Genomic DNA, 113,946 nt, shown 5'->3' with positions numbered 1-113,946 from the left:
CAGAGACAGGATTGATCACATAAAATCCCAATATGAAGTTGCACATGAGGGGTGCAGATTTAAATTGAGGAAATGGTAAAAAGTTAAAGGGTGTAAATACTTTTTTAAGGAACTTTACACAAAAACGATCAAAGAAACTTACTGAGCTGAAGCAAATGCAGAAGCTCCAAGCATGCAATTCGACAACTTGAGAGAAGAGGGCGGGGGGGAAATCCATAAAATAGTTTGCTTGTAATTTGAATGGCTGGTATTACATACACTTTTATGTCGTAACAACAGAATATTTTACATTTTATATTCTTCTGTCTTGGTGTCTCAAGTAGCAGCAAATCCAAGTCAGAGGAAATGTATGGAACTTCTTCCTGCTTGGATTTTCTTGTGTGAATTGAATTACAAAACCCCATAAGTTCTTATTTGAAAAATTTTAAAGTGTTAACGTTTGAAACCAAAGACGAATATTTATGATGTTTCCTGACAATTTTTATATTTAACATAGCCAACTATACAAAATTAACAATTGTAACAATACTGCAGTTTGCATGCTACCCAATCACTCGTTTTCTCCTACATACCCAGTAAAGCCAGGATCTGCTAACTGGCCCGTTTCCCCGTTCTCACACTCCTGATTTAAATAAGTAGGTCATCAACAGGCTTCTGTGGAAATCAGTGTCAGTCTAAGGAGATAATGTATTCATTTAAATCAGTGGTATTGAACCGTGGACACATGGAAAACACATAGAACGCCTGCTGTAGACTGAAAGCTCAGGTCACTTCACATTCAGAGGTTTGCCTCAAGGCAACAAGTTTCTTAATTCAAGATATTTTATGTTTGCCGTCTCTAGAGGTCAGAACATAATTTGTTTACCGTCAGTGGTAGAACATGAACAAAGTTATTTCTGGCTTTCAGGAAGTTCCCACAAGGTCCTACCACTGTAACGTACATCAATGTAGTAACCACGCCTGCTTCAAAACTTCTAACAGTAATTATGGGACACTATATAAGAAAAATGTTCTGTCCAGATGAACAGGCTGGACAGAACTGTTCATCTGTTGCATTTGTCAAAATATCTACAGCCAAATGTTTAGTTGCTCCTCTAGGCCTGCATGTGGCGATGGAACCAAATTGCTGAAATCCACAAAAAATAAATAAACGTTGCATCTGATGAGTGTTAGCTTAGATTCGCAGTGTTTCCCAACCCTTGTCCTCAAGGCAACATTGCTCTGTATGTTTCAGAGGTTTTCTTCAAGAAAAGCCTGTTAATCAGAGAAACACCTGAAGCATGCAAGGAAGAGAGCCTTAATGACTGGGGTTGGGAAACACTGGGTTAGAGGTCAGGCTATGACATCATCATCACCAATAGTTGGTGTCAAATATCAGCCAACTGTGCAGAAATCCAAGGGATTAAAAAAAAAGCTAATTAATAGATTTTTTGGGGGGAAATGTATAAAATGCAAAACAACAGTCATTAATTATATAAATATTTTGGGGCCCAAGCACACCGCCCTGGTGAGCCTCTGCTAAAATATGGCTCTGTGTAAATCAGTAGCAATGGGATTGTTGCCCTTTATTCTCTATGATCAGGATGAAAAACTGCAGATTGGACATGTTTACTGTTTTTTTTAAGAAACTCCACAAATTTTTCCATACGAGCTCCAAATTTTTCATACCCTTGATTTAACATATTTTACTCCATTTACCTAAGTGTTTTCTCACAGTAAGTGGAAAATTTTTTATTTGGACAACACCAATCAACCCCTTCTTCTTGCTGAGCAGCTTTTTGTAGGTTTCCACTGGTATTTTGATGATTTGTCTCTGGTGATGAGTTCATAGTTTTGAAATTCAGAAATCCTCATTGCCATCATCTTAATCTTTAGCTCTTTCCACAGATTCTCTCTCAAATTGTGTCAAAACTCTGGTTAGGTTGCTCCAAAATAGACAGTGGAAACTGTCCAAATTAACAGTCTCTTCTGACTGGTAAAATAAAAAGAGAATAATAAGTAAATAAAAAGTGAATCCAGGTCCAGACCTGGTCAATACAGCGTTCAGCCTGTTCCCTTCCAGATTCTGAGAGAATCTTCTCCCTGCACTGGGCTGCTGCTGTGAATGGTTGTCATCCTCATGTGAATGCAAATAGCCCTACCTGTGGTAGCATTTATAGCATGATTATGATTTATAACATATAGAACATATTAAATATGAAAATATCTGCCATGAAAAAGCAAAGAGCTATTTTGTACTGGGAGACGCTAAATGTGAGTGTATGCGAGTGTTTATGGGGAAATACATTTTTCTGCTGATAAAAAACTGCAAGAAACAGAGCAAAGATTGAGTCTGGGCAGGTGAATGTGCCATCATTTTTGCTCAGGTCACACTGTGTATCTTTATGATGAACTGCAATCGCTGACCTGATTCTTCCCAAACTGCATCATGTCTTCCCCCCCTCAGGCAGGAGAGCTGAGCCAGCGCTGCGATCCCCCTACGAGTCAGGCTTCTCCATGACGGTAAAAAAAAAAAGAAAAGGAAAACATTCTCCACATTTCCACCCTGAGACTTTCTACCTCAGCAGCTCAGCTATGCAATAAACTTAATGAACACACCGCTTACCCAGAGCATCACCGTGTCTTTCAGGAGATCGACCCCAACAAGGATTACACCATCCCTCGCCCTCAGACCACCAACTTCAATCAACCCTATGATGAATACTATGGAGAAGAATAAAGAAACAGAAAATCCACCGCAAGACCAAAAGGTCATGGACCTCCATATGTGCAAATGTAAATATTGTTGGTGTTTTGTTTCGTAAGATGAAATGCTTCTTTAAGTGAAAAGGGAATCAGACGTCTGACACGCCGCAGTTGGGATGGAGAGCAGAGGAAGTGAGTCTCTGTCGATATATGTGGTCATGTTCTGTTGTGATCAGAGATGTATATAAAAGCCCCCCGAGGCGATAAAGGAGGCGTGAAACCATCACAGCGACGGTGCCAAATGCCGCAGAGGAGAGCGGGTTGTCAGAGAGGAGAAAGGCCAACGGATGAGATGAAAACGTTGGGTGGGATCTGAGAGACGGGATGAGACGAGACAGAAAGGACGACAGGACTGAGTTACATCCTCTCGTTGAGATTTACAGTTTTGCTGTTCTGTGGTTGTTCCTGCACAAGGTAGATTAAGTAGACGTGCACCGATTGCATTTTTAAAAAGCCTGACCTGTTGATAACGAATTTTTATTATTTTTTTTGGCTGAAAGTTGCTAAATATAGTGAAAAAGTCACTAACTTGGCAACAGTGGGGAGACTATTGTTAAATGGTGGATGAGATCGGTGTCACTTGTACCGTCCGTTTGGCAATCGCCCAAAATTAAGAAAATTGGGGCAGATTTCAGGGTGAAGCCCTGAAATTAAGATTACACAGAAAGATGTCTATCGATACGTTGCAGTTTCTATAGCATATAAAATATTTTGTCAATAAAAAGTTATTTTACAGAGGCTCAGTTTCTTGCACTATGATTATGCATACAGGCTCAGATGCGATCATTAAAAAGGTAATTCAGGTAATTCAATTCAAGAAGTGAAAGCCGTTTAATATCACTGAAATATAGGCCGATTGACATTTCAAACATTTAAGTCTTATTGGCTTATAGCTAATGAAAACAATTTAATTTCTCAGAAAATAATAACAAAGCACTTAATTAAGAGGCCCAGTGTACAGTGCAGCTGCTGTACAGCAAGACAAACCTTCCAGTAAAAACCTGATCTCATGTCATTTCAGTTTCAGAGAAACTTAATTTAGTTCTTTCATTAGCTTTACACCATAATCATAAAAATAACAGCAACTAACACTTGGAGGGGGGAAAAAAAAATCGGTGAGTAATGAAACAAGTTTTACTGGGTTTTTTTCTCCAATCACTTGCATCCTCTCACACTGCAGTGTCACAGTTTGACCACCAGATGGCGACATACAGGCATTTCGGGGTTTTGTCGCATGACTGAGAAAATGTCATCATAGCTTCCAACTACAGCAGCATACAGGGTGATTTAAATTAAATAATCGCATTTTTCCCTCCACTGAGAACCGCAGTGATTTATCCCACACGAGGGCCAGCTCCTAACCTCAATAAACCCCAATCACGCCCCACCTCTTCTTTGTCAGACGCTCTTCAATCTATTCTTCCAATTACCCCGACTTCAATTATTCAGAAAAGCACGTGCCATCAAATTGGCAATTGGCCTCTCGTGCATTAGAGCAATTAGCAAGTATATGAGGTTTCCTGCCACATCCAACCCATTTACGGCCATTGGCTCCGCATGCAATTAAAGCTCGTTCCAGATTGCTTCCCCCTTGGCAGCGATGAGGAAAAAGTTTGGAGGTGGTTGGAGCCGCTTGTCGCTCAGAGGATTTCGGTCCGGGGGAGCACAAGCGGAGGCGGGAGCGCCTCTGCAAGGCGAGCCGGCCGCTGTAATCCAGAGCAATTGCTTCTTCCATCAATCATCTTGGCTCGCGGAAGCTGCGGTTCCCCATTTTCTGACGGAGAACCCAAAGACTGTACTCAAGTAAAAGTAGCACTAATTCAACATATTGTTTCACTCAAGTAAAACTGAAATTACTGGCGTAAAAATAAAGTTTGTTAAAAAAAAAAAAAAAAAACATCAAAAAGCTGCTCAAGTTAGTGTAATATTTTTTAAATGACGTAATTGGGCAGACAAAGTGCAAAAATATTTTAAGAACTAGAATGAGAAATGTATATAAACATAAAATATAATCGCCAAATATTTCAGTTGCGATACTTCATATTGTTACTCAAGCAAAAGTAAAAAAAATGCAGTGTTGTAAAACTATTTCTAAAAAGTATTTCCGCTTCCCCCCAAAAGTCACTAAAATAATTGTAGCCAGTTGCTACTCACTGCTCACCGCAGTTAAAAGTTTTCTAATTAAGTCTGTTACTGTAACAGACTTAAACAAAACCTGCTTTTTTGTCTTTAAAGATAAATTTGCACTTCACTTTGATAGACAGAAAAGCTAGCTAGCTAGCTAGCGTTTATTAGCAGCTAGTTCTCGTTAGCCTCGAGTCACAGCATAATAAAGGTTTGACTGCAACTGCGTGCGACTCAAAATGACAAAGGTCCAGCGAGAGACAACAAAACAAAACAAAAACTAGAAATACAAAATTAAGTCAAATCATCCTTCAAAACCAAATTAAATTTTTAAAAATACATTTGACATTTTGAGGATTTTAATACGAATTTAACGACACACGAACGACCTAAATGATCTGAAACATTCCATTGCAGTCTATTATGTCCCGGTCTATCACATAAAATCTTCGGGTGCACCGATTGCTGTGTTCTGGCCGATCATGATTTTGAAAAAGTCTGACCTAGAGATAGTTTTTTCCCCCCCTCTGAAAAGTTGCTAAATATAGTAAATAAGTTGGCGACAAAGGAGTTACTATAGTTACCTGAGCATATGCAGGCATAACCTGGTGATCTGCCAGTCAAATGTCTCGAGTCTTGGCAAAGCAAAAGGGGTCAGAGGTTAATTTTCAGACCTTTCCTGAGGTAGATAAGATCGATTTCACGTGCAAGTATTGGCCGATCTACCAAAATGAAGGAAATCTGTGCCGATCAATCGGCGCACCCCTAATGAAATCACAATATAGATTGAAGTTTGCCATTGCGATGTGACGAAACGCAACAAAAACCTGGAGATGTGTGAATATTTCTGCAAGGCGATGCGAGGGACAACCAAAAACGACATGTGAGAGAAGACATGAGAGCATTCGAAGACCAGCATAAAAACCAAACAGTTTATTTATTATATACATTCAATAATAATGAAGAGAATAAACAGAAGGCAGACACAAGGCTGGCAAAAATAAAACATCATGAGAAAATACACTTATTTACTTTCACTTATTTAAAAAAAATCACTTGGATAAATGAGCTTTTAAGAGCATGTGACATAGAAAAGAAACCTTCACATGCAATTCAAACCCGTTTATTAACTGCTGTACACGGACTCCCACTGAGCTGGCTGGCTGGATAGGAGAACTTTTGCTTCCTTCGCATCAATCGGTAAAAATTTTTTTAACGCTTTCCAAATACAATTTTCCCCCATTAGCAGATATGAGAACAAGCAAAACACCTCATGCCCCCGAAACAAGCACCCGTCGGCTGGGGGGGGGATCCCTCTGTGTGCCGGAATCCGACCTCGGATGAGTTGGAGCCGAATTGAACTATTCATCCAAAACGACTGGACGTTCACCATGACGACGGAGGCACAGGCGAGAGATCCTCCCCACCAGATTAACGCGGAGCGCTCCTGTCGCCTCCCGCTGAGCCTTAAACACTTCACCCCGCACCTTCCCCAACATTCCTCGTCAGTCGCGTCGCAAAAGCTCTCCCCGCTTCCTGCGCCGTAAACACTCCCGTCCTCCTCCAGCACTAGGATTTGAATTCATGCACAAATAAAAAAAAAAAAAAAAAAAAAAAAAACAAGACTGACATCTTTCCTCTCTCGCAAGAGCATGCATAGCAACACTTCTGATAATACTTGTAAGGAACAGAAAGACAAAAAAAAAAAGAAAAAAAGAGAGGTAATGCTCGTCAAGAAATACTCGTTGGACCTACTGCACACGGTTTTCACAATCATACGAGAAAAACAGAAAACACGGCACATCACGCGTCGCGCTGGTACCAATCCTACGGAACGCCAGCAGGGTCAAATACACGTCAACATGTTGCGTTACTTTGACAAGTAAGCAACGTGGAAACAACGTGTAAAGTAAATGATGTACATGCGTCGAATACGCGTCAAAAAGTTACCACATACTTTGCGTGTGATATTTTGATTCGTACTCAACGTGGAAACATTGCGTACTTTATACGTTTAGGCGTCGAAGGAATGCGGAATGTTCAGACGTACACGACCCTCCCGAAGTTCCGTATCCCCACGCTGTAAATCTGTCAGCTGATGATTGACGGGCGCCGCTTCTCGCCTTCGCCGTCCACGTGCCGTTTCATCGTTCACGAAACGCGGACGGCGTTGGACCCATTTCTACCTGCTCCGATTTCCTTCGTCTAAACGTCCAACGCTGTGTTTGTGTCCCCCCCACCGGCCCCCCCCCCAAAAAACAAACAAACAAAAAATAAACCTCAATAAATTAAGGGTGAGAAGCAAATTCAAATCATGTTCACTGCAACCTTTTAACACTTTTGTCGTTTTTGCCTCGATGACGTTTCTCCCCTCCCGAGGTACAGCTGCGAACCGCTGGGTAAAATATTGCAAAAGCAAAATCCTTTAAAAAAACAACAACAGAAAAAACAACAGAGAAGAAATACATCAGGACCAAAAAAAAAAAAATTAAATGTGCGGTCTTTAAAAAAAAAAAAAGAAGAAAGAAATCTTTGGAACCTCAAAAAAGGAAAGGCAAATAATAGCGAGATTCATGGAGGGGGTGTGGAAGTGGTAAGTCAGTCGTTTCCATGACGCCTTCAGAGTCACCAAAAGTAAAACCACAACATGATGAATTTTAAACTAAACTAGTTGATGAAATCCTATTTTTTTTTTGTGTTGTTTTTCCTACTTCATTATATTACTGTGATCTCTACATGCTGCTGGATTGGAACTGCAGTGTAAAAAAACAGAAAGAAGGAACAGAACTGAATCGTTTCCCTCGTAGCTGCTCCCGCTTTTCCTTTGAGTCCCGTCGCATCCATGTCCGTCCGATCCGCTCGTTCGCCGCAGCTGGAATGTCTTGACGGTTTGGGACACAAAAATGTACAGAGTCCGTTTTTTGTTTTTTGTGGGGGTTTTTTTTTTTGTGACTTTTTGGAAGAAGCAAAATAAAGTATCAAGAGCGAGGCGCCAAACCTTCGTAACGAACTGGGATCATGTCCGCTGAAGAAAATAATCATCTCTGTTGGAGTTGTAAACCAAACAACTGAGGTAATGCAGAAAAACGTATCTTTCATTGTCACGTTCAAACGTATCGGAGGACTGATTATCTCGTCTTTTTGAGTTTTCTCGAGTACACTGAATTGAAATGACAAAGAAGGCAGTGGGATATAGTTCGAAGCAGTGGTTTCCATCATTGAAATGAAATGAAGAATAAAAGAAAATCCTACATCCTGAAGCCAGTACTTGGTTTCATCCATTTTTTCTCTCTCATTATTGGTTTAACTGTTAAGCCAGAAAAGATGGATGCAGGAGATCTATGCCGCGTGTCACTGTAAATGTAGTGTTTAAAAACAAAAAAAGTACCTTTGTACATTAATGCTGTGGCAGTTCAGAGTCGCAGTTCAGTCCAACACCGGGAGAGAAAACGTTACACTTGGTGCTGAATGTAGCTGTGGGTTTAAGTGGGTCGGGTCAGGTCTTACAGGGCAGCTCGTATGGGGAGGAAAATAAAGGAAAAAAAAAAAGATTTGTAGTGTTTCAGAGGTCCCTCTCCGCCTGGGTCCCATAGTTGTGTTTTGAAATAATCCCAAATGCTCTGAAGTTCAAACCAGCAGCAGGCAGCTTCGTACGCGGGAGACGCTCATCATGGCAGGTTTTTTGTTTTATTTTGTTTTTTTCCCGTCTTTGTTAACCCCCACTGGTTTCATGTCGGCGACAGAAAAAATTACAGGCAGAGTTTTGGTTTCGGTGATGTGGCAACGACCACACACACAAAAAAAAAAAAAAAGAAAAAAAGAGAGAGAGGAAAAAATAAAACAAGAAAAAAAAAAAAAAGGTAAGAAGTGAGCTGTCACTAGTATAGTCTGCCTGCAGATAAAATGGAGGGGAGGCTCCTGCCAAAAACACGGAGCTTCAGAGGGAGTTTTGGAGAGAAGTGGAATTCCTTGGATGGGTTTTTGTTTTTTGTGGCTTTAGTAAGGAGCAAACCTACTGTATCCTGCCCGGTATAAACTAGCCTGGAAGACAGAGGACAGACAAAAACAACAAAATTAGACCCTTATAGAAATGTCTACATTTATTTGAATCTTTACAAGTTGCTGAAAATGTTCTGTTTCAACATTCCAGAGTCGATTTGTTCCACTATTCTGTTAGATTCCATTGTGGTAACGGGCTATTTTAAAAAATAAAATAAACTATACCTATTTGATGTAACCTTAAGTTTTAGTTTAGTTCCAGCAGTAAAACAATATGAATGGCCAAAACTAATTTCAAAACAGTCCTTTGTTGTTTAATTTTTGAATAATATGATGTTGCTGTTAGAGGTCCTTTCCCAGTTTTGGTTGTTTCGTGCCTTAAAAGGAATCTCGTCCGCCACTCCGTTTCATCGAACTGATGAAGGAGCAGATTGAGATGAGAGTTGGTACCAGTAGGAGCCAAGTAAATTAGCGCTTTCGAACGAATCCTGAAAAATTAACTTTCGTTTTCAAAGTTAGTAAAAGCTTTAAGTGAAAATTTAGCGTCGCTATTAGCACATTAGCAGAAGTGTGCCCTCCACACCTATTATCTATTAGGTAGCGATCAACATTCTAGAGAATGTGCAACGAAACTGCTGTTTACAACACAGTCACGCTAACTATGCTAATTGCTAACCTACGAAGGTAATGGAAGAAAATCTGATGTTGTTTGTAGGACTGACGGTTCACACCGGGTGACAAAGAATCACTCACAGCAGGACGGGAAACAAGAGAAAGTTCTTAACGAGAAAATTGTATTGGCAAATCCACACTTTACAAAAACTGGGTACCAGAAAGTGGCAATAAATCTCTGATTTTCTCATCTTAGAGATGTAACCCTTACCATGGCTCCCACTCCGTAGGCAGCAGCAGCTGGAGTTAAAGCGTGGTACGGATCTGTAGTGTATACCCGCCCATAACTGAATAAAAAACAAAAACAAAACAAAGGTTAGAACGTTAATAATTTTCTATCTTCATCCGAGGATAAGCCAGTCCTGGGTCACGCAGTGCAGCCGTCAGGGCCGGCCTCACCTGTCACTGTAGGCGGCAGCTGCGGCTGTTGCTCCGGTTACGGCAGCAGGCTGGGCGTAGCGATACGCGGCGGCAGCGGCGGCCGCGGCAGCAGCAGGATAGCCTCCCTGGAGACACACACACATACACACACACCACTAACTGGCATGGCTCCGAGGAGGAAACAGCTACTGTACACAGGTGATATCATTTGGGGAAAAAAAAAAAAAACTAAAGGATTTTATCCCATAAAAGCCTCACTGTATCCTAAAAATAACTATATACATCAAAACTTAGAAAAGAAAAAAACAAAGAGCACAATGTGTCAGTGTGAGACAGAGGAAGAGACAGAGGACACTGGAGTGTCAGGATTACTGTATTACCACTAAAGGGAAGGAGGGAAAAAAGGTGGAAGACAGAATGTTCTGCTCAGGGAACAAAGCAAAACTCTGTGCGGAGGAGACAAAGGACTCAAATGATGAAGAGAAAAACAGTCTAATGGTGGCTAAACATAACGCTGATGATGATGTGGATCAGATTCATGTTTACAACAAACTGTGTTCTGTCAGAGGGATTTAGGACAAATAAAGAGATAAAAGAAAAGATGGAAAACCAAGTGAGAACACACTCACACAGGCCCAGACAGACAAAATCATCCCTCTGCACCGAGACTCCATGCATGACCCAGAATTACAATTCAGAGTTTAACAAGAAAAAAAAACAAACAGCAACAAACACCCCCACTGCATTTGAACCTGAGGTGAATGTGAGATCAGCAAAGCCGCAAAGAAACACCAGATCGTTCTCTGAGGCTCCTGTAGGACAAAAAGCAGCAGCAGCAAGAGCAGGAGGAGGAGGGTGGGGTTATTAATGGGAGGGAGTGGGGCTCTCAAGGAGGGGGGCAGCGATGTAGTAGGCCCACATGCACCAGCTGATCAGCGCATGCTTGGCTTATTATCCTGGCAGGGGGTCAATTCAGGAAGAACACATGCTCTCCGCTTCAACCTTGAGGCAGAAGGCTTAAAGAGAATCTCGCTAGCTAACATCGCTAAACCAAACCACAGATCTCTAAATGGACAGACGCCACTGGTTAAGTGGGGGGAAAAAAAGAACAAAAGATGCCTGAGCTGTGTTTGTAACACAGCTATAATTGTTTTGGGGGGAGAAAATAAAAAACAGTGAACAGTTCCTGGTCACAGTTGTTGCACAGAGGCTGCAGTTTCGGATGTGGCATGAAATGGACCGCCGATATCCACGGGCGCTAGGAAAGCCCACAAGGAGATAAATTAGGCAAATACTTGAGACTCAACTCTAAGAAATGCTTGTATTTTAATAGTTAAAACAACAAATGTGTATTATTATGCATTAATGCACACAGTGGAAGCCGTCTTAGCACCGCCACAGAAGCTAATATCTACAGTTTTCCTTATTTTCGCTCTTGGGGGTTCAGCTAATCAGTGTCCAAGAAAATAAGTGCAGCTCCTGGTTTGGCTGCTTTGCAAATCCTGTGTCGAGTAGCGTTATCGCAGATTTCAGATACAGACCAATATAGTCCGATACTCATATTTCGTCTGATATCGGACCGATTTCCGATATGAGTATCGGATCGGGACGCTCCTGGTTCAAAGGTGCTGAAAGAAGACTGAAGCGCTCTGCATGGTGGAGCCCAACTCCTGAGTTTAGTTCACATTGTCGTTGCTTCGTGACAAAAATTGCATGTCAACAGTTCAGCTTGGGTTCGACCCGTTAGCGCCAGGTCAGGCGTGTCCAAAGTGTGGCCCAGCAACCATTTGTGGCCCTTGAAATTACTTTGCTTGACCTCTTTATCACAAGTCAAGAATAGTAACAATTTGGTCAACTAAATGAAAAGGTTGAAGCAAATAAGGCAACAGTTGAAAGCCCTTTAATGCTATACTGCTTTCCTAAAAATGTTATTTATTTGTTGAGCAACTAGATCTAAAGAAACAAATAAAATAAAATAAAATAAGTTGCCAGTTTGGACACAACTGTGCTAGACGTACTCAGTAGTACAACTGATGATTTTGTCAAAATAATTTTTTGTAATATGGATTTTATTTTATTTTTTTTACTTTTATCGCTGATTAAAAAGAACTCAGATAAAAATATTTGTATTAAAATTTATTTTACAAAAACTGAGACCAGCACTGTAACTCTAATGCAGGTATAAAAAAACCTCCGACATTAAATGAAGGATAAAATCAAGTTTTTGCCAATGGGAAGATCGAATAATGAAAATTTTATTTCCTGAACAACCAACAGGTTCTCTTTTGAACAGCTTGTGACAAAGACTACAAGCGATATATAGTAGTAGTAGTAGTTTAGTGAACAAACAAAAAGTTCCCCTTTTTCCACAACTGGAAAGATTCAGTGAGTTAGTAGAAGAAAAATTTAAAAAATAAAGCAAAACTCCAAAGCATTTTTCTCAACAACTAGAAGACGACATGTTCCAGATCAGATCAGAGGATGATTCTTAAGATCAGAGGAGGTTGTAAAGTCAAACAATGCACACTGGAGGTTCGATGGTGAGGTGACCCTACCTGAGGCAATCTGGGACTAAGGACTGAGTCCTGTAACACTAGTCTATAGAGAAAACAGAAACAGCCGTTGTCAACCTGGATACACACACACTCACACACACGCCTACACATGCCCTCAAACACTGATGCACACCGCAGCATCCGCCCACAAAGCAGCCTTTGTAGTGGTGTCTCAGATCCTCCCTGCTATGATTAAGATGGTCTCTTTTTTTTTCTTAATCAGCTTGCGTTATTTTTAAACCCAGACAGATCTGTGTGTGCGTTTGTGCGTGTGTCGGTGTTTCTTACTACAGACAACAAAAACCCTCCAGCATGAAGTATCTTGCAAATTATTGATGCGTTTGAGCAGCTTCACCATCATACAGGCGGCTCTGTGCGGCGCATGACTGAATGCACATGCAGAATCACCCCAAGAGGGAAAATGAAAAAAAAAACAAAAAAAAACAACAGAGCAGAAAGAAGGCCGTGAAGGCAGGGACAGAGATGACGTGTTGTTTCGGAAGTGAGTTTACTTACATATAAGTCTGCAGCTCCGTAAAACCCATCCTGATACACCACGCTGAGAGCAGGGGGAACGAGGAGAGGGGCGGACATGGCAGATGTACAGAGAAGACGGGGGAAGCGGAGTGGGAAGGTACAGGAGGGGAGGGTGTGGTGGAGTGGAAGGAGGGGTGCAAACGGAGTGGTGCACAGTCCCCCAAAAAACCCCAAGGTGGATGAGGATCACAACACAGCATAAACAAAGAGAGGGAACAGAGAGGAGAAAAAACAGAGAACAAAAAAAGTGTTATTTCACACCCATGCAGCATGCAGAGGAAATACAACTTCCACTTAAGCTCCACGAGTGCAGCTGGAAAAATGTATACGTTTCACTCCCAGGGCAGGGCCGGCCCAAACATTTTTAGGGCCCTAAGCGGGTTTTCATTTGAGGGCCCCATCAATACCAACATGTCAACACCAAATGATTTATTATTCCTAAGCTACTCTATGTGTGTAACATACACGTTATCATTAGCATAATTTGTTATTATCTTACATAATGCCAGCGTTGTCATGGCTATTAAAGCAGGAGCATGTAACTTTTATAATAATTTTTATATTTTTACATATTTGTTAAGTTATATCTTACCGTCACGGCATAATTATAAGACAGACGATCTGAAAAAAAATAAATAAATCTAGCTCCTCTACCTTCTCCCAGTGCTCCCAGTGCTAACCGCAGAAACAACCAATCAGAGCCAGGAGGAGGGTCTTAGCACTTTCAATCATGTTTGTGCTCAAGTCAAGTCAAAGTTTATTTATAAAGCACATCTACAACTTCCTCAGATGACCAAAGAGCTTCACAACAAACAATGTCACAGGTAGATAAATGATAAAACAGAATTTTTTTTTTCACAGATTATCTTCGTCATGTGATTCTGTCACAATATGACAGTTTTAATGAATATGGAAAAAAACATGCTTGTGTAAAAGTTTCATACTGCAGCTTTAATTTTAACCACGCAAGAGTGGCAACCAAAAAAACATAAAAAATTGGCTTTTGAGATGCAGAGTAGTATTAAAGCTTTCCATACTATTTTAATTATTTTTAAAGTAACATCAGCTCATAAACACCAAATTTACAGTAAGTTAACAAGTTTGATGAATCATGTTTTCCCAACAGTAGCAGCAGCCAACAACAAAGAAGAAGAGATTAATATATATATATATTTTGTGTACCAACTATACAACAATACAGATATTTCTTCCATATAGTTTATATTGTTCAACATTATTTTAAATATATGTATTTTATGATGCTGGCTTGGTGTTATTTTGGCCCCTGTGGTAGTGTGGGGGCTTTACTTGCATCTGCCTTGGGCCGGCTCTGCTCCCGGGGTCAATATGTCAAGTTTAATGAACTAAAACGTGACCGTAAAGTGTGACTGTTCCCTCTCTGATTGGGTCGTTTTATAGAGAATTACGCCTGGAGGTGGAGCCGGTTTGGAGAGGGTATTTCCTGCATCCTCCAATTTCCAGAGCCGAGTTTAATCATATCAGAGCAAGTAACAGCTAGGCCGTAAATCATTCAAATCTGCTTTGATCGCAGTGGAAATGCAGCAGCGGACTCCGCCCCCGATTAGCCCCGTCATCACAGCACAACGACATGCACAGTACACAGAAAACAGGCCGAGGCAAAACGGGTTCGTCTGTAGCTAAACCCGTGTACAAGGTGACTGCGCTTTGCATCTCGTGTGTGTGCTTATGCAAATCTGCTGACGAGCGGCGTCTGTTTATTCAAATCAACCTGCAGTGGTGCAATCCAATCAGAGCGCAGCACCACGTTTCGACTGCTTGTGAACAGACTGAAAAGAAGCTGAGGGTGACCACTGACTGAGCGTTTGAGTCAGACAGAGACCTGGGCGAGCAGATTCGTTCAAGCACCACACAAAGCCGACCAGATTTAAAAACCGACTAAGATTTATTTCCAGATGTCCCGTGTTGCTGCACATATGAAGTCAACAGCTGCTGTTGACCAAACAGGAAGATTTTCATTACCCAGGGTATGCAGGGATGGCGGGCTGAGGCACGGCCGCCCTGACGGCGCTGTAAACGGGCCGGCCTCGGCCTCTGAGGTGGGCGCCGCGGAACGCCGCCGCCGTCGTGGCTGCCGCTGCCGCCGCTGCGGTTGGGTAGGGAAACCCAGGGACTGGAAGGATATAACATGGGTTTGTTGAGGACTCTGGGGATGAAGGTGAGAACGTCGCTGCGATCATTTGGCAGACGGCGGACGCCCTTACCTGCGTAGATCTCGGGCCCATACACCGCTCCCACCATGGGACTTAGCTTCCACCCTGCTGATTGGTAACAGAGACGGGCAAAGGCAAGCAATAAAAGAAGCACTTTAAAAAACTTTTACCTTTACGTTCAATAAATAGAAAATGTTATTCACTTTACAATTTGCCTAAGTACTCCAATGCACCACTTTCACTTTGCACTGTGTTATTTGTTTGGTGTTTATTACTGCAAACAGTGATTCACCACGGCTCTATTCCAGCTGTGGCTAGCATACTCCCACACATTAACAGAGCAGATGTTACTAGCATCGTGGCTAATGTAGCAACAAGTGGTAACTACTAAATTCCAACTCAGCAGAACCTGTTGACTGCTGTTAGCCAATAGGCAATTAGTGGCAAGTTTGCTAATGCTAGCTAGCATACTATCTACGTTCAACACAAAATACAGTGCTAGCTATTATAATAAAAATGACGTTAGTAGCATGTTAGCTAATGGCGGCATGTTACCTGATGATAGTGTGCTAAATTATAGTGCTTAGTGTTTAGCGCTAGTGATAGCGAGAAGGTCACTGTTAGCATGTTAGCTAGAAAATTATCAATTGTTGCATAATGCTAAATTCCAGCACTGTAGAGAACATTAGCTACTGTTAGCTAACATGCTATTAGAAATATGTTCTATATTGTGATTTAACCAGTTAATTCTGCTATTTTCTTCCATGCTGACTCTTCAGTTTTCAAAATACCTCTAAAAAAAATGAATAAATAATCGACTACAGTCGGTTGGTGTGCTTTGACTTCAGTTTCTTCAACACTTTTCTATACATATTTCTGCTCTTATATTTTTACAACTTTGTACTCTTTACCAAAGACTACTGCTTTCAGTTCAGCTGCTTTACCAGTTAGTTTTAGCATCATAGCATTTTCTGAAGAAATGCCTTTTATTATAGAGTTTATGATGCTGTGATAGTTTTTTTCTGAGAGCTTAAACTACTGCACAAGTTGTTTTGATGAGCTAGCATGTGTACGTGCGTAATTAAATATTTTGAAGGAAGCAGAGAGGACAAAGTGGGAATTTCAGTCCAACTGCCTCTCCCTTTGGGGTTTTTTTAGGTTCGGTGTTGGCGTGCGTCACTGCGGTTGTTACCATAGGGCAGCGTGCTGAGAGCCTCTCCATTAGGGTAAGGGCTGACGATTTTCTTGTTAGTCATCACCCTGGCAGTGGCATTATTCACCTGGTGGGGGGGGCGGAGGAGCAGACAGTCAAGCGCACAGACAACAGAGGAAGAGAAAATTAGCACACAAACTCAAAATTTAGGCCAAGGATGATGTGTAGCTTGCTTTTAACACTGTGAAGATAATTAACGTGCATATTGCTGATTATGATGCCTCCCTCTGACAATTTTATTTGGTGTGCTATTAAAAATGATTATATAGAACATTTAGAGCGCTGGTTGATTTCCTTGTGTAAACATCTACTTTTCATGTCGAGCAATTTCACTCTGAAGTTTGTTTTGAACCTTAATGATGCCATGAGGGACGTTTCTAAGGAAAACATTGCAATATTTCCTCTTAAACGGGAGGAATATCACAAATTGAGAAATATATAAACACATTTATTTGTGACTAGGCTGTTTGGAAATCTGATGGTTTTTGCCATGAAATCACCAAACCTATAATGGTTCCTGCTAACAGCAATAATTTTCTCAGTAGAAGTTTTACTGATGGAAGAAAACTCAAAGTTAGATATACGTGAAATCAGAGTAATCTGTAAAAGCATAAGGAGCTTCTAGAAAAGAAGTTGTATTCAATACAACTCTGCATTATGGCTGCTAAAAAAGAGAAAGTATGACTTTCAGCAGAAATGCTAAACATTTTATAGCTTATTTTCTCTTAATCTTTTGAGTTTTTAGCTTCCGTCTGCCATGGACAATTCTGGTTCTGCAAATGTTTATAATTTTTGGAAAACTTAGAGTTAAAAGATATGTATTCTATAAGAAATTAACAGAGGCCGAGGTATACAGATAGCGATGCTAACCATGCTACTAGTTCTATATCCTAAACAAAAAAAAAAGCTAAAGACTCTGTGGTTCATTTTTGTCTCTTCCTCTAATTTGTAATTTTTTATATATGTCATTCTAAAAATGTTGAATTTGCTAATTCATCATGACTAGAAAGGCTAGAAAGATTAGCTGCCAGTTATGGTTCTTGAATACAAGCTAGGTACAATTTGTGCAAGTAGGTCAAAATATAAAAACTATAAACTGGGAATAGATCACAAATTTTTGATTGGTACACCTTCCAAAAATAATGGCCCAAGTCATTTTGTAACCAAAAAAAAGGCAAAAAAAGACTTGGACCTTTTTTTTTTAGGAAGGTGACGATATAACACACATGTAGTTCAGAGAGCTGTAGAACGTAATAAGCCAGTAATACTCTATTCTCTAATGTTTTAGGTCCTGAACAGGACCTCATTGTTATCTAGTCTTCAGCATCCGTAATAAAAATAAATAAAATCTACTTTGTTACAGAAAGAGAGCATTAGCAGTCAGGGGTTTGGTCCATAACCAATAAAAAATCTTCAAAATTTGCCCACATAGCAACATTAAAAGGTCAAGTTAAACTCTGACGAAGGCACTAAAAGTGAAGCCCTGTGTTTAAGACAACAGAAGATTACGTCTGCCGTTTGGCTGGTTTAACATGAGATTATAAGATCGTCGTTAAATTATCAAAAGAAACTTGAAACAAGAGTAAATCTGTAGATTTCTGAGACCATGTCTGAGCAGGATTTTAGGAGTTATAATCTACCTCTGCAGACATTAAAACGTCACCGATGTGCAGTAAACCTACGCATCACCAGTGACGACTTGACTCTGTGTCTGTGTTTGAGGGTAAAAGTGGATGGAGGTCGTTAAGGTGGTTTTCAGTCATGCAATAAAAAGCAAGCTGTGCAGCGGAGTTTCTTTCGGTGGTTGGCTCTGAAGGGATGCGTGAGGGTGCGCAGCAAAGGAAACCCAGCTGTTTACTTTTCAGCATGCGCAGACGAACAAAATGGGGCTCTTATTGATGGTGTGTGCATGTTCTGTGCATGCTTCCTGCTTCTTTTTAGAAGGTTTTCTATCAAAGATGGCTGATAATCTCCTTCCTGAGCTTCAAAGGCTCACACTTTGGTCCCCTTGATGTATCCTCGTCTTCCCTTTGATGGGCTTTAAGAGAGGGAGACTGTGGCTCTCCGTAATAAGCCGTCCTGTCTGAGAGCGCGCTGCCCAAGTTGCATGTTTGACTGTTTGGGATGCCAAAGATTAACGACCTTTTGGCAGAACTCACAGAGAGGGAGTGCTAGCATGCGGCAAATGGAGGAGAGAGATGGGGTCGAGGAATGAGCGCGTTCGAGCACACACGCACACACACCCACATCACTCTCCCATTTAGAGGGGGAACCATTAAAGCCTCGGCTGTCGTTCGCATTGCCTCCTCTGGTGAGTCACGTTCTTTATCTGCAGAGCTTCATTCAAATGGAAATGAGGTTTGCCTCATTTTTCCCTCATCGCAGATGTCAAGGTCAGGGGCGAATGACTCAATTAGCCTAGCCTAGCTAGCCTGTCTCACACAGCTGTCCAGATGTTGCAGAATGGAAAGGGGAATCAAGAAATCCCTTCAAATGGAGGAGCGTTTGGTGTGTATGTGATTAGATGGGGCTACCAGTTCAGTTTAGCGGATGTAAATGGTGGGTCTGTATACGGCGCCTTGCAAAAGTATTTACACCCAATTAACTTTTTACTCATTTTGAGACATTGCGACAACTACTATTTGTAATGTATTTTATCTGGATTTTATGTGGCAGACCAACGGAACATAGTAAAACAAAAATGATGAGTAGATAGAAAAAATAATCTGGAAAGTGTTGTGTGCATTTGTATTCAGTCCATTTAAGGTGATACTCTTGAATAAAATCCACTGCAGCCAATTGTATGGAGCTAAATAGGAGCAATAAAGTTTGCAAAACATTTTTTTTTTTTTTAAAGTAAACTAAAAAAGGTCGATTTAAAACAAAAAACCCTGAAACTAAAGAAAAATAAAATCAGAAACTGAAAAGTAAACTCAAACTTTTATTTTTCAATTTACTTTTTTTTTCCCACTTTTAAATCTTTTTTTCAACTTGAACTTTGTTTTTCACTTTTTATTGTTAACAAATTTTATGGCACCAATTTAGCTCCATACAATCACTTTAAGACATCGCCTTCTTTGTACACAGAGTCCACATGTTTGTGCTTTGATTTTAGAATAAATGAAGTTGTTGTTCAGTCAAAACTGACAAGCTGGGCTTTATGCTTTATTGAAATTAATTAAATGATGCCGTAGCTCCTACTGCACACATTTCTTCAAAGAGTTGATGGCCGTGGGCGGGAAATGTCCTTTTTTTTTTTTTTTCCAGCTTGTTGAGCTTTCTTAAGTCACTGGATCTGATGCCGTTGGTCAAGGGGAGCCCAGACTGCAGTTTTCTGTCGGATCACCAATGTTTCAAAAACCTGCACAGGCTGATCAGGTGTAATCAAATCAACTAAAAACGGTAAAATATACTTTGAAAACGTATCGTTTTCGCATCATGATCTTGCACTCCTTTGAGTTGGTCCGTCACATAAAATCCCAGTGAAATGTATTGGAGTTTGAGATTGAAGCAAAATCCAGTGATGTCTGAATACTGTCCCAAGGCACTGCATATGGACACAGTGATAAGTGCATTTGGGTCATGCATAATCAATGAAAATGGACATGAACACATGCAAATCAACAGAGACCAATATGGAAGGCAAAGTGTTCATGATTTCGAAAACATTCATCCTTTCTCATCCCACTTTTGCCCTCCCAGTCCAGCCTGGCCGATAAATCCGGACAAAAAAAAAACAAAAAACAAATCACATTTCCATATGAAACCAAACTTGTGGGGTTTACGTACCTAAAAGAATAAATGCAGTTTTAAATTAAATACAAAAAGAGAGGGAGAGAAAGAGGGAGGTGCAAAAAACATTTGTTTGACAAAATTAATAATCATCTAAACAAAAAAATTACACACAGCCATATACAGGCGCATCACATGACCCAGAGTGAGTTACAAACTAAATCAACCAAAAAAAAAAAAAAAAAAGAAAAAACTTAGCCAATCAGCAAGCTTCGGATGCAGAATAGAGACCAATCAAAACAATCTAGAGCACTCCCACGTCAAACACATAAGAGACAAAGATGAGACGGGAACGTTAGGGGTGAGGGATGCAGGTGAGAAGTAAAGAGACAGAGCCAGTCCGTATTCAGAAACAGGGAAACATAAAGATGAAAAAAAAGAGGGAAAATAAGTTTACACAAGCAACACAAGGGGAAAAAAAAAATCAATAAATTACTGTTGAAAACGTATATATACCAAAGTGCATCATTCAAATAAAGCAATTACATTTGGTGACCATTCTCCTGAAAAAATCTCATCATATGTGGTGGGTTGAGAAACAGAGCACCAAAGGATGGAGGGAACAGAGAGACAGCGAGATACAGAGGGAGAGATAAAGGTAGCAAAGGTAGAAAGAGAGAAAGAGAGAGAGAGAGAGAGAGAGCAATTCTCATTCCCAAAAAAGGAGGAAAGTAAAAAAAAAAAAAAACAACAAACATGAGACACTTTGCCAGGCATTAAAATTTCGTGTCACAAACTTAGGACCAGTACACTGTAACTACTACTACGACTACTAATACACAGACAATCCACTACAAGAAAACCAAACCAAACAGAAAAGAAAATGGCAGCAGAAGAAAGGCCCAAAACAGCAAAGGTAAACCCCATATCGGTTTAGAGATGCATATGGTTAGAAAAAAACAAAAGCAAAAAACTAGCTTGATCGAGTGAGTGACCAGAAGTCAGTTGCACCAGCTCTTCGTTCTCTGAATATTTTTGATGTTTAATAATCTGAGTTCCTTTATATTAGTCTATTTTGGATCAAACCAAAGAGGAAGGTGTAACAACAAGAGGTGTGACGACATTTTGTGGCACCACATTAAAGAAAAAAACCCAAGTAAAATCTGCTTTGTGACACGCTGTAAAGTTGTTGTCAGAATGTGACTTAATCTAGCAAAGTTGTTGTAAGCTAACATAATGAGCCCTAGATATAAAGAACACCAAGCTACAAACGTGCTAAAGTAGCTTTGGCCACTTTAAATTATTTGTGTGAAAGCATTTTCAGTAGCAGGTGCAAAAAAGAAACAATGACATACAATGTGAATGACTTTTAGGCGATGCGAGAATACAGCATCTGGCTAACGCTAAAGTTGGGAAGCACCAAAACAAATGCTGTTAGCGTTAAGCTAACGGGGGCTGAGAGTCTGAACTTAAATTCAGTTTGGTCCTTGGTGTAAATTAAAAACAATGCAAAAAAACATGAATGACTGCTAAGCCCAGACAGAATAGCACATCTGGCTAACCATTAGCCGCTAATGATGCTAAAGTTAGTCTGGGTGCTTAATCAGAGTTTTTTCACAAGTCTGAACAGCTTTTGACCATATTTACTTAAAATGCTCAAATATGTAATAGACAACTTTACACTTCAAAAGCCTTCGCTATATGTAACTTTATACTTTTTGAAAGAAAAAAAAAAACACACAAAAAGCTTGTACCATTAATGCTTTTTTGCATTAGAACCAATTCAGAACAAGACAACCAAATATTTTTACATTTATGGACTAGGCAAACATGGACACAAATATCTCCTGGGATATTATTTACAGATTTTGAACACAAAACTCGATTTGTCATCTGTAAAAGTTTTTAGCTTCATACTATTTAAAGCAATAAAAGGTTATTTTGTCTGAAAGTTCTGACTAAGTTTGACAATCAATATTCAAAAATATTTGGTGTAACTAAGCCAACTGTGAAAACAACTTTGCATTTGATAAAACTGCTTTAGCTTGTTGTGTGGAACTGTCCTCTTAGTCTGCTGTCGGGCAAAGCAGTAGATGACTTAGAAATAACTGGTAGCTAAAGGAAATTAATCTTTAGTGGAGCAACCCAGCAAAACCAATAACAAAAAAATCTGGCAAATGGTATGAACAAATTTATGAAAAACTGGTGCAACTCAGCCCAGATTTGGAGCATTCTAATTTAAATGTTCATATAAAGTGAATTTAAAATGATAAAATTTTTTACAGTGCCTCGCAAAAGTAGTCAGAACACAAAAAGTTACCTTAAAAAAATTTTGCTGGCTACATTTTGCTGTCATGTCCATGCCACATATTGTTTATTTCATAATTTCACTCATTTTCCGACTACTCCACATAAAATCTAGTAAAAGCACAATAAAGTCTGCGGTTCTCATGCAAAACAAAAACAACAACAAAAAGTTCAAGCGGTTTGAATTCTTTTACCAGGCACTGTAACAAAATTTTCCTTTCCTCTCGGTGAGATCCTGTTTTACATTTATAAACTCCTAAAAAAAAAAAGAAGAAGAAAGTCAGGCAGGGGCGTCACGGCCTCGTCTGCCAACACGGTGCGCCAAGCGCCGCGTCTGGCCTCACGTTAGGACATCAATCATATGCCTGCATGAAATCCTTTCCTTTATCAGCAGTGTCTACAATCTCAAAGTCTCAATGGCTCCAATTGCTAGACATTCGAAATATCTTTGCCTAAAGCAAACAGGTCAGTTAAATATATATACATATAAAAAAAATAAAGATAAAAGGAAAGAAAAAAAGGAAATAAGAGCAGCCTTATTTGCCCTGCAGCTTTGCATTCGCTGAAAGAAACTGTGGGCAGCAACAGGGAGCAAAGCTTCACATCCTTTCTGATGGAGTTTCATTATACGAGAAGATGAATGCTGCACATATCGAGTCCAATGGAGAATTAATGTGTCATTGCATAGAAGGAGGTGATTACATACAGTCATTCCCAGTGAGGTGTTAATGACGTAGTGTGAACAGGGTATTACACTTAGTTAAACATGTCATGTCCACCTGTCTGTGTATATATAAATATATAGATATGTGTTGTGTTTATTCTTAAAGGGGCCAGACACAATAAAAAAAAAATATCAAAAAATCAATAAATCACACGTGGAGATGTCATGGCGCTCGCTCTAACTGCACTAGCCTGGAAAGAATACTGTCAAATGCCTCTTTTCAAGGGATCAGTTCAGTGATAGATGTTTGTACACAACTTACCGTTGCCGAGGAAACAGCGAGTGGTTACCGTGGAGACTGACAACAACACACAGAAGTCGTCAGGGAAACAGAAAAAATATAATAAATAAAGGAACAAATCATCCTAGGAATAAAAGAAACCTAGTTGTCCCCCTGATTGCCAACATTTGAAATAAAAACAAACAAACAAACAAAAAATTAAAAAGAAAACCTGACTGCAGCAGTGTCAGCTTAGAGCAGACTGAGGGAGAGGAGGAGAGAGGAGAGAAAAGGAAGAGGTGGGGATGCTAACTCTCAACGCTCAAACCACCAGTCTGACCAGTAGCAGATCTGGTTCACTGGAGGGGGCCGTTTGGTAAATAACAGCCTAAACCACCTTTAAGACTGGAAAGACACCGTAAGACTACGGTGTCATGCAAACGTATTCACACCCTTTCAGCTTTCATGGATTTCATGTGGCAAATAAACCAACAAAAAGTAGCGCACTTTTGTTGAGTGAAAGGAAAACGACACAGGGTCTTAAACATGTTTTCCACAAACATCTTAAAACTCTTTCACCCATATCTTTAACTCCAGTCCAGGGTTAGATTTCAGGGTGTCTGTGCATCCTTCAAAAGTCCTAAATTCATGAAGCTAAAATCAATACCTTAAAAAGTCTTAAAGTCATTAAAGAGAAGGTAAGTTGGCCTTAAATTTGTTAACCACCGGTCTTAAATTTTGTCGTGGTTATGACACGACAAAATTATGACACGGGATACAAAAGTCCCGTTTTTCTTACAGGACTTTTGTATCAGGCAAATGTCTGAGTTGCAGACATCGTCGCTCACTATATTCTGTGTCTCAGGTGGTAAAGCCTATGAGTAACAAGCTGCTATTACTGGTAGCTAGCTAGCTTTCTTGCATTTTCCATGGGAAAGTGTGAACTCATCAGCAGTTGGCTAGACGACTTTCGCAAAAAAAAAAACATACAAAACAGCTAGCTAGTTTTTTGTTGGTAAATGTAAATTTATTGGCAGTTGGCTGGATGACATCCGCAAATTTCCTGAAAAGAAGGCATTTCTTTTGTACATTTCAGTTGTGATATACTGTAGGTCTTAAATTGTATTCATAATGGTCTTTAAAAGTCTTAAATTAGAGATGGTGAACCCTGCAGAAAGTCTGGATTAGGTATAAGACTGTAGCGTGGCACAGGGGTTCACCTTAAAGGAAAACAATGATTCTACACAAACAGCCTGAGCTGCCATGGAATGGCAAAAGTCTAAAAACAAGCTACAAATACTCACTCCATACTTTGCCAGACTATTTCCAAATGGTTGTTGGAGATTCTGATAACACTTGAACTTGCTTGTTCCATTTCTAAAGCAGGTATGCCTGGAGTACAATATGTGATCATTGCTCTTTATGTTGTTTTTGAAGATAAAACAAAAAAAAAAGTGTTAAATTAATTGTTTCAGCACACTTGGCCTAATGCTACTTCCTAAATAAAATAAAATCTTGTTTTGAAATATTAGTCACGCATGTAATTATTTTCCAGCCACTACTCTTTTTTTTTTGCATCCATCATGGGTAAGAGTAAATTTATAATCAATAAAAAGCATTAAAACACTATTAAGTAAAGCATGTTATTATTGATAGCAAGTTGAATCATTGTAATTTTACAAACATTCAATAAGCAGCCCTAATATTAACCATCTTAGATCATATTCTATAAAAAGGGAAAAAAAATAATTATTTCATGTACGCTTTTTGTTCCACTTCACAATTGTGCACTACTTGTTGCTGGTGTCTCGAATAAATCCTCCCCACAATATGCATTTAAGTGGTTCACAAGGTGTGAATATCTTTTGCAAGGCGTTGTAAATTTGCAGCTGATTAAAACAAATATTGTCCACCACAAAACAAGAACAGCAAAATGAGTTTGTTGCTATCGGTTTTAAGCGAGAGCACTTTTAGTTAGATGAGGAAACGATTCTCATTCTAGCGGTGAAGTTACGGCATAAAGGGGAAATGTGTGTTGGGACACTGGGCTAAATTTACCGTCTTTTACCAGTCACCATGAAGGCAGTCACTACAGTTAAAAAAAAAAAACAAGCTAAAAATAAAATATGGAAGAGGAGGAAATAAATTAAAAAAGCTACATGTTAATGTCAGATAAAATAAAAATAAAAAAGACAAACATGACTGGCAAGGAGATCGCAGAGGTTTATGTGAAAGAGACAAATGAGTGAAAACAGAGAAAAAAAAGAGAGAGGGTAAAAAGGACAAAAGTCGCACTCTTTTCAAACTTTTCTACAATTTTACACATGTACAAAGAACACAAAAATAAGTTCACACTTCAGTCATTTATCATTCCAGGAGGGGGACAAAAAAAAAGTCATGCAGGAACAAAAATTTTGACTGGTCAGATTCAGACGGAGCTCATCTGCCAAAATGGGACAATAGCAAGAGGTGCAGCGTACCAAAACACTCGGTCAAATTTAATTGAATGCGTCCCGTCCAGGAGTTTGGAATGCTTTGGGCTGGACCGGGTCCGCAGGGTCAGGCATGCACAATCGCCTCCCAACCACTTTCACCACAAACATCCATGCAGTGAGGACTGACTGTTCGTATTCACTGATGCCCCACAGCACAACCATCAGCTTGCATGCAGAGCTGCAACACTACTTCTGCACACACACACACACACACACACAGAACTCAGCCTTTCCACCCTTTACTGCTGTGATATCCGACTAAAACTCTGCGCTGCGGAGAAACCGTCACTTTCCTCAACACTCCGACAACAACAGATCGCCCACAAACGACTCGGCTTGGAACAGGAGCCGACCTTCGGGGTCAACAGGGACGTTCTCTCCTCTGGTAGTTACATTTTTTTCTCCCTCAACATTCCCGAAATTAAACTGCTATTTTGGTTACTTGCTGTCTCATAAGTGGTACAAAAAAAAAGTTCAACTACAATAACATTAAACTGATTGATACCTAGTATATGTACTGACTGGAATGTACTGATTGCAGTTCTCAGGCCGATCAGTGATCTTTAACCCCTTAACTGGCGGCATCCCATGCATGGGACAAATCAAGGTTGTCTGAATTCTCTGCCTTTTTCTCCTCTTTAAACTCTGCCGGTGTCCATTATGACGCTTATATTGGGCAGCCTAGAGCCCCTTTTGATTGACACCGCATTCCACCAATAATGTTATGAAATGGCTTTTCCCGAGCCAATAATATCCAGAGAGCGACTTGAGCCCGTTTTGACATGCCTGTATTGTTTCTGGAATATTTCTGACTGCTCAACTCGGAGACTAAATCTAAAGCCACAGATGTGTAGCCAACACGTGTCCTGTCAAAAGGGCATCAGGCATTTTAGGGTTTGTTTTGAGATGAATCCTCCAGCTGCATGCGTAACCATGGGTAATGTGTGCGCCTGTGTTGCGTCAAAGTCGGGCTCTGTGCGCCGTCATGCGTAACGGTGTTTACAGGACTTTTTCTCACCAATGGAGAGACACGTTGTCAGAACGTGTCAAAACTGAATGTATTTCTTCAGCAAAACTTCACAACTTCACGGGAGTGGACAATTATGGCCGTAAGAGTGCTGACAAGTTTTGGATCTGAGAATACCGGAAACTTTTAGTCGTCTGCTGCTACAGTCAGAGCGAGGGAGGTAGAGTGTACCAAAGAGCGCGCATGGAGGGAGGAACGGGAGGGAAGGGGTTGTTAGCATACAGTTACAGTGCGGGCGAAGTAGAAGGGGGGGGGGGGGGGGGGTGAAGCAGAGAGGGGGTCATGATGACTGTATGTTGAAGCACTGAGGAGTTACAGTCATTTCAAATTTGTATATCAAGTGTTGTCCAAGTGTGCTATTTGGAGACGCCAAATGGAGACTCCAGATGGCACCACTTGGACAACACCTGTACATTCTCAAAAATAAACATGTCCAAAATGACATTTCTTTTTTGTGCTATTCTGATCAGTCTTGAAATCCACGAGCAGAATACTTTATTCTACAGATTTATTGTATTTTCCAGTCCATACAATCAACACTCAATGTTCATTTACAAGAAATAAAAATGAAAAATCTGGGTGAAGCAGAATTTTTAATTTTTTTTTTGTGTTACAAACGTAATAACTATAAACTATTTATAGTTAGAGTATATTTGACTGGATAAATAAAAAATGTAGCTTGTCTTCTTTATAAAGAGACCAAGCTTTTGCATGTAGTCCAAATTGTTCAAGAACAGCAGATGATTTAATTTGGGTATACCTTTTCAGCCGTTTTTGGTGATTTTGGTACAGCCAGTTAAGGGGTTAAACGGAGCCTCAACAATTCAAACAGATTTTTGGGGGGTTTTTGTCTGAAAAGTTGCTAAATATAGCAACGAAATCGATAAGTTGGCATCCGTGGGGTGACTACTGTTAATGCGCAACCAGCCACCTAGATGTGACTTGGTGGCTGGTTTTCAGATCTTTGCAGAACTCTCAAAATTAAGGAAATCAGAGCTGATTTATTTGTGCACCCATAATGCAGACATGAAATACTAAAGCAACAACGCTTAGTAAAATATCTAGGTTTCCTTGAGGGAAAAAGAATCACTTAAATGACCCAGCTGGATTCTCTAATGATCTCTAATAATAGTAATAATAATACTGAACACTGGGGTCCCTCAGGGCTGTGTGATCGGTCCACTGCTGATCAGATTGTCAAACAACAAGACTGCAGATCCACCTTTGAGGAAAACCTGACTGCTCAATCAGCGGATGATACCATAGAAGTGGCGGAACTGGTTAATCGATGTCCAGACACGAAGTCGAACCGTTTTTGAACTGCTGCCACCAGACAGATCGGCACTAAAATGATTCCTTTTATATTCTCGCACCTTTGTTATACATTTTATCCAATTTGTGTATTCTTCCATTTAAAATAAATTTTCACTCCAAATTGTTCAAGATATCAGAGAAACTCTCATATGTATTTGTCTGCCTTTAGCTGAATTGATAATCTCACCAAGGTTATTTTCCCTACTATAACACAAATGGTTCAGTAAAGCCCATTCCTAGAGACGATTCTTTTGAGGCCACGTAAGAGTGAAATATGGGTCAAATGAGGAAAATTTGAAGAAATTATATATTGATATTTATCTTAGACAAGAAAAGAAAAGCAATGTGACTATCAATGGCTTATCCTTAGGCATACACATGATAACAGAAACAGCCATGGATGGGATGAGAGGAATGAACTGTGTTTGAGAGTGCATCCTATGAGACACTGAACCATGCTTTGTGTGTGTGTGTGTGTGTGTGTGTATATATACATATGTATATATATTTTATGATGACTATGATGTGATGGGATGACAGAAAAGCAGGTAGTGAACTGTAGTTGGGCCACTTACATGGATACACTGGAAGCATACAGGAAACTGACTTCTTCAAAGCGCAGAGTTTTACCCCAGACAAAAAAAAGTACGTTATAACTTTGAACACAGCAAATCCATTTCTACTCTCGTTTTCGTCACATGCACAAAATGGGAAGCCACGACAAAAGAGCTTAGGCAAATTTCCACTGACATGCACCGAGTGATCGAGTGCAGCATTCCTTTCTACGTCATCAGGTTTGTTCGGCCTCTCGAAAAGGGTCTGAGGCCGTCTGGAGGCAACTGCGATCATGCTGACTAAACAAAGAAACTGATAATGACGCCTCATTACTAAAACTAATCCGCCAGAACAAAACAAACATGCAAGGAAAACATCTGCGTCGACACTACGGGCTCCATTAGCGCACGGCTAGCGATGTTAAAACATGAACCATGCACACCAAGGCCTCCTTAGCTAACTGCATGCCAGTGGACAGTTCGGACACAGAAATGGCAAAAGGCCACATATAGATATCACTATACAGTGTCTTGCAAAAGGATTCACACTGATTTACCTTTGCAAACGTTTCTTTCTTACATCTACAAATTTGAAAACATCTGATTTAAGTGAATGGGTGACTATTAAAAAGGCACTTGATGTCATGTCAGATCTAAATAGTTTAAACGATACTGAAAACTATTAAATGGAAAAATATAGAAAATGTTTGTTTAGAATTTTCCCTTGTTTTCATAAAAAAAACCACACACATTTTTGTAATTAGAAAACTTTTTTAAAGAAAATGTAATAACAGTTTTCTTTATTCTAAAACCAAATGAGAAAGATTTTTTTAAAGTTGTGCACCGATTGATCGGCCGACCAATCAGGCCTGAATCCCCAAAATATGGACCGATATTTACGCAGGAAATCTATCTTATCCACTGATCTCATTAACCTCCACAACGGTTTGAAAATCAACTTCTGTTCCCTATTTAGCAACTTCTCAGACAAAAACATAAGAAGAAAAAAAATAAATTGGCATAAAATCTGAAAACTACAATGGGTGCAGTCTTAATTTTTTGTCATATTTTATAGCAGCCCTTTTTGTTTTTTATCAAGGAATATTTTTTTACAACTCAAAACAAAGTTTATGTAGTAACATAATTAATTCTTTGGACTGAATTTAAGTTGCTGAGGTCACACAATGCTTTAAGTCGACCTTCCACATAAAATCCGAATAAAACACAGTGAATAGGTCAGAGTCCTATTGCAAGACACCGTAACTTGAGGCCTGCATTTCAGAGCTTCTGAACTGCAAGACAAAAATCCCACTTGTTCCGTCCAAAACGCGCTTCAATAAAACTCTGAAATCGTGACCGAATCTAAGCGAGAAGAAACGGAAAACAGAAAAGGTCCACAGTTTCTCTTCTCTCTCATGCTGCCGATCGCCTGGCAAAGCTACAGACCATCACCACGAGACGCATGCGACGAGACGACTGAAACACAAACACACTCTTTTCTTTTATCTTTTGCAGATTTCATGCAGAACCCTAAGGGTCAAACAAAGACACTCTGAACATGGGTGAGACTGATGCAGGATGAACTGGCTCCAGTGGCATCCGCTCTGCTTGCTGATTGGCTGAAGGTGGAGAGGGTGGGGGTAGGATAAAGGGAAGGAGGGGGAAGGGAATCATGTTGCACCGTAGGATGCAGGTGGCTGCCTCTCTTTCTCGACTGTACTGCAGCATAAGTTTAAAAAAATAAAAATAGAAAAAGCATCCAGCCTCATCCATCATGCAGGAAGTGAGTTGCACACGCCCAAAAAGGAGAGTGGGGTGTGTGGGGGGGGGGGGGGGGGGGGGGGGGAATCCCCGTTGTAAGCCCATGCAGAAATCCCAGCTTAAAATGGTGGATCAAGTAAGACGGGCTGGAAAAAATTCCCTGATTAGAAAACCAAAATCTGCATTCAAACACTCAGCACATGCTTCAGTAAAACAGAAAATGTGTAACTGTATCCAAACAAACCTAAAATTAAAAAATAACAACACAGAGATTATAAACATCGGAAAAGAATCCAGCGTTCTGTAACAGTGAGCATGCGAACGCCAGCATGCTGCTGCTGCTGCAATTACCCATTAGTACCAGAAAGAAAGAGAGAGAGACAGGAAGAGAGAGAGAGAGAGGAAGAGAGACAGAGAGAGAGGTGAACCCAATGCCACGGAGGAGAAACAAAAGAGCATCCGACTGCAATCTGCCATGCATCATACTGTCACTTTCACCGGGCTCCTCTCTCATGCCCTCCAGAGGCAGCTACACAAACATCATTCCAGCTGCTGCGTGGAAAATCGGAACATCGGCGTGGCTAACGAGGGGAGCGTCGTCGGGGAAACGAAGCCAAGGAGGCCGACAGGTTGACATGAAAACAAGGCATGCTTTTTGCTCACGTTCTTGCACCCCCTCCAAAAAAAAAAAAGAAATTAATCCCAGCACACTTAAAGAAAAAACAACAAAAAACCCCAAAACATTGCAAAAGAAAAAAAAAAAAAGAAGAAGGTGAGGTCTCTTTGGATTTTAAACAAACAGGAAACAGATTGCAGAGGACTGGGGGAAGTAGGATACCAGTGGGCTGCATCAGAGCATATCACATAAGGGATGATGGGATGGAGACAGATAGGCAGAACTGATTGAGGAGCGGAGAGAGAAGATGAAGGAGAGAGAGAGAGAAAGAAAGAGGGGAAATTACCTCAATTTTACGGCCCTCCACCAGCGTGCCGTGGAGCTTTTCTCTGGCTTTCTCCGCGTCGGCGCTGTTTTCAAATGTCACAAAGCCGAAACCCTGCGGCACACAGCGAGGTTAGAGAGGAGGAGGAGGGGAGAGGAAGGGCGACGGCAGAACGGACCGGGTCCGGTTTTCACTGCTAAAAAAAACCATTTTATTGCCGTTTTTTTTTACAGCTAAAGTGTTCCGGTCTTAAGTTTAAAGTGTCCAAACCTTTTGTAACATGAGCCAAAATTGTCAAAGAAAGAGAACCAACGCAGTCATCTCAAATTTAAATTAAGAATCAATTTGAAAATATATGCCATCTCAATGCCGCTACACTAAAGCCTGACGATAAACAGAAAGGCGCGTTTATCGTCGACTTTCTGTTTTAAATAAAAGCAGGCAGATGATGCAACACATTTTATTAATTTTTTTGAGTGTGAACACTGCTGACGAGCTGTTTTTTTTTTTTTAAATCATACAGTGAGAATCTCAGAAGAAAACCAAATCTGCTGCTTCTGCAACTTTTACTTGTACACTTTTTCCTTCCACCAAACTTTCCTTCATTGTTAGCAGTGCCTTCTTAAATCTGCCAACTCAGCAGTTTTCCTCAAGATTGTGTAGGGCATAACTTAAAATTTTCCTCTCTGAAATGGATTACTGAAAAACATAACATCTGTTGACAATATCTTTAGTTTGGAGATATAGATGTAGACGCTCCAGAAAGTGCAATCAAACAGAAAGAAGCAGCTTTATTTTATCTTTGCACGTGTACACAGAGCAACTTTTTAACCAGAGTTCAAAGGTCAGGCAAAGAAACTATCGCTCAATGCGTCTTATTATTCTTGCAGCAGCAGAGTTTATCGTCGCCTCTCTGTTTTAAATAAAAGCAGGCAGATGATGCAACACATTTTATTAATTTTTTTTGAGTGTGAATACTGCGGAAGTGTGTTTTTTTTGTTGTTTTTTTAAATCACACAGTGAGAACCTCGGGAGAAAATCAAATCTGTCAATCAGAGCTCTGACTGCTTTCTGGCATCGTGTTCACATCAGAACTGATCTCACTCAAACAAAGACAAATCAGAAAAGAAACGACTCACCTTTGACCCTCTCTCATTGAAAATAATCTCTACATCCAGAATCTTCCCAAATTGCTGCAAAAACACCAGAAGGCAGAGTCCAGTAAATATATAAACGAATAATTGAGCATAATTACACAGTAAAGCCTCTTTGAAGCCTGTTTGGAAGCAGGAGGTTTTCAGCAAACGTACACTAGGGGTCACTATTACACCAAAGACAATTTTAACATTTTTCAGCATTAAACTGTGTTTACCTCTTGCTTGCTCTGTCCCATTTCCCTCCCCAGGTTTTGCGACTCACACTAACACACTGACACAGTTAGAAGCTTGACCCCTGAACGCATTAGCAGGACCCCCATGGTCGCCTTCCCCTGTGTCCCACTTTTACTCTTTTGCCCACTCAGAAAGCGGTCGTTTCGCCAGAGCGCTCCGCCACGCGTCTAGACTGATTTATTGATCCTGCCCGGAGCGGTCCGTACCCCAAACATCTGCCTGAGGTCCGGGTCCCGGAAGCGGAAGGGGATGTTGGAGACGTGGAGGCGCTTGGGGGTCCCCTTGGCCTCCGCGGAGTCTCCCGTTGAGCCGCCCGCTCCCGTGCCTCCTGCGGAACACTGCGCACCCGCCTCGCCCTGGGACGTCTCCTCCGTCTTTCCCTGAGGAGGAATGAGACAGCGTTTTAAAAAAAAATTTAGATTTAACATGGAAAATTGACAAAAAGCAGAGAATAAAAGTGAAGCAGAAGGAAACTTTTACACAAACAACATCCGGAAATTCATTCCAAAATAGCTCAAATTCGGGCAGACTGGATGGACAGTGTCTGCAAACTCCAAAAATGTCTGTCTTAAAGGGGCGGTATTATGTGTTTTCTAGCTACACAGCGTAATTTTACAGCACAATCAAGTAACTATGTTACCTTCAGTTGTTATAAAAAGGATGTGTTTATCAAAAATGACTTAAAAAGAAATTTAACACCTTGAAAATGGGCGTCTGTCTCTTTAAAAAATCCTGCTCTTTCTGAAACTCTGCATTCAGGAAGTCATCACAACATGGCTGCTCTATTAACCCTTTAAAGTTTTTTAGAAGCGTTTCACTGAGAAGTAGTTTGTATAACGAGCTCAGCTGATGCATAATTCCACCAGGTGTTTGCTAATTGCTGCTGGCTAGTCTGAAGGAGCTGAGTGGCGGAGTCGTGGAAGTTCGGAAGTTTGGAAAGTGCCACTCTTGGGGAGGAGCTTTGTCCTTGAAGGCGGAGCTAGGTCCAACCAGGTGTTTTGCGCAGCTGATTGGTTGCCACGGGAGATTAAAGGATTTCTCAAACATGCATAAAAGAATCAAAGCAACACTCCAGATGTGTTTTTGTTGAGGGAATAACATCATAACAAGATGTAAAGCTCAAAAAAGTCAATTTTATGCAACACTGCCCCTTTAAGCATCTTTTTTTGTTTTTGCTGGTTTGATGGTAAGGTATTTGTCAGCTTCTAACAGGCATTTTATATTCTAAATAATCTTTTAATTTTACTAACTTGTTTCGTCTGACTTGAATCTGATCACAGAAGCTAAATGAGTTAAATATTAGTGTGATGGTGAGGAGGCTTTCCAACATTGGGCTTTTAGCTCATCATCAAAAAGTCGCTCAGCAGTTATCAGAAAGGTCTGGGTCCCAAAATTACGACAAAGTATAAATCAATTCCAGCATGCCATTTTTATTAAGATGCAAATTAAAACCAATTCCTTCCCCCTCTAAATCAAATCCCTCTTTTTATTCTTCCATTACAAATTGAGAGACCATTTCCTGTCATTAAATTTTTTAGATGAATGAGGAATAGTTTTTAATATAAATCTTCCAGTACCATTAATGCAATGATAGCTTTCCATGTTGGGCGAAACGCGAACATTTTGTTCTTGCTTGAACAAAGAACCTTCTGCCACATGTTTCTCACATCCTCTACGTGCCTGGTGGTGAAAATAAGCAGCACTTTCTTTCAGCGATGGCCGTTCTTTATGGCACTTGTGCCTAAAAGGAAAGATAGTTAGCCGTCGTGTCGACAGTGAATCCCAGCAGCTCCTCCAGAGTTGCCATTAACTCTGATACATGCTGTCCTCACTCAGCTGCCAGTGCCGTAATCTTTCCAGAGTTCTGCATTTCGCTGGAGTTCTCGTTTGACATGTCAAGAAACTGATAATCTTCACACTGTTGAGCATGAAAGCAGCGTTTATTTATATAGTAAACAATTCTGACACTGAAGCGCAGCACAAACCGGAGCTGCTTTAAATCTTTATATGCGTGTGTGTGTGTGTGTGTGTGTGTGGGTGTGTGTGTGTGTGAGTGTACAGGGTGAAAAGCAGTGTGCTGTGCTCCATAAACAAATTTCCCCGAGCTCAAATAAAAAATAAAATAAAATTTAAAAAAAGATAGCAAATGAAAGCTGGCATCATGCAAACTGTGCATCTCTCAAATTAAAAGTGGTAGACAGCTTGACTATTATTAAAATAGAATTAATAATAATAACAATGACTTGAGGAAAATGGATCAGATTCCTCCTGCGAAGCAGCACATCTCAGTTATTTGCCGATGTCTGCATGTTAATACACTGAATGCTGAAACGCTGCTGATGTAACCTGAACCTGTTTCATCATATTACTGTCATCTGCTGTTAGCTTCCTAAAAAGCTCATTTATATCATTAAAGCTAAACTCGGCTCCAGCTGATGGGAAGGGCTATTAGATTTTAGCTTCTTTGGCAATAAAAATAAAACCCTCACTGCATGCCGCTCTAAGTAATTTGACTGTAATGCCATAAAATTACATTTTCATTCATTTGACCTACACAGATATCAGATAAAGTGACGAGCCCTGAACAAACAACCACTTATCCGCTGGTGAAACACGGTGGTGGCGGCATCATGCTGTGGGGGATGCTGGAAGAAAGGAGGTTCATGTTCCAGCAGAGTAACGAACCTAAACATCCAGCCAGAGCGCCAACAGATCGAAGTGTATTCATGCACTAGAATGGCCCAGACAAAGTACAGATTTAAATCCTGCAGTTTAAAAATCAAATATCCTTCCAGTCAAATACTTTGGGGGATAATGTGACAAAACGCACTAAGGTTTATTAAAGTACATCTAAAATAAAAAAAAATCAATTATGAAAAAGTCTTGGATTTTTTTGTCACTCATCAAACAACTAAATTATTTTAGGAGTCGATTATTCTGACGATTAATCAATTAATCGGAGGAAATTGGCAAATTTTACAGATTTTTCATTTAGTCACTGTAGTCTTTTCTTGACAATATTAGAAATGCATTAAAAGATGAATAATCTATTCCTTTTTTAAATAAGAAAATAAACAATTTATTGCCTAAAATGCAAAAACATAGCTTTCCTCTAGTGAATTTGAACCCAGTGAAGTTAAAACAGTGCTACTTGAGGAGTTCTGTGTAAAACATATTTACAGACAAAAGTGCATTTATCTTAAATGCAAAATGTATATGTACATATATTTGTACAGTTTTGGGTTAATTCATGCTCTGAGTATGTTTTTTCAGCATACTCCAGTTAGTAATTAATCGATTACTATATTAGTTGACGATTATTTTAATAACCGATTAATCATGATTCATCCGATTAATCGTCTCTGATCTAATCTATATAATATACGAGTTTCAGTGTCTCAAATGAGTGAGAAAAGGTATCCAACTCTTTCAAGGTGATATTAGTTTTGGGGGATGTACTTGTAAGGGGATTAGGAAAACATTTGCTGTCCAATCTCACATATTATTAACGGAGGAGTCCTTACGTTGTTGTTGTTGGCTGTAGTCGTGGCTCCGTTAGCACCCGCTCCGACCTCCACTGCACTTTGGCCCGCGGCAGCAAACATGGCCCCCGGACCAAACTCCGTCCCCGGTAGGCCGTTTTGAGGAGGTGGAGGTGGGGGGAAGGTCGTAAAGGGCGGGGCTACTAAACCCTCCTGTCCGCCGGTTGAGTCCTGGGAGCCCTGTAGGATCAGGGAAGAGGGTGAGGCGGGAGGGGGGGAGATTGGGAGAAATTAACAATTATTCTCCGTTTACAGAGTGTAGGCAAAACGAGGAGGGGTAAAATTCTGGGCACCAAATGTCACACTCGCTCTCCGTCCCTTCCCTTTATTCCCTGCGAATAATCCCCTCCCCCACCCTGTCTCTACACCTCCATATCTCTGACAGGCATGTGTTTTCAGTCAGCCAACCATGAAATATTTACAGCAAACCCATCTATTATTAAGAGTCCCAAAATTTGATACAGTTTGTAGAAATACAAAGATGTCTTTGGGGTGGATGGAGGTGAGGAGGGGGATCAAAAATAAAATATATATAATAAAATACAGCGACGCGTTCAAAGCCGCTGCTATGCTCTTGTTTCTGCGTTTTCCTGCTTGACTTTTAAAGCGGAAAATAACACCGCGGGCTAAATATACGTGTATCCTGTCAGCAGAGCTGCATCTGTATCTGCAGCTGGATGAGCTGCAGATTACAGCAAAACCAATTTACCAGCGTGTGGTGACTCTGCACCGCTGCTAGACGAAATCATTTTTCACACCCAAGGGCATCTCGGACTGAGCTGTATGAGAAAAAGCTTTACAGTAAAGAAAGAGAAAGAAATGTTAATAGAGAACAAAAAGAAGAGGAGAAAACGGCATTTTAAACCAAAAAAACAAAACAAAACCAAAAGGTTTTCTTAATAGTTAAGAGTCAACTTCGTGTTACACAATCATACCGATAAAGAGCAACTTTAGGAGCCAACAGCCTTCACAGTAGTCAGATATTAATTTTGAATATGAATTATGAATAGAATTTAAGACTTGTATCACGATAGAAATGTGCAAAAGTAAAATTGCAAATAAATGAAATGTAAGAGTAGGAGAGCCAATAGCAAACGATAACATTGTCCAGCCAACTGGCGATCAATTTGCACTTACCCTCCGTAGATGTAAAATATCTAGCTAACAAGCTAGCTAGCCTAGCTTTCCAGCTAGCAAGAATATATTAGCAGCTGGTTACAGGTAGCAACAATTGCTGAGTCACAGAATGCAGGAAAGATGTCTGAGCGCGACTCAAACTTTTGTGTAACATTAAAGTCCAGTGAGAAAAATTAAAACTACATAGAATATACGAGATTAAATGATCACAACAAAAATGTAAGACCTGTGATTAACACATTTCTTTTTCTTCAACGTTTATTTAGCCCTCCTTATTTGGAATCCCACAAGTTTTTTACTCTGTTTGCGGTCTGGCGGAATCACAATTACCGGGCGTGCGTTTTTGCAAGGTTTAGATTTTTTTTTAAAGGTTTGTTGGGTAATGAGAGAGGGGGAAGACATGTGACATGTGTCGAACCTGTGACAGCCAAGTCAAGGACTAAGTCCTCCATATATGGGTTATGCTTTACCCCTGCGCCACTACAGCACCCGCCAAGATTTTTTTTGTGTGTGTAGTTTCGGGTACTGACAGTCTGACAAACAACCCCTCGTTTCCCCACACTCCTCCTACACGTTGCGCTAAGATTGCGAGAGGGTTAATCAGGATAAAAGTCCTTTAGATCAACAATCTCTTTTACAAGAGTGTCCTGGCATTGCATTTAAGGGCAACTTATTTTCTGTCATGAATTCAAGACATTTAGGGCTATGGTTTTAGATACATGAATTTAAGACTTTTTATGGATGTTCAGAGACTGTGCATATTCCTACAGGAATGCGTTTATATCACACTCTACATTATAAATAGAATCTTTGCTAACTAATCATAATGGTATATATAATGAATCAAATTCCGGTCCATTCCCGATGATCCCATGGTAATGTCATGTGAACCAGCGACTGGCCCTCTGCCATGAGTTGTATCTGGGCTGGCTGACGCCCGGAGACACTCCGTCTCCAGACAGCCTTTTTAATTAGCCGGAGTAACTAAGATGCCGCAACGCGACTGGGCTCTCCCTCTAATCCTATAGCCTGACAGCTCGCCGCTCTGCTGCAGTGATGGGCGCTCTGGCAGTAAGCAGGCAGCCGAGGCTAAAAGGCCCATCTGCAGCACAGACGGCTTCTGGGGCCTGGGCCCGACAGATAGGGGATGTCGCACAATCCGGACGAGCGAGAGATAGGAAGCGCTGGGGAAAAACCTGTGCTGCTGCATCTTATTGTACGTGCTTATTGTCACCAGCTGATGGAAACAAAGACAACAAATCTGTTCAAAGAGATAAATACAAAAGCAATTCGCTGAGCGCGACTCAGACTAGTCAGAAGACCAGGCTTCTGTAATTCCCTGGATGAGCGCACTTGTTAAGGCACGCGAGTTCGTGAGCGTGCGGTAGCCTGTATGAAGCCTAGCTCGGGGCTTCATTTCATACAGCACACAAAGTGCTGGGCAGAAGGAAGGAAAACAGGATGAATGAAATATTGAGTGGTGAAAAAAAAGAAAAAAGAGGAGGCTGAGTGCAGGGAGAGAAGTCTTTATTGACCACGATTCTGCAATCTAGACTCTGATTATCTACTTGTATCCTGAGGCTGATTTAGTAGCGTGGGGTTCATTTTCTACACCGCCTTAAAGAAGTATTAGCACCCCTCAAACTTTTCTTTCCCACATTTTCTTCCCTTAAACGTATTTTGTTGAGATTTTATGCCACGATTGAAAAGTAAACTAGTTCAAATTAAGTCAAACTGGATGCCTAATTTTTAAACTCTTGCAAAATCTGATTCAGAACCACACTATGACTGGGTCATTGTAACATGACTATATTTTGATACTAATCATTTTGTTGGAGCTCCGGCTGTCCCTTTGGAGGGTCTCAAGTCTTCTTGCCACTCTTACATAATGGCCAAATCTGAGGATTGCGTAACTAATAGTTCTAACGTTTACATAAGATTTTACCCTCGAGTAAAAATGCTACAGTTTTGCTGAGTTAACTAAACTACGTGTCGTTGTTTAAAGCAAATAACACATAGCAATTAGTATATTTGCGCTGCTAATATTGCCGTTACGGTCGGTGGTGGGCACTCTTCTGCTAATGCGGAGCTAACTTTCCGTATTGTGATTTCGATCACTTTTAAAAACAATTGGCGCTCTTAGATTTCCCTATATGAATTTTTCCTGAATAAATTTTTCCGGATAAGTTTTGGTTATTGACCGCTAAGAATTCTTCAAGTAGATAGACGTTTATATTCATGCTCTTATTTTGAAGTGGGAGAAGTCGGTTCCATTTCCTCTCTTTTTTCACCAACAATTTTATACCAAAAAAAAAAAAACAGTAGAGAACAACACGTAAACGTAAATACAATATCTAGGATGCATTTTAGAACATGTGAATTGTTTCAAAATTAAATTGGTCCTTGAGGGTTATAGTCTTTCAAGGGCAGATATAATTTGATTTGAAGTTAGCGCTTTAGCATTAGCTCAGTTGGAGTAGCACTTTAGTGTTAGTGTAATTAAAGTTTATGATTAGTGCTTTAACTAAGTTAACAGTGCCCACCACTGGCTACAATAATGTTGTAAACGACGTTAATTCCTACTATTTTGCTTAAGACAAGCGTAGAAAATCCGTTAGAAGAAAGTGAGATTTTTTTCAAGAGTTTTGGAAGATTTATTTTAAAACAAATACACACAATACTAGAGGACTAAACCAAGATATGAGAGTTGTGGGGCTGGAGATGAGATTGCTTCTTGGTGTTTTGCTCTTTATGGAGGAACAGATTAAATCCTCAATGAGATGATATTAGCCGCCTAAAAAGCTTAGCTAAGAAACAGTTCCGTCTTTATTGCAGTAACGAGCTGTGCTCCTTTAGTTTCCATGCTGTGACTTTCCAAACAGCCGACTGTGTTGCTTCGGGCCAACAGAAATCAGACTGATTGTAGTTGCGCCGGGCAGGAACACTCCGTTCCCCACAAATCCTTCTCAAGAATCTTCTTTAAAAAAGACTTTAGAAATTGTTCGGCTGAATATTTTAGAGTGTTTGAAACAGTGGTACGCCGTCGTACCTGTAACCAACCCATACCTAGTCGACCCATTCTCCCACCGGAGGTGCGGATCTCGCCAGCTCCTCCAGAGTTAGCTGGAGATTCAATTACATACCGTTTTACCAAATAGGCGACAGGGATGGAAATTTATCGTTTATGGTGATAAATTCCGTATTGTGATAAGAACTTTGATTGATCGTTTATTTCAATAAATTCCAAAGAATGACTTTTTTTTTCTTTTTAAATGGTCCGTTTCATCAAGATTTGTGGGGTTTTTTAAAATGTTTTTCTACAATGTTTGTTCAGTGAGAGCATGTGCAGGCTAGTGATACTAATCACAATTTTTTAATGTGACTGGTGTATTAAAGATGCAAATGGGAATGTTGAGCCGCATTTGTGTTTGTGTGACTATGATGCAGTCACAGCTACTACCTAAAACAAAGTAGTAATAAAAATTATTCTTATCACTTTTATTATTGTTGCTACCAATAATTGCACAAAATATGGCAATAAAATGATACGTTCATATTGCCCATTTATTTAAGAATCAAAGTAAAGACAGCTGAATACAAATGCATAAAAAAGCAGATTCTTGTTTTCACTTCATAATTATAATTATACAAAACTTTGTGTTGGTTTAATTATATAAATTCCAGAGAAAATATAACACCAGAAATCTCTGTATCGCTGATCCACACATTTTTTTTTAATGCTAAAATATCTTAATGCCTCTAAACCCAAAAATACAAAATAGGGAAACTTTATTGTTCACTAATAGATGTCTAAATAGCCTAATGGTGTAATAATATTAATAATAATAATAATAATAATAATGAGACGGACTGAAATCAGCACAAGAGTTGCTGACGAAGGAGCTGCTCGCTTCCACATGGCACGATCATATGGTCTAACAGAGAGAGGGAGAAAATGGAAAAAAAGACAAAAAAAAGTATGATGGGAATAATAAAAGTGAGGCCCAAGAGTGGGGCCATATAGGAAATGATGAGGCATTCCTTTTTGGAGTTATAGCTGGCCTGAAAACATTAACAACAACAAAAAAACTTTCCGCTGTGAATTCTGACACTCTGAGATGTGATTCAAACAGACGGCACGAAAACCAAGCTGAGCCGATGCAACAGAGAAGATCACGTTATCAGGCGAAAGGTTACTTTCTGGCAACATGACACGGCCGTAACAAAAAGTAGAAATAAATAAATAGATAAAACGGAGGGGAAAGCACAGTCATTAAAGCACTCCACTCATGCACACACAGAAATGTGCAGCAGCTCGGCTACCTGTGACACCATATGGCTTTCCGCACACACAGAGCGAGGCGATGTGGGGGAGGGGGAGCCTTCTCCAGCCTCCAACTCCAGCCTCCCAAAGCGCAGACAGAACTGACAGCCACGTAGTGAAGCTGCTGAAGCTCATCAATCACAGTAATACATGATAATTAGACTAGTGGAACCGACTGCCGTCTGCAGAGAGAGAGCCGCTCTACTTATAGGTTCGGGTCCTGCGAACCGTCTCGTTTCTTCCTCTGCGGTTCCAGTAAGTGGTGTTTACCTTCGTCTCCCATCTTCCTAACAAAACCCCCCAACCCAACCACCTCGACTCCCTTTGCTTGATGAAACCCAGGCGGTAATTTCTCCTGTAAACCACCAGCAGACACCATTACAGCTTACAGCTCCGTCTGCACTGCGATGTCCATCAAAGGACAGGCCACAGCCTATTTCCTTATATGGTCGTGTACGTGTGGGCCTTTCACTCCACCATTTGTTCCATTCAAAACAAACCAAATTTATTAATCAAATATGTCTGTGAGTATTTGGAAAAACCTTTCATACCCTCTGAAATTTGTCGGAATTGAACCACAAGCCTTAGTGCATTGGGACAGACCAACATAATGTTGGTGAACATTTGTCAAAAGGAAGGAAAACACATGATTTTTTAAAAATGGCTTTGCACATAAAATAAATAAGTACAAATCAGACAAGTGTGGTGTGCATTTACATTCACCTCTGACCTAATCTGAGCAGAAGGAAAGAAAGAAAGAAAGAAAAAAAGAAAGCACACAAGGAATAAAAAGACAAAACCAAAAAGAAAAAGAAAGAAAAGAACAAACGATTGAACAAATGAAACAAACTAAAGAATGAACAAATGATTGAAAGAACAAATGAAAAAACAAAAACAAAAGAATGAACAAACAAATAAAAGAACAAATCAAAGACCAAACAAAGAAAGAACAAGAGAAAGAAAGAAAGAAAAAAAGAAAGAGAGAAAGTAAAGAAGATAAAAAGAAAAAGAGAGAAAATGGTCAAAGGCCTCATCTGTATGCAGAGAGTAAACGTACGGCACTTGAAATATAATCATCCATTAAATCTCGAATCCAAGCGACTTTTGCACACATTGATGCTGCAACGACTAAATGACATGAATCCAACTGGAAATCAGAGGCAAAACTTGAAGTCATGTTTACGTCTCATCTGATGGAGCCTGAGATCATTTCCTGTGGAGGATAAGGAAACACTTCATTCTCTGGATGTGCAAAGCTGGTGGACAATAATACACCAAAAAAGAGCTGCAGATTTTAAAATCTTATCTTTTCTACTTCCTAACTTTTTTTTTTTTATGTTAGTCTGCCATGAATCCAAATAAAGCACATTCAACTTTGTGGTAGTTTCCCAACCAATCCTGAATGAATCCAAGAGGCGTGAACACTTTTGTGAGGAACTGTAAACATATTTTATGTAGTTTTACAGCAGCATAGCACAGATGGTATAGTAAAAAAATTTAATCAAATAAAACTTTCCCTACTACAATACACTGAACAATGAAAAGCCGAAAATGCAGAGTCAGGGTTTGGAGCCACTTTACAGAACATTTAGTCGCACACTGCAGCCGCCGCAGACCCGCATTTGTTCTCAATAGAACTGCTCATTTCAAGACTTGTGTTCTCCCTCTGGGGACAACTAATAACTCCCTGGGACCCCCAGGAGTCCCGCAGATTCACGTAGTCTCACACACAGGCTTCACATAGCCTCTGAGACTTTTCACTTTTTTTTTTATTTAAGATTTCGTCTGAGCTCGAAAACCCGACTGAAAGACGCGTAAAGCTTGCGTGTGAATCGGAGACGTTCTGCCGTGACGTGTGAAACTGGAACCTCATGACTCAAGCAAAGCGGCCGCTGTCGCTCGGCGCCAGCGGCTTTTGTGCGCCCGCTGGGATCTGTGACACGCGGCTCGTCGGTTATTGACAATTCTGATCATCGTCAGCGTCGGCGTCGTTATCATAATCAGAGGGACGGGGCTTTTCTTTATGCCACCCTGGGCAATGAAGCCTAAAAATACAAACCTGTGCCGATATTTAGAGGATCCTGTTTCTGTCCGAACCTATTATAGCCAAGACTTTTTGTTAAATAGAATAATATATTGAAAAATTAGTCCAAGATATTTTAAAGTATAAAAAGGAAAGTTTAATATAAATTATTGGTAGATAAATCAAGAGTGGTCAGGCTTTATATATGAAGCTGCAAGATTGTTTGGATTGACAGAAACCAGGTTGTCCACATAAAAGAATAGGGTTAATATTAATTAATGTATCAACTAGAGATGCGGCAATAAATCGACCCCAATTTCCTTAATTTTGGCCAATACTTGTGTCTGAAACCGATCTTATACACTAATCTTATTTGCCTCTGCAAAGGCCTGAAGTTATTAATATCAACTTAGCCACTTTGTAGCTGTATTTAGTGACTTTTCAGACTAAAAAACAAACAAACAAAAAAAACGGTATTGGTCAAAATCGGAATAGTTTCCATTTACATGATTTATTGATTTGTTTCCCTCTTTTCTCATTCCTTTCTTTCTACCAAAAACTAGATGACAAAAGTCTTCAGTCTTGTGCTTCGGTCTAAACTAGGCCCTTTTTTTGGAAGGACAATTTTGTTTACAGACACTTAACAATGCATTTTATTCGTTGATTCTGTTTGGTTAATTTATTTTGGATATTTAAAATGTCCCCCAGTTCCAGTGTTAAATGCTAATCAGAATTTAAATACGTTTATTGATCTTTGGGAATGTGTTATTGCGTCATTATGCTATTACCGTTACGTTACAAGAAAATAGTCTCAAAACAACAATAATATTGTTTATCGCAATAACATCTGGGAGAATTCATCATTTCAGAAAATCCGTTATTGTGACAGGCCTATAAACAACACATAAGTATTTAAAAATTATGAATTTAAGTAGGGGGTAGGAGGGAGATAATATGGACTACTGATCAGGATATGTCCTAAGTCAATACATCAATTCATGTACGTCACTACCCATGAATGTATTGTAATTTGCATTAGTGGAAGAAAATTTTCCGTAGCAGATAGGGTATCAAATCTGGCTCCTACCCAGGGGCCTTAATCCTTATCCTTACCCGGCCCTGGTCGCTCCTCTATGGTTTTTAGATGTTCCAGACATGCTGCTGGGCTGTTTGGACACACCTCTGTGTTCCACATCAACGCGCGGTGCGAGGCGACTTTCACACCTCACCTCCGACTGCACGCAGCTCGGGAGCCTGAGACGGCGGGAGCTCAGAGCGGCGCTAGCGTCGGACGGCGGGGAAGCGGTTAACCCAGAGGTGAAGAGGCTTCACACACTACATTAGGCCAGCGGTGCAGACAGCTCTGCTTTAACTGGGACTTCCAGGGTTAGGCGGTACGAATCCCATTAATCTCATCCTGTGACTCTGTCCGGTGTGGTAGGTAGATGATTTGGCTCGGCATTAAGTGCTCCTGATTAAATCTCTGACTAAACTGATTTGTCACTTTGACAAATGTGCAGCACAGCTGGCTCAGAAATCTAAATCTCCATGAGAGGGGTTATTTTAATGTAGTTTCTCATTTTCAAAAAAAAAAAAAAGAGCTCAGAATGGAGGTTTTTGGTCTACTTGTGATGTCTTTATTTCTTTTTAAAGCTAGGCACATCCACATTTAGATGGTCACTGCCAATATATGGACATCCAGGTTCAGCCTTCAGAGCGGTGCTGTCTAATTCATGTGCTACCTGCAGTTTGTGTTTGCTGGCATCGGCCTGATATGTGCCGACAGCAGGGCAGGTAGCCATTACAGCCCAGCAGGGACGGACGGGAGCACAAAGTTACATCCACCGGCCTGATGAGACCAGAGAATGGCCGCGAGTCTTTCATGTGAACTTTCTGACTTCACGTGACACAAAAGATAAATATGCGTACGGTAGATGTTTTTACAGCGGTCGGGGCTTGAAATGTCTGAATGTGGTTTCACTTCAGTGTATATTAGGAAAGACCGACAAAATGTTATCAATGTTTGTCAAAAAAAAAAGGAAAATCGGTTTTAAATCATTTTTAAACTGTTCTACAAATAAATACATTTAAAAAATCTGGTGTGCATTTAAATTAACTTCTGGTTAATATTAATTAATCAAAAGTTAATGTAACTTATTTTCCTTCTTACTACTGAGAAGAAAGATGGAGAGAGAGAAAGAAAGAAGCAGAGAAAGAAGACAGAAATAGAGGAAGAGATGGATGGATGGATGGATGGATGGATGGATGGATGGATGCGTAAATAGATGAACTGATGATAAACGGAAGTATGAATAGATACATAAATGGCCGAATAGACAATCCTTGGACAATCAAATGAATTGGGAACGAAGCCTGGAAAGAAATATCACTTCACTCTCTGTCACCTTTCCATACTAATGCAGACAGAGAAAATATTTTCTCCAGACAAAGCAGGATACCAGAGTGAAGTCTGAAGGCTTTCAACCTTTCTCATAAAAAGCAGTGAATCATGAAATCTTCTCTTTATTTGCTCTTTTATTTATTTTATTTCTCAACCCCCAACGCAACTGGTAAAACTGTGACTTCGATCTTCCGCAGATAAACTCACGGTTACTTTTATTCTCCAAATAACTCTGGCCGTCTCCAAACCTTCTGGAGACGGGCTGCCAAAAATAGAGGGAGAAAATTTGCAGAGCAGCGGCGTGGCTGGTGGAGTGTCACCTTCACAGCGCATTCCCACGCGGAACTACCCCCTCTACCCCTCATTACGAGCGCCATCCTCCATTTGCCGTCATTCTCGTCGGAGATGAATAATGTGTTTAGCTTAGAGCTGCACATGCTTGCAGGGATATCGAAAAAAACAACTGGAGAAACAAGAAAACTCTCCTGCAAGAGAGGCATTTAAATTGTGAGGATGGACCAGTATGTGTGCTGTTGAATATATAAAAACGCATAAGTGGTGTGCAAGGACGAAGAGGTGTTTGTTCAATACTTACGCAACACTCTATGTTTAGTATAGCTTTACAACTGAACGTCGACATCCAGCCGTTCAACTGCAGGATCGCTGTCAAGCTGACGAATCGCTCGAATCTGAACAAAAGTCCCAATAAAAACACACGCCGGGTCTTGGCCAGCACTGACGTGACGTCAAAACTCGAATCTTTTTCCCGTCAGTTAATGCAACACAGCTGGGGTACACAAGCGACACCCCACCCTTCAGTGTGGAAGCTGTTACTATAGGAGCACTCACTGTCTACGGGACTCAGGAATGTTGGCCGTCTTGAGAAACCCTTAAGATTTAAGGTAAGATACAAAGTCTGCCAGGTATGGGGATGTTTCCGGGTCACAAAAGCATTATTTGTGGGAAAATTAAAGCTCGTTACATTTGGGTACGCAGATTAAGGTTTCACAAATCACAACCAGAGTTGTAAAGAAACTGTAATCAGTATTTAACTTTAGGTTTGTGTCATGGTTTTATGCTACATGTGTAACTCTAAGACGGCCCTAATGTCTAAAAAAACTCGAATATGCTCCCTTGTTGTGGTTTTACTAATGAGTGAAAGATTTCATAAATTTTAAACAGTTTTAAATATTGAATATGGGTGCAGGTTTCTGGTCGATCACCCATCTTTCAAAAGCCTGACCTGCCGATTACGATCCCGGCCGAAAAAGATTTATTTTGTCTTAAATGTCGCTAAATATACTGGCAAAGTCACAAAGTTGGCAACAGTTGGGGGAGGATTTTTGTTAAACGCACATGTGCAGACCTGACCTGGTCCGTAGATCCCTGGATAAAATCGGTTCCTCATTCAAATATCTGCCGATTGCGACCTCCTAAAAATGAAGGAAATTAGGTCAACTCATAATATCGAATAATCCAGAAAAAGATTGATTGGTGTACATACTTTTAGATTCTGGACTACAGATGATCAAATCCAGCCTAGACTTACAGTAAGCTGTGAAATAATACTGTAGCTAATGTTGCTGGGAAGCTCCAAAGCAGATACCGACTTCAGCTCTGTTAGTATGTAAACTTTGGAGCGATGCTAACTAGCCACGTAAGAAGCTTGAGTCCTATCTTCTTTTAAACATCACAATAAGAGCCTCAATCACACAGTTAAGCCAACAATTATTCATATCATTGGCTGATTTAGAACAAACCTTTTTCATAACTGCTGGTCCGCTTTTTGCCTGTTTCAACTTGTGTTTAGATAAGTTTATTTTTGTTAAAGAGGTTCTCTAGTTAGGATCGGCTGAGCCACTTCAATATGTTACAACAACTTCCATCAGATGAAATGTGTCGGTAATATTAAAAGATTACTTCAAACTTAGACTTTGCCAGGGTTACAGCATCAGTGGTTTTGGGTTTAACTGTCAAGCCAGTACATTTCCCTCTGGGGTTCTAGATAGCTGCTTGCCTTTCCCTCACTATAGGAAGACACAAGCTGACAGCTCCAAGACAACACTTTGGGAAGCAAATTTAAGATGGAAGAAAAATATCCTGGTACTTTAACGTGGCTAGATCTTGTCACAGCCTTAGCAAAACTCTTGTTTTACAAGCTCACACACAGTGTGACGTCGTTTCTTTCTGTAGATTGAATTATTAATGACCAATAAAGGCTGGAAAGGCACAACAAGCAGGAATCAGCTCAATTCTGTTGATTGGCTGAAAATCAGGCTTAAATCAAAGATAGGTGGAAATGTTGGAGCGAAGTTCTTTAATAGTGGTATTTTTGTGCACAGAAACCAGTGTGCCTCAGTACCTGCCTCTCTCAATCCAGTGCACAGATGGGCGTGCTGTGGTGGCGTTGGGAATAGAGGAGAGGAGTCGAACCCGCAGCCATCGCGGGTTCGACTCCCAGACCCGGCGATATTTGCCGCATGTCTTCCCCCCTTTCCTTCCCCCTTCTTGTCAGCCTACTTTTGTATAAGGGACACTAGAGCCCACAAAAGACCCCTTTGGAGGGGAAAAAATAAAAATAAAAAAAATAATCCAGTGCACAGATGAAGGATAAGCTGGTCGGACAGCTTGGATGACGACGGTAAAAAGAGAAAAATGCTGGACAAAACCTTTGCCTCTCCCCGACATGATGTGGCGCACACAAACACGAGCGTGCGAAACACAACGTGACAGTGTGTGCAGTCAGCACGGAGAAAGCCTGCAGTATCAAAAGTAAATGTGCATGTCAACACATGCGGTTTTCAGCTGTCGCTACCTCGCATCCCTGCGCATTCCCCTCTTCTACCATCTCCATGCGGTCCCAACAGCCGCCCGCCCTCGGGCCCAGAGGAAACCACGAGCGGAGAGCTGGACGTGCTGCAACAGGGCCAGAACGCAGCTCTCATCCTCAGGCTGTCTCTCAGCTAAAGTAGCACAGACACACCCACCATATGCTGAGAACACCCCCAGTATGCAACATCAACTGCATTACAATCTAGTATTTTGAGTCGGTTTTAGTGCTATACGGTGTTTTTACTCTGCCAGCTCAATGCAGATATGCAGTTTTTGCCCTTGTTTCGCCTCCAGCGCAGTGACCCAACACAAAAATGTTTTATATTACAATAAAAGCGGAAAAGACGAAACAGAAACAAGAACTTGGAACGCGTAATGAACAAGACTTAGCCAATTTTCAGCTTGATCAGAGGTGAATCTCAAAAATTCAATATTTTTCCAGTCACTGAATGCACCATACCAGCTGCTCATGTCACTCTTTAAGGTGGGACGCCATTTCTCAGGCAAGACGACTACTTTTAAAATACGTTCTGGGGCAGTCAAAGCAGACAGCAAGAAACTTTATGTTTCAACATGCCACGACATGTTTGGTTCATTCTGGTTTTCCAGAGAATGAGAAAGACTTTGAGCAGCTAGTAGGACGTCTGAATTAACTACAAAGCTGGTCAGTTTTATCCCTTTGATACGTCATGGAAGATGATAGATTTGGAAATGCTCTTTTTTTTTTTGCATTACATACACAGCAGACGGCTTCTTAAGTTTAGCTAGCTCTACTATCTCTGCGAACCGTGCTAATAGCTAATATAAGCAGCTACAAACGTGGTTAAGAGGAAACAAATTTTGGCTGCTTTAGCAATGCTAGGTGCAAGTGACGGCAGTGGATCCCCGCTTATTCACAGTTTGGTATTCGCTACATTTAATAGTTTCTCCAAATTATTTGCAGAAACTACACTAGTCACAGATGTTTTGTATAGCATCTCTAAGAAGAAAGAAATTTAAGAAGGAAATTTAAGCTTGGGAAGTTGAAATACCTATGCCAAATGTTACATGACATGCTACTGGTTGGCATTGGCAAAGCAGCCAATTCTGGAGTGCTGTTCATTTTCCTTGGAGCTGATTAGCTGTATCCCCAAGACCAGAGATAAGGAAGACTATACATATTAGCTTCTATGTTAGTGCTAAGATAGTTTCCACTCTGTATATTTAAAGTGTATTTGGTGTTTTAAGAATTAAAATAAACATTTATAAGTGTCTTTAGATGGGGGCTGTAAGTATTTCCAGAGTTAAGCTATTTGTGGACAGTAATGGTCCTTGATCTTGGGATCCACTGTGACCACTAATTTATTACGCTAAAGGTAAATTAGTCACTGTTTTATTGTGACTGATGTGACATGCCATTTGCTTCTAACATAAATGACCACTCAGCAAGAAAGCTATAAAAACATTTTGTTCTATTCAGATTTCTTCCAAAGTGATAGTTCTTTAAGAGAAATCTGAATCAGTTAAAACCTTCATAGGCAGGTCAATGCGTTGCGAAAAAAAGTGTCACAAATTGGCTGCAAAATTCTGAACACCGCATCCTGAACTATAGCAAAACAAGCAAAGCAATCAGCAATAATCGGTTGCAGGGTGTTATACAAGGAGAGAACAGCAGAGCTGCAGGGACAAGCCCTGCTGTTGGTCTGAAACTCTGCCAACTATCTGACAGAGGCCTCACCTGGGCCAAGACACAGCAAAGCAGAGAGGGGCAGTACCGTAAACTGTACAGCCAATTACCTCAACACGAAGCCAAACCAAACTCAGAGGAAATAACCATTAGCGTCTCTGCCGCTCAGCCTTGCATCGACGGACACGTGCGCGAGGTAGTTTACGAAAACACGCTCTGCCGAAGGAGTGAACTTACCGGGAGCAGAGCTGGGTAGTACAGCCCCATCATCGTCTGATCTACAGGAAGAACCGCTGACCAGCTCTCCACTATCCCGGCGCTTCCTCCCTCTCCTTCCCTTTGCGTCTCTTCTCCTCCTCCTCGTACTCCTCCACCTCTCCTGCGCCTGTGCCCCAGGACCATGAGCTGAAGATGGCTTCAGTCCACGTCTGTCTCGCACGTTTAAATTCTCCCTAGTTCACTCTCCACCTCCCCTGCTCCCCTTTCGTCTTAAACCGGTGTCCCTTCTTCCCACTTCTCCGGCGTGCAAGCTCCGTCTGCCTGTCACTCTCAACCTCTCTTCTCCTCGTCTCGGCGGCCCGGCCGCTCTGATCCCCCTGGGCCTTTCCGTCTCTCTCCTCCTGCCAGGCTGAGTCTCTTCTCTCCTCCTCTCTCTCTCTTCTCTTCGCTCCGAGGCTGTCATTCACATGCTCGCGTTACACGTCTTGCTGCTCCCCCCTTCTGGCTCCCTCTTGTTCCCGCCCCTCTTTTTAAAAACTTTCCCTCCCTTTCCGTCTCAGTGCCTCCTATCCATCAAAGCATCCATCCCTCCATGCAGCCACCTAAACCCTCCGTCTCCGGATGGAGTCAGAACGTTGTTGTTGGTGCCGCTTCAAGCCTCTTCGGGGAGAAGAAACGGGAAAGGAAGAAGATGTTGTCTTCCATCCACGCAGTGGCTGCCTGAGAGAACAGAATGCGACCCCCACTGCATTGCAGCTTTTTTTTTTTTGATGATTTATTTATTGCATGGCAGGCTGTCAGCTGCAAAAAAGCAGTGGTAGGTAGGCCAGAAGAGAAACTAAGCTGCGTGGGTAGGCTCCTAGATCACCATCTCTCCCTCTCTTTCTCTCTCCTGCAGCTGTCCAACTGAGCTCCAATTCCAGAACCTGGAGCTTCCGAGCTGAACGTGAATCTGTATTTCGCTGCATTGCGCCTTTTTTTTCACCCCCTTCTGGCTCGGGTCCGCCACTTTCCAACACTGCATTGTTAGGAGGCGCTTAATTTGCAGAGATGGGAGTGCAGTTCCTTGCGCTGCACTTTCATATGGGAGGGACTGAACTCTGCGGAGAAAAAAAAAAAAAAAAAAAGCCCTGATGCCAAACATTCAGGCATCTGCTGAGTCTGGCTAGAAACTGAGTCCGGAGGGATGAAAGGGAAGGGAAAGATACGTGGTGCTGGAGATGTAGAGGCGGTCATTTTTATTTATTTATTCTTTAAAAAAAGGTTAGCTGGACTAGAGTAGGGGTGCAGTGGATGCGAGCGAGAGATAACGGGATAGGGAGATAAGTGGATAAAGGGCTGGCTGGAGAAAAAGAGCGAGGGATGACGGGATTAGAGCTGTAAGTGAGGAGGATGAGAGGATGAATGGGGGGATGATCCCGGGATTAAGTCCACAGGCTGGACGCAGCAATAAACACATGCGTACAGTGTACACACAGATGTGCTTTGATTGGATTCAGGCTGGTGCACCTTGGCTGGCAAAACAAAGCCTACGACCACCAGTCAATCAGAGCGAAGAACGCAAAAAGTTCCCCATTACAGCTTTGGACTTTGTCTCAATATTTCAGATCCTCAAACCAATTAGGCTACGAGACGAAAAGTTAGTAGACACAAAGTGAAATTTTCTGATTAAGATTTAATAAAGATAAAGGGAAACAAGCTATTTGGACCAACTTGGTTCTGTGTATAGAAGGAAGTGTCCGGTCATCGGTTTGTGCCCTTAGGCTGAAGCAGACTTGGGTTATGCAGTCGGACAATGATCAAAAAGCACACCTGAGTCAACCTCAACAAAAAAAACAAAGGTTTCTATGTGCCCTAGTCAAAGTCTGAGCTTAAATAAGAGTGAGACACTGTGATATAACCTTAAACAGACTTTGCGTGCTTGAAAATCCTCCAATGTGGTTGACATAAAATAATTAAATAAAGAAAAAAGGGCCAACATTTCTCCACAGTGTATGTTATCACAAACATTTGATAGCAGCTGCTTTTGCAAGAGCAGCACAACCAGCTATCAGGTTCAGGGAGTATTCGTTTTATTATTATTATTTTTGGCATTGGATCAGGTGAGTCTGGAAAGCTTTGGCCCACTGAAAGCAGCCTTTTATTAATGTATGCGGATTATCTTTGACATTAAAACTGGTTTGATAGGTGACTGAAGCAAAAATGAGGGATTTATGATATAGCTGCACATTGGTACAACAGTAAAGGTATTTTAGGTAGTGTTATTGGTCCGATAAGTAAAAGTTGGTCGATATAAATAACTGATGTTTATTTCCATTTTGTTGCCGTTTATGTTGGGGGTTGGTCATGTGATAGTGATGCATCATGGGATAGCGGGGTGTTTAACTGAAGCTGAGAAGTGCAACTGTTTTCTCAGGGTAGGCAAATGTGTGTATATCAGCACATATTGGTTATCGACGGCAATATTAACATCGGGTATCGGTATCGGCCAAGATTTTCACATCACATAAAACAAATCTCTAAGGGGGAAAATATTTGTGCACATAAACCCTACGATGCTGACCATTCTGAGGTAAAATCAACATACTTTTTGAAGCACCGCAACAGTAACGACTTCGAATCGTAAAACATTGCAATGGGCCGCCTAAATGAATGCATAACACACAGAGAGGCAAGCAGCAGGGACCCACACGAGCTTGTCACCGTTTAACACTTTGATATTGGCACAGGCAGACCTGCAGGCAGCTCAAACAAGCATACATATTATAGGACAGGAGCTCGACGAAGACAAATGTACTGCCGCCGCGGCGCGAGAGGCCCAATCTTCCCAAGCTAGGCTCGGCTAACTCCATTTGCATGATAACCAGCAGCCAGCGTGCTTGAGGGTAAAATATATTAACAGGAGTTACTTTCTAAATCATTTATAGCGCAATTCCAGAAGTGTGTGTTGGTTCTCAATGTGAAAGATGACTAACAGAGTTCTGAATGTGCTTCGGATTGGCCGGGGTCGTCAGGCTGGGTGCTTGTTTCGCAAGCAGATGAACTCCAGGTGCTTTGTTGGTGCGTTTTTAGCACTTTGCAACAAACCGAAAATGGGCTTTTGAGATTTTATGTGACCAACATAATGTGTTTAATTATGAAGTGGAGGGAGAATGAGTCATGGTTTTTAAGTTTTTTTTGTCAAAAAAAAAAAAGTCTGGAAAAATATGGTGCGTGTTTTTATTCGGTGCCCTTCTGAGCTTGGACTCTGCAGAGCCACGTTTTGAATCTGAAAGTCTCCTGGGGTTTGGCTCGATCAGATTTACACGTCTTTAGGTCAATTTGTTTGCCTTTTTGATGGTTGGAGATCATCTGAACAGTATTTTGCCACAGAGTGAATATTGGATTTAGGTCTGGACTTTGACTGGGCCATTCTAACTCATGACTATTCTTTGATCTGACCTACTCCACTGTAGCTCTGCCTGTATGGTCAGGACTGTCATCCTGGTTAGGGTGAACCTTCACTTCAAAACTTTTCCGAAGTTTCATGTATGGGTACACCAATAAATCGGCCCTGATTTCTTTAATTTTGGAAGATCGGGAATGATACTTAGTGACTTTGTCGCTACATTTAGCAACTTTTTGGTTTTGGTCTAAGTTGGAATCAGTAGGTCAGACTTTTTAAAGATCGTGATCGTCCAGAAAACTGCCATCGGTGCACCCTTAGTTTCACGCCAGAATCGTTCTGCATTTAGCCTCAACGGTACCACTTTACAATACGGCTATCATCAAAGAAGGATAATAAATAGTTCATAGATATGTTATTAATTAATCTCGAAAAGCTTTAGAAATCATTAATAAAGGGTGAGGAGACAAAATCGACTGGTTTCTTGCCAAATAGTGAGGTAAATGTGTCCACCTACATATTTTTATCTAAAGTTGTTACACTAAACATTGTAAGCACAGTAAGCACTTGTAAATGCAATTTTGTTAGCATGTAGTCTCTCTCCCCCCTTTAATTAATGCATAATAAGCAGGTATTAATGATTTATAAAGTATTCATAGATTAATTCTCTGTATACTAAATATTAGCCGTCTGTAAGGGGAGCCTTATTGTAAAGTGGTACTGTCTCAACTACAATACTATCAATTCTGAAAAAAAGCATTCCCACAGCCTGATGCTGCCACCACCATATTTTAGCCAGGGGATGGCGAGTTCATGCCATTGGTTGGACTTTATTTTATTTAGGGAAGTCACCGTTAAGGGATTTTATTTCTAAACAAAAACCCACTTTTTGGTTATAAAGTGACACAATATCAAAAGATTGAACAGATTTGTAAAGTACTGTAAGCTCTACTTTAAATAACTCGCTTCTGTGTCTCTTCCAGCTCTGTCTTGTCATCTTTTTTTCTTTTTTTTTTACGCCTTTTATTCCTCTCTTTTCTCTTGTCAACTGAGCATCCAACTAAAAATAACTGAACTGTTGGTCAGCGGGGACAGGAACAAGGAATCTAAATAAAACTAGCTTCTAAACCTCATGCTGTCGTATCTTAGAACTGTATTTCTAGAAACAAAAAAGAAAAGAAGAGGAGAAGAGCACAATACTAAAGACAGAGCTGAGGTTTGGGAGGATCTTCCATACTGTGGAGAGGAGGGAAGTGGGGGGAGGGGGGAGGGTACAGGCACACAGACCAATACCCCCCTCCTGTGGTACTGCCAGAGAGCTGCACATCCCAAACACAGACTGCAGACACACACACACACACAGACATGAGCACAAATACTCACATATTGCAGCACTCAAAACCACATTAGAATAACTAAACACACACACACATAAGAGTCCTGAGACGGTTTGAACCGCCGAGTGTGTGCTGCTGCTGCTGCTGGAAGGCAGATAACAAAATACTCGACTCCTCTTCCTCTCCTCTGCACACATAAGGCAGTGATTACCAAGAGCAATACGTGTGGAGAGAAACAGAGAGCAAACGAGCGAGAGGATGAGAGCGGAGCTGAGGAGTGAAAGGACGGCAACATCCGTGTGAACACCCCCCCCCCCCCCCCCCACCACCACCACCACCAGCACGAGTACGGAGCGCGGCTCCGAGCCGATGATGGGATAATTTCGCCCCACTTTCCGAGGTTCGAGTGTTTGAAAGGGAAGCTTAGTCACAAGCTGCTCCGCTTTCCATTCAGCGTTCGCGGCGCGTTCCAAGTCGTCAACACCGTCGAAGTAACGAGGCGTGTCTCCGATCTGGCAGGCGGAACAAACGAGGAGGTGCGGCAGGGAGGAACGAAGACGTTTACTGATTTCCCAAAATGAAATTGCCGAGTGAAATCAGACGAGGAAAAGAGGCAAAAGTATTCTTTTACCCAGTGCTTTGAACATGTGCTTTGTCATAAAGTTTTAGATGTTAAATCACGTAGAAATAAGATGAGGAAGTAAAACATCCAGTTCATGATTTTATCTATTTCCTTGAGACTTACAAACTTGTGGCCCAAGATTCTCCATCAGAATTTTCTGCTACAGAACAAAATTTATGTTTCCATCATTTATGGTAATTTGTAGTAACAAAGTAACACCAGACCATCACACCACCATGTTTGACTGTCAATATGGGTTTTTTCCCCTGACATGCTATTAGTTTTATGTCAAATATAACAGGATAGATGCCTTCCTTTCAGTCTAGGGAATATTTTCCACAAATACCTTTTTAATGGCAGTTTGAATAAAATTTAAGACTAAAAAAACTAAAAGTACAGGAGGATGATTGAGGCATCCTGCTGTATAACAGTCAATCGTAGCAAAAACTGAAATTTCTGGGGTCTGTTTGTACTGTAGCGGTGTCGTGCTTCTCACACTGCATATGACTCTCTACAGTCTTAAATCCCAAAGAGCCTAGCTTTATTTTTTTATTTTTCGACACAAAATGCACTTAGCTTCGTGTGAGTTGTCAATAGAAGTGGCGGTGGCAAAACCGAACGTCATCCAGCCAATTGACGACAAATTTGCACTTATTCAAGGTAGATGAAAAAAAGCTAGCAAGCTAGCAAGGGTGTATTGCCTGACAAAGTCCCACGAGAGAAAATAAACCACAAGATTAAATAGTCCTGCCGCAACAAAATTTAAGATCCGTCATCAACCTATCAGCTTATATGTTTTTATAAATTTTAAAGGCCTTCATTTTAGAAAATATCAATTTAAGACATTTAAAGGATGCGCAATCACCCCGTGTTGCTCTCCAGGTTGGCCCTTTTTTTTAAATCCAATATTAGAATTTGTTTGATGATCTGAGCTGGAAAAAAAAAAAGCAAAAACTGAATAAATCTGTAAGCATATAAATACTTTGTTTTATAGTACCCCGAGTCTAAACAGAGATGCATAAAAAAAATTTAAGCAACCTTGAGCGTCCAATGACGAAGCGGTAAACGCATAACTGCAGTAGAAGTGACGTCTGTTTTGCCTTTTCTTTTTTTTTTTTTTTTTTCCCCCCAGCTTTCAAAGCAGCCGGATGATGAGACCAGCAACGTTCGACTGAGTCAAGGATTCTCAAAGTTTATTGTTGCTGAGATTTGCAAGCAAATAATAGTCTCTTACCTGACTGTGAGGTGCGTATCCATGGAAACCGGGGTTTAAAGGCTCATTGTTCTGAAAAGAGACAACAGGAGGGATGAGAGCGGCGTTAAGTTGCTAGGCTTCTACAAATGAGTGGAAAGCAGAGCGATGGAGCAAAACTTGAAACGTTCTCAAAAGGCAAAAAAATAAATAAATAACAAAAATGCACCGTTACGTTATCGTTACTGAAAGTTGAACATTATAGGCAATCAACATTAATTTGGGGATTTTAAAGGTGCATTTTAACAGCTGTTTTTCTACGGTTTTATCATCCAACAAACAACTTTGGGGATTTTTGACCTTTGTGAATGAATTTGGTGAATGTTCTCCAACTCACAAAGAGTCTAAATTATAAATCAAAGCTAATATATCCATCTTTACCTGCACATTGTCCCACTTTTCGGAGTAATCAACAACGGTCAGGGAAAAGTCTGGCTCAGTATTTGACCAGTTTTAATGAGGCCAACCAATTCTGATAAACAGAGTCCTTTAAAGTCAAAAATTAAATAAACTATAAGAGAGAAGAAAAACAAAACACTTAAACTCCGATTTTAAACAGCGTCTTTCAATAAGGCCTTTCAATTCTAATAGGACAATGATTCCAAACACACAACTATTCTGGTTTTGAAATGGGTAAACATCAAGTTTCAGAAAACTGATTCATTTAAAAGCTAGTTAGCTTGCTTTAAATCGCTCAGCTAGGTAGACAGAGTTCTAGCTAGGAAGCTATCGAGCTTTAAAATGGTCAGCTAAATAGATAGCTAGATAGGTGCTGTATTGTCCCCAAAGGGAAGTCTGTCTTGGACATTGTACGCTGTACAGAGCTGCTCCCAGAATGAAATACGTCACAATAAAATAATAAACAATAGCCTTATTGCTGAATAAAAACACATATTGCTTGTTGACAGCTTTAAAAAAGTGTGCGGTTTCTCTGAAACTTGCTGAAGGACATTCTTCCAAATGTTTCTGTTTGAGTTTGTATGTATTACTTTAGGAATAAACTGAAAAGTATGCACCCAGTTCTTATTTTTTTAGTAAACATCAAACTTGGCTGTTGTAAAATTATTCCACCCTAAAAAGGAACAAATGGTTCTTTAAAACGCTAAAATTAATGTTAAGCATCATTCACACCCAAACTGAGTATCCAGCTCTGTACAGCAAGTCAACTTTCCCAAGAACTGTGATCCAGCCGACCCAACCAATCGGAAGCCACCGGCAGCACTGGGTTCCTCGACGACCCCCACGCCCCAACTCAGAAACCCACTGTTGTGGTTAATTGCTCTATAATTACTTTTAATTAGATTATTTCTGTCTCTCTTGCTCTTTTTATTTTCCTACGCCGTGCCGTTTCTGACCCGGCAAGAGGATCCATTGTTTGCCTCGGCGCTACAGTTGGTTTGGGGGCGTCGGGGGTTTGGGTCTGGAACAATGGGGAAAGTTAACCAAGTGATGATATTTTGACAGCAGTAAGATGGAGAGGGAGAGGGAGAGGGAAATGACTCTGGGCCTACTGGTACGTCTCGCAGAGAAAACACGACCGCCTGGTGAGTTTCATGTCTCTGCACTCGCAAAGGAGCCGAGGCGCGAGTCTGGCTGAGCAAAAAGGAGGAGGGTGAGAGGGGAAGGCTTGGAGGGGTAACAGAAAGAAACACGAACGTGTCTGAGAATAACTATACACCCCAGCGTTGGGTAAATTTTATCAGGGAATATTTGAAATCCATGAGCTTGCGGGCTGCGCTAACCAAAAAAAAAAGCAGATTTAGACTCAGAGGACTGTCAACAGAGTTAACCTCCTAGCCTCGACCTCAAGCTGCCTGCTGCAGGAATCGCTTCCTAATTGCTTTCAGCCAGCCAATCAAGGCCAAGTGTATGAGACGGAGGGCCGTGATGACACAAAGTTTATATAAACAGACGGAGAAAAGGCTATTAATCCAGAAGAGCTCTCTGTAAAACTGGGACTGGCAGAGAGAGAGAGAGAGAGAGAGCGGCTAATGGGAAACACAGATGTACAGACAGAGCTGTGTAGAGGAATCTGTACAGTACTGAGGCCCACCAAGTCAAAGCTTTGTTAAACCAACGTTCACTCCAATTAAAGCTGAGAGTCTTTAGGGGTTTTATTTATCATTTTTGAACGTGTAAAGATACACTTATGACCATTCTTCGTACTAAAAATAGCTCAAATTCAGACTCGATGGCGGGTGTTGCAAATCTCATGGTGTTTTCACAACCGACAGTCCGGTAAACTTGGTTCGGCTGGGTCATTCCAGACTTGTCGCCATGGTATCAGCTTAGCAGGCCACTCAAGTCTTCTGGTTCGGGTCCATCTCCAGAACCAGAACCAAACATGGAGAAGCAGCATTCAGTCCCAGAAAACCAGAAAACTTGCTGAAACACCGACATCCTTAGAATCAAGGCTAGGAGCCCATTTGTATAGAGATCAATTTGATTCATAATAACTGGAACGTTGATCAATATATGTGATGTTTATTTGTTTGACGATTTTGATGACGGAATTTAACAAAATGCAACAGTTATTGCTTGTTTCATAGTTGGTTACTGTGTGATACTTTATGGTGTAGAGCACTTTGAACTGCCTCGTTGCTGAAACGTGCTACACAAACAAACCTGACTTAACCAAATTTGAAACACTTGTTGCATTTTCACCTGCTGCGGTTCGCGTTCACGCTGCCCTGTGTCAAATGTCAGATTATTAGAAGTTGTAGGTTTTCTCTTTCGTCTTTGGCAGAAAACCACAAGCAATTTCTCCAGCTAGCGCTAGACACACGCATGTTCGTTTTGGTTGCATTTACCCAAAATGCCCTGCGCCACAGTCCGCTTCCGGTTTCTAGCGTTCACATATGCATTCGAACTGCACCAGAGTTCACTTGAACTTAGGTTTGTAGGCGGGCCAGAGTTTGCTTGTTTTGGTCCGCATCAGAGTTGGATTGTGCGTTCACACGTCCCCAAATGACTTTCTAGGAAAACAGACTAGAGTTTGATTAAAGCGGACTAAGTAGGGTTGTTGTAAATTCACCCTCAGTTTCCATTGCAAATAAGTAGAAGGAGCACATCCCTTCTACTTATTGGGAGTGGCTATGTGTGCGACATTATTGGGAAAGAGTAAAGGTACCTGGACGTCTATTCTCACCAGATTTTTATGTCTCTTTACATTTTACAATTTTGGGCTATTTTCACAAAATCTCAGCTAAATATTTTGAATTCTGACAAAATTTTTTAAAAGGTTCAATTGTGCTGAATACACCAGGGCACTGTAATGCTAACGTGTGGACCAATGAAGACGTATCTGGACGGTGTGTGCTTAATGAAAGCCAAAGGAGAATAGAAACAAGATGGTTTTCATAAAATGAGCCGAATTTGAAGGAAATAAATGAATAAAATAAACAAAAAATAACATTGTTATATGAGCTGTAAACTCAGACTGTCAGAGAAGCGGGAGTTGGGGCCCGTCCTCCCTTTTCCCCGCCTGAAACAGCTCCCTCTTTGTCTTTTCCCTCCACTTCCTGTTTCATCTGGAACCAATTTCCCCCTCGTGCCTCGTCCCCAGGGGGAACGCTCTCCTTCACAGGCTCGCATTGAGCCGAGGACGAACCGCTGGTGATGCGAGGGGCCGAGAACCTCGGATCTACGAATCCGGAGGCACGTTTTCCAGAGACACTCTAAAACATCTGCAGCGCTTCTTCTGCATTTACCCCCGATTAACTCCTTTCCGTTAACCAAAAGGCCCTGAATGCGTCTTCCTCGGTCAACGTGATGGGGGTTCGTTTGACGCAGTGGTGATGAGAAGTGAGAGGAAACCTCGACACGCCGCAGAAACGCCAGCCGAAACGATCTTAAACCATCAAATTGTAGAGTCTCTGGAGGCTCCACGGTGAAAAAAGGAAAGAAAAAGGCAAAAAGAAGGGAGGAGTTTATGGAGGAAAGAAAAACACAAGGAGGGAGAGAAGGAGGGGTGGATGAGTTTAGCAACATCTGGAATCAATCTGCTGGTAGAAGAGAGGGGGAGCAACGGGGGGAGGACGGCTGAGAACGAAAGAAAAGAAAGGAGCAGATGAAAACAGACGAAGGAATGTGGGTGAAAAGATGGCCAAAGTAAAGAAAGGGGAGTAAAATATTACGAAAAAAACATGAGCGAAACGGAGACAATGAGTCACAAGTAAAAAATGTCATGTGACTTATATTTTCTTAAAGGATGGGGGAAGGGGCCAGGGGTCTGTACTTGATCTCTGCCTTCTTTATTCATGCACACACACACACACACATTATGCCTTTGATTCAAAGACTTTGAAGTATATTAAATAAGCACAGGCATTTTTAAGGATGAAAAAAAACCTGAACTCTCATTTCTACAAACCATATGGCTTTACACAATTATTTTTCCCTGCAACTTTTCGAAGGCGTTGGTTTCAGACTTCACTGGCAGAGACCAGAAGAACGCACAGACAACCAGTCACACGGCCGCCCACTCTCTCGGTCCCCGTCTCTTAAACTCGACGCGAGGGCAAACCTGAAAGAGAGCGCCTGGCTTTATTTATTTTCTTTATCTCCCACCAGCTATTTTAGGAGAGAGAGGATGAAAAAAGTTGGGAGTAGCTGGAGCAAACTGCAAGGAGCGGGGTTTGAACGTGGAGGGAAGGAGGGGGGAGAAAAAGGGAGCAGCGGTGGTGAAGGAAGGCGGAATGACACGAGGTCAACAGATGGTGAGAGAGGGGCAGGAGAGTGGGGTGGGTGGGGCAGGAGGGTGTAATTAGGCAGGCTGCTGCAGGCATCCGGAGGTACCGGACAGAACAGCCCGCGGAGCGGAGTGAGACTCTGCCACCCGAGGCTGCCTTCGTGGTGTTAGGAACGACGCCGGATCTAAGGAAGCTCCACCTGCTGCCGCTAACAGACACTCAGAGAAAAGACTCGAGTTTTCATTCGAGGTCGAGCTAAAACGTGCCCACGTTCAACTGAAGTGCCGTAGATGTTGTTTCATGCATTCTGGAGTTTTTAAACCCTTCAAGAAGGACTTCTTACTGCTGCAAAAACAAAGGCTGGTCATGATAACATGCGATATGCAGGAGAGTTAAGGGGCAGCAACCACCGGGTGCAGGGCACAGCTAATGAGGAGAAATTTGCAAAGAAAGTTGCAAAACAAAAAAACTTGTTAAATAATTCTCGGGTGAGCAGTGACCAAGTTTGGCACTGTGCGGCGGCGTGTCAGGACCACTGTACATTAAAAAAAATTTAAAAAAGGAGAGCTTTTCTGCTGAAAAATCTAAGAAAATTAATAGAAAATGTGAGGACATTTATGAGTTTGAAACGTAAAAAATGTGCTTGAAAACATTACAAGCTTTTACGGTAAATCTCAGAAATCTTCTAGAGTAAATTCAAGATTTCTTAAAGTAAACTATTGTATAAAGCCTAAAATATTGTTCTGTAAGCTATGTTGGTAAATTTCCAGTGACGGACATTAATCTTAGACAGTAGCCTAGCAACAGTCTGATAACAGGACTTTGATCAACTACCAAGTATCATCCCAAGCTCAGAACACAAGCAACATTGCCTCAGTCGACACAATGGTGCAGGGTTTCCCCCAGTGTATTATAAGCCTGGCGGGCCACCAGGTTAAGCATTGTTTATTTTAGATGGGGTTTTTTTTTATACACCAGTGACCCTAAGAATAGATTAAGCTAGGCTTACAGTTGACGCATTGAACTTGGGCACAAGGGATTGTGCACCAATTGCGTTGTCCCTGCACTTGCCTCTGAATCTTAGTAACTTTTAAAAAATTTTTAATACAAAAACACTGCGGGTCTCTGGTGGACTGCCCTAGCGCCCCTAACAACAGGCTTAGCAGGTTTTCTGGAGGGAAAACTCTGTGGTTCCTAAAAGGAAATGAAAGCCAAATTTTAAAATTAATGTAATTTTGGCAAAAGTTAGAATCTTGTAGAGTTGGCACATCCATTGAGATGATTTCATTCACCCTACGATATACAGTACAGACCAAAAGTTTGGACACACCTTCTAATTCAATGGGTTTTCTTTATTTTCATGACTATTTATAAGGCAAGAAATCCCACTTATTAACCTGACAGGGCACACCTATGAAGTGAAAACCATTTCAGGTGACTACCTCTTGAAGCTCATCAAGAAAATGCAGAGTGTGTGCAAAGCAGTAATCACAGCAAAAGGTTGCTACTTTGAAGAAACTAGAATATAAGGGGTATTTTCAGTTGTTTTACACTTTTTTGTTTAGTGCATATTTCCACATGTGTTATTCATAGTTTTGATGCCTTCAGTGTGAATCTACAATGTCAATAGTCATGAAAATAAAGGAAACTCATTGAATTAAAAGGTGTGTCCAAACTTTTGGTCTGTACTGTACATTCACCATTTCACCAGTGCTAAAAGCTAGCATGAAATCAAGGCATAGCCAGGTTTTAAAAAGTTTCAGCACGGTTTAACAAGTTACGTTTCCCGTTTATAGTCAAGTAATTAGGTCACGGGCTACAACTTTTTGACGTGCAAAAACAATGGCGTAAACAAGCCCAAACGAACTAGATTCTTCAAGCACTTGAGGATTATTTTCATGCCTCGGTCCGGCCTTGGGAAAACAAAATGTATTCACAGAACGAGACAGGCAGAGCCTCTCAGGTCGCTTTCTTTGAAGCTTCAGTTAATGCGTTTTCTAAGAGAGTGGGAGTCCTAGACATGACTGAACAACAGGATGTAGCTTTAGGGCACTCGCAGGATGGACTTATTGATGACTGTTTGCTTCTCCGCTGCCTGTGTGGCCTGCGAAGAGCCGATCTTTGAACGTATCTGCAAACAGGTTCCTGCGGAAGCAGACTGCCTGTTTCTACAGGTAACAGACTGATTGATTAAAAATGTAGCGCGGCAGAAATCCGAGCTGTCGCTTTGGTTATTTGCACAATCTTATTTCATATTCATTTATTTGTCTTTTTAATACATAAAACTGAATGAAACCCATGTCATGTCAGTCAAGTGCGAGTTTTGTTGCACAGTAACTAAAAGCAGATTTTCAGCAGGATATTTAAGAATGAAGTGTCAGTCTTGTTGAGCTGTCAATGATTAGCCCATTTTGCACCATCAATAAACACTGTGCTCTCTAGTTCATCGAACAGTTTCCCACACATAACACAGCGACCTCCCACCTCTTCTCAGTGCTCACTTTGTCTCACCATTTGTCTCTTTTGCTCCAACAAAACAACAGGAAAAACACTCGAGCCGTGTTTTCAAGGACAAGTTCATACATTTAAGTAGCTCATTCCAGCTGTGAGAGAGAGCAACACTTTCAGGTGCTAACAGGAAGGATTAACGTATTACAGCATTGTTGCTTCCTTATCCTTTTAAGTCTTTAATCTCAGTTATGTAACATCATACAAGTCAGGGTGAAGGTAAGGGTCTAGATTCTCTGGTTTTAGTAATGCTAGCTGTGCTGACCGCACTAATTTACCAATATGAGACGCCCGTTTTAACTGGACACTCAGAAAAAACTGTCAACTCAATTATTTCGTCTTTATAGTAAACCAAGGAATCAGGCCAATAACCTTTGCAGCATTTATACCGGATGTGGCTCGTTCCCACCGTAGCCCATATTCTGATAGAGTCTAGAGGGCAGTATAGAGCACCTACGGCAACCGGTGCAGAAAATTTGGGCAGCGTAGTTGCTGAAATGACATCATTTGATCCATAAATCAAGCTTTAGGGCCCACAAACAGCTCAAATCCACAAATATTTAAGATCCCCTCTAAAAATGTGTAGAACTGCCAATTTTAATAGGTCAAAACCCAAACATACCTAAAGATTACAGCTGGGTATTTATCATATTGTTTTTCGCGGGGCTATAATTGCTCTGACCCACAGTTGCCAACATACAGTTAGCTAAAAAAGAAGTCATAGTCGGTGTACTCACTTTTATTGTTATCAGAACTGAACCACAAGCTTTAAGTCCAAATAGCCTACTCCTTTTAACTTGTATTAGTACGCAGAGTGGAAACCATAGATGCAAAAGTTAGCATCTATAGTCTTCCGTAGCACTGCTCTTGGAGAACAGCCAATCAGTACCAAGGAAAATAGATGGCATTACTAGATTAGGTGACATACAAATACCAGCCAATAGCACGTCAGGTAGCATTGCACCTCATTATTTCAGCTTCCCAAGCAGCATTTTCTTTTTAATATTTTAGATGTGGTCTAAGAGAGAAATCTTTTCCACAGAAAACTATGCAAATCTGTGAATCCGCGACTAGATGGGGGTCCCTCTGTAAATAAAGAATTTCAACATTGATGCCATATTTTGTTACATTATAGCTTTTACAGGGGAAACAAACCAGCTAAAATTAGCATCCTGGCAGAGAAAAGCTTCAAAACAGCAGCAGTAATTCATGAAGCTCAGATTCTGGAACGTATCCAAAGTTTAAAGGTGCGTGGCAGCTTAAATCTTAAAGTTGCACTCTGAAGTTTTCATCAGTGTACTTGCATTTTATGTGCTTCTCACAGTCTCCTCTGATTAAAGGTGTTGTTGCATGACAGATTATGCATCATTCGTGACACTCGGGCTGCAAAGACAAAGCAGCGGCAGTGCATCACAGCTGACCCCCATGTAAGGGAAACACTAAATTGACATTTGGCTGTGTGGGTGGAGATGGGAGCACATGTGACAGTTTGGGGGCAGCCTTGGAGAGGAGAAAACAGGGAGTTGTGCGGCTGTGGGGGAGAAGCTGTGACATGATGACCATAAAGGGAGGCTGAACATGCAAGCGGCACGCTAAGGAGCATAACAGAGCGTCGTTTTACAGGAGAGAACGCAGACATGCTGAGCTATTCTTGTATTCATGCAAACTCTCCCTTTTCTCCGCCCTCTTTTTTTTTATAGCCAATTCTTCCTCCACACTTTGGCAATACAACTGCTGCACTTATGTAAACAAAGCAGCAAAGTGAGCTGAACGAAGAGAGAGAGGGAGAGAAATGGACAATATGAGTTGAGCAACTTTTGTCTGGGCGAAATTTTTAAGCTTATCGCTGCCGGTTCAAAGGTCAAGGGTGACTCCGCTGCGCCGCGGCTCAAAGTTTAACAGCAATCATTAAACGGCGGCGGGGAACCTGAAGTCGGACGGCGGCGGGACCGGATTTGACCTCCACAAGTCAAAGCAGCACACTTTTGGCGCACAATTAGCACAGCTCCACACCACCAGCTCAACCCGGGGGTATGTGGAGCTTATGCTCTGTGAGAGAAAGGGAAGAGCTAAAGAAAAAAATCTGCAGATTACCTCCCAACCATTTCAAATGAAGTGGACAAACCTCTATTATTGTTAAGAGTTTTAATGCTCATTAAGAAAGGAAGAAAAAGTGTCTCAAATAGAAAGTTTTAGGTCTTTTTTTAAGTACCTACAAAAACAGACAGTAAGTAATCTGCTCTAATTTTTATATGGATTATGCAGCAGCAAACCAGATTAATGAAACACAATGAGGGCACTTGGGTTATTTTATTTTATTTTTTTTAGAGAGAGGATCATGTAACAGAAGTTCAAATTGTTATAAAAACAAAACTGCGTAATTTTTCCTCCAGCTCACACATGTAGTTCAGATACCAAGATGGCCGACTGGACGTCCAGTGCAATAATCACTAATCGCATACTTTATTAATAAAAACGTAGTGGCGGTTTCCCTTATTTTTGTTGTTGGTTTTGTGTTTCCTTTTTCTCGTGATGTGATTTTTACTGTAAGGCGCTTTGGTCACCTTAGCTGGTTGTTGCTAAGCGCTATGTAAAAAAAAAATCAATAAATCAATCACATTTCTAACCATAGGGTGTTGAAATGTCCTTCAATGATTTTTATTCACTCCAAATTTTTTATTTTTTGCATTTTTGTCAAGAACCATCGCAATGAAGCTACTATGTATGATTGTTGTAGATTTTTCAACTGGTGAAATAAATACTAGCTTCACAGTTAAGTCAAAATTACAGGTGCACAACATTAAAATCTGCAGTGCGAAATATCGCAATCACAAAGGATCCTTTTGATGCAATTTTGAACATTTCGGTATTAGTCCGATAAGTAATACCCAGCTGATATTAAGGATCTATTTTTCCCCCCACCTTATTGCCGTTTCTGTATGCGTTTCAGAGGGAGTTAGCCATGTAGCATTTGTGCGGTCATGTGGCAGCCATGGCGATGCAGCACAGCATAGTGCTTGGTTTTTAACTGAAGCAAAGAAGCATATCGGCCCAAATCTTTAGATTGGTGCGTCCGTAATATATATTCTATCACATCCACTCATTCTAAACCCCAGGGTATTAAATGTCTTCCAGCTGGTCAGGCTTCTGGAGGCTATAGATGGGGATAATATTGCCTGTTTAGGCCTGAATTACTCAAATGTGTTGCTTTGGACTGGAGGTTAGGCTACTTTCAAAGGCACAATAAAGTAAAGCCTCCAAACAAAGGTCATGACGCAAAACCATCACATTCAAAACTTTACATCGCTTCATTTTTGTACCAGATGTTCATTATTACACCTTTAAAAAGAGCTGTGTACAATTGCAATATTTTCACAAGAAATTGCCATGATTAGGTCTGTCACGATAACAAATGCTGCTGGACGATACATTGTCCCGGAAGTTATTGCGATAAACGATAATTATTGTTGTTTTGAGACCAAGTAATGTTATTATGCTAATGGTATAATAATAATAATGCAAGAACACATTCTCAGAGATCAATAAACTTGAAATTGCAATGAATATTTAAAACTGGAGCTGGAAGACATTTTAAATATCCAAAATAAATAAACAAAAACAACAAATAAAATGAATGAACAAGTCTCTGTAAAAAAAATGGTCCTTGGAAAAAAAAGGGAAAAGGGCAAGTTACTTATTATCATCCAGTTTCGGTAGAAGATAAAAATGGAAATCTGAACTGGCTTTACTTTATCGTGCGATTACTTGATTTATTGTGTCTGTTCTGACAGGCCGAGCCTCGACGATGTAGCACTAAGGTAACTAAAAGCGTTCAGCTAATGGTAGGAAAGCTCCCATCCTGTGGGTCAAGTGCAGATTTTCAATGCCTGGCACTTAAACGGAACATCTGGTTTAAAGTTTTGCTCAAAAAGCCACTTAAAAAAAACCAACAACAAAAAAAACCAACCTGATGTTCTACTCTCAACATCAAAAACCTATAATTTTCAGCTACATTTTGCATTCCAAGCCCGGAGCGTGAATCCTAAACTGCATGCCGAGTAACCTTTAACATTCGCTACCTAATATTACTCCGTCCAGCCCTCCGCTTCTGGCTTTGGCCCATCACAGCGATCAGTCTGGCTAATGCCCTCGCCTAAATAAGCTTTGATCTCGTTAGCGCGACACAAAGCCTCTTTACTGCCAGCGATAGGACAAATCGGCTCTCTGGATCGGAGAGAGCGCGGCGCGCGCAGAGAGGGAGAGCTGGATGGGGGGGTGGGGGGGAACTGTAGTCCGTCCGCAGCACCGCCTCAAGGGTAAACATCAATACGGCCATCATGGAGCTGGATGGACTGAGAAATGGAAAGATAATCAAAAATGGCAGCGGAGGGGAGGAGGGGATAGCTCCACCTCATTGGTGGACTGAAAGGCTGCAAATCAGGAGTCAATTAGCAATCTGGAAATAAGCCTGAAGGGAGGAAGAGAGGAGGGACAAATCATAGGACATGCAGGAGGAAGAGGGGGGAACAAATGGAGGAGGCTGCATTCTCATTTATTATTACAGGCAGACTGGAAGGTCAGCAGCCTCAGCAGTGGGGATCCTGCGGTGAACACCCATGCCGAGCTCGTCACCTCCGTCCTGACCGGGATTGTACGTCTCAAAAGTTGTTTTTTTTTATCCTCCGTAAAGTGCTTCTCATTTCTATCTCCGGTTTTCCTTCTTTCTCCGGGCCTTTATTTGGTCCACCGGTTCCCAAACACATCCCCACGACTCTCCTTTCCTCTCCATATTTGCTGCATTTCGACCGCACACAACACTTTCCCTCTTCCCCCCTCTCCCCCCAACCCCGCGCTTTCATCCATCTCTGAAACTTTATCCCTCTACAGATCATTTCGTCCTTCGTCTGCGCAGGTTGTTCCATCATTCCTCCACCCGTTCATTCAGTCGTTTCTCCTATGGTCTGCCTCAACGCGGTCGCAGTCTGATGCGACTAGAAACGCACAGATTCCCGTTTCAGACTGCTACCGATATTTTTCGCCGTCTGATTGGCCGGCACTGACTCTTTTTTTAATTATTATTATTCTGAACAGAATAACCCATCAAAGTGAAAATAACTGAGCTTCAGGTTCAGAAATAGATACAGCAGCTGTGAATGAAATGAAAGAAAATTTAAAAAAATAAAAAAATTTGGCAAGACCTTCTATATGGCTTACTAAAGCCAAACAAGTGCATTGAAGAACATCTTATTGTCTTGTAGTTCTCAGTTTTGATGCATTTAATTACTAAGAAAAAAAGCTGATTTGTTATTTAGCCAACCATCGATCGAGGCAAAATTGGCCGATTGGTTATGTGATCGGTGCATCTCTACATTGACTTGTTGGTTGTTGTTTTTATTTTTTGTACATATGACCTCAATTTAGATTTAGAAAAAACGGATGTAAAATGTTGCAGCAGCTTTCAATTAGAGCAATTTAACCTTTATCCTTTTCTTCTCTCCACAAGATAAAAAGTAAGACAAGGAGGCATTAGATGTTGAATTCTTACGGCTTTTTGTTCAGGTATCCAGTCTCTATTCAGCTGGCTAACTTCATTTTCCTTTTGGCCGATCACGAATCGGCCGAGTTTTATATGCAAATTCAAACTAATCTCCCAGTCATCCCGCCGTGGCCAACTAAGCAAGTCTGCTGCCAAATTTAGCAACTTTTCAGACAAAGAAAATGGGAATTTTAAAGATCTGTGATCGGCCAGAAAACTGCAATCGGTGCACCACTACTTCTGCTCCATTCGTTTTTGGCATACTGAATAATTAAAACTCAGTCTGTGGAACAGAACAGTCAAATCCGGACTGAAATCTTCTACATGTCATCTCTAGATTTTGGTTAATTTGACACCTTTATTCTAATTAAAAAATAATAATAATAATAATAGATATAGATAAAAAAAAATTTCCATGCAACTGTGTGACATCTACTTTCCAAAACCTGCGAATGTTTCCAGGCAGCCCTAATTGTTAAGGCTAAGAAAGTCACAGTTTCTTTCAAACAGCTGACCAGCAGTGTGCAGCAGTGTAAGCTCTCCAACTTTATCTGCACTCTCATTCAAATCCTAGCTTGCTGCTCTCGCGCTAAGCTGACTTCGCCGGCGTCTTCTTCGGATTCGCTTACGAGGAGGTGACCTCTGACCTTCCACTACTCTCGGCTTCGTCCCTTCGGCTCTAAAAAAACACGGCACGTCCCTGTAACTATTGGATTAGAGCAAGAACGTCAGGTGTAAAAAATAAAATTAAAATAAAAAAAATGTAAAAAAAAATACATACGCCGCGCATTAGTGTTGAATAGCAACAGATCCAGATAGAGCGAGTGAGAGGCGCATCCTGAAGCCCCCCTGGCTCGCCGCAACCAGATTATTCCAGCGAGGCGGCTGATGCTCTGCTGTCTCAGCTGTGGAGTCATGAAAGCAGGGAAGACCCGTGTTAAGGAGAACTCCCCCCGCCGCCACCCTGGAGCCCCCTTTTGCTCCTTCAAGCCTCCAGCAAAAAGACTCTGCTCTTTGTCTTTGGCTCGGGTTGACCCCTCCCCCAATCCTGTCTGTCTCTCCCTCTCTCTTAACACCTAGCCACATTAAAGCAGGAGGTGATGGTGGGGCATTGGGGTGGGGATAGGGGAGGACGGAGTGATTAATTGCGTTCCTATCAGGATCATCATTCCAGGTGTTTATTTTCTTTGTGAATAGAAAGAAAAATGTATTTACAGTGATTTGCAACATGTGAGGCAGGCATGATGGATGGCTCTGATCTTTGCTGGGCTGCTGTCTGTCATAGCAATGGAGCCTGTATCATATTACCTTTGTCTGGGTTTGCTCCCTCACTGAGCTCAGGCGCAGGATCTCAACAAAGAACATCTAGCTATTGCTTGCTAAAATATGTCGCTTTCAGTCGACACTTTCATTTTGTTGAAAGTGTAATTTGCTGAAAGGGGTAATCACATTATTGATGAGACAGAAGCGGCCTTTTTGAGGTATATATATATATATATATATATATATATATATATATATATATATATATATTTTTGTGTTGCTCAGTAGATGCTAAGTATGAAAAATATTGCACAAAATTAAAAAAAAAAAAAAAAAACACATAATAAAAAATAGCTACAGATGTGACTAACGGGTTCTTTGTGTTTACATACCTGTCCGATCTCACCGGAGCCGTCTATCCTCGGTCTCTTGCATTCCGCCCCGGTCGGGTCAGTCAGGGCAGCGGCGGTCTGAGCGTCGGGCTCCGGGTCTCCGCGCTTCATCCCCCGGACAACCGCGGCTCCGGCGGCCGCGTTCGGATGCGCTCCGCCGGCCGCCGTCTCGAGGTCCCTGTCGCGCTCCATTATTCCCCGATTAACGGGCAGCATTATAGATGCAACGTCGGTCGACATTAACATTGGACGGGGGACAGTCACTGATGAAAAAGTCTGCTCCTCTTTTTTTTCCTTTCCCCGTTTATTCCTTTGTTTTCTCCTCCACAGCTTGATATTCACTAAAAGCTTCGGACGGATGATATTGAACAGATTTTCATCAATATGGAAAGCTCGCTCTGTTTATTGTCTAACTTGGCGTTGGTTATCACACACAGACCATAATGACCATATTAAAATCTTGCCCAAACAACAACAGAAAGCCCAGCCTTTATCGGAGAGGGGGTGAAAAGTGAAATGACGCCAAACAGTGACCTATTTTAATAAAGATCACACGTCCGACTCTCGGGTGCCTGGCGAGCTAATTAGCTAGCTACCATTAGCTAGCTCGCTAGCATTACATTCCGCTAGCTCTCCTTATAAATGTGGCTCTGAGAGCTCACTGTCGCTGCCAAGAATGGAAAATGTTGGAAATTAGCTGAGCGTAATACTACTCCGTATGCGCCGCCACTCAGTCCTCTCTGCTCTCCCCCTCCGCTGGATGTGCTTCTGCATTAAACTCCTCCGTGGGTCCTGCAAGCCTTCCCTTCGCCTTCGCAGCCTCCTGGTCCGTTCCCTCGCCGTGCTCTGCCGTGGATGAGTCTTGGCGTGCCGACCTGGCTGCCGACGGTACACGATTTCCTCTGGTCTGAGTCCCAGGCTCGTAGTGTGGAGGGCGAGACGCGGTCCGCCGACCTGGGATCAGATTTCTCCGCTGACACCGGGATAAGGGAGCTGGGACTGAGAGGCGAGATGGGCTGGTCTGAGGTCTGCGTTTTTCCCCGAGTCTCCTTCTCCTCCTTTTCCCCTAAACCTCCACCTCCCCTCCCACAGCTCCCCACCGCCACCTCCTCCACTGCTCCCTCCTCCTCCATGATTGGTATAAATTGTTATAAGGGCGACAAAAAAAAAACACCCCCTGGTGTTTTGTTTACATTTTTGTGACATAAAACCCACAAAAACATATTTAAATAGAATAAATAACACACTTTGGAATGTTTACATGTATCTATAAATAAGCTATCATTTTATATCTACAATAATATTGCTGTGGTTGAAGTATTAGTACTACTCAATATAGCCACTTTTTATTTTATTTAAGTAATAGATGCATTCATTCATCATATTCTCCATATCTATAACACGCTTTATAAATATACCTGCAATCACTTTTTTCATCTACTCAAATCAAATTTTCAGATATAAATTATATATATATATAAAATTATAATATTCAGTTCGAAATTCCACCACAGTCAATTTCGAACTGAATATTTAATATTTTAATATGTGCTCGAATAAAAATATCAAACATAAATACGTACATAAATTAGCTGTTGTGTCTGCTTTTTTAGACAAAAATTTAAATCTTTAATATTTCCAATTAATCCGACTGGTCGATGCTCTTTAAAATGTTTTATGCTGTTATTTTAATATGTACACACAGCGAATTAAACGTTGGACAAAAATCCACCACATTACTGTTATTTCATGTTTATCCTACTCAAATTTAACTCAATTTAATAAATCACTTAATAATTAGCCCAGGTATTGCTTTATTTTAATCTATTTAAATCTTTTTTATGTGCTTAATTTTTCTAAGTGTATTCTAAATAAATAAATGAACCAGACTGGCCCCTACTCTTTACCTTCAATTTTATTATTTACTTATTTTTTGTGTACTTAAGGTAACTTCAATCATAAATGCAGCAAATAAAAATAAATAAGCCAGATTGATCAGTGACTTTTACCTCCATACGATTAGTACACATTTTATAGGTTTTTAATGTTCTTGCGCCCCCTGGTGGTGTTAAAATGACAACGTACCGAAATAAACGATTTACCCGAAAGCTTTCTGCCTAAGTCTGGTCATGAAGCCATTTATTAAATAAAACAACAACTCTTGCCTCTTGTTTGATCAGAGATTATATGTTTTGCTAGCCTCCAAAACATTGATTTTATTGTGTTTTAGCCACTTTGTAACTAATTTAATTGTGTTCTTAGGATCGTTGTTCATTTGAAGGACTCGTTTGCACCCAGGTTTTAACTCCCTGATTGTTGCTTTGAGTTGCTTCATTATGTATACTTATTGTTCTTTCCTAATTAGTGAAGCACAACAGTCACTCTTGCTAATTTTCCTTGCAACATGATGCTGCAAACCCCTGTACTTCCCAATTTGGAAGGTGCTACCATGTTTATTAGCGTCTCCTTTTTTCCTTTTTCTTCCAAATGTAGTGATGGTCATTATGGCCAAACATTATAGGTTCTTTGTCACTTACAGCATTTCACAAACTGTATGTAGGCTTCTTGTGTTTATTTCTGAACAAAAGCTTCTTCCTCACTGAGTGACGTTTAAGGCCACAACCAGGACTTCTGAAAATGCGGATAATAACACTCCTAGCAGACTTAGTTGGTAGGATCTTCTCAAGGTCTTTTGAATTTGTTTTACGGTTGACATTCACATTTTGTGCCAAAACACATTAATATGCCTCTTACTCTTTTATGGTAAGGTGAAAATGCACAAAAATCAAAGTAAACATTCAAGTAGGAATCTAAACGGAATCATGCTAGCTAAAGTTGCTAAGTTGACTATGGTAAAAATCATCGTTAGCTTCAGGCACAAGAGTATCTGAAATTGTTTTTAGGTCACTGGAGTAAAACTCTGGCTAAATTCATTAGCTTGAACCATTAGCAACACAACTAAAGGTTGCATTCTTGAGAATCTATATTAAAATCTATCACATCTATGCTCGTATCTATGAAAAGCAGTTGATCCTCTCAACCTTTTTGCCTCCTGTGATGTCATCGACCAAAGTAAACACAAAGCAAAACAAAATGGGTTCTTATTTCCTATGTGCAACTTTTAAATAATGTAGTTTGGTTCAATCCAGCAGTGGAAATCTATAGCTTATTACCCAGCTGTGTTTTTATTACAACCGTACATTTCTTAGTGAAAAACAATGCAGCACTGTAGAGTATCTTTAAAAAGACTCACTCTACAGGTCTTAATATATGAATAGTGCATTTATTATGTAAATGTGTTTAAATATTTGGAGACACCGTGTCGTAATAGGATTTCTCACCGAATCCTTTACATTACCTTAGATGTTTTTAATACTTTTGCGCCCCCTATTGGGAAGTTAAACTACAACGTTCAAAAAGAAACTTCATTTTAGTTCGGGCATTGCAACTTTGTGCAGTTTGTCTTGTCAATATGTCCATAAACGCGACGTAGTTAGAAATAATGATGAACAGTGATAGATAAAATGATTAGCAGCACTGTTATGTTTGCAAATAACAAACTACTTGACTCCAGAGGCAAGCTAGCGAATTATTTTCTTTGCAGAAATCACATCATTTTCTTGACTTTTTGTTTTGTTTTGTTTTGTTAAGTTTCCATTTAAATTTGATTTAATAAAGAGCACCAGTGAGTCCTTTTACACAAGTGTGGAAACCAAACAGCTGTGTAACACTTGGGAGTTGAGCGCTGGAAGGAAAAGAATTCAGTGACTGGATTCTGCAACAAATGGAAAATGTTGGGTATTCAGATGTTTCCTCGGCTACTTAACGTCATAAACACTGGTGTGAGGAAAATACAGCTACGCACACCTGTGTGGGGTATTATTGTCTGCGTTTACTAGTCTAGTTTCACTGGCTTTTTCTGTCAGAAGTTCTGCTTTCTGCTACAGAAGTTAAATGTAGCAAGGTTAACAGACTCACCGAAAACTGGGGAAGTAATTGTTCTTTTGGGATCTCATTGTAAAAAACACTTTGAAAATGTTTGATCAATTTCAGTTTCAGCTGCATTCGAAGAAAATGTTTGAATTCAGGTTATTGTGAATATTTGTGTGGGTCGTTCCGTTCTATGTTTTCTCTCTCTCCCTCTACAGGCCCCTTCCCTTTCTGAGTTGCTAATCTTTTGTAAGGGTGGGGCTGTCTCTGCTGAGCTGGTCTCCCAACTGCAATGTCTTACTTTTTAAAACACGGTACATGAGGGTTGACGTTCTTATCTTTTGGATCTAAAGAGGAACGATCTGGAGTCAGCACGCAGCTTCAGTTATTACAGCTAAAAACTAGCGGTCAGGCCCGAAATGTGAGTGTAGTGACCTGAACCTCCAGAGACACATCAAGACAGTTACAAAGTCGGCCTTCTGTCACCTGAAGAACATCTCCAGGATTAGAGGACTAATGTCTCAACAAGATCTAGAGAAACTCATCCATGCGTTCATTGATTACTGCAACAGCATCTTCCCATGTTGGCCTAAAAAAAAAAATCAAACCTCCAGCTGCAGCTGATCCAGAACGCTGCTGCTGGCGTTCTGACTAAAACCAGGAAGATAGAGCACATAACACCAGTTTTAAAGTCCTTCCACTGGCTCCCTGGAGTTCAAAGAATAGACTTTGAAATACTGTTGTTAGTTTATAAATCACTGAATGGCTTAGTACCACAAAAATAAAAACAAAATACATCAAAGATCTGCTGCTGTTGTATCAACCTTCCGGAACCTCTCAGGTCTTCTGGTTCTGGTTCTGCTCTGCATCCACCAGATCCAGAACCAAACACGGAGAAGCAGCATTCACCACAAATCTTCAACAAACTTCCGGAAAACTGCAAAACAGCTGAAACACTGACTCCCTTGAAAGCAAGGCTAAAGAAAAGTAGAAAAAAAAAGCCCCCGTTTCGAGTTGTCCTTGATTAGTAGTAATGAAACATTGATCAACATTTTTTATGCTTATCGGCAATTTTGATGGTAGCATTTGACAAAATGTGGTGTTTAGCTCTTGCTTCACACTAGTTTTTATGAAGTAAACCACGTTGAACTGCCTTGTTGCTCAAATGTGTTGCACAAATAGACTTGACTTGACCAGCGTGACTCTCATATCGCCAGACTGTCGTAATCCAGCCCTTCTGTACTATTTACACTTCCAGTGAGGAGATATCACACTGAAAGTATAAGAGTGATACACTTACAGTTTTTTTCCACCAAATGGTTACTCAAGTAAAATGTAACTAGCTGCTGCCCAACTTTCCCCCGACTCAGTAGTATTCACATGAGGTTCGCCGCTTCTCCGAGGCTTTACTCAGACTCTAAGATGAACTCCTTTCCTAAACTTACCTGTCGGATCACAGTGAGTTCAAGCTTTTTAAGTGCAAAGTTCCAGCTCTTCAACATGACGGCCTGTATGCATAGAAGAAACGGAGAGAGACTTAGGCTCTCTTTTCTCTGTGACTCGCTCCGTCACCCTCCTCCTCTCCTTCTCTCTCTCTCTCTCTCCCCGTGCCACCCACTGAACCTGCACTGATGGATGGCAGAGGGGTCGCATAACTCCACGCTGCAGCCAGTTCTCCCCGACAAGGCCGGTGAGAGGCAGGCGAAGCCATTACTCTCTCAACGTGGCGACAGACCTCACAGGCTGAGAAATGGCATCGCTTTCCGAACAGATCCGTTACGAGGAGGAACGTCTGTTTCATTTGGTCGTGATGCATATTCGCACCCCGTGTGACGCGGCGCCGCGCAAAATGTGTTTTTGATGGCTGTTCTTTTTCCACATTCTGTCATATGATAACCACTAACTTCAATGTATTTTAGACAGACACAATTAAAAATAAAAGCTGAGAAACATGTGAATACGTCTTTCATAAAGCAGCACTGGCTAGGGGAAGAAGAAAAAAATGAATGGGTTTACTTTTATTTTCATGTTTTACAAATAAATATCTAAAAGGTGCGGCATGCTTTTGTATTCCACCTCCCACCCGAGTCAATAGTTTGAGCGACAAATTTCTGCACATCTAAGCACTCGAGTTGTTTTTGTACTTTCTGATTTGGAAAAATAGCTCAGACTCTGCCAGCTTCATATTCTCAATTCTGTTGAGGTCTGGACTTTGACTGGGCCATTCTAACACACCAGTAAAACTTTAAACTGACCCATTTATTGTAGCAAATTTTTGGTTATTTCCTCACTGGAAGACAAAACCTTGCCCATGACTTCAGTCTTGAGTAGCCTCTCATTGGTTTTCTTCACATTGCTAGTGTTTCTATCTCTGTTCATCTTCTGATTATTGTTGAAGAAAAGCCTCACTGCACCATGATGCTGCCACCACCGTGTTCTGCAATAGGTATGGTGTGCCTAGGTCGTCAGAGTCCTGCCCGAAACTGAACAGCATCCATCAGCTCTGAAACAGTCTCCCTGAAAACCTGAGATGTGTAGAAACTGCTGTGTTTTGAATTCAAAATGTATATATAGTTTTTGTTTCAGCTTTAGATTAAACAATCTGACCAATAAACATTTTATGCTTTTCATTCACTTTTTGTCTTGTGTATGAAAGGTGCTGTGCAAATAAACTTGCCTTGTCTTAGGGTAATGTGCAGTGTTAGTCGTCTGACACAAACACATTTCAGGTTTTTCTCTTAGCTGACCTGCGCGTTTATTAAAATGCATTATTTATCGCCGTACAGTGAGATTAATGTGAATTGTGGCAAACAGGCTTTGTTTCAACAATGGCTTTCGTCTTGCTTCCATGAAAGGAAAGATTTGCGACGTGCGCAGCTGGTAGTTATCCTGTCGCTTGGATTCCCCCACATGAGCTCAGATTCTCCACAGATCCTGCAGAGTTACCCACAGGCCTCTTTGGCTGCTTCTGATTAATTAAAACTCAGCCGGGGGTCTGTGTGTGTGTTCTTTTTTTCTTCCTTCCTCTGCATAATTATCCTCTACTTTGTGCACATAAAATCCCATTTATAATGCACTGTTGAAACAAAAAGAGGAAACTCAAATGTTTTCTACATAAAAAACTTTGTACATTTGATTTCCCTAGTGGTGTGGAAATCTCGTGAGAACTGTTTCAGAGCTTATTTTTTTATTTGTAATGTTTCCTCAAATAAAACATTGAATCATGGTGGATCACCATTACTAGGTGAATCAATTCCCAGGTTTTTCTGGTTCTCTGTTGTTGTTTTTTCTTTAGATAAGTCAAATAGAATAGCAATAGCAATATAATCAGTCGCATAAAACTGATAAGACTACATGCCCAGTTTCTCTTCTAAGCCGATCTGTTCAGCTGAGCTCTTTTTTTTGTATCTTTTCAGATCTTGTTACACAGTAATTTACTACCGGATCCAAGTGGTTTTGGTTTTCTTTCCAAGTTTGGATCACTTTTACTCCGAGATCCGCCTTATGTAGCCTTATCATTGTGAGCAATTTCTCTGCTGCTCTTCCTTTATTTGAAGTAATGGCGTGAAAGTGTAACCTTGGAAAATGTCAGTATTGTTTGGGCTGGTTGTGTGTATGGGGGAGGAGAAAGACGGCAAAGTCGTTTCCTTTTCCTTTCGTTTCTTCTCTGTTGCCTTTGGAGCTTAAGAGGAAAATTAAAACGTGCTTTTGCATTTTCAAGCATTTTAACGGTGATGACAACAGCGTTATTTTGTACCAACTACGTCCATAGACCCCAGTAATAATTTAACACCAGCGTAGTTGAACGTCTATTGTCTTCTTGCAGTGAACAAAGGCGTCCTGGCGCAGTCTCATTTCCTTAAGTTTCCTTTTTAACCCCTTTGATATCTTTCGCTGTGGGCAGCAGCTCTCCCCTTCCTCCTGCTCATTGGAGCTAAACTTCGTCGGTTAAACCTTTCGGCCAATCAGAGAATTGGAAGAGGTCGAGGAGGCGGGGCTTGTCGCACGTTGAGGTAAGAAAATTTACACGCAGTTTAATCGGATGCTGTAGCGAAAGGCGCGTGCTGCTTAATCAAGTCACAGCTGAAAAAAGGTATTTAATTCGTTTGAAGCTATTTTTCTTATATCCGTGTTCGCCATGTTGGTGGTTTCAGAACGAGAATTGTGTTGGTAGTTCATATTTTCCGTGTGAAATATTTGACGTTAAAAAAAAAAAATTATCACGACGTTTGCTGACTTTGACTCGCACTGATATGCACTGACGCGGGTTTTTTTTTTCTTCTTCTTCTTCTTCTTCTTCTTCTATATGCTTCACCCGAACAGGCCCGTGCTGCTGGAAGAGCTCCATCATTCCCATTTGGGTTTTATTCAGACTTCAGAAGTGCGCAGTTTGACAAACCGCTGCTCATCATGGCTGTCGACGGATGTGGACTCGTGTGCAAATATATTCTCATCCTTTTCAACATTATCTTCGCCGTAAGTGAATTTAATTACAAAGCTACCAGAAGAAGGCGGCGTATTAAGTGTTTATTATTCCAAGACACGGGGAGCGGAAGTGGGCGCCGCTGTTATTCCTGCAGATTACAGTTACAGTGTTAGAGGTTTCGTTTTTCCAGAAATGCCAATGCCCCCTTTCAAGTATTACCTCACCTTGTTAGAGAGGGCTCATCTCCGGGCAATATTTAGGTTTAATTCCCGTTTGGTTGTTTTTCGGGGTTTTTACATACTGATGTTTCTTCAGTTGGTTCATAAGATCAAGATTAGTCCCTGCCACACCGAGAACAGGAACTTATCTTACTGCAAGTAACTGCTTTTTTTTTTTTTTTTTTTTTTTTTTAGGAGAATAATTACGAGAATAATACTAAAATGTGGAAGTTTTTGTGTTTTACTGTTTGCTTGTGTGATAAAAAGTAATTGAAGATGCAATCTCTCCACAAACAGCCGTTTAGCTATCTTTTGATGATTTTTTTTTCTGTTGTATTCAGTACTTTGGGACTTATCTGTGTAATTCAAAACTTTTATTATTAACATTAACAACTAATACTGCAGTAGTGACGTATCTGCAGAAAGTCCCTTCTTTCTGCAAAAGTCAATATAGATGCATTATCACAGACCAATTAACCTAACATATATGGGGCTCCATTTGTGTCAAAAATAAGTACAAGCCATATGTGTAGATGTTGTTGTTCTGTGTCTTTGTTTGATCGCTATGGTCTTAGTACTTTATGGATATGTCAATGTTGTATGTAGATGTTGCATATGTTATTTCTCTATTTCTCACTGTCATCTTGTCAATTCATCTGCAGTAAAGCAGTGAACCCATTGCAGATGTCAGAAATATCTGCAATTTGTGACATCTGCAATGTCATAAATTGCAATAACTTATTGCAACAACTTCTGTTATTGTGACAGTAACAGATAACAGAAGTTACAGAAGTCACAATCACAAATCACAATAACTTCTGTGATTGGTCAATGTCATTGGTCTATGCCAGGGGTGGGCAATCCTGGTCCTCGAGGGCCGGTGTCCTGCAACTCTTAGATGTCTCCCTGATCCAACACGCTTGAATCCAACAGCTGAATCACCTCCTAAGTGCAGTCAAGTTCTCCAGAGTCCTGCTAATGACCTCATTATTTGACTCAGGTGTGTTGAAGTAGAGATGCATCTAAAAGTTGCAGGAGACCGGCCCTCGAGGCCTGGAGTTGCCCACCCCTGGTCTATGCTGTTAGTTCATGTCGCTGGTCAGTGTTGCTGTTGCCTGTTCTCTTCGTCATTAATACGTTTTGAAGTAGGTCATGTTTGAGCTAAGAGTTTATTAGATATTACAAAAATATTGGTCTTTCAATATCAGTAGTTTCAAAATGCTTAGATTTACAGTACAGACCAAAAGTTTGGACACACCTTTCTAATTCAATGGGTTTTCTTTATTTTCATGACTATTTATAAGGCAAGAAATCCCACTTATTAACCTGACAGGGCACACCTATGAAGTGAAAACCATTTCAGGTGACTACCTCTTGAAGCTCATCAAGAAAATGCAGAGTGTGTGCAAAGCAGTAATCACAGCAAAACGTTGCTACTTTGAAGAAACTAGAATATAAGGGGTATTTTCAGTTGTTTTACACTTTTTTGTTTAGTGCATATTTCCACATGTGTTATTCATAGTTTTGATGCCTTCAGTGTGAATCTACAATGTCAATAGTCATGAAAGTAAAGGAAACTCATTGAATTAAAAGGTGTGTCCAAACTTTTGGTCTGTACTGTATACCTTGCATTTTCTTCAGGCATTAATCTACCGCTCCCTTCCTCTTCCTCATCAAACGCTCGAAGGTTCACTTAGGGACTGTCAACAAATGTCCGAACCAAACACTCCTGACAAACAAATGTAAATAAATGCCTTGCCTTGTGACCAACTGACACAAAAAGTGGTAATTAGGTTTACACGAGACACACTATCCTCTCTTGAATTTTTAAGTCATATTCAATATTTTAAATAATTTTAATATTAAATAATATGTTTTCTTCAATAGCTTCCAAGTCATGTGCCCCATTGACTCAAAATGAGTGTGAAATCGTTCTACTAAAGTGTTTAGATGAGGCACACTCATTCTTATTCCATTTTAACCCTTTTTATTTATTTTAGCAATTTTTTTGTCAATAATTTAGTAAATATATTTTTCAGCAGTTTTTTGTCAAAATTTAGTAAATACATATTTTTAGTAATTTTGTGTCATAATTTTGTAAATATGTTTTTTAGTAATTTTTTGTCAAAATTGAGTACAAATGTAGAAAATTTTGACAAAAAATAGCTAAAAATATATTTACTAAATTTTGACAAAATGCTAAAAAAAAAAAAAAAGGGTTAAAATGGAGTAAAAATGAATGTGCTTCATCTACACACTTTGGCAGAACAAGTTCACGCTGATTTTGAGTCAATGTGTCACGTATCCCAGAAGCTATTGAAGAAAAATACTAAATTTTAACTAAAAAAAATGAGCTAAAAAAAAAATAAAAATCTTGAATGAATAAACACAACTCATCAGCAAGCTTAGAAGTATAAAATAACTTTCCTGTAAACACAACCGCCACCACATCAACATTTGAAATTTCCTGCATTTACTGTTTGTGGGCTGGAGTAGCATGACCACAGACTGTACACATAGTGTCTTAAAGGGACAGGAGCGCAGTCTACCCATTTTAACCAGCCAAAAACAACTTTTTTTTTCATGTTTTTTAAACACCGAAAACACAGACATGGGCAAAGTGACGTTGGTCATCGTCATATTTGGTTAATATTTGGTTTATCGCCCAGGCCTGCCTCACTTCCTACCAAATACTGCATCTGAGCATTTATCTACATTTGTGATATCGCACAGATTGATACCACGCTGACAGTTTTTGATTTAGTTTCTGTAGGGCTCCACTTTTTGTGTAGGCACAAAGAGAAACGTCTTTGCAGCTGTGGCTGCTTTTGGTTATTCTTCCTGCAACCACAGGTGTGTTTGCTCGAACGGTGTTACCACTCGTAACCTAGTTTCGCTTCCTCTTTCGTGGCAGGTGGTTGGGTTGGCGTTTTTGGGCCTCGGCTTGTGGCTCAGATTCGGCGAGAACACCAGAGGGATCTTTGATATCGACGCGCTCAACTCCAGCGCTTTCGTCATAGGTTTGTCGCAAACGCGTCGGTCGGATAGCAGGTCGGTTTCAGATTACATCTTATGGCAAACCGTTCCTGTTTTCTGCTCCGTCAGGTGTGACCGTACTGATCATTCTTGGTTCAATCATGCTGATTGTGGTGGTGTTTGGAGACTACGGCGCCTGCAATGAGAAAAAATGTGCCCTGCAAGTGGTAAGGCAATGCACACACACACACACCCCCACCCACACACACACACACACAAACACACACCCCTCCATAAAAATACACCGACAGTTTCTCAACAGAAATTGTTGGTGTATTGCTATTAATATCAGGGCAATCTTGTTCACAAAGACATCATAATCCATTTTATTAATGGTTATGGTTCTGTTTGGGTTTATTTCTGCTTTATATGTATTTTATTGACTGCTGTGTTTTTTTCAGGCTTTAAAATCTCTTCCAGGTCCAGTGTTAAATGTTATTAGCAAAATTAAAGTTTATTGTTCCTCAAGACGGCAAACCTGCATTATGAAGCCATTATTAATATACTACTTGAAAATAGTCTTAAAACAACAATATTACAATTTATTGCACTAACACTGGGACAATACAGCATCCAGCAAAACATAAAATAATTTCTGTAGTGGCAGCTCAGAGGTGATGACGATGCGTCAAAACAGCAGAGAATGATAATTAAAGACAGATTAAATATTTTTATTGTTTTGTCTTACATTATGTATTTGAATTGATTTGGTTTATTTCTTTGCATTTCTTGACATCATTCATGATGTTTTAATTGACTTTTTTAAAAATTCAAAAGCATTTTGTAACATTTTTTTCAAAAGGTGTTATACAAATTAAGCATTAGGTAGTGTTTGGATTTTTGTCGTTAAATAACACTCAGGATGGTCACATCTACATGGCGCATAGAAACAAAAAGTTATAATGAAATGTGTGGCCTAGAAGAGAGTATTTCTGGACTTAAAGAGAAAACAATGTTTCCAACATTATTCTGTAGCTTCTTTTGAAACGATCCAAAAAGCAGATTTTATTGCAAATGAACTGAACTCTTTTGATTCCCTTTTTGTTGTTTTGCTGCAGAACGACTGGCAGTAACTCCATTAATCTACTTCTTCTTCTCCCTCCAGTTCTCCATCCTGCTCTTCTTTCTGGCTGTGGCTGAGTTTGTCATCGGAGGACTTGCCTATTCCAACAGCAACACGGTAAAAGCCACAGCCATCTGTCCCAAACCAAACCATCCTGATAGTAATTGTGTTTTTGGGTTTTCCTCCCCAAGGTTGGACTGAGACTAGGAGAGTTTTATACCACTTTATACAGCCTCTATGTGAGCAGCCAAGATCCAGCAATTGGTGTCACACTCGCATTCATCCACAACTCGGTAAGTGTGCACCATTTTCTTGCTTTAATATAAAAATCGTGTGCGTTTATATGTTGACATACATGTTCATTTTTCTGAGTGCTCTTACTGACTTCCACTTCCTGTGCTTCAGCTGCACTGCTGTGGAATGACTGGAGTCCCGCTAGTTGAGCTAGTGAAGCAGACCTGTCCTAAACCAAACGGCGTTCTGGAGCACCTCGTCATGCCTGTAAGTGGCTTTATTTTTTTATGATTATGAAAACCTATTGGCCTACATTCCCACCCCTTGGTGAAACATGGTGCATGAATCTACTTCAACACAGTTGAGAGGAGATTATCGAAGGCTTACCTACACTGGAATAGTTTAGATTCAAACTATTGTCTGTTACCACGGCCCAGTCAAAGTCCATGTCTAAATTCTATTGAGAGTCTGTGGTGAGATCCAATCAGACTGAGCTTGAGATATTTGGTTTCTAGAAATGCAAAGCTGATAGAGGCTTAAGCCAAAAGATCTGGAGCAGGAGTTGGAGCCTGCATCACTCTGACTATAGACATAGGCTTGTTTAAAAGGAGTAGTAGTCTTTTTTTGTAAGTATTTCCTGACGCAAGAAAATGAGGAAGGAAAGTTATCAGAAATAAGAATTGTCATATTTATAGTCCGAGGAAACAGGAAGTCTAGATTTGTTGATTTAGCGTGAATTTCCATGATAATTCTCAAGAAACTGGAGGGACCGATTGAAATAATTTGGCAGCAAATAGATAAAAACTGCATTGATTTGACTTGTAAAATAATATTTAAGCAAACTTAGTGTTTAGTCTAGAATCTAGAGGGCCACATAAAAAGCTACGGCAGGCCAGATTTGGCCCACGGGCCTTGAGTTTGACACATGTGCTTTACACTTTGGGTCATAGTCCCAACTAAGGTATCTTTTGTATTTGAAGCATTAAAATAGGCAGCTATAAATGAGCTTTTGGCCGTTTCTTCAAGCGTTCACAGGTTTTAGCTATTCGTAGGTGGTTGTGGTCCCTGATTCAGAGCCGAGATGCTTGTAGAGGTGGAAGTCGTAGAAAACCAGTTAGTTTCCTGCTGGTGGATTCGCTCTGTAAACTCTGGGTTGGGTGTTGAATCTTCAGGCGCTCACAGCGTCTTCTGTCCTCCACCAGAACTGTCCCACTACCATCGTCACCGTCTTCGACAGCCGGGCACCGCTGGTGATGGGCATCTTCGTCGGAACTGGAGCTCTTCTGGTAGGAAAACTCTGCGTATTTGTGTTTGCTTAAAAGCAGTCTAAAAAGATCAAATTAAAATTTTCACACTAACAAAACATCTCGTTCGGTAATTCCTTCCTAATTTGACGTTTTAGTGAAGTGTAGCCTGCATTATGATTGTAGATCTGAAGGTGCAGATTTAATTAAATAAGGACAGCCCTAAACAAGTTTGTGTTTTGCTCACGTTCTTAAGTTTGACCATCTTTCTCTCCTCCCCCTCCCACCTTTTTGTTTGTCGTTTTATTTTATTTTCTGTCCCTCATTTCCTCCATCGTTGCTTCCAAAAGATCGTAGCTCTGATTTGCAGCGGAGTGCTCAGTTCACAGATTCGCCGGGCCTCCTCATCTCCTCAGTACATTATCCTGAACTCCAGCACCCCCTCCCCGGCTGCCCCTCAGCCGTACCCCCAGCATGTCACCGCCTCCAACAACTCCTTCCCCAACCAGGACCCCGTCGTCTTCACGCCCCTCTCTGTGGTCAACATCCCTGTGGCTCAGGCTTAGGAAGCGTCTCGACAGACTCCATTCTCGCTTTTGTGGATTTGTGTTGTTCCACAGCGTCTTGACGTGACAAACCCTTTTGCTTCACTCGGCATGATCACGCTTGAGCTTCATACTTTTTAGAAGGAAAAAAATCCCCTCCTCAGATATCTAAACCTACTATTGGGAAGATCATTCTCCAAGAAATTGGGACAAGCAACTGTTCTGATGCAACCGATGGGTTTCTATTGGTCAGAAGTTTACATACACCCAGCATGGACATGAATTTCATGATAATTTAAGACTTTAAAGCTAATGGTGACACTTTATTTGACGGGGTGTGCATAAGACTGACATGACGCTGTCATAAACATGACACCCATCATGAACATGAAGGAGTCTTTATGAATGTCTGACTGTTGTCGTGAAGTGTCATTTGGTAAATAATGACACTTAATGTAAAGTTGTATTAAAAGTCCATTAGAAGTGCTAACTTTGTATTATTTTGTAAATAATGACAGTTTAATGCAAAGTCGGCACTTTTAATGGACTTTCAAAGCAACGTTTAGAGCAACTTTGCATTAAAATTGTCATTAATTACCAAGTGACACTTCATGACAACAGTCAAACATTCATAAAGACTAATTCATGTTCATGACAGGCGTTATGTCATGTTTATGACAGCGTCATGTCAGTCTTATGCACATCCCGTCAAATAAAGCGCTACCGAACTAGCTAATGTGTTATTTTTTCAGGAATGGCTACAACATAGAACTTCTGTATTGTTTCAAAACAATAACCGATAATTACAACTTGTTCATTCAGAGATATTTCAGGATCAAAATTACTTGGGCATCAACTTAAGCTTTGTCGTTTATTTGTTAGTGGGCAAAAGAAGGTCAACATTAAGATTCTGCTGAACGTTTGTGGAGTAAAAAAAAACAAATGTGTGCCAGGAGATCTGAGCCATTTCTGATGCGAAACGTTGTCAACATACTCAGATAGATTGCCTCACTGCAACATTCATGGCCGTGACGATTGACTGGATATAAACTTCTGACCAGAACCGGGTTTGTCAATCACCAAGAAGAAACGAATGATTTCTGTTCCACTAATTGGAGCAACACTCACCGTTAACCAAATCTTGTTCTCACTTTCTTTAATCTAACGGATGTTGATGTAACAGGGTTGGATTTTTGTCCTTCAAATGTTTTCTTAGACAAACTCATTTTCTGATTTCACAAATGCTTCTTTTTGTGTGTGTGTGTGTGTGTAAATCTTCCAGGTGGCTGGTTTAAATTTGTGAAAACGTGGTAGAGGTGGTAGCAGGACATTCTGGCCTTTTTAAGCATGAATGTAGGAGCCTGGCACTAAAATCCATCCTGAACGGTCGGATCTCCGTTAGCCGCTTTGAATGTACGCCGACCTCGGGACTAATCCGTTCCATTCGGCGTTTAGGTTGGACGTTAGTGCCAGGTGTGCGCGGGGGGGTTTCTCTTCCCTTCGCTGTTCTTTACTTCCCTCCTTCTTTGTCTGCATGACAGATCACTGCCCTGGTCTGCGCCATTGTCCTCCTGAAACAGCTCAAGAAAGTGCATCAGGACATCACCACTTACTATTCGTCTGTGTACTAAGTCGACCATCGCTGGAAAGTCAGCCAGCAGATCAGTGTTTACAGCCTTTTCCAATGTGTGTGTGTATGTACGTGTGTGAACTACTGACTGCAGTTCCAGTTGGGAGGCTGCTGAAAATGTTGTCGTATACCACTAGATGAACCAACTTATAAAAGAAAAGGTACACCAGGCCAGCAGACACCTGAGCGAAACTGAATCCGACAACGTCAAACACAACTCGACGATTTATCTGCAAACGTTAGTAGCCAAACCACACTGAGCCTTTTTTAACAAACAGAACCGCATGCAGCCTCGACACGCGTTAGCTCTTTTCTTTTCTGTGGTTACAACTTTTTCTGCGTTTTAGTGAGCTTGCTTTAGCTCGTTTGTTGTTGCAACACTGGTGAACATCACTGTCGGCAATGTAAACAGGAGAAAAAAGGGATGATAAACTTTTAGAAGCTTTGATTGTATTCAGGTCCGATTATACATTTGAAACCTTTAAGCGTACCGTTTGTTTCTTTGCGTGTCCGATCACCCGTCCCTCATGGGGAATGCTCGAAATTTTATTAGATTTGTTCACTTTTTTAACATTTTTATATATATTTACAGATTTTAAGGTAAACAAAAACTTTTTTTTTGCTGTTGCTAACTACTCTTCATTTTGTTCTTGTTGATATTTTAAGAGCCACAGCAATGGCCAGGAAGTTGAGTACCAAATAATAATAAAAAACTTTACAACATTTAAATGGTGTCTTTTAAAGCTGTAACTTAAAACTGTTGCCTTGGTATAAATTACTATATTGGGAAAAAAGAGAGAGACAATTTAAGTAATATGTTTAAAAGCTGAATGCCTTATTTTTCTTCACACTTTACCATGTAGTCCTGACTACTGCATTGTATTATGTTCGAGCTAAATATTCTCTTAAGAGTTGTGGCTTTGCATGTTTCCATAAAAATAACAGAAAAAATTGCATGTGTGAATGTGTCGTTATTTCCTTTTCACCACACTGCCGAGACCTGAAAAAGTTAATGAAAATAGTATTTACACATAATTCTTAAGTGGAAACGATGATCTTCAGCTGAATTCTAGGTCTGATACAGAGATGCCTTTCAAAGTATTTCAAAAGCTGGGAAAAAATCAATATATGGCTCTGGACTACAAAAAGGACAAACTTAAATGAGGTCATGTTCATTGTACTTGGCCAGTTTTTTAAAGGAAAAGCCCCCTAATAAAGCTAAACTCACATGAGTCTGCAGTTCGAAGTTAAGATATTCTATCGGATGGGATAAAGATGTGGGTCAAAGTTGCTCTGAACCTCCAGCTTGTAAAGAACAGGGATGGAACCATGAAGCACCATCTGCTGTTTTCATCAGTCTCTGCTGAACAATGCAGTCGTTTTAAACATAATAACCCCTGTTCTCCAGAAAATGGCCATAAATCCGTTTTGTTAGTATTTTTATTTTTAAAGAGGCAATAAAACCCATGTGGTTCTTTACAAATTCAGATTCAGTTTGCCTAAAGGTAGATTACTAACATCTTGACAAGGTACAGCATCTGCCATGAACCTTTTTTTGTTTGCTTGTTTTATTCTAGTGAGTTATGTTTCCAAATTGGAAGACATTTGATAACGTGCACGTATTGAAATGGCTTAAAATTGACCTGAGATTTATACCACTCTGGAGCCAATTACGGCCTCAATCCAATAACATTCTGCATTACAATTATTTTTAACAGTGTTTTTTTAAAGATCTTTTCTCTTTTTAAAAGTGCATGTCTTCACCAACTGTAGATCAGGTGTGCCCAAACTTTGAGACCAACATCTGCTTTTTCTCTCAGCAGCTGGCTGAGATCTGCCACATGACACGAAGATATAAAAATTGTAAATGAAACTATTTTATCTGTGAATATACATCAGTTAAAGCAGACATATTAGAGTGACAGAAAACCTAATGCAGTTTCTTCCAGTTATCGCGGTACCAGCCAAATGTTTAAATACTTCATGTCCTATTTGATGTTTGTTGTGAATCGCGCATACTCGCAAAACGAACAACTTTATTAGTCCAATTTTTGTCGTTTATTGAACGTTCAGAAATCATGGCGGCTGTAGCGAAAGTAAACAAAACGTAAAATAACCTGAACAGGTGATCAACTCGGACCTGCTCTCTTTCTCCGTTGTTTAAGCACACCGTTGCCGTGGCAACCGTCTGAGTCACCTGGAGAAACAACTTCCTGACTACCATTTTACAGGAAACTTATTTCAAGTTCACGCTCCCCTTGCCGTCTGTGGGGCAGCTGTTAAATCTTCTCACTTTTTTTACTGGTTCTCATTTTATTAGTCTCATATAGTGTTGAAATTTCTCTGTTTTGATTAGCTGCGAGCCAAAACATTTAGAAATAACACATTCCTCAACTATAAATTTGCAGATATTCATGGATCTGCGTTGAATTAGTCTGATGAAAAAACTAAATCGGTGATTTCAGGGACCAGTTGATATTTAAGAGGGGTATTTACATTTTTTTATTATTTGTAAAAAGTAACTGCGGGACGATTTATTTTTATTTAGTGACTCTTATTGCCATTATATTCCTGTGAAATGATTAATGGATATAAACTTTGCAGAGTATAAGCTATGGAGTTAAATTTGTTTTACAATCATTTAATAAAAAACTAATCTCAAATAAAAAAAAATCTAATAGGTCAAAACTTTTGGAATTGTAACAAATTTATTGCTTCAGACGAAAAACAATACTTCTCAATTATATATATATAAAAAAGTGGTTAAAACTTTTTGAATTGTAATGAATTTTTTAAAAACAGAAAAAAGGTGTTGAAAAAAACTTTCATTATTAAACTCACTTATTTTTGCTTGAGATTAGTTTTTGTTAATATTTTAGCTCCATAAAACATATTTGAATACCCTTTTAAGAGCGTGACGGCTTGATGCACCTGCACGCCCAATCACTTCTCGTCCTGAAGCCTCCTGCTCGCGCGAGCCACACCTCCTGGCCAATGAGAAGCCCGGTTTGGAGCCGAGGGGCGGAGCCTCCATATGTTTGGATCAAAATGAGCCCAGTGTTATTCGAAAGCTCAGTCTGTCGCTCCCAACACCTGAATAAGCGACTCTACAATCATTTCACTTACAGCTCAAACGTTTACAGTCTTCACGTTTCAGGAGGATGAGACCAGCAACTTAACTAGTAACTGCTTGTGCTTAGTTTTAATTAAAAATATATATATATATATATATTTGTCCGTTGAGTCTCTCAACAATGAAGCCATCGACAGAAAACAGCTTTCAAATTGACGTCGTTGCGGATAGATGCGGGGTCGTGTGCAAATACATCCTCATCGTTTTCAACATAATCTTCACGGTAAGTCTGGCATATATAAACATAAATAAAAGGCTCAAACGTGTGAAACATTACAGTTACAGAGAATGAGAGAAATAAATCAAAACATCAATTTATTTAAGTAATTTGATCCAAAAAGAAAAGTAAAGTTCCGATTTACTGAAGAGTGATGTGTTTAAACACAGGCTGGAAAATGTGATAAAATTTCAGTATTTTGTAACTCGCTTCAAAATGTGGAGTTTGTACGTTATGATAAATTTTTTATTTCAGACGTTTCACCAGCAAAACATACTAAAAGTTAAACTTTAATATTCTAAGTGTAAATACAATACCCTGTTACCAGATATACATACTCAAATACACCACAAGTTTGGTTACAGTGTCTGAAAAAGCGTATGACGAAGTTTGACTTATATAGTCATATATATATACATACATAATATGCACATAAACACATACTGTATGTATAAATACACACACCTACACACAAAATCCACATCGCTTTAATTCCTGGATAAATTCATTTCCCTGTTCATTAATGCGTAATCGCGATTCAGCACAGAGTAAAATATTTCAAGCCTTTTTTTTTCTTGTCATTTTGATGGCTATGGCTTACAGGTAATTCAATGCCTCAAAAAACAACATTACTCAAGACTTAAACATTGATGTCTTCACCTAATCAGCTTATTAAATCGAAACACACACACAGGTTTCCTGAGCCTGAAGTGGTCAGTCCAGGTTAGTAGACTTCACAGGGCTAATTTACATCTTATTTTAAAACCACAGTTTTTATTACACTTAACTTCCCATTAATATGTTTGGTTGTACAACTGTGTGAGCAACCAGCTTCCTTAGCGATGACCTTTGTGTGTCAGCTGTCTCGATTGCGTGGCACCATTCTGAATTTAAAATGAAATCGTTCTTGGAAACGGTTTTGGGCTTCCCCGAGCTACAACTATAACTATATATTGCTTAAAGTTCATCTCTCTGGAGAAATGCATGTTTTACTTTCTAAGCTGTATTGCTGACAAAAAGTCAATGATCTGTTGATGGTCCAATATCTTGAAATGCACCTGAACCAACAGATTTCAACGTCGTCTCTCTTTTGTAGGTTTTGGGGTTGGCGTCTTTAGTGTTTGGCCTGTGGCTGAATTTCCAAGACAACGCCAGAGACATGTTCAATGTAAACGATGGCAACAAAGCAAGAATCGACTCGAATATCTTTCACATAGGTCACTAAGTAAATGAGTTGTTACCGTAAAGCCTCCCACCTCTTTTTGCATTGGACTAACCTCATTTCCTGTTTTCTACCTCACCAGTCGTCTACATCCTGGTAATCCTCGGCTCTGTAATGGTGGCTTTGGGGATTTTTGGAGAGCATGCTGCCTGCAATGACAATAAAATTGCTCTCCAAGTGGTGAGATTTCTTATTTTTATTAAAGTCAATATTCGGTCTGAAGGGTAAACTCTTACTGAATCAGAAAGAAATCTTATTTTATGCTACAAAAGGAGGTTTACATTTTAAAAATATCTACTTCACTGGGAAGTTAAGTAATTAATCACCATTTCCTGGCAAAATTAAGATTTACCTTATTTAGCAATTACACTAAAACATGAAATCTATCCACTTTAAGAGAAACCCCCAAAGGAAATGAGAATGAAGTATAATTAACATTAAAGGACGTCTACAGGCCTGTCAAAAGTTCTGTTAATGTCTGTATTTGAAATTTAAAATCAAGCCGTTCACGCACAACCTGTAATACTCAATTCCTGATGCGACCTTAAGGGGAAAGTTTGGAGATTAACAAAGAAAGAACCACAAAAGAACTACCTTTTAGTTCATCCACCAAGCAATCAGAGAATTAATGCAAAAATTGATTTCCTGTCACTTAGAATCAGACTGTGGCGTTAAATTTGTCTTGGAAACTAAATTTGGAACTCTCTAATCAACAACTTCTGAAAGTCTTTGCCTCGTCACTTTAAATAAATAAAAATAGGTTTCAGTTGTGTTTATGTTTTCTGGAAGAGATCGTTCCAAAACAAATCATTTCTTTCTGGCCAGAAGCGGTTTGTGCTGCGTTGTACCAACATATGCAAAGTAGTATTTTGAGGAAAACAAAACACATGTTCATTCATAGTGATCTGTGCTTCGTAGAGTATTTGGTTGCTCATCTACGTCACTGAATGCAGAGGTTCTGACCGAGGTTCTTATAGTTGACTAAAAACTAACGAAAACTGAAATTGGACAAACATTTTTGTTCAGTGAAAATAAAAACTAATGGGTGAGAACTAAAACTGGAGTTATATTGTGTTTCTAAAACTAAAAGGTTTACGTCAACTGTCGGCAAATTACAGCGCCACGTAACGTGCAGGGCGGCACTCGTGCTAAACGGCGACAGCAAAAGTTGGGAGAAAACCAAACAGTTGTCCAACAATTGAATGTATATTTTTGAAAATGCATATACTCAAATGTTGAGTATTTGTTACCTGATCGATGTATACTTAATTCTCCACCTAAAGCCAAAGTAAGAAATTAACAAAAGCTACTACTATTAACTAAAATGAACCTCCAAGTGTCCACTCAAATGCACAATGAAGTTGAGTGGAGACAGGGAGGCAGGCCTTCTTGTCCAACGTCAGTGTCTGACCTCAGAAATGGGCTCCTGAAAGAACAGGTTGTCTGGGGAACCATCAGTCCATCAAATCAACAAATTTTCCCAAACGGCCTCAGACTAAAAGAGTGGATGGTTTGTCTTCTGCTCGGTTTAATGTCATGGTGGAGGCCCTCACTCCTCCACAGTCTAGGTCAGAGAGCATCAAGTACTCTTACTTCTGACGTTTCATGTCACTACAATACCAAAAGACATTCTGATGAACAAAGGTTGAGATCAAACATCACAGATGATTCAACCGACTCCAACTGTTTACTAGTTTTCCAGTAAAATCTGCTGTATCGACAGGTTCATTTTTAAACCATATAATTCTCTGACTCGTCAGGCTTGAAATCGTTTGTTTTATCCTTTCATTTCTCTTCAGTTCTGTGTCTTCCTCTTCCTCCTGGCTGTGGCCACAATCGCCGTAGGAGCGCTTGCTTATACCAGCAAGGACACGGTAAGCAGGAAAAGAAAAAAAACAAAAAACATCAAACGTCTTCAGATGTTGGTAAAGATTCGATGCTTCTTATTCTAATCGTTGAATTTAAATCGATAAGGTTGGAAAGAAGTTTGGAGAGTTGTACAGCGACGTATATAAACTCTACGAGAAGAATAAAGAGGAAACGGTGGCCTCTACTCTCAAATTCGTCCATGATTTGGTAAGCGCTCACTGCAACGGTGGGAAAACCGAAACGGTCATTTAATTAAATTTATTTAGCATTTTCCGTTTAAGAATTTCAGTAGCTCTAAACTGGTTGCATTTGTCGCTTAGTGACCACAACCTTTGGGTTTCAAGAACCCAAAGAATAAATATATAAACTGTAGAATGGGTGGAATTCAGATTATAATTTGCGAGTTACTTGTGAAAGTCGGATACACAGAACAAATCAACTGATGGTTGTTAAAATTAAAATTTATTGAGTTGAATAAATTTTGATGAGCTCGTGTTTTCCTCCATCTTCCTTCTCTCCTCTACAGCTCCATTGCTGCGGATCGGCCGGAGTAAAACTAACCGAGTTGGTTAAGAAGACTTGCCCGAAGGCGGATGATGCGACGAGGCATGTAAGTTGGTGTTTCATCAAAAATAATCCACCATGCTTGGTCCAGACAGACCTTCATCATGAGGGCGAGTAATCCAGAGATTAAGGCAAAGAAAACCACAACTGGTTTCAGCAGAACATAAAAATACCTACTAGGTAGAAATGTCACGATAAATTTAGCTGCACGATAAATTGTCACACAAGTTATTGTGATAAATGGTAACATTGTTGTTCTGAGACCGTTTTCAAAGGTAAAGGTGTAATAATGCAATAACACATTCTCAAAGCTCAATAAGCTTTAAATTCCAAAGGAGGTTCAACCCTGAACTGGGAGACATTTTAAATATCCAAAGTAAGCAGAAACTGAAACAAAATTAATTATGACGTCTCTAAACTAAATCGTTCCTCAAAAAATGTTGAGACCAAAGCAGTAGACTGAAGACTTATCATCCAGTTTTTGGTAGAAGACGAAACAAACAAAAAAAAAAGATAAATCACACAAATGGAAACTGAGCTTGTTTTAATTTGTGCCATTGATTCATTGTGACAGGTCTACTGGTAGATACCCTAAATCTTTAGTCATTTATAACTAAAGATTTCTATCTTGAGGTTTTAGATTCTTAGCCAAATTACAAACCTAAATCCGATTAAGATGCTGTGAAAAAGCCAAAAACAGGCCGCTCAACCCAACGTGGTTTAAATAAAGCATTTCTGTAAAGTACAGAGGGATAAAAATCGTCTCACTTTCCAAAGCAGATGAAATTTGTAGGGAAGCAAATGTTTTCACAACTCTGAATAGTCCATTTCAAAGATTTCATGTTTATTTGAGGAACATTTTTTCCCCACACCGGTGGATGCGAAAATATTTTCATTCACTCATTTCCGACCGTGGGAGGAAGTGGGGGGAAAAACCCGAGGAAGACCCACGCATCGGCAGGGAGACCTCTGAGCACCTAATCCTGGAAACTCCTAAATTAAAAACGTTACGCGTTGTACCTTCTCCTTTTCAGCCGACATGCCAAGAGAGCATCGAAAGCTTCATTGACCAACGTGCGCCGTTGGTGACTGGCGCCTTCGTTGGAACCGGAGCTCTTTTGGTAGGCAAATTCTGCCCGTTTGTTTAGGGAAAAACATTTCACCTGAGATACAGCCATGAATAGTCGACTGTTTGACTCGTGCGAAAGTAAACAAGTGTGAAACTTATGTTCGAGTAATTCAATTTGCTTCGCAAGCAGGCAAAATGTTCCACTGACCTCACCGGGCCAAACCGTTTTAACCCTCGTTTCCTTCACAGATCACACAAGTCATCTGCGCCGCCCTGTTCAGTTCAAAGATTCATCGGGACTGAAGCGCCTCAGTCAATTATTCAGACTCTCTTCATGTCACCTCCTCTGGTGTCTGAGCTGGAGACATCAAGCAGTTTTCATCTTTACTGCACAATTGTCCGATAGGTTTTCATCTGACTGCACAATTACAGAAGTTTTCTTCAGGCCAAAGAGACATAATGACATGAACATTCCCCCATGAACAGCAGCCTCTTGCTGCTGTAATGCTGAAAGTCTGCAGTTTTCTGAATCACAAGGCTGCAGGGAAGGCAGCTTCAGGACATGCAAACGCATCCAACAGAGGGCCACCGCCTTTTTAAGGCTTATGCTACAGAATCATGTTGCCAAGACGAGAATTGTTGGCAGCAACGCTTGTGATAAGGGCCAAAGACGAAATAGTCTCTGATCGAGAAACGCCAAGAAAAGACAGACGATCTGCTATAGTACAAGGACGGAGAGTAGAGAGCTGGTGCAGATTTCCTGTTGAATCCACCAGATTTTTGGTTTTAAAAAAATGCTTAGAAATTCTGCCGTAAATAAAACGGGTGGATTAAAAACCTACTCTAGGATCAACTTCTTCCAGGAAAGTCTGGCAAAGAGCCATTTGAAAACAGTGGAAGTAGTGTATCCCAAGAACAGAGAAGTTTAGGGTTCCCACACATAGAAATACAGAAATGTTCCAGAGTCACTCTCTACGGTTCTCAGTGCTTTGTGTTTATTTAAAATAGAAAGTTCACCATCAAGTTATAACAAAAGGATTCAGGCTGAGTTAGTCGTGCTTTTGAAAGTTTGTGTTGTACATTATATCATACATCAGTATCGTTATTATTGTCCACTTAAGAAAGTTTCCTTGCAGCAAGGAGAGAGAAAAAGAAAAAAACATTGGCAAAACAGTTAAACGTTTATGTACAAATATCAATAAAAGCCTGATTACATTTGAAATCTGAATAATAGCCTGGCTAATAATATCTTCTCCATCTGTTGGTTCTTGATTTGGGCTGCCTGAATCTCTTCCCAGATGGTAGAAGCTGAAATTCACCAAGAAGTGGGAGATTTGGAGAGTAGGACGATGTCTTCTTTTTGTAGAAGTCTTTAAAAAGGTTTCTACTAAATCAGGTAATCTAAAGCCTGTAATTTTGTTAGCTACTTTTACAATGTGCTTGATCCCGTTCTTGTCTCTGAAACTGCCAAACCAGGTGACAAAAGCGAGGACAGATCCAGAGAGCTGTAGAAAACCGTCGTCGGTTTGGAGCTGTGTTCTCCAAAAGCGAACCAGAAACGGTTCATATAAATGTCAGCATGAGGTTCTCCCTGCACTGTGGCAGAACAGGCAGAAATTTAATTGTAATTTGAAGTAATTAGCCGATTTCAGAACATGATCCGAGCCGTTTTGCTGTAACTGTAAAGTCTGGAAATGAACGCGTCTTTGTGAATAGAAAGCGTTTCCATTCTATAAATGTGCAAACAAATGAAGTGGCATGTTCTGTACTGGAATAAAAAAACAAACCACTCTGGCATGCTGTTATTAAAATCGGGGCTGAGAACTCATCTGTTTAAAATCATTTTTACTTTGATCAACATATCATTTTACTCCAACTTTTTACGAATCAACCAAGTTGCTTTTAGTTTCTTTAAGATGACGTTTGTGGGACCTGAAAGGCCCATTTAAAATAAAATATATTTTGTTAATACGTAAAAGTTGGAAACAAACTACAAACGGCGGCCGTCTTCATGGTTGTTTGGACACCTGGTTATTTCTATGAAATTTCATAAGCATTTAGGGGCAGAGATCAAATTAATTTCGTCGTACTGCAAACTTTTAGTACGAAAGTTTCACACTGATGCACGAGACTCCTGGTCTGCTTCAGCAAAGGACGTTCTTTAAATATTCTGCTATGTTTTAAAGAGGAAGAAATATTGGAAGACCCCCAATATTTAGGGTCCTAAAACCTAAATATTGGTGGTGACAAATTTTACTTTAAATGTCTGAAACTTCACCAGCCACTGCTAGAGTCAAAGCTTTTCTTCCATGTTCAAAAATTTTAATTTCGTCCAATTACAAACTGAATGCTCACTTTGTAAATCACAGCCACCTAATTAGTTCAGTGTTGTAATAACCGAGGGCATTTCTATACACACACCTTGTTCCTACACTAAACTTTTTGAAGGTGCAAGGGATTCCCTAAGCTTTTCATAAAAATTATATTTTAAGTTTCATTTTTGTTTCAAGGATAACACGACTGCCAAGGAAAGTTGAATTATGTCCAAATGTATTTTTCTCCCCCTCAAAATAGACAATTTTTACACATTTTTTGATAAAACACAGAAATAAGTCAAATGTGTAAAAGTGTCTTTATTTCATCCAGTTACATCAGTGTTGGGACCTGCAAAGATTTTTTTTTTTTTTTAAAAGCCATGCTGAATACATGAAATAAAAGGTAAAAATGGTGCAAAAATAAAAACACTTTCAAGTCTGAGCTTTTTCAGAAGACGTGTTTGAGTAAAAAAAATAATGCAACAGTGATTTAAAATATATAGTGAGTCGCATAGCCGTCATGTATGAAGGATATATAAATACAGTTAGTTTCAACTGGGATGATGACGCAGTCAGACCAGAATATAATAACTGACCAAGAATCAGAGCTGGTGTGAAGATATAAATCTTTAAAAAAGAAAATCCTCATTCAACTGAAGCGATCAAACCCTGCAGGTTGAGAAGTCACTACGTGCAACAACCTTTGACCTTGTGAGACGCACTGAAGGACCAGACTACATTAAGGTCCTCAAAGTTGGACCTGCCGTCATTTCTGGACTATAAGCCGTTTTTCTTTTTGATGAGGCAAGCCAAAAGATTAGATCGTCATCATTTCCGTTTCACACCAGTAGTTAATAAAGAAAGATTTAACTGGTAAAAAAAAAGAAGAAAAAAAGTCTGAATTAGGTTTTTAAAAATAATGCGCAAGCAAATTTCAGCTGGTTAAACTAACAGGAGTAAAAAGAAACGGATATGTAGGAATGTTGTAATCTGCAGGAAAAAAATTTTTTATGTTGGTGTTTTTGGTGATTGGAAAAAGAGTCATATTAAAAAATATATTTGTAAGGACAAATATTGAAGGATCTTTATAGATTAAACCTAAAGCTACAACTTTATCGCTTACCGTTGCTGCAGCTCACACCACAGTCACCATAAACAGTTGAGCACAGCTCTGTGTGGCACAGGAAGTAAACCTGATGGGAGGAGAAAAGATTTTACATTACGATCATCTTCTCATGGTGTGGCAACATAATCTAAGGCCTGCCTTTCACACCAGAGTAAGACTTCACAAATATTCTCCGTGACCTGAACAGTTTACTGTGACTTGATTACAGCAGATTTGGAAAATGTCACCACGGCATCAACAGCAGCAGGTTGCCCTGATCTTATCCAACAGTTTCCACCATGAGCAGCATTAGAGGATCCAGGTGACAGGGTCTTTGATACAGAGCGCTACGTGCGACTGAGCGTGCAAGCCTGCGTCCATAGCAACAGTGAGGCGAATCCGACCTGGTTGCACCCACCACAGGTTTGTGCATGACGTTTACCCTACTAGAGATGCACCAATTACACGGATCTCATCTCAACTTTCACTGATAAGTTTCAGCAAAACAAGCAGAAGTTCAAAGGGCAACAAGCTTAGGAGTCATTTTGCATAAAATAAAAAACAGTGACTTTCTCTAATAGATCCAAAGTCAGGAAGCTTTTCTCTGAGTCACTGAAAACCTACAAATACAATAAAAAATTCTACGGGATCTGGTACAGATGCAACTACATTAGACCAACGTAAGAGTTTTCGCAATCATATAATAGTTATATTTTATATATACATATATCTTATATTTGTTATTGCTCTTCTAAAAGTTCTACATCATAATACTGACTTTGTTCTTCAGGGTCAAAATTAACAAGTGTAGTCAACGTAGCACAATGTTATCTTTAAAAACAACTTACTATTTTCTGTTTAGTTGTCTGTAGGATTAGCATTTAGGATGATTAGCATGACTAACCATTTTCTAGAAGTTTTTTTTAATACCTTTTGTTGCGAGTTTGTGTTTCAAACACCCATCTGTTGATCATGTGACTCGTGTGATGCAAGAAAAAAAAAAAGTGTTTCATTGCAGAATAAAGCTATTTTGATTCAGCTGAAAAACCACTTCATCCCAGTGCAAAATCTTTACTGAAAAACGTGAGTTTTTTGGAAATTGTTTCCAGTAAGCGAGTTTATTTTCGTCATTTCAAGTAGCGCAATTCTATGATTAATGGAAAAGCAGCTCCACTCCGCCACCAAAACCAAACATGACCTTCTGGTTGATTTCCGTCTTAGCAGCACAGTCTTACTCTGGTGTGGACGTGGCCCAGAAGAATCGGAGCCGGTTCTGTCCCTACCTCTGGGTCCTCCGGTGCAGCTGGCCCCCCAGGAGTCCTGTAGGTGTAGCCTGCTGGAGGCAGGGAGGGGAAGCTGGAAACTTTAATCCTCCAGATGTGCCGAGGGTCAGGGGAAGGAAGAAGCTGCGACACACTCTGGCTGCTACAGCTGAACACAGAGCCACGATTAACGTTCCAGCCGAGCTCTTTATTATTCTGCAAGATGTCAAACAAGTACAAGCAGCCACAACCCCATTCCTGATTTAGCTAAAATAAGAGCCGTTCATAGTTTGGAGCAGGGCTTTCCAATGTGTGGCTGTTGCGCAGACATGCAGCAGTACCAACCACAGCCTGTGTGAACACCGTACCGGTCATAAAACAGCATCCAGTAGACATGCGGGGTCAAAGTGTAAGCCAGGCAGGAGTGCAGCAGGAGCAGCAGGGTGGGGTCAGCAGGCTGCAGCAGGCTGAGCTCCACATGGACAGATTCATCCTGCAGGAGGCTGATGGGCAGCTGAGCTTTAGGGTGGAAGCTGGAGAAGGACGCATCTGTGAGACACAGGGGAGAGGTTTAAGAGACGCACAAGGCCTGCATGTTATGTACTCGTTTCTGGTTATGGTCCATTTGTCATATTGCTCAGAAATATGAGGAAAAATAAAAAATTATTGGCATATTGGTCGCAAAAACAAAGCTGTTGGGTTTATTAATAAACTAATAAATCTTTTACTTAAAGTAATACTTTAACATTTAAAGATATTGTATATGTAAAAACACTGGAAATGGTATGTACAGCATTAAATGTTTTCCTTCTGGAATTCAGACATGAAGTTAAGAGTAAATATAATTTACAAGGTTTGTTAACGTGCTAAAGAGAAAAAGTTACATTTAGATTTGTTTCAGTTATTGGTGTGAAACTGGAATGAATAAATTTTTTTTGGTGAGCTTAATATGGCAAATTATAAAATATACACTGTCATGTCGTGTGTATATGTATTGTGTAACAAATATTTTCATATTTAAGTACAATTCATGTGTATATGGATAGTAGATATCTTTCATTATTCACTTAGTCTATGATTAGGTAGCCTATTCATTTTTTTTGGTAAGTTATTGGTTTGTAAAATAGACTTTAATTTAGTTTTCTTTATGGAATGCAAATTTACTAAAATATAAAGTTAATCTGAAAATCCCAAATCTACTACAGATATTAAAACACTTACCTCAGTGTGTGATTTTTATTACAAAGCAAAAACGTCAAGATGTGCATGAGCAGTAGCATTTTCAACATTTCAGACTTTTCATGGGTCAGATGCAGAAATGGACGCCTCACCGGTTGCTATCCTCAGAACGACGGTGACGGCGGACGGCGGCGGCTCAGCTGAGGTTCTGACTTCACCTGGATCGGAGGGGGCGCCGCATCCCACCATCAACCTGCAGGAGGACAAAGTTAACCAGGGAGAAAACGTCTGGTCACAGAGCCAATTTATTATTATTCAAACAAAGTAGAGCAGAAATGTGGAGCGAATGCAAAATTACACATCATTTTCACTTTGACAATTAGATGATTTTTTTGTTTATCTCCCTTCACTCCCGCGAACAAATAAATAAATAAATCCACTGCAACCAAATGAATGAGACACTGAACTACTTGGATCTCTGCTTCACAGAGCAGTGGAGCAAGAAAAACTCCACTGCTCCTGTGGAGGTCACAGGACCTTGCAAAAGTCCTGTGACCTTGTAAAAGGTCACAGGAAGTGGTTATTGCAGCCAGTGTACAGAAAGTGCAACATGTGTTGCATTGTGTGGGTGAAAATGAGCACTGCATAACATCCGCACTATATTCACAGTGAAACATGGTGGCAGTAGAAATAAAATACCATATTTTCCAGACTGTAGAGCAAACCTCACCATAAGCCGCACCCACAAAGTATATATATATATATATATAAAAAAACAAAAAACTGCAAACGTAGATACAGAAGCCGCACCGGGCTATAATCCGCTGGTATCTCCGCTGCTCTCGGTTTTCCACAAGGACCCAGCAGAGGGAGCGTCCTTAATAAATCTGCTGGATTTATTAAGGACGCCAAACGCCGAACCAAGGATTCGTTCACGTCAAGTTTACGCGCAGTGGATATCGATCTGTACTGTCAGATCAAAATCCTTCCACTTAAAAGCTGCATCATATTAACTTCTTCGTGTTGTTTCCATGATGAGGGCGTATGAGTTTGAAAACATTTCTCCATCATGTCTGCTGCTAGCATGTGCTTGTTCTAAATAAAAATGAGCACTTTCTTCTTTGATTTTTTAATTTTGACTTTCAATGATTCACTTCCTGCTAAAGAGCCCCCCCTGGTGGTTGAAGAAAAATCCACAGAAAAGCTGACTGTGCTATAAGCCGCATGGTTCAAAGGGTGGAGAAAAAAGTAGCTGCTTATAGTACTAAAAATACGGTAAATAAGAATAAATAAGTTCTTGGAAGATCTACCAACAAGGAAACATTTAACAGAGTCACAATGAAATAGTTTGGATCAGTGGAGCCCAGATTAGTTTCATACACGAGTTTAAGACTTTTAAACAATATACAGACATCTTGTAAAACAATAGCAGAGCAGTAGTCCTCTAGGACTGGACTTGGGCACCGCTGGTTTACATACTTCTCAAGTCACAGTTCAGATAGAAACACATGAAAATTGCCTCTTAGATGTTCTCCGTTCAAGACTGAATCATTTTGCAGCACCAATAGGACATAAAAATAAATAAATGACCTCAGTATGCAAAGCTGGTAGATAAACCTGTAAGACTTGTACTGTAGCTGGAGTCAGTGACTCCACAAATGTACCGACCCAGGGAGGCTGAATGCAAATCCAAGTAACACCTTTCAGCTTTAACAAACATCTAAAAACCACATTTATTTCCCCTGATTATTAAATTGTGAAATTTCTCAACATTTTAATCCTAATTTAAATCAGTTCAACATAGTAACATTAACATGACTAGATTTGGAAAAGTTCAACAGGAGGGAAAGCAGTATGCTAATGCTTTAGCTAACATCATAGTGACAAAATTAACCACTTCAAACTTTTAGGTTTTCATTATGTACCAGCAACTGCAGAATCTATTAAGGAGTCAGTAGTAAGACAATCTTTTCCAAGTGAAATTGTTTGATTTTTCTTTTTGCATTACACTATATTATGCTTTTCGTCCTACTGAGTGTAAAGAGATTACATATTAGGCTACATATGATTTTCCTGGCTTGGAATAAACGATAAAGCCATTTTTATGTCATCAGAAATGCAAAAATTTCCCCATGAAGCATTCCAGCAGGATGTGGCCAAAATATGCAACAATAAATGATTTGCTATGCAAAAATAAACCTAAAGCAACCTGTGAATGAAAACTTGACAGACACAAAAGCGATATTATTCAGAACAGAATCAACTATTCAACCCAAGCTGCACTTAGAGAGCGACTGCTAACCTTACAGGGAAGAAACCTCTGTCCGATAGGAGACCGTGAACTTCTGGCTGATGGACCATCCTCTGACCAGGCATCTAAGAAAAGAGCAAAAAATAAATAAAAATACAGAATAATAATTCATTATGTCTCTGGTGTCAAGTTTGGACTCAGATGGAAAATTAATCAAGTTTAAAGTTTGAGGCTGAATCTCTGAAGACATAAAATTCCAGTTTCCCAGCCCATCCTGTGGTCATGCGTCATTTCTTTCCATTTACAAATGCACCTGGAATTAGTCCAACATGAAAATGGTTGTTTATTTCTAAAGGTAAACTCAGATTAATAAGATTTTTCCTTTCCTCTATTTTGCCCATTTCATTTATTTCAGGAGTACAAATACAAGGAAAGCAACACTTGGCGCTGAAAACATGTGTGTGGTAGTTCCTGAAGCACCGACTCCACCTACAGTGCAACTCAAGTTTATTTAATCTACTTTAACCGTCTTTAAGAGTTAAATATTAAAAACAACGCAATCATTTCTTATATGGCTTTTCTAGCCCGGCTAATTTGCAAACCCAGTCCTTGACTGGAAATTTTTTTTTAAATTAAAGACTCCCATCACACACACAGAATCCTTGTCACTCAACATGCATGAAAATAAACATTAGAGAACTAATTCTTCACAACAAAGTAGTGCGGTATAAATCAGTGTTCACATTTGTTTAGCCATCGTTTCACCTGGGAATTAAAAAAATCTGATCCATCAACATTTTCATTTCTGGTGCTAAAGTTCACAGTTACCCCTGTTGCATGTGCACATTTCCTGAACTACACTTTTTCTTTCCACTCAATTTGACAACATGCATGGACAAAGCACTCTGAACCACCATCTTCTTCAACACTGACCTATTGTAGCATTTCTCCCTTATTCACGATATCCGGCTGTATGAGGGACAAATGCCAAGTCAGCATTCTTCTCTGATTGCATAAGCCAGACTACATCATTTTCCTTTTATTAATCCTGTTTTACTGCTCTTACGCAATACTGATTTTCATTAACTGCAAATGACTCATCTATACCAACAGAAAAAAAATTATTCAGCAATTTATGAATGAATTCAAGATCAACAGAAGTGTTTGTTACATGTTTGCAGTCGTCCAGGGGAGCAACGTGGACGTCTGGATCTGAGGAAAGCTTCTGCAGCATGCAGGGAGCCTTCCTGTCCTCAGAGGAGGGAGCAGGCGGGGCCGCTGAGGGATTCAACAAAGAGTCAGGCACAGCAAAGACAAAACACAGCCCCGCGCGCCCATCTGTTGACTCCAACACACACAAAGGTCATACTTGTGAGACGTAGCTTAGCATGGCGCCTCAAAGTACACAGTCAATACAAATTAACTTCAACATTTGTGTTTGAAACAACCCTCAGACTAACTCAGCTGTTGGTTTCTAGGTTTTGGGACAAGTATCAACAAGGTAGGTTTTTTGTTTTTTTTCCCCTCCTTAGAAAGACGGTAGAGGCAAAATGTGTGAACGGCAGCCAAAAACAGTTACTGAATAAATATCTGAAACGGGTCCAAGGCAGCAGGGTGGGGCGGGCCGTTTGGATTAGTCATACTCTGATCACATATGTGGAGGGGGAAGAAAGGAGGGAATGAAAACAGGAATGATTTTACTTGATTCATTTTGTTTGCTTTGATAAAAACATCCTGATAAATCCTTGTGGAATGAGTAACATCTAAACATGATGCCTTAACGCTTCAGGACACAAACATGTTACCCAGATATTTACGTTTTTGGCCAGATTATATAATTTTTTTTACTTTATATTCCCTCATCAAAAACATACCTGGAGCATTGTTTTGATCCATTTATACATGTTTTTAAAATCCTTTCATTTTCAATGGCAACCTTTCAGGGTTGCTCATAAAACGCACCGCCCATTTTCCCAAAGCTCCACCTCGGAGCTTCAGTTCCCTCCAGACTAGCGGCAGCAGCAATTAGCAAAGACCTGGTGGAGCTGCAGGTCTGCTGAGCTCATCATACAAACTACAGTACTCCTAAGAACGGCTGTAGCGGCATGATGAGAAGCTTTGTTGCGATGACCTGCTGAAGGGGGAGTGTCAGAAAGTGTATAGAGTTCTTAAAGAGACAGAGACTAATTTCAAGGCATCATATGGCTGTGGTACGAAGTCAAATTTATTTTATGGGAGTCTTCTCACCAATAAAACTGGTAGACTCAGTTCAATTTGGGACGACGGTTGTAATATTTGTTACATTTCAGCTGGTGTGGTTCACTTTTACACTGCACTGTGTCAAATGAACCAAAGCCTTTGAAAAGCCTGATCCCCTCCTCACCTGAGGCGGTGCACCACCAAGAACTACTGAACAAAACGACACGAAAACCTCTGAACATGAGCGCAACGTCCTTCTTTACAAAATGTAAACTGGAGAAGAGGCAGATTTTAGTGGTTGCAGGATTTCTCTTACAAGCACCAGAGTTCACGTCAACCGAACTAACACCTAGAAAACATTTCCTGGTTATGCATGGTGCATTTCCTGATTCAGCTCCAGTCAAACTGATTCCTCAGCACATCTCTACAGAATTTTACTGTTAAAAAATACAAAAACAAGTATTTTAAACATAAAACGACTCCTAATGAAATCCTTTACCTCTCATGTAGTCACCCAGCTTCTCATTAAACCCACTGCAGTGCCAAGCAATATAGTTGGAGTAAGCTGGATTGAAGGTGCTGGAACGACGGCCCTCAGAAGCACGAGGAAACCTCTGCAGGTCACTGTAATCCACATTTGGGGAAAGCAGAGATGTAGAATCTTTATCCGAGTCTTTACCTCCTGGAAGATGGAGCTGCTGGTAGTATCTGAACAGCTGAGGCAGGTAGTAGTGATAGTAATAGTAGTAGGGGAACGTCAGTCTGCTGGGAATGTCGTACCCTGGTTCAGAGGGAGGGGCACTGGTTTGATATCTCAAGTGGGAAGGTTGTTGTACCGATAAGGATTCTGACAAAGCTTGACCCAGACGGTTGTAGACGCCACGCAACGCTACTGGTGCGTAATACTTCAGGTAGTAGTTATAGTACGGATGGTAGTAGTACTTGTAGGGATCAGCGTTATACGTGAATCCTGGAGTGGGGAACACTGGTTTGTCAAGAGGAACTGCGATGGGATCTGGTCTTTCTGGGGCTGGAGACACAGAGGTCGAACGTTTGTCGTCTTTGTCTTGTAGCTTTGGTTTCGAACTGGGCTGAAAATCGGATTTCTCCTTTTCTGGCTCAGGATTAATACTTTGCGTTTCAGGATTTAAAGGTACTGAAGACATGTTTGTTTTTGCAGTCCAATCTAGATGGAGAAGCCCCAGTCTTTTCAAGTCACCCTTTGTAACACGTGGGTAGTAATAGTAGAAAGGAAACGGATGAGTAAAGTAAGGTGAATGAACTGCTGTCACTTTGTTCTTCGTTTGGGCGTCTTCCGGTGAAGAAATCCAGGTTGGTCCCTCTTTCAGACTCTCAAACTGCTCAGATGGAGGTTGATGGTTCGGAGAATCGGAAGAGGTTTGTGATCCAGGAAGACCCGGACCTGGGCCCTGAGGTGTGCCAGGAACAGGGATCTTTGGATGATGGTAGTAGTGGTAATGGGAGCTAAAATCATGGCTGGGATGGTGGGAGTGAGGAGCTGCCACCTGAACCGGCAGAGCTGTAGGGGAGAAACTATTCGTTGAGACATCCAAAAGAGGAGCTACTCGTTTCTGCTTTTGGTCTTTATGTAATGAACCCAAACTAGCCAACTTTTCTTTAGATGAAAGAGGCTTTTGGGTACGATAGTTTTCACGCACATCTTTAAGAGACCGAAAGTAATGGTCTTGAGAGTTCAGCTGGGAACTAAAGTCAGCCATCGGAGCCACAGAAAGAGGAGCAGGACGACTCTGGGTGTCCCGTTCTTTATTTTCAGAGTAACTATGGTGATATGTTGGGTGAGGATAGTAAGGTGGAGCCAAGTAGAAAGGCGGCATAAACAGTAAATGCCTGAGGGATTCAAGTTTTGGTTTTGGCAGCTTTCTGGTGAAATCCGTGGGGCTGTCAGCCAGAGGCCGATGGGCGGCTGAGACTTCTCCAAAGGCAGAGTTAGGACAAACCAACAGGAAAATCTCCTCCCCTAATTTAAGCAGAAGTGTGTTTTTTCCATCCTGAAAGAGAATTTATGGCAGGTTTAAAAAATAAAGATGGTTCAGTTTTGTCGCAAAGCAACAATTATTCCTGCTACTGCCAAATTACCACAGTACATTAGTTAATCCTTTGAGTTTTGATATTTTGCGTCATTCTGTAAATATGTTTTGTACAAATTCAAATAATAAATACTGCCACCACAGGGGGAAGCTAGTCACTTAAATCCAATGCTTGACTATTTTTGTGGAAAATTAGCATTTAAATGACGGCATCTGTTGATTTTACGTCAATTTTTGTCATCGCGAATTTGCAAAACTACTGGAGAGACTGACTGGTAAACTCTTTTTTTTTTTAAATTTTACCTTTATCGTTATACCACAAGTGAGGAACGGCACGGCGATGACCGTCTCTGCAGCCGGTCTGTACACAGTATAACCACACTGTTCAGCCAACAGCCCCAGAGGAGTCCATTCACCCCGAACTGTAGTGGGGCAGAAGGGTAACCTGATATTAGAATAAAAGATGATGCTTTTTGTGAGCGCTTCCTGATTCTTAAAGAAACGGTACCGTTTATATGCGGGTTCTCCACAGCAGTCGGTCCTCTCAGTTTCACCGTCATACCGTTGAGGGAGCAGCAGAGCGAGGACGGCCCCTCGCCTTGAAGGTGGAGCTGGGAGATCGGGCAGGAGACCTTGACGGGAATCCCCCTCCACAGCAGAGGCAACACATAGCCATCATCCTGAGGGGAAGCATTTTAATAATATGTCCAAAAACAAGATTTCACACCCATTAGAGAAGAGTCTAGCAATTAATGCATCAGAGGAAGACTCCAGCACACCTCTGAGTCATTTCAGCTAAAAACGGTGAAGTCAAAGTTTGGGTTTAATAACCCTAAAATACATGAGACGATGTGATTTGTGTAGGAATTAAAAATCAACAGCACACCTCTCGAACGATGTGGCAGGCGTCATACTGAGCCATCAGAGTGAGGTCTTTCCAGGAGCTTCGAACGGAGTAGCCACACTGCTGAGACAGATGGAGCAGGGGCATCGATGAGCCGTTCACTGCAACATAGTTAAAATAAATGATGGACAAAGTTTACAGTTTTTCTGGATTGCTTTCAGTCAGCTGTTGACTCAAACTACACATTTTCAAAATGGTTACAGAAGCCTCATCATGGTAAAGCTGATATATTTTGTTAGAAAGGGGACCGACATATTTTGCCACATATTTTAAATGTGGCAAAACATTTAAAATATGAAGCAAAAAACAAACATTACCCTAAAACAACACAGCTTGCAACCAAATGGATGAGACATTCCTCTCAATTGCTTAATGGACAACGTAGAGTCCTCAGCTTCTCATTGCAGCCCATTCTACACCGTGTTCCAAATTATTATGCAAATTGGATTTAAGTGTCATAAAGATTAAATTTTTTGTTGTGCTATTAAATTTATAGATGGTATTGTGTCTCAGGGCTCTTTGAATCACTATAATTTCAGAGAGCTGGTTGATTAGTTTGTCTGGTGAGCTCAATTAAAGGAAATCTACTTAATAAGGATGTTCCACATTATTAAGCAGGCCACAGGTTTCAAGCAATATGGGAAAGAGAAAGAATCTCTGCTGACGAAAATCATCAGATAGTGTAGAGCCGTATGACAAGGTATGAAAACATTAGATATTTAATGAAAACTGAAGCGTTATTGTACTGTGAAGAGATTTGTGGCTGATTCAGAACAAAGATGGGTTTGTAGAGATAAAGGCAGAATGAGGAAGGTTTCTGTTAGACAAATTCATCGGATTAAGAGAGCAGCTGTTAAAATGCCCTTACAAAGCAACAAACAGTTATTTGAAGCTGCTGGTGCCTCTGGAACCTCAAGGTGGAGGATCCTCCAGAGGCTTGTGGTGCATGAAGCTACTATTGGGCCCCTAACCAGAGTTCACAAGCAGAAACGGTCTCAGTGGGCCCAGCCGTACACAAAGATCAATTTTCAAACAGACTTGTTCACTGATGACTGCTGTGCAACCCTGGATGGTCCAGATGGACGCAGTAGTGGACTGGTGGTGGATGGCCACCACATCCCAACATGGCTGTGACGTCAGCAAGGAGGTGGAGGAGTCATGCTTTGGGCCGAAATCATGGAGAGAGAATGATTGGTCGGATGAGACAGATGATGAATGGAGTCGATCCCCGTTTCTCCAGCAGGTCAAAGCAATAAAAAAAAAAAAAACTACAATCCAAGCGTGTTTGGTTAATCTCAACTTTCTAGTTACTATTTTGGTTTCCAAAAACTGGAAACATGATCCTTCATGTAGCCAGGAAATCCTTTTTAAGAACACATTTGGCTAACAAAGCAGTTACAAGCAACAACTCTATCCAAATGCAATAAATTGGAGATAATGCAAGTCTAAGCTTCAGCTTAACAGCTGTTACACCCTTCAGCTACACAAAAGTCTTTTTAAAAGCTTTAAGCAGTAATCACAAAATCAATGGCGACAATAAATCAAACTCAAAGCCTCCGGATTCAATGAAGAGTAGGGTTTTTTACTGGTGTACCAGTATATGTTTGGACAGTTTGACGACTTCCACCACCTTTTATGTCCATAATTGATCTAGATTACACAGACAGACAAACATGAAATCGAGTTTCAATTTTTTGCACCCAAGAGTTAATAATAAACACAGAGGCTCTTTAAATGTGTATAAAATGTAAATTGACATTTGTGACTGTGTCCAAAATAGCTTATTAACAGGGAATGCAAAACGTATTGCAAGGGAACGCAAAAGAAAAATGTTTCCCCGTAGATCTCTGATGCTTGTTTGTGATTTTTTTTGTTTAATATTAGTGTCAGGATACAGTGAGAAATATATTTATTTACACAGCTTTCCATACGAGCAGACCTAATGCTGCGGCTCTCAAACTGTTTTTCCCCCCCACATCTCCTCTTTCCAACTAGACTTCTTGCATCAACACTGGAAGAATGAAACAGAACCTATCAAAGATGAGGGTTTGGGTGAAGAGCGAGCCTCACCTTGGTCCAGCAGCAGCTGTACGGCTCGTTTCCTCCTCACAGTCAGGGTCATGGCGTCATCTCCACACTCCACCGACGGCTCCAGCTTCCGCCAGCTCTCCTCAGAGCCGCCAGCATGCCGACCGGTGCCGCTCGCCCGGCTGTCCCGAATCTGGACTGGGATACACAAGACATCCGAATACGTCTGGGGTGGAACGGGAACGCAACTGTACGTCTCCTTATTAAACTGATAAGAAAAGTTATGTAATCATGAAACAAGAGAGGTTGCAGTCAAGCGTTAGACATGAAGGAGCGCGTTGGGCCTGACTGACAGGAAACATGGCGGCTAATCAGTCAGCTGAGTTGGAAATTCAAAGTACAAACAAAAAGGAGAGGTTGCAGAAGCAATCATACAAGACAGACATCAGCATCCCAATGTGCCTTAAAAGTAGAAAAATGCAATTGAAAAGTAAATGCACTGAGACGGGTTGTTTGCTGGCAACATGCGGAAAAACCTAAACACAAACCAGGATTAACAACTTTAAAAAAAAAAAAAAAAAGCTAGTGCTTCATCAGCCAAGTTTTCAATCTTAAATAGAGGACAAAGTGTTTGCTGGGATGAAAACAATTAGTTAATGGCGTCATTAGGCATAGACACAGTAATAATCCTACAAGATTAGAGTTATCAAAAAGGTAATAAAAAACTACATTTATCATAATTATATCAGAATCAATATGAACAGCAGTTTTCAAGTTTGAAACTTGGTAAAGCTGGTAAGTACAGACAAGAACTAGGATTGGGTGAAATGGCTGAAAAATAAAATCTCAAATCATTTTTTCTTTCTGTCCCTTTCTTGGAAAAAACACTGAAGACAAAGTATTTTTAAAAAAGTTGCTTTTATTTCAATCATTTCCTCTGGGAATTGACTAGAGTTCAAAAGGTCCAACTAAATACAATGGAAAAAGTTTCTCAAAATTTTTAATTTTCATAAAACGGCTAATTTGAATCAATAAAATAAATTAAACGCCCAACAAAAACATGTGCAACTCTGTTTAGCCAATGAAGCAAACACGAAAGCATTGTTCAGAAATACTGTCCACATTAATAATAATAAAAGTAATAATAATAATTTAGTCTGAACTTGTCAAGATGCGTTTCTCAACGGTACCACACAATGACTGACTATAAAAACAAAAGTTAATGCAGAAAAATGTCCACCAGCAGATGGCACTATGGGAACTAAATAATGAAGCAACAAAATGTGGGTTTTTATTTGACCATTTCACCAAACATGGAAACTGATTAAAGCAAAATTTATACTTTCAGCACTGTCAGAAACCCGTATTTAAACGTTTCGGCCCGATTCTGAATTAACGTACAAGTGAACGCCACACTCCTGTCCCATGTTAATGGTGTGTTTCCAATGATTACACTTCAATGCCGCATACAAGGCCAACAAAAGTATTTATTAGGCGTTTTTAGAAACATTGCATGCTTCTGAGAAGCTTTTTAAAAAATGAAAATTGCGAAAGCCATTATGGGAAACCTCAGTTTTGATGTGCACACAGCTTATAAACTTCAGTTTACAGCAAACAACGTCTGAGACAGAAACTTGTGTGAGCAGGGCACCAAACTGGCTGTAGCCCAGAGGCCCGTACCCTTCCACATCCGGCCCTGCTGATAAAAAAATCTCACATGTATTGAGGTAGAATTATACCAGCACCTTTCTACGTTCAACAACATGTAGTAGCAGAAGCCAGGAGTCTCACCTGTAGCAGCAGAATCTGACTGATGGCCTCCGTGTCGGGGGTTTGCTTCCAGCTGACCGGTGATGTAAAAATCCCCGGGGACTACACGCCTGATGGTTCCCCTGCTGCAGTTCCCACCCAGAACCTCGTGAGAAGTAAACAGCCTCCCTCCCTCCGTTTGCCAGCGTTTGTAGCGGGGTGCTAAACTTGAAGACGACGCCATCTTGGCTCCAATTCCCCGCTTTGACCCGAGTCCGGGGAGCTTCGTCGTTGTCCAGCCACCGCCTTCAAGGTTCTGGCGCCTTGGGCCGCTGAAGTAGGCCAAGTGCCCGGCCGCAGTGGTGGAGGGGTCGCTGGGGACTCTGGTCGCTAAAACACCGCTCCGGACATTGTGGGGAGCCGAACGAGAGGTTGGCTGGAAGGAGTGAGCTGTGTGCTCACACCGGACCA

The 113,946-nt window shown here is 40.5% G+C and overlaps 5 protein-coding genes across 9 annotated transcripts in view; 3 read left to right on the top strand and 2 right to left on the bottom strand.

Moving 5' to 3' along the window:
* LOC116735763 (retinoic acid-induced protein 3) overlaps window positions 1-3,483 on the top strand; it is a 5,443-nt gene extending 1,960 nt beyond the window's left edge. Inside the window, 2 exon segments of the mRNA XM_032587839.1 lie at window positions 2,447-2,502; window positions 2,630-3,483. Coding sequence (XP_032443730.1) covers window positions 2,447-2,502; window positions 2,630-2,719 — 146 coding nt within the window. The 3' untranslated portion in view covers window positions 2,720-3,483.
* Window positions 3,484-5,787: 2,304 nt separating this feature from the next.
* On the bottom strand, window positions 5,788-73,072 carry LOC116734894 (RNA binding protein fox-1 homolog 2-like). 4 transcript variants are annotated; one of them, XM_032586438.1, is made up of 13 exons: window positions 72,015-73,071; window positions 57,607-57,657; window positions 36,409-36,606; window positions 33,091-33,264; window positions 32,633-32,686; window positions 31,515-31,607; window positions 16,398-16,485; window positions 15,257-15,313; window positions 15,015-15,165; window positions 12,477-12,519; window positions 9,940-10,046; window positions 9,752-9,827; window positions 5,788-8,910 (listed from the first exon to the last, which is right to left on the bottom strand). In XM_032586438.1, the coding sequence occupies exons 1-13, from the start codon at window positions 72,258-72,260 to the stop codon at window positions 8,866-8,868; spliced, it is 1,383 nt and encodes a 460-aa protein (XP_032442329.1). In that variant the 5' UTR covers window positions 72,261-73,071; the 3' UTR covers window positions 5,788-8,865. The 4 variants fall into 4 exon arrangements, 3 of the variants coding, with proteins under 3 accessions (XP_032442329.1, XP_032442328.1, XP_032442331.1); XM_032586437.1 differs by lacking the exon at window positions 12,477-12,519 and adding an exon at window positions 12,993-13,035 and having other exon boundaries at window positions 72,015-73,070; XM_032586440.1 differs by lacking the exon at window positions 12,477-12,519 and adding an exon at window positions 12,993-13,035 and having other exon boundaries at window positions 15,257-15,310; window positions 72,015-73,070.
* A 6,854-nt stretch (window positions 73,073-79,926) lies between these two features.
* Window positions 79,927-89,294, top strand: cd9r (CD9 molecule related). Of its 2 annotated transcripts, none has more exons than XM_032587523.1 (9): window positions 79,927-80,037; window positions 80,268-80,420; window positions 83,503-83,608; window positions 83,694-83,791; window positions 84,730-84,804; window positions 84,879-84,980; window positions 85,093-85,188; window positions 86,124-86,207; window positions 88,252-89,294. In XM_032587523.1, the coding sequence occupies exons 2-9, from the start codon at window positions 80,355-80,357 to the stop codon at window positions 88,339-88,341; spliced, it is 717 nt and encodes a 238-aa protein (XP_032443414.1). In that variant the 5' UTR covers window positions 79,927-80,037; window positions 80,268-80,354; the 3' UTR covers window positions 88,342-89,294. The 2 variants fall into 2 exon arrangements, with proteins under 2 accessions (XP_032443414.1, XP_032443413.1); XM_032587522.1 differs by lacking the exon at window positions 88,252-89,294 and adding an exon at window positions 86,516-87,010.
* Window positions 89,295-91,192: 1,898 nt separating this feature from the next.
* On the top strand, window positions 91,193-99,156 carry LOC116735272 (CD82 antigen-like). The gene is made up of 8 exons (XM_032587027.1): window positions 91,193-91,696; window positions 92,787-92,907; window positions 92,995-93,092; window positions 94,712-94,786; window positions 94,887-94,988; window positions 95,308-95,391; window positions 96,380-96,466; window positions 96,664-99,156. The coding sequence occupies exons 1-8, from the start codon at window positions 91,595-91,597 to the stop codon at window positions 96,715-96,717; spliced, it is 723 nt and encodes a 240-aa protein (XP_032442918.1). The 5' UTR covers window positions 91,193-91,594; the 3' UTR covers window positions 96,718-99,156.
* LOC116735269 (uncharacterized) lies at window positions 99,031-112,043 on the bottom strand. Its single transcript, XM_032587025.1, has 12 exons — window positions 111,769-112,043; window positions 109,681-109,799; window positions 109,303-109,474; window positions 109,098-109,216; window positions 107,225-108,755; window positions 105,698-105,804; window positions 104,578-104,651; window positions 102,428-102,528; window positions 101,465-101,645; window positions 101,118-101,265; window positions 99,853-99,922; window positions 99,031-99,078 (listed from the first exon to the last, which is right to left on the bottom strand). The coding sequence occupies exons 1-12, from the start codon at window positions 111,818-111,820 to the stop codon at window positions 99,053-99,055; spliced, it is 2,700 nt and encodes an 899-aa protein (XP_032442916.1). The 5' UTR covers window positions 111,821-112,043; the 3' UTR covers window positions 99,031-99,052.
* Between the last annotated feature and the right edge of the window lie 1,903 nt (window positions 112,044-113,946).

Source organism: Xiphophorus hellerii, chromosome 16 (genome assembly GCF_003331165.1).
Source record: "Xiphophorus hellerii strain 12219 chromosome 16, Xiphophorus_hellerii-4.1, whole genome shotgun sequence".
NCBI lineage: Eukaryota > Metazoa > Chordata > Actinopteri > Cyprinodontiformes > Poeciliidae > Xiphophorus > Xiphophorus hellerii.
Note: the sequence above shows the minus strand (reverse complement) of the source record. Positions and strands in the feature narration are given on the sequence as shown.

What these genes read in the sequence shown, in the direction of transcription:
- LOC116735269 (XM_032587025.1), bottom strand. Translation starts at nt 111,820, where the DNA reads ATGACCCTGACTGTGAGGAGGAAACGAGCCGTACAGCTGCTGCTGGAC. An exon ending in CCTGCCACATCGTTCGAGAG is followed by an intron (nt 109,475 to 109,680) that starts GTGTGCTGTTGA and finishes GCTTCCCCTCAG; the next exon opens with GATGATGGCTATGTGTTGCC. An exon ending in GGAGAACCCGCATATAAACG is followed by an intron (nt 109,217 to 109,302) that starts GTACCGTTTCTT and finishes GCCCCACTACAG; the next exon opens with TTCGGGGTGAATGGACTCCT.
- LOC116735272 (XM_032587027.1), top strand. Translation starts at nt 91,595, where the DNA reads ATGAAGCCATCGACAGAAAACAGCTTTCAAATTGACGTCGTTGCGGAT. An exon ending in TTTTCAACATAATCTTCACG is followed by an intron (nt 91,697 to 92,786) that starts GTAAGTCTGGCA and finishes TCTCTTTTGTAG; the next exon opens with GTTTTGGGGTTGGCGTCTTT. An exon ending in TTGGAACCGGAGCTCTTTTG is followed by an intron (nt 96,467 to 96,663) that starts GTAGGCAAATTC and finishes TTTCCTTCACAG; the next exon opens with ATCACACAAGTCATCTGCGC.
- LOC116734894 (XM_032586438.1), bottom strand. Translation starts at nt 72,260, where the DNA reads ATGTTAATGTCGACCGACGTTGCATCTATAATGCTGCCCGTTAATCGG. An exon ending in TGGGCCCGAGATCTACGCAG is followed by an intron (nt 15,166 to 15,256) that starts GTAAGGGCGTCC and finishes ATATCCTTCCAG; the next exon opens with TCCCTGGGTTTCCCTACCCA. An exon ending in GCTGCCGCCTACAGTGACAG is followed by an intron (nt 9,828 to 9,939) that starts GTGAGGCCGGCC and finishes TTTTTTATTCAG; the next exon opens with TTATGGGCGGGTATACACTA.
- cd9r (XM_032587522.1), top strand. Translation starts at nt 80,355, where the DNA reads ATGGCTGTCGACGGATGTGGACTCGTGTGCAAATATATTCTCATCCTT. An exon ending in TTTTCAACATTATCTTCGCC is followed by an intron (nt 80,421 to 83,502) that starts GTAAGTGAATTT and finishes CTTTCGTGGCAG; the next exon opens with GTGGTTGGGTTGGCGTTTTT. An exon ending in CCTATTCCAACAGCAACACG is followed by an intron (nt 84,805 to 84,878) that starts GTAAAAGCCACA and finishes TTCCTCCCCAAG; the next exon opens with GTTGGACTGAGACTAGGAGA.